Below are 144179 nucleotides of genomic sequence, written 5' to 3'. Positions count from 1 at the left end.
AATGTAAGGGAGAGAGACACTGTGGAATCAAAAGAGGACAACAATGTTTCAGAGAAGTCTCCAGATGATGAGAAAACTGAAGTAGATTCAACCTGTTGGCAAACACACTCTTTTATTCACTTTTGCAACTGAACTGCTTGGTCCATTAGAGGAACGGCATTCAGTGGCCTAGCTGCCGACCTGGAGGTTGGCATTAGACCTCTGACAATATGGTTATGAGGAAGATGCAGGAGACAAATATCTGTTCTTTACAACAGAAGATTCATATCAGAGACTGTACAACCATATGACTGAGCAGACGGAAAGTTTGGGACACAAGATACATGAGCAAAACTTCAAAACCATTTAAGACAATCTGAAGTCTGTGGAGCAGAAATTCAGGAGAGACATGAAGAAGAATACCATCTAAAGAGGGAGAATTGAAGAAAATCATGTTTGAAGTTACAGCAGGAACACAAGGACAGGAAAGTACTGGCACAGCTAATGCAAACTGTTACATTGATATATATGTCTTGATCTAGAATAACTCTGGATTTGAACTTTTTATGCATTTAAAAGAAGGCAAAGAATAAATAGCATTGAATTGGTTTGAATGAAAATATAGTACTTAGGAAATGAGAACTGAAATCTGGCTAAGAAAACCAATGGTCCCACAGAAAAATAAATGTAGATAACACACCTGTAATTTAAATTGCAATGCCTGAAGTGACTCTAGCAGCGCTTTCATGGGGTCTAAGAAACCTACAATGCAGCTAGGTGCTCTATGTGTAGCTCTCCCACAGCTCTGCAGATTTCTATGCTAAGAGAAGCAGCAGTGAAAGTAAGAGAAATTTGAAGTACACTGTGAGTTTAATTCCAAGAAAGGACCAAACAATCATCTGCAAATGATTTGGAAAACAAACAAAAAAACAAACCCCAAAAATTAAGAAAGAAAAAAAAAAAGAAAATCAAAACCAAATCCCCACAACAATGATAATGACAAAACAGGAAAAGAAATTGAAAAGCAGTTAAGTGGTGCACTCTGAAATGTCTCCGCTGAATTATGATAAGTATGTATTAGCTGCAGTATGTTTATCTATGTCCACAGGAGAGGATTAGCTGCAAACATTCTTCTGAGATAAACCAGAACTATTTGGTGCTGGCACTGTTAAATTTTTGTGATATGCAGGTGTTTGAAGTATGTGTGCAGCTTCCTCATTGGTTTTGTTCCAGGTATTTCCACTGAGAACATTTTTAAACACTAGATGTGACAAGGTACATAGAACAATGTCAAACACTCTGTGCATCTAGCAAAAATAGCTTTATTCACATTGAAGCTTAAAATAGTTTTGTTTATTAAAGGCAATGAATGTAAATATTCCCTTGGGGTCAGTGAATTTCACCCACTTCCAGTTGGCAGGCATCCCCAGAGGCTGTGCAGTGCAGTGCTCCTTACGAATGGATGACAGCACAGCTGCCCCGTTTCTGACAGGAGAGAGAGAGGGCATGGTGTGAGCAGGGGTTTAGGGGCCCTTGGGCAGAAGGGTGGGTGAAAACAGTCCTCCCCAGTGCCTGGTATCTTTGCAGTGCACCTGTGCTGCACCAGAGCCCTTCTCCCAGCCCACTACAATTTCTGTCCTGCTCTAAATGGCTTCACACAAAGTCAAGATCTGCAGTTTGTCACCTCCCACCTCTTCCTGTTCCCAAAGCCCTTCAGCTTAGCTAGGCTCCAAGGGTCCGATTTTCCTAACCCTCTTGAGGTGGCAGGCCTGGAAGATTTCTCAGTGACTTTGAAAGTCACCTGCTTTCTCTCTGCTTGGTTTCTTTCCGATTTCCTCTGCATCCTTATTGCCCTGAATGTAGTAACCATTATTTAACAATAATTTAGGTATTTATTTCAGAAGTGGTGCTCTATGTGACATACAAAATCTAGGCACAATTCTCACTGATGACTCACACCAACAGCCTTGGTGCCAATGTTAACACCTGAAGAGGAGGTCAGTTAAACAAACCCCCTGAAATTTTACAACTGCACATTTTTAACTTCTCCAGTTTTCACCAAAAATCAATGCATTCCAGTTAGAGGATTTTTCCAAACAAATAATTTCCTACACCAGCAAATCTAATCCCTACTATGACTTGCAAGTATTTCATTCTCCAAGGGATTACTTGTTAATTGTTCTTCTCCTACCATTCCTGCTGTTCCACAACTGCTTGGTCTACACTGTGTGTACCTAAGATGTCGAGGCTGCTCTCTACCTTCAGACTGATTCATGTGTAAGGCCACTATAGACTTTTTACACTGCATGTTTTAATCATTTTTCTTTTGCCCTGCTGAAAGCCACATTCTCAACCCCAACACAATGTGACCTTTTGTTTACATGTAGTTTCCAGTGTGTTGGATGGTTTATTTTTTTAAAATCTTCACTTGTCAGTGTTCCACTTTCTAAAGCACATTATTTTGTTCTATGGTGCAATGAGACCTTGAAGTCTCCAGTTATTTGTCTACATGCACCCTTCTCCACTACACCTGTCGTTCATCACAGGTGATTCCCAGTGGAATTTTGAATTATCTATGAGATCACATTGATATTTCATTACTAGTAACCATAAAAGTGTTTCATTTTTGTTTCCTTAAAATCTCACATTTAACTTCTCCTTGAGTTGTACAACTTTCAGATGAAGCCATCAAGGATTTTTTGGCACCGACCATGAGATGAAAGAAGTGTATTTCCAAACATTAAAGATTACAAGTTATTGATTAGGTCCAACGGACTGTGGATCTACTCCTGTGTCTCTTGGAAGTTAATGGGATTTTTACTTCTGGTCACGGCTGGGACTCCATCTGGCTTTCATTAACTGTAATGCTAGAAGCATTAAAAATTCAGAACAATAATTTCCATTAAGTAATACACCTAAAGTGGACAAAGGTTCACCTAGACTCATTACAGGGCAAGAATATATATGTGTACATATATATACATATATATATATATGTGTGTGTGTGTGTGTGTGTGTGTGCGTGTGGTGTGTGTGTATGACTCGAAGATAAAGTCTTGACACACTTAATCTGCTCATAATTAAAGGAACAGATTTATTAGTGCTACTAGAAGTTGAAGGTACCTATATCCTGATGGAACTTATGGACTTACAGCTTCCTAACTTTTATTCTGAATTCTGTAAACAAGAACAAAAAATAATTTCATATGGCTTACACAACAATGTAGCACTAAAATATTCTTCAATGCATCTTAAAATGACAGAACAGAACAAAATTGCAAAAAAAAATTAATTTAAAAATTTAAAAATTATCAGCCCCGAAATCTCTATGGTCTTTATTCTGCAAACTATTTCATCATGTCCTTTAGCCCTTCCACACTAAGCACAGCACTGTAGCACACAACCAATTATTGCCAAGAATATCAGAACTGGATATCAGGATAGAGATACAACATACCAGAACATCAAAAAAAGATCAGGAGATATGCACTCTGCTCAAGGCTTTTGAACTACCAACCTGAACCATTCTCTCATCTTCTTCCTCTCTAAGTCTGTAGAGCATCTTATCCACTTGTTGGGTTTTACCAATGCCTGAGAGCCACACTGTATAAAGTAATTATTACATCTCTAAACAATTAAAAACCTACAACCTTTAAAAATAAATATTTTTACGTGATTTTTAATTCCTACATTTTACATGAGGATTCAAGTACTGTGAAACTTCAAGAATTTATTCTGAAATAATCTGACAACTTTTCATTCCATTTCTACCTTCCTATATGGTCTGGTCTGCTTATAACTATTGCCTTTAATCAGTTTTGTCATATTTTCAAATATTCTTTCCACTTTCTGTTTTTTTATTCCCCTGCTGGACAATAACATGTTCCTTCTCAGTTCTTTTTCTGTGAAGCAGATACATCAAGATCTTCTAATCTCTTTTCATAAAAGCAATCCATCATTCCTCCCAACAATCATTATTCCAGTTTGAATTTAACTGTCTTAATATGGGTGACCAGAAGTGCAAAAACTTCTCTGTATGCTCATAATAAGTCTTTAGGGTGAGACAGGCTCAGCTGATTTATCTCAGGGCAGAGCCTGCCACTTTCTTGGAAACATCTTGGATTTCTTAGACATATCCTGAAACCAATGAGGGTATCTTGCTCCCTCTCCTCTGCCATTTCCTGCCATTGAACTTATCAGAGAATTCCTCCTAGTTCCTCCTGTAAGTGACTGCCCTTGCACATTTTGCTATTGAATTACAGCTCTTTTCTGCTATTCCAGTCCTCCAAGTAACACAGATCTTCCTGCATTATGTTTCGATCTTCTCCATATTGACAAAACCTCCAATTTTGTCTCATTACCACACTGCCACTTTTTATGCCTTTGTCATTACTAAAGCTATTAAGGAAAGGTATGAGGAGAGGAAATAGTTACCAGAGGGAAAACCTGAACACATAATTTACTGTGCAGCAACTGCCCACATGCATCCAACTACCTGAAACAGAGTAGCTGTCTCCTATTTATCTCAGCACACTGAGCAGCAAGTGTCTTGAGAGAAATAGGTACTGTGCTTAAGCTGCAAACTCACACTCTTGCCCATGATGTTCATGACAATTGATTAGGTATCCTAATCAGTCCCTAATGATCCCTCAAGAATCCACAGTACCTCCTTCCAGCCTGATGATCCCCTTCAAGCAAGAGCTGTTGCATGATGCTGTTGTCCCCATTCAGCTCTTTAGCTTTTTTCCTAAATTCCCTTTTAACCCCCATTATCCCTATCGCAATTACTAAATTCCAGTGGAGCACCATGTGAGATACCCTGCTAAAGTCCAAGCAGATTTGACCTATCCTACTTCTTAGATAAGTCAGTCAGAACCTGCAATTGCCCAGATCACAATTTTTCCTTTCTTAATATGAGTTTATACTTCCTACACTCCATCTATGCTCTCCACCTTGTAACTTATAAAAACAACAGCTATCAAACTCTTACTGTTTCATGTATCATTGAAAATGAAGTTCATGTTTACTCACAATGCATGATGAAATTAACTTTCCAGATTCTGATTTTACTTCAACTGTGGGTATTTCAGATTCTCTTCTTTTTCCCTCAGGTACTGTGGTTACTTTTGAATCTTGAATCTTGTTGTTACTGAACAATAATTCAATAATTACCTATTATTGAACAATTATTCATCTTTGTCTTTAGCAAAAACTAGGAAAAACCAAAACATTTTGTGCGGCGAGGTGTATGCAGCCAACAAGGCAACGTCCGGCTAGCAGAAGGTCAATGGCCGACACCCAGCTGCATAAACAGCCAGCCCCCCTCGGCGTCTGTTGGCCTAGGGCTGAGCTGGCTTGCAGACGGAACTCGCTGCCGATGGGACGAGGAAAGGAGGCGCACACTCACTGGGGGTGAAGGTCAGTTTATTGATGGACCGGAGCAGCCACCCCAAGAGCACCAACCAGGGAACAGCCCCGAGGGGAGGGAGAAGTGAGGTTTTAAAGGAAGGGGGGGTTGTGTATGGGAGGGATTTACAGGGAACCGATAGGGAAGGGTGAAGGGATGAACTTAACATAACTGACATAAGGGGGAAACCAATAGATGCAAAGTAAAGGAGGGGCCCCGGGACCTCAGCCAACCACAACCCCCAGAGGAAGAAGATTCTGGAAAGCTGGGAGGAGTGGGGGGGTGATTGACTGGGCCCAGGGAGGAGGAACCAATATACACATAAGGGAAGGAGAGGGAGGAGAAATTATGTAACCAAAAGAGCTGACAACCCCAATGGCGGGAGTTGCCATGGGAATAACATAACTGGCAGGGCTAAACTGGGGGAGGGCAGAACCATTTACATTAAACAGGGGGATACAATACACAAAATGGGGGAGTAATACATTAAACTTAACAAACACACTACAACAATTTTGGGTCTGATCCATAGCTAAATCTTAACCTCATCCCCTGCAAAGAAGAATAGCTTTCTTTTTTGTTCTTTTGCTAGCTTTACTACCCATAACTTTCTCCTGTTTCATAGAATCATAGAACACTATCATCTGGTCCAAGCTTTCTTGGCAAACAAATAGTCTAGACAACATGGCCCAGCATCCTGTCCAGCTGAATATCAAAAGTGTCCAGTGTTGGGGAAACAGCCGTTTCCTTAGGGAGATATTCCAGTGGCTGATGATTCTCACTGTGAAATATTTTCCCTTCTGTGTCCATCTAGAATCTCTGCACAATTAGAATCACAGACTCATAGAATGGTTTGGGTTGGAAGGGATCTGAAAGATCATCCAGTTCCAAGCCCCAGCTTGGCCAGGGACACCTTTCACTAGACCAGGCTGCTCAGAGCCCCGTCCAGCCTGGCTTTGAACACTTCCAGAGAAGTATTCCACAGCTTCTCTGGGCAATGGCTTCCAGTGTCTCACCACCTTCCCAGTAAATAATTTCTTCCTAATATCTAACATACTCTCTTTCATTCCCCCTTGTCCTCCCACGACATGCCCTTGAAGAAAATCCTTTTACAGATTTCTTACCGATTCCTTCAGATACTGGAAGGCTGCAATAAGGTCTCCCCAGAGCCTTCTCTTCTCAAGGCTGAACACACCAAGTTCTCTCAGCCTGTCTTGGTTTAAGCCTGTTTTACTTTCAATGTATCTGTACCTGATGTATTTTCTATATTTTCTCCTTCATATTTTTAGAGAGCTTTTGCAGTTTTGACTTTAGCATATCCTAGGGCTCATCCATATTTAAGACTCTGAATTTTTAAATTCAGCACACTCTGCTAATTGGGTTCTTAATGTCTTAAACAGTAAATAAACCTTACTTAAGCACCTATTTTTATTTAGATTTCATTCAATTAAAAAAGAAATCACTGCTGATCAGAATAGGATGTTACTGTCTGAGACCATGATTTTTGTAATGCTCTCACTACTCACACCAATACATAAATTCTTGTTGGTCTGGCAATTTTGCATCAATAGGGCAGCCACTACATCCAGAACGAACTGCACCAGGCAAACCTGTCACATTAGGTGGCTGCTTCAGCTGTGGCTGAAGTCTCCTTTAACAGCACAGCCCTACAGCTCCTGGCAGCACTCCCTCTATTCAAGAAGGTGTTTGTCCGTTCTGAATCTAAGTGTGCTGATTACCACTCTTACTGCCATGTGGAAAATAAGGTGTTTATTACCCTTCTCAAAAACAAATTTATTCCAAATATGTTATTTTGTGTGCTGTATTCTTTTTGAACACTTTATTGCACTGTTAGCATTTAAAGTCTTGCACTAATTTTCTTTTATTTATTTTTCCATTTCCTCTGAGCAATTTTCTGTCCACTCCTATGGATTGCCACATTCCAAGCTCAGGTTCCCTTTTACCAAGGTTCACATAAAAAGTTTCAGGTGAGTAAGAAGTGTTCCCTGACAGCCAGGAGTGCCAACCTGGGGTGCATCAGGCACAGCATCACCAGCAGGGAAAGGGAGGGGATTGTCCCGCTCTGCTCTGACCTGGGGCAGCCTCACCTCCAGTACTGGGGGCAGTTTTGCATAAAAGCATAAAAAAGACATTAACCTATTAGAGAGTGTCCAAAGGAAGGCAGTGAAGATGGTGAAGGGCCTTGAGGGGAAGCCATGTGGGGAGTGAAAGGCACTGATCCTTTCACTCTCATGACCAGTGACAGGACCTGAGGAAATGGCCTGAATTTGTATCAGGGGAGGTTTAGATTGGATATCAGGAAAAAGTTCTTCACCCAGAGGGTGGCTGAGCACTGGAACAGGCTCCCTGGGGAGTGGTCACAGCACCAAGCCTGACAGAGTTCAGGAAGTATTTGGACAACACCTTCAGGCACCTGATGTGATTCCTGGGGTGTCCTGCACAGACACAAGAAGTTGTACTCAATAATCCTTGTGGGTCCCTTTCAACTCAGGATATTCTGTGATTCTAGGTTTCCCTTGTCTCTGGATTGTCTGCTTTCACAATCTGTATCAGGAAAATATATTTCTCAATTTATGGTCAAATACTTATTTCTCATAAAAGGCACACATTTTTCTAGTCAAACAGGCACACATTTTTCTAGTCAAACAGATAATACACTGTATCACTCCAGCTACTTAATCTGCTTAAATGATCCTTTTCTTCTTAGTGTCCATTCTTTTACAACTTGCTATTTCTTTATCTATGAGTTCAAGAGACCTATATGCACATGAGAAGAGCTTTTATTTTTGAACTGTAGAAATGGCAGCAAGCTGTTGGGATTTTTTTTCTTAGTTGGTGTTGATCCACCAGCAAAGTGTTTTTCTCATGTAACCATTCATCAAAGTATTTGCTGAATGACTTTTAGTTTTGAATAAATGACTGCAACCCAATTTATTGTAAAACATGTCCACTTTTGATACTCAGTTCCATAGTCTGAAAAACAAATTTCTGTGATCAGAAGCTCTTTCTCCAAAGCCAGAATTTTTTTTCCTCAGATGAATTAGTTATTTGTCATTAGCATTGCCAGCAAACGAAATACATTAAAACAGCAGCTGAACATAAACAAGAAACAAAGTTTTAGTTACAAAATTAAAAATACTGAAAATATTTACAAAAGCATTTTCTCAGATCTGATTTTCTGTATTTATCTCTTTTTGATCCAGCCAACATCCAGAACACACTGATACTCAGAAAGAGCAATAAGAAAAAAACAAAAACATCAGTGGCTAAAAATCCCAAGCATCTACTCTTCAGGAGAAATGGCATTTTGAAGAAAAAGGCTGGAGTTAGAAACCATATTCTGTTTATTTTCTCTAAATGAATTGGACACATTTATAATAAAATAATGCAATTTTTATCTGTTAAATTAATTTAGGTAAATTAATTATAAAACAATTATCTGAGGTTTTTATGTCATGCAGGAGGTGTCATTTATATGCCAGTTGTATGCAAAGAGAGAAAAGGTTGCCCTCTTAATTTATTTCAATGCATGCAACAGTGGAACACGATTTAATTGAAACAAAAGACAAGAGGATGAAAAGAATTTTTTTTTCTTTTTTTTTTCCCAGAAAAAATCCAAAGCATTTGCATTCAAGGCCTTGAAGCATTTCCACATTATAAATTATATATTTATATGTAAATGGACTTCTGGCTTCTGTTCAGAATATTTGGCAAATTGAATGTTAGATTCTGCTGTCTTTATCTCCATTCAGTTGTGAACTATTCCCTGAATATTCCTATAGATTTCTAAAGCTTTGCATAACTTAAACTACCATATGTAAGCTACATGTGAAGGGTTTTATGACAAAATGCGTGCATCTGTGAGCTTACTACTCCCCATTTGAAAAGTAGGGTCTCATACCTGCAAAGCTGAAGCAGTTGAACCTTGAGATCAAAACAGAAGGTTTAGACTCCTCTTTTAATCGTAAAAAAATTTTCTCCACTGGCATCTCCTCCCTTCCATGTTGGCATGAATTCGTGATAGCTTAAAATCAGTGTTTTTGAGGAAGAAATGGGAAAGGAGAATTAAAGAAAAATCCTGGTGTAATTACAATAGTCCAGCAATTGACAAGGAATACCCTAATCACTGAGAAAAATTGTGATCTCTCAAAAAGGGGACACAAGTGCTGGAGGGAAGGAAATTAATTCAGACTATCCAACAAGGTCTTTGTTTTGCTCAGAAATCCCAGACTGAATCTAGGAAATCTTTTCCGAAGAAACCACTTCATATCTTCACAACTTGAAGATCAATTAATTGTTTCCTGTAAAAATTATTTTGTCAGTGCAGTTCCTGAGCAGTTCCTAATTATGAGCTTTATTTCACAATCTTCCATAATGATCATACTACTGGAAAGACAACAGGTTTAAATTACTCAACTGTGACTCCACAAATTGACTTACCAAGTTAAAGGTGACTTGTTAATAGGAGCTATAACTTCAATACCAAGGAAGTGTAGGAAGACATATAGCAGAATACACTTTACCATACTTCTTAAATAAGGGAAAGTAATGTATTACTGAATCTTTTATTGTAAGTGGAAAAGCAGTCATAGAAAATGACAATAGTGTGGCAATATAAACAATAATGAACCTTGGAAAAATGTACCTTTTCTAGTTATTTCTTACCACAAATAATTAATAAAATATTTGTTTTGTTGATAATTGATGTATACTTTCTTTATAATACTTCTCATGAAATTTTGTGGTTGTTTGAAAAAAAAAAAAAAAACAAGAGAAAGAGAAAAAGAAGGATTTTCCTTTGTTTAGAAAACTGTGGATCTCCATCTAGAGATCTCGAGTTTCAAAGGAAAAGCATTCCAGGTAAAGGCTTGAACATAAACCCTCTACCCCGAGGCCTTTTTAAAGAAAACAATTCAGTGGTTTTCTCTTCAGAAAACATTTTAAGTACTGCAGTCACAGACCTCATGCTGCCATTCATTTGTCTGGGCTGGATTCTCTATCACTACATTTGTCTCCACCACACTACTGATAAAAAAGTAAGAGTATATTGTAGAATAGCATAGAAATATCCAAGTAAGTTTAACACTGGGATTAATTAAGCTTTATAGCATATTATAATGTACAGGATAGAATCCCACACTCTTTCTGGAACCTGGGCCACCTCAGTTCCTGCTCCCTCTGCAGTGCTTTGTGAGAGTCCATCTGAGCACCAAGCCCACAAGAGCAAGAGAGATGGAGGTACCAAGACATCATCTCCACCTAACAAGTCCTGATGTATGCCAAAAGTTGAAATTTTCCACTCCAAAGAAAAGAGATCTCCAGCAAAATTGCTATTTCACAATTTGTTGATATAGATACAAAAATTTGACACTAAATGATAGAGCTGATACTGCAACAATGACACAAGAAACAGGAAAAATGTTAGTTTGCTATCACAGAAAACTATTAAAAACAATATTTCACAAATACAAATCTGATAGAAAGTCTGTTGGTTTCCATATGTAGATTTCAGAACACTACTTTATAAAGAGCTTTGTTCCAAAAAGCTACAAAACAAGCATTCTTGGTTGGAGTTCCATAATATAATTTTACAGCAGAATTTAAGACAGTAGCTCTACTCGTCAAAAGTTCCAAGGGAAAGGTAGAAGCTCCTGCTGATGACTTAAGATGAAAAATAAATTGTGATTTTAAACTAACACCTTCTATTTTGGAACATGTATTTGCATACAAAATGGGGTTTGTCTCATTTGAGCAAAAAGCTGTTGCCTTGCAATAGAGAACAGGGGGTGGGCTGTGTCATGAAGCTCAGACAGTAAATCTGGAGCCATATTTTAGTACTGGGCTACCCACGAGCCCAGAGACACAGCTGATCTCCTTCAATCTGGAGTCCCTCCTGTAGTGTTAGTAAATAACTAACTGTTCCACTCAGGCAGGTGCTGTTACAAGGCAGATTATAATTACATCTACACTGCAGTTGCAAAAAGAAAAACACGGTGCCCTGAAACCTTAAAATCAGAATGACTTCAGGTTCAACCAACTCTCTTTAAAATGTGGAATACAGCAAAATTAGAAAGCCCAATAAAATAAAGTATCACAGCCACCTAGTATAATTAAAGCGAGTCATGCAAAAGATTTACTGGTTAACTGGTATAATTCCCCCTGGATAGGAATACATCTGATCTGTAGCCAGCCCTGCTACAAACACTATTCCTCTCTCTGGAGTCCAAAATAAATATCTCTGTTGCATTTTGTGGGGGTTACAATCTCCTGCAGGGCAGGAGGTCAGTGCCCTCTTCAGTGTGACACTAAACAGAAAAGGGGAAATACTGTCAATGAGAGTTTTGCTATTGACTTCATCTAAGCCAGGACTTCATTCCAAGTGTTTCACCCACTCTTAAATTTTACTAACGCTTATCTTATCTATCCTAAGAAATTTAAGTGGCAAAACAACATCTGACATGCATGTAAATCTAGAAGCTTGGAATCTGGGGTGAAGGAAGACAAGTTCTCAAAAATTGGTTCCACATTCACCGAGATATACTCAGCCTGCTGTGGGAATCTCCAACATGTTAGTGCTTGATCCTACCTTTCCCCAATGTCAAGGGCAACATCTCTTCAAATTTCCAAAGGAGAATGTGGTAACAGGCATGCAAAAATGAGTGAACTCTGCCTTTTTCTGGTACCCCTCATAAATCACCTTTGTTTGCATAAAGCCCAAGGCAAAGTCTATTGAAATCAGTATAAGCCTTTTTCTTTTGGATCAAGGCCATTATCTGTGTTTCTCCTGCTTCTTTCTCTTTTGGCTGAAATGTCACATCTCACTTAAGCATAGAAGGGTGGCCAACAGAAGAAATGGAGCCAGCTACAGGAGTGTCATGAGAATACATGAATGAGACATGTATATTCATAGAAAGATTCATTTTAAAACAGAGTAGCAGAGCGAAGACACATCAGTTGCTCTTGCACACTGATAATTTACACATTTTACACATTAGTACTTTGCTGTTCTACAGCAAAAATGTAGTTACTATAGCAACTGGTTTGTCATATGACCAGGATTCTATTTTTAATATCACTCAAAGGTACACATTAACATGCATAATATACGGACTACTTATGGGGGCTGAAAACATATATATTAACATTTTAAACCTTAAAAGAGACAACCCTTGCTAATTTCTTTGACTATCTTCATTTTTTATTAGGTTACCTATCTAAAGACTCACAAAGAGTGATGGAATGAAACTGTTATTGCAGCTCCTAGTGTAGGAGCTAGAAAACTCATGCAGTTTTCTCCTTTGTGGTACAAGAGACCAGAGGTGTCTACGAGGTTGAGAGCTCCTGAGAGTTCCAGGGCACTGACAAAGTCCAGATGGATGTTTCCAAGAGCTTTGGCTCCTGTGTATCTTTATCACCAGCTTATCATCTTCTCTTTCTCCCTTTTTGTACCATGCTCCTGAGCAAGCTTATGTTTTTGGATGACTTATGTTGAATGAATCAAGAAGACATCTTGAAGCATCAGTTTCTTTTCTCTGTCTCACATATAAATTGTTTCTGTAAAGATGTCATCCATCTGCAACAGACACAAATAAACTATCTCCCAGTATCAGAGAGCTCCTGAAGTCCCTTTCACAAGATGGCTCATATGACACCTTTCTCATTGCTGTTAAACAGAATTTATCAAATTGTAGATTTTCAGTCCAGTGGTCAAAATTAGTGTAAAAAGGGATGTTTAAAGAAAAAATATTTTTAGAAAAGGGGTGGGAGTGGGTTGTACCTTTTTTCTTCTTGTCTCATTTGACTTTAACACTGAAAAATTTTTGTTGGTGTGGGTGTGGGGAGGACTCTTACTGAATTTGAAACTCCCATTCTGGGACCAGAATACCCATACAATCATTTACTGCAGCAGCCAGGGAATACACTGCAGCAGAGCTTCTCAGGTTGCGCCACTTTACAGTTTGTTTTGGAGGCCAATGCAAAGCACTCCTATTGCTCTATTGAGCCTTAAACTACTTAAAATTGTAACTGGTTAGGGAGGGGGAGGGATCCCAATTCAAATTATTTCAACCTTTTTACTCCCTGTGGAGACTTAACATGCTGTCAAGCCCCCTCTGACTTCAGCTGACGGCAAACTTAGATGGTTTCTACTCCAATATATAGTTTTAACCTTACAGATCCCTTAACACAGAACTCCATCTATACCATGCCCTATAGCCTTCAGCAAAGTTGTCCATGTTGCAATTCTGAACTCTCAAAGGTAACCTTGAAGTATAACTCAGGTTCTCTCATGCTATGGGAGGCTCACAGGAATCAGCCTGCATGTCACTGACTTATGGGTAGCAGAGAGAGGCAACAGATGCAGAGCTGCCAGAAGTCAGGAAGGAGGACTTGTAGTATTGCTCCTGCATGTCTGAGCCCAGAGAATCAGGTCAGTTCTCAACATCCTGCAGGAAAAAAGTGCATCTGTCTCTCAGCATGCTCATGTCATCCATGGAGCCTTCAGTCTGTGGTTGATGCTGCAGCTGACATTCACTGGCTGTGGGACTGTGTTGCTGGTTGCCTGGTGTGGCTGAAATTATTCTCACATTGACCCAAACTTGAGCACCAAAGGAAAGTGTCTCTCTCCTGGTGTCATACTGCTGCAACAAGTGGCTTCTAGGGTGCCCACCAGTATTTTTCACATGAAAAGACATACAAGCAGCCTGTGCAAAGAGCCCAAATTAAATCATCCCCTTTCCTGACTGAAAAAAAAGGTCCAAAGGCCAGCATCTCAAAAGGTTTGGGATCACTAGGAGTGTCACAGTTAAAGAAGGTTTTCGTATTCAGTGGCTAAATGGTTCCAACAAGTCAAAAAGACCTTGCATTAGATGGCAGCTCTGGTATCTTGGCAGGAGGAATTTGTATGCAATTATTTGTGCAGGAGGAGAGAATCATGAAGAATGTCTTATATAAATCCCAGTAAATAAATCAAAACTGCTATCGCATGCAGCTCTGTTTCCATTTCTTTGCTATTATCATGGTATACAACAGAAAGCTTCATTATCTATTTACATCAACACTCTCACAGGCCAGAATGCTTTTTTGCTTTCTGTTGCCATTATGTTGTATTATGTGTGGCAATGCCATAGCAACCCAAGATAACACAAGTAGTGTAGGGCAACAGTGTAATATTTTCTGGCTTTTGTTTTGTATGAGACAGAACACAGCTACCCACTCTATGCAAACTATACACAAATACCAAAGATTTAGCAAAATAAGTAGCAATTACCAAACCAACAGTACTTATTGCAAGCCAGCATTTGTCTCCCTTGTGTTCTAAAGGTTTAAAATCACTGATGGGTACCACTACAGCATCTCAAAGGACTGAGCAACACATACAGCAGTTGTTCATAGGTTTGGTGCATGTCACCATCCACTGATACATGTTTGATCTAATTGAACATACCTATGAGATGTCTGGGCATCCACATTGTATCCGTCCCACCTGAACTGAGTCAGTTCTTGAATTAATAAGCTAAAGGCTGAGGATACCTTAGGATGTGTTTATTTGGCAATCACCACAACAGTGCTATTTGTAATAGAACTTGTTGAGAATAAATAATCAATATGTGCAGGCAGAGTGAAATGACATTTTCAGTCTCCTGAGACAATGAGTTCAGAGTGCCTTCTCTGAAACATGCACTGATTACCATGCCATGACCTTGTGTGAATAATGTGTTTGAGCAATCAGGCACAGGAAAGTATAGAGAGTATGATCAGCCAAGGTACCAAACTTTCCTCCTGCTTGTTTAGCTTGTGCCCTGAAATATCTCTGATACCCTGGGGATGATGTAATCTGCAAGAGTTTAGCTTTTCAATATACTGGGACATTCACCATAGATTGTGCATTGCTAGTGGTTTGGTTTTGTGTGTTTTATCTAAAAATGACACACAAGCCACTTCACACAAGCAACATACACTCTTGCAGTAGGTCACTTTGCATTAATTTGACCACTTTTTCCCCCCTTCATCATTAGAGGGTTTTTTCCTCTACTGAACTAATTTAGTTACATGGGACAGGGACTAGATGACAACCATTTTGCAAACTCTGACCTATAGATGCTAGGCACAGAAAATAGACATCTAAAAAGATTTAAATATGTTTTATATGCGCCAATAAAAATGGTCTTCCTGCCAATGAACAATGCTAAAACTAATATACCATTAGAGTTAGTATTAAGCATTGTTAAGGTTGACTTAGGTAGCTACTGAGCTGATGTTCAGATGTTTGGGTGGAAGCAAGAAGCATATTTGGGCAAACAGGTAATGACTGAAACAGCTTTGTAACCCAAAATACAGAAGTATGCAAATACCCACAGGAACCTAACTTACATGGATGCCAAAGCTTTTCTGACCTCTGTGTGTAGGAATGGATGAGGATGAAAGAGAAAGAAATGTTCTTGGAGGCAGACAAGGCAGATTTGGTTGATGCCAAAATTAGGATTACAGTGAGCCTCAATGGAAAAGCCCATCTGAAGCAAAGGGTGCTGTCTTGGATAGGCTTAAAGACACAGATAAAAGAAGACAAAGTAAAGCCCCTAAGCAATCTGGAGTAATTTCATCTTCCTGTCCATGGAACAGGATATTGATATTTTCTTGTAAGCAAAAGTAAATGTACCTGACGAATATGACCTTTTTCCTTAACTGGTGTGATCTGTAAAATGTTCAAACTACTGGATAGTTTCTTGGGTTAAGAACGGAAATACACTTTATAAATATAGTTGAGTCACAAGATTATTCCACAACCATTTAAAAGTGCTCATTTTCATAGTGCAGGTGAAGCCAGAGTTAATTAGCATTAGTCACTGGAGAGAGCAATAACTCACCTAATTTTTTTTTTTTGCTTTTGCTAAATGGATTGCAATTACTCCCCCAGTAATACTGTGATAACAAAGTTTAATACATAGAAAAAGTATTAAAAGCATCAAGAATGCATCATGGGAGAGTAGTAACTAAAGAACAAACTGAGTTAAGCTTTTTTGTTCAAATCTGGAAAAAAAATATTCCTCCTAATAAAGACAGGTACTTTCAACATGGTTTTCCTGGTTTTCTTTCAACCATGAAAGACTGCAAAGATTAAAAACAAGAAATCTTAAATAAGCATTAAATATTTTTATAATTCCATACATCTGTATTATTTTATACAGATGTTTACAATTGGGAAGGCAACATTAGAGCAACCAAAGGTCTTTTCTGTGTATAAGCAAGCAGGGCCACAGGTTCAGGAAACTGAATAAAACCTATTTATTGTCCCTGTAGGTTTGAGGTTTGGGGATTTTTTCCCGTTGTTTTGCTTTTTAATTCTGGTATTTCATTTTAATACACTTTGTTAGCAAAAGTTAAAATTATCCTAGTTCCATCCCATCAAAAGTTAATAACACTGTTAAAGAATTGGATATCAAACATTGCTGATGGGATCCCAACAGTCATGGAAATGGCTAAATCATTCCATAGCAGCACAGTATGGACACTGCAAGTACAAGGCCGTACAAAATCCAGGATTTTCATTATTGTCCCTACAAAACAGTGAGTAATGCCACCATTGTCCTCCAGATCAAGCTGAAAGATGAAAGTAGTTTTGCAGTTCACTCATCATTAAATTTTTTTATGTCATGGAAAGATAGGTTGCTCTATTTAGCTCAACATGCAGAGCAAGCCTCTCACAAACCCTGCTGTAGGTAGAAGTTGAAGTCTAAAGAATACAAAATGCTTTAGATTTGTATCTATTTTGCAATATATAGTATTTTTTTCCTAAGAACTGTGTTAGAGAGACATGCTGTAAAAATCCAGAGATGCTGCCAGCAATTAGGCAGTTGGGCGACCTAGAAATCTTCTCTGTTACGCTTGTGTTTGCTTGCCAGTTCTTCATGTTCTGTCCTGAAAGACTGTTTTGTTTTTGTTTACACAGCTCTTGTAGGCAGAATGAGTAAACCTTTTTTCCCTGCATTTGCCAGGTTTCACTGATACAGTATTGGCTTCTCAGTTTAGAGGCTTTGGATGGGCATTTCAGAATATTTGGCTTGACCAGAAATCAATTTTCATGTCACCTAAAAGAAAATGTCTTTTTAGAGCTGAAAATATTTGCAACCATCAGTCAGGTAAAGCTGACGATGAAGTTTACATGTGGTTTAGAAAAGAGATCCAGATGTAAACCTTAGTTAATCTGAGTCAGGATCAGTAAGGCACCTGCTGAAAGGAAATTCCCTGTGGAAAAAAAACACCTTTCCCAAAAATATCCCAAATTTCCCATCTCCCTCCTTCCTTCTCCCACTATGTTTTCACTGTAGGTGTTATGTCTGTTCTGCTGAGATATTTATAATCTCCCCATTCAAAGCCCTCCTTTGGGGTTCTCAGGCTGAGCAAGGAAACAAGGCAATGGGAACTCTCAAAGGAGAAGCAATTTTATTTGCTGCCTGAAATATTTTGGCAGAGACTCATTAAGCGTGCATGGGAAGAGCTTAGGCAACTGCCTGAGATGTTTGTGTTATCTTCTGCTCACACTGTCCAAGTATGTGGTCCTCAGTGAAGACAACAGTTCAAAATTCAATAATTTTTCTTGCTTCTTGGAGTAGCAATGATTAAAATTGTACATTTTTGACATATGGAGCACTTTCTCACTTGCTATTGTCTGGACTGATAAGAAAACAAAAAGGAAATGATTATGTGCTTTATTTCTAATTTCTAATTCCAGAATAACTATTCTGGAAATTTCTATTTCTAATTTCCAGAATAACAGTGTGTTCAGAGTAAGGGGAGGAAGTTTCAGAAACTTACAAATTCCAAACATATATTTAAAAAATACATTAATTTTTCTCTCAATCAACAAATATTAAAGCAAAATGTAAAAAGAAATACTTGCTAAAAGTATAGATATAAGTATAGCAGAGGAAGTATAAATTTAAACAATTATAAAAAGCAGAACTCATATAGCAAATTTCACTGGAAGATCCTCAAAATATTTTAAAGATTAAAAAGCTTAAGACTTCAGTTGCAGTATGTTCTTACACTGAATATTCAGAAAACTTAAAGTTCTACTATTTAGAATAATATACACAATAAAAAATAATGTGATGCTGCTACAGAAATGTTAACACTTTCCTTATCAGAGCTTGTAATTTAACATACTCTGCTAAAGAGTACATTTTTATAGCCACCTGGAGCAATCACCACAATTACCAGAAGAATCAGAACAGGTTTTTTGACATTAGATGTTTTATTTCATATCAGTTCTTACAGATTCTGTCCACTATTGAACATTTTTAGACATTTCCAGCTCCAAAATGCTCTGAACTTCCTTCTCTGCTCTGAAAATTGCTGCAAGTCTGAAAACAAATGAAAATAAACTATTTCACATTTTTGAAGTGGAATAGATTTTATTTTGTAGCAAATTAAAATTAAATACTCCAAAGATAGTACTTAGTTTGCCGCAAGCAACCTACATGACTATATTCAAGCCACTGAGTCTATTTCTCTGTGTTCCTATAGATAGCAAAAGATACTTCTATATTTGCCAACTGCAGTGCTTTGTGCATATACTTAGCTGTCATCTCACAGTTCTTCCGAAACCCATGAAAACCTGGAAAGACACTGAATGCATAAATGCTAACTCTCCATTTCCTTTTGCAACCATTTTCAAAATGCACACAATCCATATCCAAAAAACTTAAGGCTGGAAAGAGGACATGCTCTAGGCACTAGTTTTAGAGGAACTTGCAAGTGGACCATAAATTTTACAGCACATATGAAGCAGAAGCCTGCAAATAGCAGGCAAACGCTTGCTCAGTTTAAGACCAAAATATTTTTTTTATTTCCAAATGTAATCTTTCACACTGCTGTGTGTACCTCCAAGACATATGAGTACAACCCATGCACCCAGCACAACTGAGGCTTCCCTCATACTGCAGTCATCCATCCATCCATCCATCCATCCATCCATCCATCCGTCCATCCGTCCGTCCGTCCATCCGTCCATCCGTCCGTCCGTCCGTCCATCCATCCATCCGTCCGTCCGTCCGTCCCTACCAGCAGGACCCAATCTGTGCAAGCTGCCTTCTTCCACACACGGATGTGCACTGCTTTGAAGCAGTTCATCACCTGGGTAAATAATGCAGCTGTTTGTTTTGACAGCTAAAAGCCATCACTGTATCACTGACATGCCACTGAAGATGTCAGAAGCCAGGCCATTTCACTGTACTGAAGTGCTTTTCCTTTTATTGCCAGGCCTATAACGAGATTATTGAAATGATTCAACAATAGTCAAGCTGCAGTTATAGATACTTGTTGAAAGTAAATAATAAAAGCATTTTATCAGAATTGCTGTCATTTTCCTGTTGAGGGATACATCTGTTTCATAAGTACATTTTTATGTGTGCCTGCCTTATGTGAACCTGCTCTAATTTAGTTACACTGATAGGTACAGTTGTAGCTTTCTTTCTAACAATATTAACAGATGAATAGGGCAGTCATTTTCAGACAGCAATTTGCCACAACTACAGTCAAAGTGGATTGCACTGAGACTGCAACCTAGCAAGAACTACGATTTTATTGTTATTGTTGTTGTTACTTTGCTGTTAGGTTATTTTTTTTTTCTTTTTTTTTTCCCTTCTTTTTCCCTTCTTTTTTTTTTCTTTTTAAGCAGGCTACTTGTTTGGTATGCATTAATAATTTTAGACAAAAATCCATTGCAAGGAAAACTAAATGGGGATCAAAAACAGTCTTCTGAGACCACCAGTGGTAAAGTGCAGCCTATGGATAGGAAAAGGTACCGACAACATCACCTTTCCTAGTCCCAAATAATGTCCAGAAATGCAAGTCCTGATCACTCAGTGCAGCTGTCTGAAAGACATGGAAACAGTCAGGGACATTCTTAGCAGATGACAGCTAAGGAGAACTGCAAAGCAAGTGGATGCAACATTGCATTTCTGAGGAGAGGAATCTGTACCTGTACTTGGAGATACAGGGAAAACACATGCAGTTTTGAAAAGCAAGCGCTTTTGTACTCAGATCTAAACGTCTGAGCTATGCACTTGATAAGTCTAGGTGCTGCTGTTCAAAATAGCAATCCTACAAATCCTGCCCAAGCACCTAAAGGCAACTAACCTTCTACCCAGAAGCATTTGCTGCCAAGAATCAACTTGACCACTTCCAATCAGTTTTAACTGACAACAGTCTGAAACCTACGAAGTTCCACCCAGAGTCAGTGACCCTACAGGAGAAAGACACCTGAACCAACATTTCCCCTACCTAAAGAAGTGGGGTTCAAGAGCATAGGTTCCCCTTTCTGCTTGACTTCCTGGCTAACTTGCCAAAACACTGCCAAGTGTCCTGGGCACGGGTGGCCTGGGGCTGCCAGGATCTCTTACCTCAACTTTCTAAATCCTTTAAGCATCGAACCTGTGGTCCTGCAAACATAAAGATAACTCTATCTAATTCCATGTTTATGTACTATAGGTTTTCAGACCTCTCCCTTCCGTGGCAAGTAGGAAAGCCTTGTTCTTTGAACACACACAAGGAAAGCCAATGGAGCTTTTCTCCCTGTGCTTTCCTCACAGTAAGCTTGTCAGGGAAGAAGACATTTCACCCAAGTCTTCACCTACACACATTACTCCATCGTGCAATATTGCATCAGGCAGCAGCATCCACCTTGCATCTCCTTCCAGTGGTGAACAAGGCAATGAGTGATAACGAACAGCTCCAGGAGATCATCTGCCTCTCCTCTTCAGTGAAGGAGTGGTTACAGTGACACCCCTGCCCCACCACCCCACCCCTCCTGTGTGATGAGGCACAAGGAGAAAGATGGGTATAAAAAACCTGTTTTATTGTTAAACAAATAATTACTTCTTCCTGAGTTCAGAGGCTCTAAAGGCTAAATTTATTGGAAATTAAAATGAGCCAATGAGCCAATAAACAGTAAGATAACACAAACACTGAATTAACAGCTTTTCAGCATACAAATTTCCACTGCTATGAGTTTATAGACATCAGTGTTTAACTTTCTTCTCTCTAATTTTCTAGATGCCTATTCTTAGCTAGCAAAATCTGTGAAGTGGGGGATTCTGTTGAAGCCCTCTTTCCTTTAATTTGCAAGGAAAGAAGAAGAACAAGAGCCCAGTCAGCCTCCAGAGACAGTGGATTCTGAACAATATTGCAACTTGGCAATAATGAAATCCTTTCATCCTCTTTAATGTTTGCACCTGACAGTTAAATTCAGAAACTCTCAATTATTGGAACCTAGAAATATCAAAGAGTGCTTCAATATTGATTGCTACTACTACTCCAAGAATATCTATTGGGAGAAACATGGGCATAGGCTACCCATCTCCTCCTCTGCTCCCAAGAGATATGGGGCAGTAAAATCTTACAGGGTGAAGGAAATTGCATCATTGCAAAGCCAGCTTGGACTGTGTCAGAAAAGTTTCTTTTATCAACTTTTATTTTTCAATATCCTTTGTTTTGCTTAGAAGAATACTGCTTTCCCTCACATTTATCTCCATCCTCTTCTCCTTTTAAATAATTTCAGAAGAAGAAGGTTAAGCAATCAACAGCCCTGAGGGACCACCTAAGTCAAAGGTTACCTTCAGGGGTATTTTCCTTAAATTTATTTCTATAAAAATATGCAATGGAAACAAGTTATCTATTCCACAACAGAGAGGAAGGGAGAGCTGCAGCTGCATGAGCTCAGAGACCTGGCATGATGCAGGCTCTAGAGGAAAGCCCCCACAAACCCCACTCCAGAGCATGGAGGAAGAAATGAGCTCCTCCCTGCTCCTGGGAGTCCTGCCTCTGCTTGACTTCACAGGAGCTGGCAGGAGCACTGATGGGAGCTTCCACAGAGCCAGAACTTCTCCCCAGGATATGAGAATCAGCACAGTGCTGTTAAACACATCCTGAAAATCTGCCACGTCTCATGAAAAAAAAAAATTGGAGGTGGTTTCCCCTTCTCCTCTGCAGAGAGGGAAGCTCCTCACGCTGTTTGTATTACATCCAAATATCTTCTTCAAACAAAATATTTCCCTTGTGAAGCAGTGCAGCCAAAAACCTGGAGGAAACCTTGGTACAACTTTTCCTCTGAGATGACAGTCCTTACTGGGAAAAATAAGAGCACAGTTCTGTGACTGGGGAAGACACTGACATCAGCAATGTGGGGTGTTCGATTAAGAAAGGGAAAATATAGTTGAAATCCTATTGTTTCTAAAGTAAAATCTGATCTTTTTGCTGCTTGGCCTATTTTAAAGAACTGAAGACACACTCAATTTTTTTATGTATACACATGTATAGATAAATAGTTAATTTATATAAATATATTATGTATGTTAAGCATTAAAAGCCTGACTAATTGTGGAAGTTTGTTTATTTTACCCAGAAAAAACAGATAAAGATCCTTGAGGATCTTTGCCCTTGAGGGCATTTTTCTTCTCAGTCATACAAGGATCAGCACAAGGAATCTTGGATAATACCAGAGGTTCCTGGATTGCACAGTTGCATAAAAGGTGGGTTACCTTTCTTGTTCCATTGCATTATTTGCTGTCACTTGTGTTGGTAAAGATACCCCCATCTTTTTCTTCCTAGTTACTTCTCAAAGCTTTGCTCCTCAGCATTTAAAAAGAAAATTTCAGTAAGCCAATAAAGATAATTTGCTGTGCTTTAGAAATCTAACTTAATTGGGGTCCCTGTTTACAGTTGTACAGACAGCTGCTTGTTGTCCTTTTCTAACTAAAGTGATAAGACTGAAAAGACAAATTTTGAAGCTTTCCACCCTTCTTTTAAGTCATCTGGCCTGTGAGCTGCAGAACCAGCAAAGCCCTAAACATTACTTCCCAGCAACCCACACTTACATTCACATCCAGCACAGATCTTCCCACTATACCTTCAGCTCCTCCTTCAAGTCCTCCCACTTGCTGGGTCTCATCCCCATCAGAGGGACAAATCAGTAGTAGCTTGCGTGGTGGCTTTTTGTGGAACAGGCATCCAGCAGTGTGCTGAGGAAAACACATCTGTTCCTCCACTGGTGCAGCTACACAGCACACAGCTGCTGGGCTCATGCTGCAGACACACTCTCAGTTGAGGAATTAATTTTGGCTATCCACTTCTATCCACTTAGTAAATGTTCATTGATTTGGTATATTTACATCTTTGGAGTCAGTTTTGGTAGAAAGTAGTAAATAGGCTCAAAAAGATAGGGAAGATGAGAGGACTAAGATTTTGTGATTGCTTAAATCTTTTCACATAGAGCTAAAAATGACTACTCTCAAAAAACATCCTTTAAAATATATTTCATCCACCAAACATTCCATGCAAGTGGTTAATGTGCCACAAGGAACAGAAAATCTGGGAAAAGATGTTTTCAGACTAGTTTTCTTGGGCCCAGCGTCTACTTTTTTCATTTCCACATTAAACAAAAAAGCCAGTCATATGTAGGTTAATAAAGTGAACACAAGGGAGATGTACCTCTAAATTGGAGCCAGACGGTGAATAACAGAGCAGGAATGTACTTAAACCTCGGTACCAGCTCGTGACAAGGTCTGCTCTCTGTCTTAGCCCGTGGATTTTGGAAAAAAGCTTCAGGAGCTAAGAGAAAAACTTTCAAGCTGACAAATACTCCTTGGCTGGAAAAGGCTCCTGTTTTAATTCAGCACAGATGTGACTTTTAATGAAAGCATTATGGCTTTGCAGCTGCATGGATGATACAAACCTTTTTAAAGGAATAAATGACTCAAAATGCTTTATTTTCACTGCACCATTATGCTTGACCTTTTGCTGGGGTACAATCCTAAAACCAGCTACAATGCTGTTTATGCTTACCTGCCTGTTATCCAGCCTAATCTTGGGAGAAATGGGGCAGCCTGACTCCTGCTAGATGAGAAAAGAGAACAGCCCCTACCTCCCATGTGGGATTTAACACTTTGCAAGATTAGGTGTCTGGTGAGTATAGACACCAAAGGTAAACAAAAAGGAAAAAATCTAAAGGCACCAGACAGGGAACTGCAAAGAAATGCTGGGTCACATTAGCACAGAGTCACCAGATAACTGAAAACTAGGTCAATGTGAGGAACACTGGGAGCTTTTGCTGCAGCAGTCATTCTCCAGAAATTAAGCTGGATCCAAGGGCTGGCTATTTGGCTCGTATTCAGACACCTGCTTCACACAGGCACAGGGGTAAATTGTAAACCTAATTTCTTTCCTTTGTTTCATGTCTTAATTCTGCTGGGCAAGAGACAAGACAGACACCTGTGTAATAAACTTTTTTTTCTATTTAGTCAGGTAGCATCTTCTTTATCTCACCTAGCTTCTGTCTGATTAGAGTCCAGTAGTTTCCTTCCATGCAGCAGCATCTCTGGGGGTAATTAACCACACACCTTACAACAGGATAAATCAGCTCCTAGAGAGAGGCTGTCTCTTTCCACCTATAGAAGCTCAGACCAGACAGCTTTCAGATAGCCATTAAGGTGCAGCAAATCCCACCCTTATTATATACAACCCCACTGTGTAATTAAAAAAATAATACTGAAGTCAAGCATATCTTTCCATCTCACAGAGCGAGCACTGTTGCTCTGAACATACAATCTAAGGTTAATTTTAGGTAAAACCTTTCAGTCCATCTTCTTTCTTGCTACTATTTCGGTACACTTATTTCAGATTTGTTCCCCTACAAGGAAGAAATCAACCCCCTGTGGTCAACATTTTCTTTCACCCAAAATGCCCTATATTGACACTGCACTAGTCTGGCCCTGAATCAGCAGAGCACTTATCCTTTTATTTAAAGACTGCTGAATCAAGGCCAGAGGTACCATCCTGTGCTCAGCAGTGAACTAATAAGCCAAATATTGTGGAGTCAAGTTCAACATGCTGAAAAATTCACATTTATCAACTTGGATTCCTGGAAGTCTCCACATTTCTGAAAAAAATTTGGACTTTCACTGATTATACTCTCTGGAGGTTATACTGATTATACTCTCATACTGGAGGTACAATATGTTGCATCTTCTTACCTACTCAGTAAAGTTTTAAAAGTATTTACCAATGCTCCAGTAAATCATTGGTACAACAGCCTCCAATAATTGACCCATAAAATGTGTGTAATATGCAGAGCATATGGAAATAAAGAAAGCATTGTAAGAGACCAGTTCATTTCTAGGGTAGCTAGAGAAGGAAATAAGAAAACCCTGGACAGCTGATGAGAGAGCCTAAACAATTCTGTTTAAAGGGAGAAAGTTAAAAGTTATTATTCTTTAGCAAATCATCCTGAATGAATTTCATCATTCTTGATTCAAATGTGGTTTTTTGACACTTTAATTATAAAGAAACCATTCCTGAACTATACAATATGAACAGAGATGCCATAAGTTTAAGTAAAATGCTATTACCAACTCATTTTGCAAAATTCACAGCCTCATTCAAATTAAACAGCATTTCTCTACAACAGATGAAATGAATATTACAAAAATGAAATTGTATGCATGGGTTCAGGAATATTTTAATTATTTTATACTTTCTATACATATGCATGCATGTGTGTGTGTGTATGTGGCTGTCAAGAATGGCATGCTGGCAACTTGCAGTTTAATAAGTATATTTTTTTCCCCACAGTAAGATATACTCTTATGTTCTTGTAAATTAGAAACATTCACTACAGCAGTATAATGAAGCAATGTTTATTAAAACAGGATATGTAGGTAGCACATTTCTATTACCACATTACAGCATCCACTTAACTAAAATACAGACGACGCTATGAATTCACCTAATTTTTTTGCTTGTATTCTCCTGCCCTTCATTTATTATTGAGCTACCACATTTATATACATTTGGACAAATTTGCTCCAGAATAAAGCACAACCAATCTGCACAATACAATGTTTACCTCTCACCCCTTGTCTTTTTTTTCCTTCTCTTCCCTTTTCTAGTCACAAATCATTTTCACGAGCTCTGACTGATTAGTTGTCAGTTTTCTCCCCATTTAAAATTCAACAAAAAACCAAAGTTGAGCTCAGTTTGTTTTTCTTTAATAAACACATGCTTCTAAATAATGCAGGGTAAGCAGTTACTTCAGATATTACATAACACTGTAGCTCAATTGATAACATTTTCAGCCTGTAAATCACTTTCTAAATTTGTATGACAAGCACGGTTCATATGACATTTAAGCTAGTGACTTGCTTTACAAATTTATGGACTCTTCTCTTCCTATAATGCTAGAAAAACAGGAAGCTTTAGTGCTAAAGTATTTTGATTCCCAAATGTTGCAAATTCTGTTCACACTTGCAGGATCTCTGTCCCTCTGCCATGCAGTGAATATTCAGGCAGCAAAAGGGCACTGCAGAGGGTACAAAACATAACAGGAGACAAACTCTAAGAAGCCCTTTTCAACACTAGCCAGAAGTGAATTGGAGGCCTTTGCTCTACCACATATAAAGAAAAAAAAAGAAAAAGAAAAGCAAAAACCTTAAAAAAAAATCATTCCTTAGGGAACAGAGCAGACATTTGTAGAACCTCTTTTCTTATAAGGTGTCCTCAACTCAATATTAGCTGAGGGAGAAAAGCAAGATGACAGCTGCAAACAGAAGCAAAAGCACAGCAACAAATCTAATGTCCCATATTACCTCATTTCTCCATTTTCACATTCAGGGTCGACAAACATGCAAATTTAAAAAACTTGTCTGGTTACACTGAAGGTAAATATGGTGATAGTTTTGTTCCATTGGCATTAAGGCAGCTTAGGCTTTCCATGAGTTACTCAATTCCTTACTGTACCTCCTTTGTCCAGCTCTATTAAAACACAGCACATGCAGAAGCATATTAATTCAAATTGCAGTTGTATATACACAGACTGTCCTGATTTATAAGAACAGTCTTCAGTAAGTACTTAACACCTTGAATCTCCAGCTCAGCTGCACTCAAATAACATATATTGGACTCAATTCTCACCTCAGCTTGCTCAAATACAAAACTCCCTGTGGTTTGGGGGGCTGGTGGCTAATCAAATGCCAACCAATTAATGAAAAATAAGAGGTAAGATATTAGCTACACTGAAAACCACCAGCCAGCACAACAGGAAACAGGGCTGAGTGAAATTATAATTTCAGAATGCTATTAATTATTTGCAACTGAAGAAGGAAAACCAGTCTTGTGGTTATGAACCTGTAATAGGACTGGGACCAGACAAGTGACTTGCTTCTTGGTTGTGTAGAAGTTTCTCTGAATAACTTTGTGTTGGCCAATTTCTCTCCCATACCATTTTCATATATGTGACATGATAATACCTTTCTGCTTCTCTGTCCTCTTTCCTCACCTTCACCCATAGAAACAGTGGCATGGGAGGTACCCTCTCCTAAGTGCCTGTTACATTTTTTTTGTTAAAAAATACCCCATGGGGTTTAGGTTAAAGGAATATGAAGTGCAAAATTTTACAGTAAGATTGTTTTTTTTTTAATGTCTGTTAGACTCCGTAGAGAAAAATGCTGAGGTGTCAGTGAAACTATATCTATATGCTATTCATAAACCACAAATTTTATGCATATTAAGATATTACATATTTCAACACTATTCAACCTTACCATATCAGAAGTCCTAAGCTTGATTGAAGAAATGCTATTTTTCAGCAACATTGAACTGCACAAAACCTTCTGCAAAATAAATAGAATCAGCTATGAATTAAACATTATTCAACCTTAAACAAGTCTGCATATAAAATTTTACTATAAAATCAATAAAAATTTCCATTTTTTATTAAACAATATAGTCAGCATTTTTCTCTAAGCAAGACTGTCTTTTGGTGAGGTTCTAGGGCTTATATTATGCAAAACATCAAAGTCCAGGGCCCATGTCATGAATATATATACCTTTTCTTCCAGCAACCTCAGCAATTATAAAACTTGCCTAATTTTTTTTTATTCTGCACTGAAATACATTAATTGAATGGATGATATGCATGCTTGTTAAACCACAGGGGGTTGAGTGACCAGATAAAAGCCTTTTTTACCCTTATCAGGAGGGTAAAAATTGACTGAAAGACTTAGTTATCTGCCCACAAATATAATCAATGAAGTTTAAATTTAATATTATGTAAGACAAAAAAATGCAGAACTGCTAGAGTACACAGGAAAAATAAAAGGTTTTTAAATAGTTTTCCTGTTTTTCAGCAGTCTGTACAGTGTGACATATCCCAACACATTGACTACATTAATACATGTATGCCTTAATAGATCAATACCCAGAACACACTTGCTCATAATGCATTACAGATGGTTCTCTGCTAATTATTTACATTTTGCTGTATGGAGGCTATGCTGCTTACTGCTTTGATGATACTTTGAGTTACTGTTTTGATGACTCCAAATAACTTTGAAGACTTCAAGGTGATGCTGTGTTCCACTTGCAAGGCTTCTCTTGCTCTTTTATATGTGCTTAGCATGCAAATTGGAAGATTTCTATTTACAGGCCAGACACTAAGTGAAAAACAATCTGTATCAGATAATCTAAAGAATATAGTAACCTATGCTTCTCATCCATTGCTTCTATACTTGACCAGTCAATAATTAAAAATCTAAAACTTATTTCTCTTCTTGCAATGTTTGTGTTGCTTTCTTAAGTCTTGTGAATAACTATATTCAATATCTATTCCAAGTTTTTCAGGAATAAATCTCCCTTATTAAGTGTCATCCTCTGTCAATTAGTTTTCTCCATTTTATTAAAATATTTGTTATAAAAATCTTATTTTTAATAACAAAAGATACTTTTGAGGGAGAAAATTATATTATTTAATGTAATTGAAGAGAGCAATGCTATATTTCTGATTCCAAGCATGTACATTTTTTAATATACCATTTTCATTGTTTAGCTAGAAATATGAAGTCAATTTGAATTTACACATTCTTTTCTGATAAGGATGAATTATATAAATCAGAAGAGCAAAACACTTCAGAAGCAGTCTTGTAGGAGTGGAAGAAAATACTTTTTTAGTTTAAAGGTGTAAGAAGGCTTCTGCAAAAACTTCCAAATTACTTTGTTCCTCTGAGTCACTTTAATCTCTTGCAGAGAATATCTTCTGGAGTGACCTCCTTGAACCTTTGTGACCAAGGCAATAAAACACCAAAAGACCTAGAGATTAGAAAAGAGAGTCTTGAAACTAAAAAGGGTGTTCCTCAGGGCTATAAGTTACACCAACAGAGTGAGAATGAATCCCAGTGGGAAGGGAAGATCCTGTATCTCTATCATTAATTATCTGCTTAGTAATCTACTTCCATTATAATTGCAATACTTTCCAAATGCAGCTCTCCTTTCTCATGCCTGCAGCAATGCACATTGTTCCCTGTCTGACAAAACCAGTCTTTGTTTGGGAATCACAAGCTATGTAAACTGCAGACTAGTCTTTAGGAAAAGAATCAGATCTTTGTGGTGTTTACACTACACATTTCTCTTCAGTGTTTTATCCACATGATTTGCCCACAGAACCTCACTGATATTCTGATAGCATAATTTAAGAAATATTGATTTACATGTCTAAAGGCTGCTTTGTTCTTTGCACAGCTTTACTCACCCCATGTGTCTTCATTATTTGCTCGTTCTTCTCTATTATGCTTGTTCTTTCCTGTTATTTAAAAATAAAGAAAACCAATTTTATTCTGGGGTACAACTGAGGCCACCAAAACCTTGCTCAGAAGAAGCCACGAGAACGATTTGGACCACAGACAAGCACAGTGCATGTGTTTAAGAGGAGGATTGTGTTTAATCCTGCAGCTCACACAAGCCGCCTGCACCGCGCGCTCGGAGCGCTGTCCACCCGTCCGGCACGAGCTGCACAAACCTGCCAGAGGCACCACAGCCTGGCCCCCACCCACTGCCGACCACCCCACGCCACACTGCCCCTGCTGAAGGCACCCAGTGCTGTGCCCTCATTTGCAGGAGACCACCCTGGTCTCGCCAGGGCTGCTCTGGCTCTGTTACTGCTCGTGCGCTGATAACAGAGCATCTCTCCCAGACGTGGTCCTGGGCCTTGAGAAATACAGGAAAGAAAGCTCTCAATGAAGACAATAAGATATGAAAGGCATGCCTGCAATTTCACAACAATATTTAATATTTATGCCAATATTCTATATGGCCATATATAATGTAGACAAATTTGAGAGGCTTTTATAATTTTTTGCTCATGTTTTTTTCTTTTCCCAAAGAGTGCAAAATTACTGGAACACTCACACTTTTTCAGTTGGCAATGTTATTTTTGCTAAGGCTAACTCCTGATTATATCAAGTATAATTCAGCAATGGCTCAGCTGTTAATGAAATATAAGAAAGAACATTTTAAAAAAGAACAAGGCCTGTGGTTTATGAAAGGATTTGTGGGAATTGGGGAACAATTACTATTCACGAAAACACTTGCTTTGCCAGCTGCATACATATATTGTATCTCCTAGAAGACCCCTAATCCACAAAACTGAAACAGTCTTTCAGGAAAGGCAATTGTTTTGTGAGGTACATTGTTACAAAGGCAAGCAAGATAATCAAGCACTGATCATTTATAATTGTATCTTTTAGTAATAGATATACTGGCTTGAATCTGGAATGTTTCTAAATTATATTTTAGTTATTCAATGTCCTTTTTGCTTCTTTGTTTTGAATTTTTTTAATAACTTGGGACATATTTTATCTTTAAAGTTTGCTGTTTACTTTTCTAATACTTTTAAAACACAGAAGAGAGGTGGCAATAAAGTAATCATTTTACATTAAGCATCAGGAGAGGAGTAATGAAGTGGAATCACAGTGTTCAAGTCCTTCATTTACAAAACACTCTTTTATCCCAAGCACCTGCATCTGTCCCCAGGCTAAGGGAGTATTTTGACTTAGAATGTTAGAAGCTGTAGTACATTATCACTTCAGATCACCTACAGCCAACTGATTCTGGGTGCCAATTAATGTTATTACCACCTAATCAAATGCTACTTAATGCAAACTGTGGGCTATACCCTTGGCTTTGTATACAGCCTGAGATTCACAGCTGAAAAGAAACCATTTGCCAAGGGCAGTTTACAACAACTGCAAATATTACACTAATTTCTAAACCAAGACAGAGAATTAGAAAGTTATATTTATTTCAAGAGGGACATCTTATTATAATTACTTTCAAGGTATTATATGCAAAAGTCATACTGTCAAGAGTATCACAGGTTTAGAGGTTTCAAAAGCATAAAGCTAAGTAGGACTCACTCCCTGTTCTGTAGGAATATTCCCAAAACTGGAGTGGGGGAAGGGTGGACTAGGTAATCTCCAGAGACGCCTTCCAACCTCAGCTGTTCTGTGATTCTCTAATAATTAACCTTCCAGGTGGTGGGCATGCAACTGTGATATACAACCAGCTATGGTACACAGCCTTGTGCCCTCTCACAGCCATGTGAATGGCTGTTCACATACCAAATCCAAGGCACCTCCCTTTTCACCTTCATCTTCCTGAGAAAACATCTTAATCAGCAGCTTGTAGTCTAAGGTGGCATTTTCTGAATTTCTCTTATCTTCTTTGCAGGTGTTACTACAGTATAAATGGTAAATGAATGACACAGCAGGCTTGGGCTTCCTGTGCTCAGGAGAAAGCCCAAACACAAAAGGATTAGCTGTAGCTTTGCTACACTCATGTTATCATATGAAACACCAAAATATGCACTGCAACATGTTTTGGAACTCAGGAACTGAGGAAAAACTTTCCTGGGTGATGCCAGAACCACCGAATCTCCTTGTTTTTTTGTCCCAGGAAGTGCCAACAGCTCGCCTCCAGATCCCATAAGGTCCTCAGACACTTGCAGCTGTCTCCTGGGAGTTTGCTGGCAGAGTGTCATATCCCTGCAAATGAACAAAGAGGAAACTAAACCAAAGTCAATATTTCCTTGCAGTTATTCTCCAACTCCTGACGCTGACAAAGAAAACAGCAGCACCAACTCTCTCCACAAGTATAAGCACTGGTTAGCATGGTCTTTTCCACCAGATCAAAGTTCACAAAACAGAACATGCACAAGCCCCCTCCTATAAATTCTGACGGGGCAAAACCTGCAGTAGTCATATGACAAAAAGAGCTAGTCAAGCTTTCACTTTCCCAGTACAAATTCACGCAAAAGTTCTGACAAAACTTTGTGACAGCCTTTGTCCTATTCTTTGTCCTGACAAGGAATGACATAAAAACACGAGATCTAAACCCTAGTGCATGTTTGGTTAATTTATCAGGATTGCTCACATACTCGGTTTTGATCCAGATCAAATGTGTACTGTGCAGCCACCACCTTCCTGCAAAGGGGAGTAAGTGCTTCTCACATTCCCAGCAAAGACCATCCTATCAACATGCTTTCAGGATTTTGTGTGTCAAACAAACAGCACACTTCTCCTCTTCTGACTCAATTTCAGAAAATCTTGCACACAGATTGAAATTTTCTGATATCTTCCCAGAATGCCATTCAATTTGCATGGGAGCTGGGCTTCAGTAGCTGGGCCTGTAAAATGTGTTGGGTTAGCTGCAATCCATTCACAGAATATGTGATCACTATCTGATACATTATTTGAAACCCTGCCAAAACATACTTGAGAAATAAGTTATCTCACAAATTATTTCTGAAGAATTTCTTTTCTATTATAATTAAAAGCCCACTTTATATACACTAGGCATCTTATTTCCTTAATTATTATCAAACAGTTCCTGAATGGTTTATGCATTCATCCTCAAACACCCCAGCCCGTTATTCCCCACTGGAACTTGACATATGCTGAATAATAATTATATGAATATCTAAATGACAAATATTCTTTTCCAATATCTGTTTGCTGACCAAACTTTTCATTATCAATTAGGCAAGACTAAAGAAGGCAGAAAAGAGCAGTGTCATCCAGCAGATATGCTCTATGTGCTCTGTGATGCCTTGAGTATAGGCACACTTTGGACAATCCTGTAGCTGATTTACACTTGACATCATTGCCAAGGGTTCTCCAGCTGGAAGGGCAAAGTCCACCAGTAGACCACATTGGGTCCCCAGGCCTTGCAGAATTCGTTCTTCAAGTTGTGTTTGATTCAAGTTCATCATGCCCAGACCTTAACTGCTGCCACCCTCTTAGTCTGTGTGATCGTCTTTGCTTGCCTTTCAGATCCAGAGTGAGAAATTTCTCTCAGAGTTGATCACAACTCAGTTTTGATGCCTACTGCTTTTATTCTTCTCTTTACAACTATTTTCTAGTGAAATATACACACAACCATATGCGTTCAAACAAAATTATCATTATTCTCTTTTGATGAAATGCCAAAAAACTTTAAAATTAATGGCATCCAATCCCTTAATAACATGTTTCTGCAATCCCTTAATAACACTTTTCTGCAAACTTGAATATGGCAAAGAAACACTCTGAGTTTTCTGGTTTAACTATTTGGATTTTATTACTGTGTCACACATGACAACAATCTTAACAAACCAGGAAAACAATATTTTATTATATAATGACTTTGTTTATTAACAAATTAAATTATTTTTTGTAAAGCTTCATGCATCTATCAGAAATCCTAAGATTCTGTGCTTGAAATGTCATAGAAATATCGGAATTATAGTCTTAACAAAAGAGAAAGGCAATAAAAGTCTGGGATCTCTGTGTACTCCAAACTCATATCTAATTCTCAGTCTAACTTCATGAGGTCAGTGCCTTGATCCTAATTCTCAAAGAAGATAGCAGGTAAAGTCATTGCCATATTAATAGCTGCTTCCAACTCAGACACCACCAAAGTAGCTGCAACTCCATGTGCTAAAGTTTACTGTAAATCGTTGCAACCATAATGAAGGCTATTGAAATTTGGAAGTAGAATATTTTAAGAGGTGGAATCTGTGAAACTAACTCCTAGAAATCGGTCAGAAAAATGCAAAGTGCAACTATTTTGGAATGGGATTTCATATTCAAGGTCCTTTTGACTTAAGCCTACTTTTGCTGCAATGCTTCTGAATAATTTAAGAGGTATAATTGTAAAATATTTGTACCAGAAAAACACAGTCAAACTGAGAAAAATGTGAAAGTAAAAAAGGGGTTTTATCTGGCCAGTTTTTGAACAAACAATAAGTTTGTTAATGCAAATTGCAGACTGAAGTGTAAAGATTTCTGTAGTTTTGGCTTTTAGTCATCGGGGCTTTTTAAAATTTTGTTTGTTTCTTATTGAATTTTTTTTAGGCTCTTTTTCTAGCCTATAAAGAAGTGTTGTCTTGCTGTAATTACAAATGAATTTGTAACTCTCACTTCGATGAAAGAGCACAGCCAGTTCTTTTTGAAGTGATATAAAAGACAAGTCCATATAAAAGAAAGGAGTCGTATTTTGATGTAAGAAAAATGTTGGCTACAGAGTTTCTTTAGAGAATGCTCAAAAGCAAACAAAAGTTGCTTGGGAGTTAGATTAATTTTAATGAGCTTCTAGGAACATTTATGACATATCCACCCCAGTGACCACAGGTGGATATCCCTGCTGGGTAACACTTGGCTGCTCCTGAATAAAACAGCAAAGAGCAAACAAACAGAAGAGACAAAGGAAAAAGGAAGATATTTGTGTCAGGCTGCACTTAATGAACACCTGCACTTCACAGGCATGGGTAACTATTTACCACCTTCTTCTCTCCAGATAAATATCTACTAAGAAATTAGTCCTCTTTCTGTATCAGTGACAAATTAAATGAAACCCTTGAAGACTGCTTGAAGGCAAACTACGCATAGGTTAATTTTCCTTTTCTGTGTGCCAGGAAAATAATCATCAAGGGAGCACGTAATTAAAAAGGACTCAACCCTTTGAGCACAGTCATTCTTGTTGCTTCATAACAGAATGACTATTGACCTGGACATGGAGAATGCAATTAAACAGAGCTTCCAACTTTAGTGGTCTAGCTGCTTGGCATCAGAGCACCCTAGCAGGTATCCATCAGAAAATCGCCTGTGTAAACTTCGAACTCGCCACAGTAAGAGAAACCACAAGGTATTATTACATATGCAAGAAAGGTCTCAACATCCTTTGCATCACTGCCAGTTTGGGACCTTTTCCCATTTGTCTGGGTCCGCCTCCCTCCCTCTCATTTGCAATGGTGATTTATGCACTGGGGGACTGGGCTTGTGCAACATATTTATGAGCCCCAGACAAGTCACCCAAACAGGGCAGCAGCCTGAATACAAGCTGTACATGTGGTCCATGTGCCACAGCTAACAGGGGAAAACAGACTAACAAACACCAAGAATACCCAAAAACTAATTTCACAGATAGTGTAGAAGGGCAGCAAAAAAAGCAGTACATTCTAGATAGTGCTAAATAAAAGTCCTGATCAAAGCATGGGAAGCAACCACTCTCCACTGTATACTGCAAGCAAACTAGTGACAATTCAACAAGGGGAAGCCATAAGTTCCTCCAAAGCTGCCCAGAGCAGAAGCTGAAATTCTGGCATGTCCAGCACACTATTGTTCACAGACTGACATCTGTCCCCAGCAGCATGTGCCATCCTGCCCATCAGGAGTGTCTGTAAAACACCAGTGTCCTTGTGGTGTGACAAACGTGTATGCCAATACAGGACAGCGTGTTTTTCAAAGATGCTCAAGGACTGACAGGAATCTGGAATAGCTGAAGAGTTGATTTTAAAGGCTAGATGTAGAAGTCATCTTAGTGAAATTTACTTAGGTATCCAATACAAATTAGCCACCTGAGCACATCCAGAAATTTTATTCCCACTTTGTTTGAAATCCTGACCACTGATTGGATGTCATTTCCTCTGGAGAGGACTGTTCATGTTCAATGAGCATAAATGGAAATTAAACATTGTCCAGAATAGCCACGGACGGCCAGATGGTTTAGACTTGTTTTGGATTTAGACACTTGCATTTAGGTACTCAAGTATGGATGTCTTAATATCAGACTGAACACTGCCCTGAACTTCTGGCCTGGCCTAGGACAATATTGTCTTCATGGGTTGAGGAAAAGGCATGTCCACAATAAACTTCTTCAAGATCTGCAATCAAGCAGAAGTGTGTGCAGGAGTTTTTTGGCTCCTGACTAATCCAAATGGGTCATTTTCAGACTTTCTACTTTATGAGCAAAGAGCAGCTCACAGCAAAATCATAGAGCAGTTCTTCCTCAGGTATTAATCCCTTATTACTTTTTGTTTTGCCTTTAAAATATTCTAGAGGAAATAATTTCATTTAAGTAATATTAGCACCTCTTTCCTTCTATTCATCTCGGTCCCCTCTTTATTTCTGCTACACCATAAATGATAGCATTTTTGCATCACATTCTCTCTCTTCTTGTTTCATGGCCTCAAATAATTCTTTTTATATAAGTGGTTACACAATCTTCTGCTGCGCTGACCTGGATCTGAAGAAATCAGACTTTGTATTCCATGTTTTAAATGCTAAACAAGGAGAAAAAGAATGAAAGTTTCATTGGCAAAAGATTTTTCACTCAGATCCTATATTGTATGTACTGAGGGTTTTGCATTCAAAAATTTTGGATACACAGTAAGAAAAAAATACTTAGAGAAAGTAGCAGTACTGGTATTATTGCATTAATGTCAAAACAAATGTTCCACGCTCTGATAGCAAGCAAGTCAATCCATCATCAAGGGTCAATTGCTTTTGCTAAAGGTGGCTTAGTTGTCATTAAAACAAATACACTGTTGTGACAAAAGCATCATAGGAATTATGCTCTGTGCCCCTTACAAAAGGAGCCTTGACATCCTACAACAAAACTGGACCTTTGGTACAAAAGGCCAAAAGCTTCAAATACTCTGTGTATGACAGAAGAGAACAGGAGAGGTCAAAGGGCACCTCCTGGTGTCTTATGTCCTCATAGTAGCCGCTAGTGAAAAAAATGGATTATCCTAGGAAATTGGCCATATCTACAAAGGCAGAGAAAGTACTCTCAGTGTTCTTTGCCAGCCTGTCAAGGGAAATCCTGACCTCAAGTCCTCAGTGATTGAACAGCCAGGTACCCAAACTGCTTCAAAATCAACTTGGGACACCCCCTGTGCCTTGCCCAGTGTCCCAGTTCTGACTGTGGCCAAACTCCAGTGCTACTGGGAAGTATATTACAGAATTTGAGATTCTGCCTCATTTGGGAGGTGTGGATTTGCAGATTCTTTCAAAAATATTGCAAGATGTTTATCTCACAGTGTGTTATACCAAAAAGATCCCTGCTACACTGTAGTCTTCATAAACAAAGCATATGTTGTCTAAAACATAAGACAGTAATTCAATGCAGAAATTTATAGATAACATGTGACACTTGAATTAATCTTAAGACTGCACTTACAGTCCCCCTTGGATTAAAGCTTTTCTAACACATCAGGAGAATCAAGCAAACAAAGTCTATGCTTCTGCACAGAGTATTTTATGTTCAATACTTCAATATTTATGTACAGCATTATTTACCCTACACAAAAATTCAGGTTTTGTGCTTTTCATTTATTCAACACTTTGGAATTGCTAATACCTATGGGTATATCACACCCACAGGTTTATTCCTCTGACAATGCTAACCTCAAGAAAATGAAATTTTACATTTTAAATTAAAGGTAGCTCTAATTTGCAATCGTAATGCACTGTAAGAGATTATTATACAGTATGTGTGCCAAAGGACTACCTTATGCTGGTAAGGTACACCATGGTGTATGCTGCTGTGAATGAATGTGACCCATGAGAATGAAGGAAAAGATACATCAAGTAGCTCCAGCTTCTGACTATAACAACTCCACACTGCTAAAGTAATTTTAGATGTGGCTGATAATCTGCCAGAACCCACCAATCTCTCCAGCCTGGCAAAAAAACATCACTCACACACTACTCACCTGCAAAAACAAACCATGTCTTTGTAACTATGCAGAAAAAGTGATGTCCCCAGGGTATCTCCCTTTTTGAATGGCCTTGGTGTTAACTCTTCTGTCGATGAACATTTTGTCAAGAGATCTTTCTGATTATATTGCATGAGCAGGAAATTCTCAGTGTACTAGTGATTCATATTCCTACTTAGCCTAGATCTGTGCTGGGTGTCCATGTCAGTGATCCCTATTCAAAGAAGCCATTCTGAAACAAAGTTGCTAAGGGTCTTCCCAGACAATTAACAACTGAAATGCTAGCCTGCTAAACTACCATTGTTTAATTCTACACCCACACCAGGGAAGCTCCTTGTTCATCACTATCCTCTTCCTTCAGAGCTAGGAGCAAGAGACCCCCAAAGAAGATGGCTGTACCTTCTGTACAGACTCATATACTGCCAGAGGTGTAAAAAGGCAAGGCAGGATGATGCTGCACTATCGTATTTAGAGTTGCCTAATATATATCAAGCCTAAATTGCTCCCTGAATCCCAAAGATCACTCCCACAACCCTGCTACAGCACACAGTAGTTAATAAATCTTCAGAGTGCTACCATTTCTCAAGGTGTCGTTTGTTGTCCTTAACGCAGCAGGAATAACAGAGTTCATGTTCCTTGACAGCCTTAAGTGTCCTGCAGGAGGAGACTGCCCATCCCTCATAAACAACCGCAAGGGTTCACAGGATTTGTGGCCTGAAACGGGCCAGATGCTCCCCATGAGCACTTCCAGAGGTCAGAGCCAGCGGTGCCAAGGGTTCTCTTACACTCGTTATGTGTATTGGCTGGTCTTGTATCAGAAGAGTGTCTTAAAAAGCCTGTATGAAAACAGACCCCTTTGCCTTCGGGCATTGTTTGCTGCCAGTGATCGCAGCATCAGAGTTACTCTCCCTGATGTGGTCTATCGAGTATTTCCTGCTTAAAACTAATAAGCTGTGAGAGTGTTATTTGTTCCCCCACCTCCCACTTTTTCTAATTTTCACTGCAAACACAGCTTATTTACACTCTGTCTCTTTTAAAAATCAAGTGTCAACCAAGTGCTAAACTGCTGCTATTTGCCAACGTTTCATTAACACCTTATTAACTTCCAACAGCTGAAGGTGACTGGACCCTCACCTCTGTTTATTCCCTCAAAGTAACAGTTAAGTGAAGCATCAGGATGGAGGCACCCCTGCAAATATGACTGAAAACAAATATGCATGCGGAATATAATCAGGCACAACTTCAGCCAGTCTGCTAACTGACACATCTAGTTAATTTTATGCACCGTCACATACTATCGCGTTTGGAGCTCAGATTTTTATTAGAGATGATAATAAAGATCTCTGCTTTTCTCCCCTAGTCCATATCAGAAACGGGCTAAAACAGAAATACAAACTTTGTCCAAATTAGGCCACGAGTAGTTTGCTATTTCAGTTTAAATACCAGGTACAAAGGTGTGATCCTCTTGTCATGTAGATCAGCATAGCTCCACTGATTCCCATAAAAACCGTAGTGGTTTACACAGCTGAGCCTCCCCCCTGTGTATATTCTTCTATATTGAATTCCAGTCCATGTAGATATAACTGTAAAAGAAAGGAGGGGAGAAAAGAAAAGGCAAGCCCCAACAAACATGACTCCCAGAACAGGAGGATGGGAAACATCCTCCTTCAGAGGTATCTCTGAATAAAAGGAATTAAATCTTCAGCTTTCTCCAATTATTTTGCCCTAACCTTCCTCTCCTAACACCCACTTCTGTGTCCTTATTTAATTTTGAAAGGAAAGGGGCAGGAGAGCTTAGATATGTATGTTTGCTATATCTCTCTCTTTCTCTGTTTTTCAAACCACAAAAAAATCTTTCCTACCAGTATTTTTTTTTTTTTTTTGATCTCACCCTTCTAGACTATAATTTTGCACACCTGGAAAAAGCAACTGATTTGCTGGAAAGCAATATAGATATTTTTGTTCCTCTGCCCAAACATGCAGGGTCATTGAGCTCCAGTGATGCTGGAGGAGCTGGAGCAGTTATGGTTGCTCTCCAGTTCATACTTTTATTTTTGAATGGCATATTGTTTTCTACAACTGCATCACATAAATATTAACTCTGGGAGCTCAGCTGTCAGAGGGCTAGTTATCACTTTTCATTGTCCAAACAGGAAGAATACAGATGTTTCCAATAAGCTAAAGATGGGGAGGTCTCTTCTATGAATAAGCGTTCAAGAACTTGAACTAATTGACAATAAAATTTTCATGCATATAGTAAAAAAAAAAATCACTTTCTGAAATAATCACTGGAAAAGCTGGAAAATCACAAAGCAGCTAAGGTGAGAAGAGTAAAAGGAAAGGAATTGGCCAGTATTTAGTCAGAAGTCTAAAATCCACAAGTACAAAGAATCATATGGGTGATTAATAAAACATGGATAAAATAAAATGGATAAAATGACAGTAAAATAAAAACATGGATAAAATGGGATGCTGGTGCCACTAACAAAAGTAATGTATGTAGTTATTTCAAGGGCGGATCCTTGAATTATAGTTCTCATCTCAAAATATTGTGTTAAACTAGAACATTTAAAAATATTTGCAAACTCATAATATGAAAATTAATGTAGCCCATCTGATTTTTTTATTTTGCATCTATCCAGGAACACTCACAGGTTTTACTAGTTTTGGTATAAGCTAGTGGATAACTTTTAATCTTTTATTCTCTTAGTGTTCACTTTGTTTATGCTTAGTATTACACAGAGACTTGTGTTGAAGGATTTCAAAAAGTCTGCAGGGTGGTATTTTTTACTTGAGGATTGAAATGAATGCTTTGCTCTCAGATCTCTGCAAGTACATTGGACCGAATTTTGGTCTCATTATCACCAATTTAAATCTGGAATAGTTCCACTACTCTCTGTAATGTTACTCCCAATACATGCTGATTTAACTGAGTTCACAAGCTGGTCCATTGACCTAAGTGGTGTCAGTGGGAATGTACTGTGAAGAAAATTTGATCTACTAAATTCAAATCCTCGAGGTGTTGTTCTAGCAGCCAAGTTGTTTAGAAAGAAAACACTGAACTTGAATGTTGACCCTTCATCCCAGCTGGATCTCCACGTAAACTGTGCTCCTGCTGTAGCCTTTTAAATAGATCAGCAATTTACATTTTAAATAGATCAGCAATTCAAATTAGTGAAATGCCAGAATGTAGGTGGTGTGTAGTGAGGAGATTTAGCACTACCTGAAATTTCACCAGTGTTCAGCAGCATAACTCTGCACATTTTCTGAGAGCAGGGACTGGATGGGCTGTGAGGATTTGGTGATTGCATGTCTGTACCCAGGAATGGCAGAGGTGGCTGTTAGATAAGGGGCAAGCAGAGATGGACATAGTGTCCCAGATTGTCACCAGACCTCAACTGGTGATAGCAGGTGGGATGAAGCATGTACCTTGCTGGGGAGAAACATGCTGAAGAAGCATTTTGGACAACTGTGGGAGGCACAACCATGTTCTGGCCTAGCTTGATTTGCTTATGTGGATGTGTTCCACAGGTATTAAGAGTGTGGTGAATGGAGTATATGGAGCAGGCATGCCACAAGATGATGGCTCTGTGTTCCAATTTGTACTCCTTCAAATGCCCAAATGTTTCCAAGAATAGGAAGCATTTGCTCCTGGGAGTTCTGGGATCTACTTAAACGGATGTGGGTGCCTCTAGGTTTAAATTACAGTGGCCTAAAGGTTTTTATATCATATTCTTGAATTTTAGTGCCACAGTAGGTGGTCAAAATCACACCAAAGATAAATAACTGGTTGTGAGAGCACTACATAAACAGAAGTAAATGGAAAGGCCAGCGTAAAAGTGTAGCTTTGTGCTGTTTTCTTCTGAAGGTCCCTGCCCACGTCAGTCTGTGTCCCACAGTGGCTCATCAGGCCCTGCAGACAGAGATCTGCCTTCCCACAGAGCCACACACACAGCAACAGTCCGTGAGGGCCAAACGCGCGCTCCGTACAATAATCCTGTGAGACTGCTTTTAAGGTAGAAGCAGCCATTTCTTCTGAATTAGTGATGGGAAAAAAATACAAGCATCACAGAATGAGATTTTAATGAGATGTTTTGTTTGCTTGCTGCTTTTTGCAGCGCTTCCTAATTTATTTGTCCCTCTCTTCTCATATTTAACCATTGCTGCTGGGCGGTGAAAAGCCTTGGAGCTACATTATGTGCACCTTTGACCTTCAGCACTAATCTTACTGTGAATGGGTCAGATGATTTGGTGCTGATAAAATGCTGCTGCAGTTCTCAAGCCCAAATAATTTTCCCCTCAAAGAAATGGTGAAGCTTCGGTACTTACGCTCATCTACATCCCTTCCTTCACACACACAAAGAGAGTTTAATTGCTGCCACCAATTAAAGGCTGCAGAGGCACGCAGCCCTCACCCCCCACTGCGCTAGGTCCGTCTGTCCTTGTGTCGAGGAATTCCACTGCATTCTATCGGCCTCCCTCACGGCCTGACACACAGGCAGAGCAGTGTCACACACCTCCGCGCCTGCCTCGAAAAGCATCTGCGCCAATCACAGCACAATTATTCTTAGTCCCTCCAGCTCTGGCATTTGTTCATCTCACACAGGAGGAAGAATAGGGGGCATTTGCTTGGGATAAACACGAATGACTGTGGGAGATCCTCTCAGGAGCAGCTCTGTCAACGAGGACATTTCCCTCCTTGACAGCCCCACGCAGCCTGTCGGCTTGGCTGCTCTCTCCACAAGAGAAATGGCAGCATTTCAGGCTCTTAAGGGTGTGATTGATGGGTGTTGTCGGTCCCTACCTGTCAGCTCATTGCACTGACAGGAGCGAGATCCCCCAGGGGAGGCAGCCTTACACCATACAGCCCAGCCGTCCTGCTCAGCAGGCCCCGCTGTCCCCGTGCAGCGCTTCTGGCAGGTGGCAATCTGCCTGGCAGGACGGGGGAAGGGCAGATGAAGAGCTGGGAGCGCAGCTTTTGCTGGCAAGGGCAGTGACATCTCTCTCACAAGTACCTGGAGACGCTGGAGCGGGGCTGCCAGAGCAGCTGAGGCAGGCTGGCTGCTGCAGAGCGCTGGTTCAGCCTGGGGTTAGGACAGATCCTGATGCTGCAGCTGCAGCTGAGGGGACGTCAGTGGGAGAAACTTGTGGGATGCTGGCACGACTCCATGGCTTTGCATGTGCAAGATTAAACACGTGCAGAGGGTTTGCAGAATGTGCTCCTGAGCCCAAGGGATGACAGAGGTGATAGAACCATTTACCCCCTCCTGGAGGAATGCCCCACAGATGCCCGTGGCAGAGCTGGCACACGTAGGTGTGAATTCCTCACCCCTCAGGAGCAAGGCTCAGTGTCATCTGACTGTTTCTCTGGTTTTGCATCTAACTACATAGAAGAGGCTGGTCAGAAAAATAACTCACCCTAGGAACCAGGAGCTTTTTTTCTGTTTTGTGTTTGACAAGCAGGAGGTTTAGGGCTGTTTTTCAACATTGAACTTTAAAGAGGATCTTTTCATCCACAAGAATATACAAAACCTCAGACCATTCAGCCAGTGTTAACAGGAACAAAGCAACCGCAAGAAAATCCAGCTGCCTTTCAGCTGTCCATTCCCTTTCCAGCCATCCCCTTCTCTTCCCCACCCTCTGCCCCTCCAAACCAGCAGTGGTTAACCTTGAGCAGCTTGACCTGCCTCTCCCTGCACCTGGCTCAATCAGCACCGATGCTCGGGCCAGGAAACCCCAGTGGGGCCATCCAAAGCCCAGTGAAGTCAGTGGAAATACTCCCACTGGCTTCAGGGGAGGCTGCGGCAAGCCCAGCTTGAAGCAGAGCCATCTTTCTTTAAAACTTTTGCTCGGCAGTTCGGAGCCCGCAATGTCTATGCATTAATACTTTTGGGGACTTGCTGTGGTGCCTGCAAGGCAAGCACTGACGTCACAGCTGGATTGCTCCTTTCAGCTGGTGCCTCGGATAACAGCCTCACAGCTTCCCTTTCCCCTCCAAATCAAAGGCAGCGGCTGCAGCTGCACAGACCAGCGAGTCTGTTTAGTTTCTGTGGGCCAACAGCCACCAGCTGTAGAGGCTGCTGTGCTTTTTGCTGGATGGGAGCTTTTAATTCCAATAGACAATGTGTACAAATATTTCCCATACCAAAATTGTTCCATATCTTCCTAAGTTAATTAAATGCTAATTTTCTAATGAGGTGGCAACAATGGCAACAACCTGTTATCAACATGCTAGCTAGTGCCCATACCCAACCGGTGCACACAGAACCCTTGTGCTGTTATTAAACTCATTCCTATATTAATTAATTACTTTTGCAGCTGTATTATTATGAAGCTGGACACAAATGTGGATAGCAATTAAATGAAAAAGAACATTTACATCATTTGTAGATTCCAGGGTTGCTTTGTGGAATTTATTATTTCACAGTGTTGTTATAGAAACCCCTCATGTGTTTTCATATCTGCTGTATGCTAGTTTAGCAAGAAATGGTGAAAGGAAAACTCAGGATGAAAATGCTATTTGTTGTGGTCTAAATCCAGCCAGCAGCCAAGTCCCACACAGCTGCTAGCTCACTCCCCCACCAGCAGGATCAGGGAGAGAATCCAAGGACAAAAGGTAGAAAACCCATGGGTTGAGATAAACACAGTGTAACAGGGAAAGCAAAAGCCACAAACACAAGTAAAGTAAAGCAAGGAATTAATTCACTTCTTCCCATGGGCATGCAGGTGTTCCGCCATCTCCAGGAGAGCTGGGGTCCATCACACATAATAGTCACTTGGAAAGACAAATGCCATCAATCCCAACATCCCCCCTTCCTCCTTCTTCTGACAACTTTGTGTACTGAGCATGATGCCACATGGTCTGGAACAACCCTTTGGTCATTTGGGGTCACCTGTCCTGGCTGTGTCTCCTCCCACCCTCCCATGCACTCCCAACTTCCTCACCGTTGTGGCAGTACAAGAAGCAGAAAAGGCCTGCTCAGCAATAACTAAAACATCTCTATATGATCAGCCCTGTGTTCAGCACAAATCCAAAACATAGCCCCATACCAGCCACTGTGAAGAAAATTAACTCTACCCCAGCCAAAACCAGCACGCTCTTCAATATACATTCAGCATAAATTAAGGTGTAGAAGTTTCCTGAGTTGTGCAACGAGAATGAAATCTTGGAGTTCAGATGGAAGAGTGTGGATGTATCTGTCACGGCTTTATACTCAGAGGACTTAGGTGCTTACAACCTGGCAGAGTTGGAATTTATGTGCTTACATCCAAAAGAGAGATTCTGCTGTCTGCTTCAGGAGGTTTCCAATCTCTATGCTCAGCTGCCAGTACAAAAGCTTCACAGGCATCTTGAATTTGGGTCATACTCAACAGCTTTTTGGTGTTAAAAAGATCAAATTGCCCAGCAACCACTTCAGGCAGACCACCTTAGTTCAGACACAAAAATATTTTCTTCTGTTTATCGTCCTTCAGGGCTGGTTTGAGCACTCCAAGAATTTCTGCCAAGGAGCTCTGAAATTGGATTTTTCATAAAACACAATGGCAGCTATGATTTCTTTTGAAATATGGCTGCTGGAGTCCTCCCCTGGTCTAAGCTACTGTAGTATTTGAATGGGATATCAGAGATGCAGCTCAATGCCTTACTATGCCCAGTCAGAGCTCATAGAACCACAGAGGGTCCTGAGTTGAATGTGACCCTCAAGGATCATCAAGTCCAACTCCAGATCCTGCACAGGACCATCTCCAAGAGTCACACTTTCTGCTCAACAGCATTGTCCAAACAATTCTTGAACTCTGTCAAGCTTGGTGCTGTGACCACTTTCCCAGGGAACCTGTTCCAGTGCCCAACCACTTTCTGGGTGAAGAATTTTTTCCTGATGTCCAACCCAATCTTCCCATGACACAAATTCAGGCTGTTCTCTCAGGTCCTGTCACTGGTCATGAGAGAGAGATCAGTGCCTGCCCCTCCTCTTCCTCTCACGAGGGAGTTGCAGACTGCAATGAGGTCTTCCCTCAGCCTCCTCTTCTCCAGGCTGAACAGACCAAGTGACCTCAGCTCCTCATGCAGCTTCCCCTCAAGACCCGTCACCATCCTTGCCGCCCTCCTTGGCAGCACCTCCTCCCTCTCTAATAGTTTATTATCTTTGTTCTCTTGTGGTACCCCAAACTCTCCCCAGGATTCAAGGTGAGGCCACCCCAGTGCAGTAGGACAATCCCTCCCTTGCCTGGCTGACAATGCTGTGCCTGATGCACCCCAGGACAGGGTTGGCCCTCCTGGATGCTGGGCCACTGTCAACTCATATTCAACTTTTCACTGACCAGGACCCCCAGAGGAACGTACTCCTCTTGGGATATACTCTAGTGAGAGAAGATTTCATCTCACTAGAAGTCATTGTGAGATTTTCATCCCTTCTCATAGAAAAAGATTGGTAATTTTCATCAGGACCACAATTAAGAGATCCAACAGGTGCTCCACTTTTGACAGACCTGGCACCTACCGCCATCAAGAGAGCATTCAGATGGTGGGGAAATGGACAAGTCCTCTTAATGGCATTGAAATTAAAAGCCTGTTGAAAATTCCAAAGTGGAGAAGGGCATGGGATTTCAGACAGAGTCCTGACTTCCACATATGTGTGTCCTGTCATCAAGTATGCTCCACCCTCCAGCACTTCCATGTGCTGTTCATGGGCCCTGGACACCCAATCAAGGATCAGGGAGTGAGAAATTGCATATATCAGTGGTAGAGTGTTGTGATGGCTAAAATGCACTGGTTCTGAATCCTCTTAAATCCTGGAATTTGTATTTGGGAAGCTCCAAATATTTTTTTGCCAGTGGCCAGCATGCTACAAAAGTACAGAGGACAAACTTTTCACCCCCGGTTGCAAAACAGACTACGTTTATAATGACTAACAGATTTTATTAGGAATAAATTTTATGCACTATGTTTAGATAATGAGGTAATGCACTTCCACATAGAACATGTTACATCCATTCTCTTAATGGTATGAATTTCATCACAATGAACAGCAGGTGAGATGCACCTGTAAAACGTTTATTTGAGGGCTTCACACAGCCAGGAAAGTACATGGGCTTCACAAAGCCAGTGTCCTACAAAGGAATAATAAAATCTGCCAGGAAAATTAAGACATAATGTAAAATTCATGTTAAATCTGTTTAAAACAACTTGTTTGCTGAACTCAGACAAATACCTCTGAATTGTTTTCATTACATTTACTACTACCTGAGTTAAGTAAAAAAACCACAAAGCTGATAGTAAACTGTGTTTACTATCTATCACACGAAGGAATAGGCAGACAATTGCCTCCTCTGTATTCCTGTGTGTTGTATTCTTTTCTACTCCTAATGTGGATAGAAAAATTCTTAGTATTCACCCTAGTAGTTGATGACAATGACAGTAATAATAATGATGATGATCATGATGATAATAGTGAAATAATTTGCATTGAAGTAAAATGTTTCCATTAAATAATTCCACAAACTTTGCAAAATGATGCAGTGGGACCACTTTACTCAGTTACTGAAATGCAGCCACCTCTGGAATGAATCACAACATCTGCTCAAATATGGGTAAGATCAATCCTCTATGACAGATCAGGAGAAGGAATAAGTACTATTATGTAACAATGAAAGGGAAAGTATTTGAGTTCAGGTTTATAGGAAAACAACAGCTAAAATCCCTTTGCTTCAGAGAAAAGTCCTACAAGGTGTTTAGTAATTATTATGTTTTTGAGTTTTACTTCAACCTAATGGCAAAATCTTAAGCTGTGCAGTGATCCCTACACTATACTGGAGGAAGGAAAAAACCTGGCTGTGACATACCAGCACTGTAACTTCCCTGGCTGTCAAACATATCCTGAGGAGGTTTCAGGGGGAAGCCTGTTGGCATCATGCACTGAATGAAGTGAAATGCTTTTTAAGATGACTCCTTTCATCCCAACCTATCACTTTCATCTTAATGAATTTGGTATTATTCAGCACAGTGGATTTAATTAAAGATATTTAAAGTATTTAAATTATTAATGTTTTAATAATTAGAAATAAGTATTTTAATCAGTGACTGAATAATGTATATTATTAAATTCATTTTTTTGCAAATAATGGACTAGGTTTATTAATTTCTCTGTATTTTGCAATTCAGCACTATTCAGAAGTTGCAACTCCATTATACTGGCTTGTTGCAAAATATAGTGAGTGCAAAACATCTTATTTAATGCAGCCCAAGAAAACACACATACATGTGGGAGAAAGAATATGACACAGTCTACTAGAGCTCTGCTAAAATCTCAGTGGTGATTGGATACAGTGGTATGAAAAACACTGGATAAAAACAAATCACAAGTCATAAACAACAAGGTTATAATTATGCCAGAGAAAATTTACAACTTTTATACCATTAGAGATAGGACAAGATGTAATGACATTAAATTGGAAATGGACAGGTTTTGATATTAGAAAAAAAATTCTTTACTGTGAGGGTGACACTCTGAGACATTGGAACAGGTTTCCCAGAGAAGTTGTGGATGTCCCATCACTGGAGGTGTTCTAGGCCAGGTTGGATGGGGCTCTGAGCAACCTGGTCTAGTGGAAGGTGACCCTGCTTAGGTCAGGGGGATGTGATTTAGATGATCTTTAAGGTTCCTTACAGCCCAAATCACCCTATGCTTCTATGTGTCCGGAGTCCTACTCAGGACATGCTTAACGTGTATTCATCCCTCATACAGGCAACAAACATAGGCTGGCCTGGGAGCAGCCCTTCAGAGACCACACACCCAAGCACACCCACAAGTAAATTTAATATTGCCATGGCATGAAGTGGGTCAGACAGGTTGTTGCAAAAGTCGCCTGCGGTTCACCTGTGGTTCACTGTGGACTGGGAGCAGACATCCTGGGGGATGGTGGCCCTTTGGTGTCATATTCACACATCTGCAACTCCAGACTGCCTTCTGCTCTACAGAGACTTCTGGTGTGTCCAGTTGTTCACTGCACACTCAGGATCAGCTGAGAATTAGCCTTTAACCAAACCAACCTCTAAATTCTCTTCATTTCTGACCAGATTGGATTGAATTTAGACACCAGCCTCCTGACAATTCAGCAAATCTAGGTTCTGTGTCCCCTGTGGCTTCTGCTCACCCTGCCATGAGCATTCCTGACTTGGTTTTGTCTCCAGGGTATTGCTTGCTCAAGTCCACTGCAGAGACCAGCCCTGCCAGTACTAAAAGTGCCTGGAAGGCTGATGCAGCAGCAGGGAACACATCAGCTGCACTGGCCCTACAGGGACTCTGATCTCCCAGAGCAGGCAATACCATTGGGAGAAGTGTGTCATGATGGCATAACCATGATCACACTTCTGCCTTCCCCAAAACAAGCTGCCCTGCCAGAGGCACTGCACCCATCTCTGTGCCAGCCACAGTGAATCAAGCCACTGTCTGCGTGGGCTTTTTTTCCACTTTAATGCAGCTGCCGTATAGGCAAAAAACAAGTCATTAGGAACATAGCAGTATTAGTCAAATCAACTTTGTTGTTCAGAGGGATGAAAAGCAGTGATACAGTTCACAAGTAGGGAGCGTCAGTGGGTGGGAGTATTACACAGTTTTCCAGGCTATTTTCTTCCCTGTGAGCAAATTTTCATTCTTGCAGAGATCTCCTGCATAATTGCTGCTGGAGGTCACACAAGGTTTGTTTTTCCCAAGCTCCCAAGCAGAGTGAACTGGCCAAAAGCTTGGGATTCAGATGGAGAGGAAGTGCTGCTCCTCCAGGCCATGGCACTGCTGTGGATTTGAGGCTCTGGAAGAAGAGCATGTTCTGCTTGCTGGTTGCTTTCATTTCAATACCATCTATTCAGCCACATCACTGATTATTCTTCCACTGGGACATAGATGGCCCAAAGCTTTTTCCACTGGACTTTTCATAGAGGAACAACAGTGTCTTTCCTGAAATACTTTATTCCAATTCCGCCTCCGAGGACAGCTGTGATATCTGCCTTCAAATATTAAGACTAGCATAAAGTAGAGGTTTTTACAGACTATCCTCTTCTTCCTCCTCATTAGCCTGCCAACTTCATCTCTCAGCCATGCTGAGGTCAAGAAACACCTTGTGAGAGGACCAGCATATTAAAAAATCTCTCACAGAGTCTCTGTATTCCTCAAGACTTCTGAGACACAGAAGAACTTGACAGAGCACGAATATGTTGCTGATGGATCTGATTTGATATTTGGCTGTGAGGGATGTAATAGTGGGGTATCTATATAAGCTATTATTTAATGAACTGAGAGCTTAATTTCCGCAGGTCACTAAACCAGGGCAGTGAGGTAGCCTGGTGTTTTGTAATCCTGTTTTACTCAATTAAAGTATTCCTGTTGGCTGGGTGGAAAGATGTGTTACCCTATGACTACTACATGATGAAAGGAGACATCAGGAGCATACATGACTCTTTCCTCAGACTCCATCAGAGCTAGGGCCCCTGTAGTTCCTCTGGAAGAGAATTAGCATACTCTTATTGAAATATTTTTGAGGTTTGGTTGTTTGGTGTTTTTTTTTGTTGTTGTTGTTGTTTTGTTGGGGTTTTTTTGTTTGTTTTTGTGGTGTGTGGTTTTTTTTTATCTCATATCCAGCTGCATCAATTTCCTGACTTCAAGAATCAAATTGTTTAGTTATCTGTAATGTGCACAGACTTCTGTGAAGCTTTACGAAGGAATCTTTGCTGTTAGGCTAAGAATGGTTTATCGTAGCACCTGCAGTTCCTCTAATCCTGAATTGTTAATGAACTGAACAACTTTTCCTCCTTCTTAGCATGAGAAACACTTCTCATGATCTTACTCATCAAAAGACTGCATTGGGGTCCTCTCATAAGTTTTCTTGGGTTTCTGCCATTGGAGGAGGGAGTCCATAAGCAGCAGCATCTGGCAGAACATCTGCATCTAGTCCCTGCTGACATCTCGAGATCTGTCTGCCCAGGCTCACTCCTCCCTTGATACAGAACTTGACACATTGTGTACCCCACTGCCAGAAAACCTCAGCAAATATTTCTCTCTCTAAGGGGGGCTGTGTCAGTTTTTCAGTGTGTTCATCCTGTGTTACCTCATTGCTCACCTGATGGAAGACTACTCAGACCCTTTTCAAACTGCTTAGGCTCTCTGGAAGGAACCTGATGAAGAACCTTGATCTGAGCAAGCTAGAAAGCCTGATCTAGGTGCAAAGATCAAATCTAGCCTTCTCCAGACCAATGACCAAGGAGTTTTAATTTTTCACAAATGACAGGAAACCTCAGAAACTAAGATAAATGTCAATGAGTGGATGCGACCAATCTGTTCCTCAAGGCTTTGCAAGGAAGCACAAGGAAGTGGTGAAGGTCCCCACGCCAGCTCTGTAGCTGTTTGGTTGAAATTCAGTTATATTTTCCCCCTGTTATTCTACATCACTTTGAGTTATACATTATTGTAAATACTCCCTGGTAGACCCTTTCAAAGCAATTGAATAACTCAATGTTTAACAAAGATAGATTAATTTTCTTGTTTAAGTTTTGGGAAATACAAGATCATTTTTCATTCTGAGTTGGCAATGACAATCCTTAAACCAGTGGTGGAATAGGGGGAATAATAGCTTTGTGGAAATTATTCTAGAGATCTTTACTGTAAGGAATGGTGGATCAATGAAATCTTCCTTTCTATATTTGTATTCTGTTTTAAATTGAACATGTTTGATGCCTATGCACAACTCCTGTGCTGCAGGAATGATTCTTATTTCTAAATGTCCTTGCTCGTGGGGAACATTTTTTCTTTTTTCTATCTGTAAAGAGGTATAAAACAGAATCTATCTTTTTCTGTAGATAGGAATTAATTTAGTAAAAGATATCTCTTCTGTGTACAGGAGCCTAATATAGTGTAGAAGAAATGCTTGCCACTGTGGCTTTGAGGGCGCTACATCCACAAGCCAAGTGGGCTGTCTCAGATGGGCTCCCTCTCCATCACCCCATAACACTGACATAAGCCCAGTCACAGCCTTGTGTACATGAGAGGTTGAATAATGCATGGCAACAGTCTCTTGAGCATTTATTTTAGTCCTTTCATTTGGCCTTCAGGCATTTCCCACTCCATGCTGATATCAACTTGAAAATTTCCTAGGACAGAAGGTAAAACCCATTGAAGGAAAAATTTCAAAGCCATTACTTTTATTGGAGTCATGCATCTGATATTTCTGTGGAGAATTTACCAAATTTCATCATCACAGTCTCCAGAAAAAGTCATACATATTACAAATAATTCTTATTTTGAGGTAGCCCTTAACCAAAGGGATGTAATTACCACTCTGTAACATTTCAGATAAGAAGCTATATTTGACCAAACTGTATCACTGAAAAATAAAGGCCACTCTTCTATTAATTAAAGACAGCTGATTTATGAGAGGCAGTTAATGAGAAAATAAAAAATTCAGATGTATTCTCATGAATAACACGGTCATGTTTGCAACTTATTTTAATGTGAACTCAAAAACCTCCATGCATAAGTGCAAGGACTGTCAAATATAATTCACAAGAACAGGCTGCTCTTCAAAATAAACATCTATACAGTGTACTGGGAGAATGCCTCCACATATATTGACTAACTTTAAATTAATCTGTGGCTTTGGTAATGATCTTAAAAAGCACTCTACTCTCTTTTCTGTTTAGTGCATCCTGTTGTTACTGGAGAAGCAGAGATTGAGTGGAACAAAGGCAAAGTACTGCCTGAGAAGAGCAGTTCAAGAAAGGCTATGATTAATGAACACATAAACATGAACATGGTCACCTGCTGTCATGAGCTCTTTAGGGCAGCAAAAACCCATTATACTGTTGTTAAAACAGCCCTGCCTTAAGTAGACAAGCATAGCACCTTAGCTCATCTTGAAGGAAGTCATCAAAAGGGAAGCAGGGAAAAACCTGAGTTTCACCATGCTTGTGGCTCTAAAAGTTCCTCAGGCAGGAAAGACTAAATAAAGCTGCCCTGAATTCACAATTTGCTGTCCTCACCAAAACAGAAAAAGTTTTACTGCATTACACAGCAATAGTGACTTGAGGCCTCTTCAGCTCCAGCCAGGTGAGAGCTGGGGAGATGGCAGGTCACTCCCCAGCCCCTCCTTGCAAAAGGATAAGGGCTCATACTACCAAAGGGCAGTAGGCATCAGTGTGGCATTCTTTGACTGGAAACGAGTCCCACAGACAGTAAGCAAAACAACTATGCAGAACAGTTTCAAAAGAACAACAAATGACAATTTATCTGGCACCTTCCTGAGAACCTAATAAATAAAAGTGAATTTACTTGTGGTAACAAATCAGGCATCAGTAATTGTAGGAGATTCACCCTGTAGATAAAGCTCTGCTCTATTCTTTTTGTAGCCTGTCCAAAGCAACCCAGGACTGCAGTCCTATTCTAAACAACAGCAGCTACCCACTGAGCAGGAGAGATGCTTTAGGAGTGCAGAATCAGCAAAAGGGCTCCCCTGCCATTTCCCTCCACATCCTCCCTCTCTGCTAATAGTCACAGGAGAAGGTGTCTCTAGAAAAATGTGGACATTGCCAGTATCAGAACATTCACATTTAACTCTGTAACAGACACACAAAGCTACTCTGTCTTAGCATAACACGACTTTTATACACATGAAGGCAGCAGCAACTACTCTGACCTATGCTTTGTGTAAATCCCCAAACCCTGTTTCTTTCTTACTTAAATAAATGACCCATTGGTCCAAGAAGAAGCTGCTTTGCTCCAGACACCTTTATCTCCTTGTAGCCCTTTTATCGTCCTACGAAAAAGAAGAAGTTGTGGTAGCTCTGACTTAGCTCTTCTTGAGCAACATGAGTTGTGAGGTGGTTGGCTCCTGGAAGAACTGGCCATTTTGCTTTGATTTTTGTCCAGTCTTGTTTCTGGAGGACGTGCAATAGAACTGTGACATCTTTTTGTCACCAAGCTCCATACTCACCTCCTGTGGCTGCACTATTTTATATTTCTACAGTATCTTTGTGAAATGGCAAAAAGAGTACTAAAGATCTTTATGCTGCTCAGTTTTTCCATGGTCCAGCAAAGCCCTTTGTAGCTCATATTTGTAACTGATGTGGACATACACTTTTTAGGGAGAGTTTGGACAAGGCATGAACTGTGGTCCAGGGTGGACAGTTTTTCTATGCTGTGTGTAGCTATGGAGAATAAGACAACAGAATCAAGCCCATTGATTGACAAGTCAGGTATTTATTTGTTTTTAACATGCAAAACCAGTACAACAATCACAGAAGCTAGAAAAAATGTAGCACTGAAAAAAGTATTCATGCAGAATGAGTATTGTACTTGAACTATCCTCCACAATCATCAGTCAGTCTGTCCCAATATTTATAGTTCATCATTATAACTGCCAAAACTGGCAACCACAAGGATTGTTGTCTCAATTAAGGACAGTAAACAGATTGTCCCATTTTTTTTAATGAAAAAATCTAAAATGTAATACTTCACAGTTTAACATGTTTATTCATTTAAGCGAGCTAAAAAATAGTGGTGTGACATCTGCTTGAGAGACACTGGTACCTAACATTTTGGCTGTCTCCCCACTAATTTGATTGTGATTAAGGGGAGATAAAAGGATGAGTAGAGGATTCTGTCAATTAAATTAATTGACGAATTGCAAAAAAAAAAATCACTCTTGGAAATGTGTATAAAGGAATTCATCTACAAAAATGCATTACGGCAAACTAAGAGGATGATGGAAAAAAGTACTGCAAAATATCTCCACTGGCTCTTTCAGGAAAAAATATTGTAAGCATAAGATCACAGATAATCTTTGCCAATTTATTCATCTCATGGCTTCACTTCCCAAAGTGCAGGCATAATCCACTGTAAAATCTTTTAGGATGCAGTTCCAACATCGCATTTCTGCTGTCTTATTGATGTGCCATACTGTTATTTTCTTAGTCATAAGCACCACTAATTACTATGCTACTGTAAGTAGAACTTGAAATGCAATCAAGATCTGTAGTATCTCTTTTGTTGGCACTGTAACTCGCCTACTATGCTTTTCAAGTACAGCTCTCTACAGAGGATTGTCCTGAATGCATTTGACCTTCACAAGTGGCTCTGTTGTGCCTTATAGGGATGACAATCCCTTATCAATCATCACTCTGCTGGGAGCTCCTAGCAGCATCTTCCTTCTGAAAATGGCAGCATACAAAACTTGGCCCTAAGTCAGCAGATGAGCCTTTTCCATGGTAGCAATTTTCATGGAAGAGGCATGAACCGTTTTGTAGGGCTTTCACTGTGCTTTCCTTTAGTAGAATTGTTTAAAACCTGCGTTTTCAAACAAAACTTTTAGGTCAGCTGCTCTAGAGGACACCTAAGTAAACAGATGAGTTTGCTCTTGTTGTAGCTACTTGCAGTTATGTGTTGCAGCACAATCTCCCAGTCTACATGTCCTGCTACAGCTGGTGTGATGCATGGAAGGAGCTGATTCTGAATCACATGGTGTCTATATGATATGCAACAGAGAACATTAACTACAGCATTCTTCAAGAAAAGTTTAAATGTTTCTCTAGGGTCTATTAGGGAAATGCTTAACATGCCTCCTAAGCTTCCAGTAAAATATGTTTATGGACTCTAGCTAATAGAGCTAGAGCCTTTCCTTGGCAATGTTCACTAGAAGCACTAGTAGAAATACTAGACTGAGGCTTCTGTCCTGAGATGGTCTACATGCTGGTTCTGCTTTTGAAGAATCAAAGAGAAAAGGAAAACCACCTAGGAAGATTTACAGAACAAAATCACTTCTGGAAGACTGTTATGCCTTCCTAGGCAGAGATTATTCCAGACAGGACATCTGCTCCCACCCACAGCACAAGGACTCAGTATAGGCATCTCCTCCACAACATCTGCTAGAAAGAAATTCACACATGAATTTTACGACAGGATGTACTCCATTACTACTGATGTCTACCTTTTCCTTCAGGTGAATATTTTTGAAAAAACTCATTAAGCCAGGCGTGCTGTGTAAATTATTTGATCAGCAATCCTTCTTTGAAACAAGCATATAAAAATACTAATTTTATAATAAAAAAGTCTTGTACAACTGAAGTGATAGAGCTGCATGGATCAACTCCAGAAAGAGATCTGATCTATTAGTATTGGGTAGGATGTCAAAGGAAGTTTTCTTCATTGTCTTTTATGCATTCATAGGCCACATTTAGTTTTATATGAGTTTAGCGGCTAGAACTGCCTAAAGTGATCCAGATATTCTAAAACTGACATCAGTGCTTACTTTTGAACATTGTGCTGTTTAGATGGCTTTAACGTCCTTTCAAATGTATACATAGTTCAATGTGGTCAACATTAGTAAGAGAACCAAATAGAAAAAAATCATTTATTAATAAAATAGACACCAAGCAACTCATACAACGATAGATGGTCCAAAATCCAAAAGGCATATTTCAATCTCAGATATAATTAAGGGCAAAATAAGCCAAACGTCCCATTAGGAATTATTGTACAGTTAAGAGATGTGTATTTGCTGCAATATTCACTACATATTTCTACATACACTGAACAGAAACTCTACCTACAAAAAAGATGGACTTTTTACAAAAGCATGTAGTGACAGCACAAGAGAGAGTTGATTCATACTAAAAGGAAGTAAGTTTAGATTAGATATTAAGAAAAAATTATTTATTCTGAGGGTGGCGAGGCACTGGAACAGGTTGCTCAGGGAAGCTGTGGATGCCCCATTCCTGGAGGTGTCTGACACCAGGACGGGGCTTTGAGCAATGTGCTCTAATGGAAGGTGTCTCTGTCCATGGCAGAAGTATTGAAATTAGATGATCTTCTGCATCCCTTCTAACCCAAACCATTCAATGATTTCATGATTCTATGGTCTTTCATGCAAATGAAAAGACCTAATCCAAACAAAGTAAATAGACAAACATCAAACTGTGGGCAATAAGGACTCATAAGCTACACATCAGTGAAGCTGATAGAATCACATATACAAGCACTTCAGATTTGGTCTGATTCACAGTATTAGGAAATGGAATATTCCTGTTTTAGGAACTTCATGTTCACAAATTTGGCAGTAAGTAAGTAATTGCTTGCTTTTTAACACAACCAATTGAGAGAGCAGGTTATGAGAGAGAGAGAGAGCAAGAGAGAGCAGATCATTGAGAAGGATGACCTGCATGAAGGATGTAACTACGTATCTTTCTCAGACCATACATGACCCAGAGAGCTATGTGCTGACATTAAGGAAGCAATCCTTTCAGCATGTTATAGAACACAAAAACTGCTAGTGTAAAGTAACAGGAGAGGAGTAACAGGAGAGGTCTGCAGCTTCTGTGACATGTGGTTGGGTGCTGGTGGAGTGAAAGGCAGGTCACATGCAAGGAGACGGCTTGTGATATGCTTTTCCCTCCACTGGAAGTTGGGCCATGTGTCAGATAACGCTTCACCATAAATTCAACATGTTGCAAGGTGTTTGGTCAAGTATGCAATTAGTAGCGGACTGTAAGTCATATACAGAAATGTTAGGATTTTGTGTCTGTAAGAGTCATACATAGAAAATGAGATATATTTGCATATATAATTTTCTCTTTCATATATTCTTCGGAAGACTGTTGTACTCTGAATTTCTAGAGTCGTTGTTTTGCATGGCATAAAGTGAATGAACACTATGACACATATGACGTGGATCCTTGGGGACTCATAATGTATATGGTCATAGTTACTATATGGTTTAAAAATTAACTGTATTGATCCAAGTTTCTTAAGTGGTGATAATGGGACTGTGTCAATTTAAAAGAAATATATTTTCCATTATAATATTTGCTGTGATTTGTATCCCTTTGTATTCAAAATCAGTATAAGAAATCTTAGCCAGGCATCTCAGGAACAAGACAGTAAATACATCAGTTGCAATTAAATCTAACATTCAGCTCTGAAATTTATGTCAAAGGCAAAACCAAGCCTCAGAATTATGAAAACTTTTCTGAAAGTCAGCCTGTCTAAATTTTCTTGTGACATTCAGCACCAGTGGCTTTACACATTCTTGATATCCAACGGAATCGGAACTGAATCTCAGTCAGAGAAAGACTGACCACACTTTTAAGAGGACCAAAACTGAGTCTTTACATCCAAAAGCTCAATTATATGCCGAAAGGAAAGCAAAACAGGATAAAGCCAGAATTTTAAAGCTCCCTGCAGCTGCTCTGACACACCAAATTCTTCAAGGGGCTTTTGGCTATGAAAAGGAAAAAAATGCTATCTACAGTGCCTAATTTGAAAGGTACTTTGCAAGAACTGAAGGATGTAAAGGAGCCAAGATTTACCAGTTATTAGTATGCCAGGAGAAAAATGTTTCCTTATTACTTACAGCTTCTCACATTAGTTAGATGATTAAAATGATTGTATAGCTGAAAAGGAATGTTTTTATACAACATGCCCCTAATAGGTAGAGCAAGTTGATACCAAAACCATCAGGAAGAGCATAATTAAAACACAATTTTGACTTTATATTAATAGTAGACCAATGCACTAATTAAAACCAACATCAACTAAACTTTCTATTTACACTAGTTCAGATAGCACAGGAGGCAAAGAACTGTGTTTCAGAAGCATATGTGAATGTTAGAGCTTCTGTCATCCAGGTGCCATTTCTAACAGAACACATGTGTGCTGAACAGTTGGCAAAAGAATGAAAAAGATTACTGCAGATATATGGGCACACAGAATCTGGAATGACAGAAAATTAAGTCCATATAGAAGGTGACAGACTGCTTGTAAGAAGATATTCTTTTCCTACAATTTCTTCCATCTTCATGCATGCGCACACATGCACAAGAAAGATTAAAAGGGAGAGAAAGGATGAGGGTGTTTTGATATATTATAAACACAAATGAAGAAAAGACTTTTTATTTGGTATTTCTGCTTTCTTTTCAGAAAGGAACAGAAAACTAATTTGGTTATTAGGAAGCTCTGATTCCTAAATTCAGTCAAGGCAGACACTCCTGTGAAGTCAGCATCAATACCCATGATAATAGTAGCACCTGTCTTTTGACATCAAAGTTTTCTGCCTGAGAAAAACATAATGTAAACAATAAACTTCATGTATTGTACTGTTGCTCCTGGCTTTGATATTAAACAAATACACTTGGCCAGGCATAAGTGTTCTTATGTTGGAGACCTGGAATGTGACTGACGTAGTGCAAAACTTTGTTATGAATTTGGACTGAAGAAATGGTATCATTTACTGTCTTACAGTGAAGGGACTGTGTGTTCCTATGTAGTCTTGTTGAAGCTGAAGAAATCTTGATGATAGATTCATTGCATCTGCTAGTTTTCATCTGGATCCAGATCAAGGTCCACTTCATTGGAAACATTAAGATAAAAAAAAGCATAGAAAGCCAACAAAAATACCAGTATAGCTGCAAGGACAAGGGCAACTTCCTGTAGAAATAAAAGAAAACAAAAACCTGTTAGAAATAATAACATATTTTCAGATTAATCAGGATTAAATGTCATTTCTCTTCTACAATGCACATCAAAATAACATCAGACATAATATAATTCCATAAGGCATTGATACTTTATTGATTTCTCTATTGTGGTTACCATTCGAAGTGTTGTAGAATCCATTCACTCACCATTTAGTGAGTCTGATATACCATCAGAAAGAGGATATTTAGCTTAAAAATCTTTAGTCTTACCTAGAAATAGGAGCTTTATATCTTTTTATTATTCAATTCCTTCTTTTTTAAGGAAAAGACAGAATTCACAAACCCCAGTTTTGAACACAAATTTAAGTTATGAATTTACACTGTGAATTTTGATGTTTTCTAGCAATATGTTACTGCTTTTTGCCAACAAATTTGTAATTTTTTAATGAAGCAAACACAGTATGGTGGAAGTCAATGAAAATTGCTACCTCTACCTCCCAGCCTCCTGGCATGCAGTACAACATGGAACTACATACTCCCTCAGAATTGGATGAAACTTTTCTTTCTTCAGCTCTGCAATAAGGCAAAAAGCACAACAATTTGCACTTGCCTCTCTTCCCATAAAATATTGCAACTTGCTGCATCTTCCTTAATTAACATAAAAGAGACTTCCAAAGTATACATGATTTATAGCAGCTTTCAGAAACAGAAAAATGTTTTTATACTACATATTATACTCATTATGTGACCGCCTATCATCTTAAGGCTGGACTCTGTAAAAATGCAATTATAGTTCAATCATCCTCTTAATATTTCTTCTATATCCTGTATTTCTTTCCTTTTTATTTCATTCAAACACACCGTATTACTAATTTTTAATTTTTTATTTTTTGTAAGGCATAGCACACTTTCTATAGTTGACCCTCATTTTGCTAGAAAATGAAAGATGAAAGATAAATTTGAGAAAAATCCTTATGTCCCTTCAGCTCTCAGGAAGTATGACTCTATAGCTAACAACTTCTACTCTTGACTCCTGATCATCATGATGAACTTTCAAAATTGTGCACTCAAGATGCTCCAAAGGTTAGTTTGTACCTCCAAATCCCACTCTCTCTCTAAGGAAAGAAGCAGAACTTCCCCTCAAATTCTCAGCTTCACATTAAGCCACAAAACAATTACATCAGAATGATCCCAATGTACATTTAAAATGAGAGAAGAAAAAAAGTTCAGTGATTTTATAACAACTGATCTGAACTGGTACAGAAGATGTCACATAAAACCTATTCTGTCAGTGAGACTGAAAGGAGATGCCTACACTGAACCAAGACAACAAGACACCCTTTACTGTCCAAGGAAAAAAAAAAATCTGTCCATCTTGTGTCCTCTAAGAGAGGCCAGGTGAATTCTTCCCAAAAATTACCATTTCTTCCCTTAGACTAGAAGGGAGTGCAGATGGTACCTCTTGTGTGCACTGTGGGATTAATCCTACCCAGCATCTCTAGTTCGGTGGTGGCTTTGTGACCAGCATTGTGTTCACTGACATGAAGGAGTTAAAACTGTGCATTTCATTTTTTAAAGTCTAGCCCATAATCTGGCATTCTTCTATAGAGCAGCATTTAATTTGCATTTACATGAATGCATTATATAGTTTATCAGAATGTTGGATCAATAATTCAACATATGCCATCTAATAAATTTTGAAATACTACTGCCTAGTTGGCATATGTTCTATAGGAGCATATTCTTTATTCTATAGAAACCTTTGCTTTCTATTTTATATGGATGACTGAGATGTATTTTAAATTTGTTTTACCACATTAAAATTGCTCCTGCAAATTTGCTGAGGCTGTTGGCTACAGATTTCAACTACATTTCCCTCTTAGAATCGTACCATCCTCTGAACTTCATCCTCCTGATCTCATGATTTGATTTTTAAAAAGTACATCTAATTCACTCATACGTTAAAGGAAAGTGATTTTTGCTTTGTTGCAGTTGCAACACGTCAGTATCTCACAAAAGGGCATGGCAGCATCAGACAGGTTTCATTTATTTCCTTGTATCCACAGCTGTGCTCCCAGACCCATCTGGCCACACAGCTACTAATCTTAAGAGGATGTAATAAACAAGTGACATACAACTGCAGGCTCCATCTGCTCAGGAGAGTGGACAACAAAACCGCACAATGCAGGCACCGTTCACACTTGACACAGAGAGCAAATTCATTCCAATTTTAAAAAGTTTTTTCTGTGTTTGGATGCCACACTTCCCACGCTTTCTGCTTTACAATAGGTTTACCTTTCCCCTCCCTCCTCCCCAGTATCCCTTATGAAATGCTGTGAGTAGCAGCAGCAAATTTTCAGGAACCTTTGCATTAAAAATTTTTTTCAAAGGAAGTGGAATTGGGAAAATCTTGAGTTTTACTCTCAGGCTGCCCAGTAACTGCTTGACAGAAGCTGTTCTTTAATTCCTCTGCCTAAGTTTCACAGTGAGTAACACTGTGATAACAATACTATTTTCCCTGCACACCCATTAGGAACTGTGTGGGTGCATCAGTATTTATTATCCCTGGGAATGAAAAGTCTTACTAAAACTCCAGGTTTGAGAGTTATGCAAGAACCTTAATTTTGAATTACTGAAAAAGGTAGAGTAACAAAAATATAAAATAAATGACCTTACAAAGGACACAAAGGACATCTGGCACACAGCTAGGGATATGCAGTCTCTTAAGAATTGCATCCAGGTTATGGACTTTTATAAACATAAATTTTGCAAGGTAAATAGCAAATGAGATGCTGCACCACTGTACTGTATTTGCAACAACAGATATATATTGTCATTTTAATTTGTTTTATACTTTTCAGGCTTTGCTATTTGTATTTTAAGTCATGCATAGAAATGAAATGTTAAAATACTCCCTGCTTGGCATATACAGCTCCCTTTCTCTTGCACTTTATGGATCATCCCCATCATCCTCTGCAAAATCCATTTACTCAAAGGATTTTACCATGAATAATTAAAGAATAGAGAAAAAGTTCTATAGAAACAAACTTAACATGATCAGAGGGCATTTTCTCCTTTTTTTTTTCTTTTATATCATGGTACAGAACACTAGGAAACAACATTACTACTCTCAAATCCCAAAGTACAGTCATAGAAGCCTTTAAAAAGGAACAGAATTTTCTATTTTATTCTCTTACATGTAGAATAGCATATGTAGAACCCTACTGATTTCAGTTTGGTTAAGTTTTCCAGAAACTTTTCATAAAGGAAATGCATACCATTACAGCATGATGGAGATTTAATTCTCCTATCATTTTTTGTTAGTTTTATGTCTCTCAAGCCAAAATGCTTGGATTATGTCCTCAAATTCACCTAATGGAGCAAGTGGCAGAGCTGGGATCTAAACAAGATTAATCAGGAGAGGGGGAGAGGAAAAAATGTTGGCTATGATAACAAAAATCTGGACGCTATGTATGGCAGCATCCTATCCTACTCATATAGAGAAATATCATACTTCCAGGAAATGTCAGGGGGGTTTTACATGTTTTTTAATTGTCTTTCAAATAGAATCACACCATTTTTACCTGAAACCTGCTTAAAATTAAGTGAAAGAGTAGCACAAATTGTTCTCTTTGAATTGCTAAATTCTCCCTAGTTCTTTCTGAAGAGATGAAAAGATCATGCTGACCAAGGACACTTGTGCAAATAAATGTATAGGAACTCACAATCTTTTTACCTCATAGTTTTTAACTGAAGACTTTAGGTGGATATTCACTGCAACCATGTTTTAGAGTTTCAATAAAATTGTATTTATAAATGAATGTTTACTTCCTTAATGCAAGACATTCTACAGCTAACAGAAGGCAACAAAAGTAATTTATGAACTTTAATCCACACTTTTAGGTTCCAATTTTTTACTGTGAAAACTTCAGATGGAAGAAAGATCATTGTTGTTTTAAATAATGAGAACAAGGTACTATTAGAAAGTCATCAAAAACACCTGGCTCTATGCCTGCAAAACAACAGGATTCATTTTAAAACAGCTAGATGCAAAATAGTGTGTACAGGTATCAAAGATGCATACAGTACTTTAAAGTGGAGTACTCTGCCTTGAAAAACTGTGACTCTAAGAAGATCTTCGGATTTCATGGGTAACTACTCCCTCAGTGTGATTTCTGGATGCACAAAGGTGGAGGGATTTCCAGCAGGGAGATGACCAGTATTTATTTTACCATAGAGAAGAATGAGAGGTAGTTTGGTTACAGCATGTAACTATATACACCTTTAAGTAAAGCACCTATTTAAGTAAAGCATTTCACTGTGTGGGGTCCTTTTATCCTGTTTACAAGAAACTTTCAAGGCCCAGCTGCAGTTAGGTAAGTTCAGTCTTGAACTAACATGCCATTTTCTAGGAGCACGAATGATTGAACATTCTTAAGGAAAATATGGACTTCCATATCTGTGAGTCCTTAATCAGCTGATCTCCCTCAAAAAAATATGTTTTTATTTAGCAATTGGAAAGAATACTTCAACTTTGGCTTGTGTGAAAAGAAGGACTTGGCTGCCAGGAGTCAGCAAACTCAGCTCTCCTAGCTGCTCCTCTCCTTCAGGGCCCCAGGAAAACTCAGATTACTCCAACGGACAGTGCTACATTCTGAACCACACAAGTATCAGGTTATTAAAAGTAATAGCACCCTATGTTTAACTGCTCAGACTTTTTTATATAGCATCAAAAGTTTTCTGATGCTGACATTTTCCTCCAATTGTATTGATTTTGTTTCCAGGATTTGAGGTTTTGCTGTTGTTGATTATTCTTTGAAGTGCTACAGACTGGTCCTAAGTAGAGACATAAGAAGGTTTGAGAAAGATGGTCTACTGCTCCAAGCTGGTACAGGAAATCCTCCTAAGATTTTGGTGGGTACAACCTCTTCACATCTCAAACCACCATGATTACAATACTTATGTGTTCAGGTGAGGTAAGGATCTGATTTTGTTCTTCTCTTTGTTGTCTTCCCTCCCTTTGATTTCAAGGTCAGGGATCAAAGCCTGACTAAAGGGATAGCTGGGAATATCACACTTTATCCACTGTTGGCACATTAATCTGCTCTGCATTTTGTGAGACACATAAGTTGGTTTGAAGACCCAGTATTTTGGCCAATACAAAGTGCTTGGACTTTGCAGAAAGTATTTGGATGAAATTTTATGATCTGTAACATACAGAAGTGCACATCAAATGATCTAATAGTCTCTTGTGGCCTTAATTTCTACAAAGCTATGAAACTGTATCTTGAAAAATGTAGTTCACTAATTTAGCAGATTATGAATAGCATGAAATTGGAGAATATCTTTTGCTAAAATACACCAGGAAAGTGTTGTTATCTATTCCTATCTAATTTGTTCCAGATGAAAGAAACTCTCCATAGTGAGGTATCTAACTATACAACAGATGAAGAAGATATGCAAAAGAATGACAGACAGTAAGCTCTCACTTTGTTTAGGAAACATTTTTTCCTTAGCTGAATCGATGTACTGTGTTGCTAATAATTCTCTGTGGAGTGATATTCTGCAGTCAATAATGTCTTTGCAGGTACATTGCAAATACTACTGTTAAGATTTGTGCCTACCTTTCAAGAAGAGAGAAAACTTCATCACTTGTTCCATGGACTACTAATTTGTTCTTGCAGCCTGTGAAAAAAATCTCTCCCATAACTTTTGATCTCTGCATACTAAACTCCAGCTATCTGGGGGCCAAGCTTCCACACTTCTCAAACCATTTTCTGCCTGTCACCCTCCTGCTGGCATGTTTTCCTCACCCAATGAGAGCAGATCTAGCACCAGTGGTGGAAAGGCCTTCCTTCTCCACTTGGTAAGGATGAACAGCTGGGCTTCCAGCAGGACAAGCCCCATGCAGGGGGCCGACAAAATGACCCAGAGAAAGCTCAGAGGCTCCCTTTTTGGTACTGCTACAAAGGATTTTGTCTTATCCAAACACCAGGAGACATACAGCACATTGCTTTTTCTTGGAGCTGTTCCTTGAGACTGGGTCCTGCTTTTCCAAGAGACACAATATATTTTTTCACTGTCTACATTAGTGTCACACATACAAACAGAGCCAGTACAATAGCTCTGCTACAATATTTAATCTTTAAATATGTTTAAAGAGCAAATATGACACACCAAGTACTAGCATGGTCACCCTGCTTGAACTAACTTTGGATAGTTATTAGTACTCAGCTGCTTCTCTGACATTATCAACACAGATAAAAATCCCTCATTGGGGAAATTAAAAAGTACTAAATGCCAGTGACTGAAAGAAACTTTGTTACTTTAAACCTTGCATTAAAATGACAAGGCAATCAAAGTTTGACAAGACAAGCTAATTAGTATGCCAGCGATGAAATGTGAAGAATCTCCAGGGGATTGGTTCTGAAAAGTTTTATGTCATTTATAGGGCCTTTTTTTAAGCTAATGTTGTCAGCTCTCGTGGTGAAATACACAACAGTTGAATTTCATTATCCTCATTGAAATTAAGGACTAAAATCCCTTCACTATTTTCTAGTCCTCTATTTTTTCTGCCCTAAATACTACATTAAGTCTTAGTTTACAGCCAGGCATGTAATTTCTTCAGGACACTAATGCAAAACAACCCTAGAGTTATCAATGACATAAAACAGCCTATTGTTTTAAGTGGCTGTATGGTGCTTATTATGTTAGCTTCTTGTGTGTATGTATTTCACAGAACTACAAACATATTCCCCTTTCCCAGAAAGTTTATACTTTTACATTTCCCCTTCCTCTACAATATTTTTATTAGCTTGAACTTAGCTTTTTTTATAATAAAAGGTTAATTTATTTTGAAACGCTGCATACTGCATCATGTACTGAATAAATACGCATATAGACAAAGAACATGCCAAATACACATATGTGTCTGGTTTCTTCTCAAAGATTTACAAGAACTTTGGAAATTTCTATTTAAAGTGCCTACTTATTACAATGCATTGTCACTATATCACCTTTTTTTTTTTCTCAACACAGATTTAAGTTAATCAATTGCTACATCACAGAATTAGGGCCTACACTTGTGAAAGACATGCAAAAAACATGTTCATTTTAAAAGAATTAGGCTGTACACTAAGCCTCCAAGTAGAACATCACTTTTAAAAGGTCACGCCATTGAAAGAAAAATGAAAAGAAAAAGGAAAATTTAATAAGAAAGGAAGGAAAAGGAACTCAAAAGGTTAATAATTTATCCTTTAAACAAAAAAGGCAATCTACTTTTTCTCATTAAAACCTGACACACAGCACTAACTGAGGAGATTATGTTGTGAAAACATACTGCATCACACGGTAATGCTTGATCGAGATCAGCAATCAGGAGCAAAAAGAAAGCACTGTTTCGTGATTATAATAGCAAATTCTGGAAGACAACCAAATACATCATCTGGCAGCCTAACAGCTGTTGCAGCTTGGTAGTAATACCTTGGCATTTGCTATAAGCTATAACTTGAAAAAATTGATTTCTCATCTGCCAGAAACAAGAAAATGTTCTCCTTTTAACATTTCTGAAGTTTCTTTTACTAGAATACCCAGATAATGGATCTACTTTTTTATTTTCCTCAGGTTTTACTCTTGCTGTTAAGTTAATAGTGTATCAGTTAGATTAAAAAAAAACAATTTGAGGAAAAAAATACTGGAGGCAACATAAATAATGTGTGTTCAGATAGATCCTGTTTTGATGACATACTGGGTAGTAGATAACAGAGAATATTTCTAATTGTCCTCCTTCCTCATATTCACGGCTGTGATCCAAAGTAATTGTTATACTTCATACCTGCCTGAAAAGGGAACACTTTCAAAATAAAATTTAGTACCTTTCCATATGCTTTCCTTTGCTCTTAGTTAAGCCTTCTTTTTCCAAGTCAGAAACATTTCACAAGGATGCAGACTGAGACAATAATGCTGAGAATTAACAATACTTAACAAACCCACTCTTTAATTACTACTAGCATAGGATGAGAAGAGGAACATGAGAAATGTTTATTGTAATTTGTCTAACTATATGAAATAGTAAAGAATTTGTTCTGTGTGTAGACAGGCTCCCTGAAACCATCAATTTTCTAACCACACAAAAAGGTTTACTTTTTAAACCTTAAAGTAAACATGCATCATAACAAGGACACAGACTACGTAAAATCTTTCAGCACTTCAAATATTCAAGTCATTTTAGGGTTAAGTAAAAGCAGTTAATCATAAATATTTCAGATTCTAGTATTCTACTTAGATTTTCAAGTGTCATAAACAATATCTCTCAGAAATCAATATTCACACAGTACATCTATGGGGAAAAGAAACAAACACAAAGGTGGTTTGAGCTATCAAAGAAGTCTCTACCTTTACGCCTAGTGCAGTTTTCTTGGCCTCTGCTTTTAATCTTGTAGCTCTTAACATAGGTCTGGTTTTCTTATAATCTTGTTTCCCTAGAGTAAAAAAGCATATTCAATGAAAACAATGTAAAAACAATGTAAAGAATATGAGCATTTATTTCAGTTGAAAAGTTAGATTCAACATATTAAAAATACCTCACAGTCCAGCATTTTAAACAACAGCTACTCTGTCACACAGGGATTCAATCTTTGCAACAGCCACACTTAACACAGACAGTGACAGAAACAAGATCTGACAAATCAGTGTAGAACCTGTTACTCCAGAGTGACATCAAAATACATCTATGGATAGATACCCACTACTACAATGTTTAATAAACTGTTCCATAGGAATCAGTTAGCAAATAAGTTGATTAAAGGTAGATTATACTTTTCCCTCTCATTGAAATCAGAACAAAAATTTCCATTAGAATTTTTCTTGCTTAGTCATCTCTAATGCACATATAAATGTGGAAGACAAGACATTCTGGTAAATGTAAAGGTTTGTAATTCTGAACTGGAACATTATTTGCAGGTATCAGAACTCAGAGATATGGACATCAGTCTAAGTAAATGCTAATAAAATCATTGCTTGACACCATCTGCTTGTAGAAACATGTTACACAAAATCTTCTAGATTAACTTTCTTCAAGTTACAGGAACTATCTCTTGAAGACACAAAGAGTGCAGCCCAGCGCTTGATCACACTGAGTCAATATGAACTGAGTTCAGAGGAGGACATGTAAGCATTCAGAAATGGTAGAAATGGTATAAATCATTTATCTCAACTTAATAATAAAGCATAAAAAACCTGATATCTCTCAGGGATATTTCTGCTGTCTGAAAGGCTTGTTAGTGTTCTATCATGAACTATTAACCATAGCTTCTTTAGGTTAACAGAAGTCAAGGTACAGATACAGTCACAAAAGGAGAAGAAAAAGAAGAATCTGTGAAGAAACTGCTCAGAGGCATACAGCCTCAGTACAACTGCTTTGGCTTTTTAAAAAAGTCCCTTTTATTTTTTCCCTCCTAATGCATACATATATTTTTTTTTCTTTATGCCTAATTCCAAAGCTAAACCATAATGCTTAAAGTAGTGTTTGGCCTTTTTCAAATCACTAAGTTCACCTATTTGTACATTAGCTTTCATTACTGTTACAGTCAAATAGTTTAACCTTTCCTTTAAAACTTTGTCCAGTGGTTTGTACACAAAAATCCCATTTATCCAAGCAGATGTGATTTTATATTCATAATCAATAATGCAAACTTCTCATTTTATGGCCACCTTGAAAACTGGGATATTATTGTGTAATGATGAAATACTGAAATGTGTCTCTTTCTAGTAATATACTGGATTCATGGAAACCCACTTCTGGCTTTGTCTGCTCCTTGTATTACCCTGGTCATACTCAATGCAGAGATGGTCTGTGCAGCATAACATGAATCCTGAACTCACATTACAAATTTGCCTTCATTATATCATCTCTCCTCAGCCCTACGGATTATATACTGGGAAGGTCTCCATACTGTTCTTTGTTCTTTGGTCAGATATTATTCATTATAGACTTGAAATAACTTAAAAATATTCAATAACAAATGGAAAAATAACTGAAACCATATGCATTAGGAATTTAAAAAAGGCAGCATATATCCAAGCAAACTCAGAAGACAGAGTGAAGAAAGGATGACAGAGAGATGATTTATGTCAGAGGCTCCAAAATATTCATCCAGTCAATACATCTTACTAGCAGGAAAGGACCACTGCACCATTATTTTTCAGAAGTCAGTAATATCTGATAATAGGATGCATCAGGACTACAGTAATCTTTTAGAACAGCTGGAGAAAGACTTGCAGAAACCACAGAAATGGCTAAATCATGAGATTACATCAGCCAAAGAAACAATGTTTTTCTTCTCCCTAAAGTCTCACATTCATACTTTTGCCATGAAATAGTTAAAAGATCTTTCAGAATTTCCATTACAAATGGCAGGAGTTTATTACTCATAAACATACACTCCAGGCTGAAACTTGGCATAGACACACCCCAGCCTTGAATTTTTTGTTTGTTTGTTGGGAGCCAACTTTCATAAGTGATGCAGCTATTCTTACTTACTTGTGAACAAACTATAGAAATGTATCAATCTGAAATGTTTAAGCACAAAAAATACCTTCATTTAGAACTATATAACTGACAAGCACTAAGTTCAATCTCAGTTCTCATAATTCAGGTTTGCTGCTATTCAGGTGTAAATGAAACAAGACGGTCAGAAATTTCCCTTCCAGTGATGCAACAGCATTAGCTAATGAAAATTAGAAAGCCTGATAAAGTCCACCAGGAATGGGACAAAAGTCAGCTAGTAAAACCCACCTCCCTTTCCTTCCATTGCCCATTCTCCCTCCTCTTCTCCACAGCTCAAGTGCGAAGGTGACGTGAGCAGGGGCAAATAATGCATAGCAGGCCCAGTTTGTGAAATACATGTATTGGTAGGACCATGTTTATTCATCCAAAGCTTACCGGTGCTCTTTCACTTGGTTTCTGGCACCCTGCTATTCCTTTTTCCAGTATCATGGCTACAGCTACGACTGAATTCTATTTACCTAGAGAATACTTCCAGATTTATATTAAGTCTGATATGAACAACTAACGCTCCTGTAACAACCAGGCTATTTCAGTGAGGACTCTGGAACTGTAGTTCTCCAAATCCATGCACCTGCCATTAATTTACCACTCTCCTTGCTAAATGTAATAGCCAAAAGGAAAAAAAATACAGCAGGGAAACAGTCTGAGTCCATCAAGTGCAAAAGTTTAAAAAGGGCATCTGTGGACTTCTTTGTAATGAAAAACAGATTCAGCAATCATACTAAAAGACTCTTAAAACGTGAACTTTCTGAGGCCTTGGGAAAGACATCTGCACTACAGGACTACAAAGAACAATGAAATGCAAAGCTCCTGTCACGTGAATACTGATCATTACCACCTGGAAAACAAGCAGAAAAAAGTAATACAGGCTCCCTACAGCCTCCCTTCTTTTGGGCTTGCAAATTCAGCCAGTTGGGATAAGTATATTCACACTCTCAATGTCTTCTAGTTTTACCTCACTTATCCTGCAAGCTGCCTTGTACATTTATCTGTCAGAGTCATCAGTTTAAGCTATTTCTTCTTCTCAGGAAGTGATCATCAAAGCCAGTTGAGACAGACTCATCAGACAAAGCCCCATTTGTCTGCTTTATCTGATGCCTATCTGAGACACCAAGTTTTCCTGATGGAATATACGAAGGCAAAAAGAAGCCAAAAAGATACCACTGGAAAATTTCCAGACCAAATCTTACTTTTCGTATTAAACATAATCCTTACCTCTTTGACTAGTCATTATTGTTATCAATTTGTCATCTCTTCCCTCAAACTCCAAACTCTAGTGCCAGCTTCCCTAAACTTTTTTTATAACTACCATTATTTATTTGTTTATTTTTAAACAAATGCACTACTTCTTTCCTTTTTCAGGTCCACCACTTCCTTTCTATTTTTAAGGCCAAAGACTTTAAGTACTCCATGATAAGGCAACTATTTTTACTGACTGCAGTTCTCTGCTTGTCCTGCTTCCTGACAGTGCCTCCAAAGACCATCCACCTTCCCATCCAGTGCCTGAAGTAGCCTTTGCCTGTCAGAAACTCTACAGAGCTTGCCTGGCACCTCCTCTCTTCCTTCCATCCTTCTTTTCCACTCCTTTGGTGGCAAAGTGACCTCAGTGGCACCTGAAGTGAGCTGTGCCATGTTTACAGATCCTGTTTGGAAACCTTTCCTGGGATAGAAATGAAGACTATTTTACCAGCTGTAGGATTAGAACAGCGTGAAGATAAGGGAGCTTTTTAGCTACTAAAACAGCTATATTGTGAAAAATTACAAAGGGTGCCTCCTTCAGAGTGGATATTAGAGATTCATACAATATGCAAAGTAAGTTTGTTTCTCTTCATGTAACTAGGAATAAAAATCTACGCATGTTACAAGATTTTTTTTAAATTTAACTCTGCTTACAAGGGAAATTGAGATCCCATAATATATTATGACCAGAGATGACCTGATCTTGTATATTCAGTATTCTTTTTAATTAAAACCTCCAATGGCATGACGATAAATGCAAAAAAACCCTAAGTAATATGTATAAATTAGGCAAGTTATTTAAGTTCTGGATTAATTTTGTTGCGCAGACTATCTGGCAGTGTCACAGAAATATTGCACAACACTGTCCCTCTGCATACATACCAAGCTCCTTTATACATGCAACCGAGAATGCAGGATGTTGAGCACTGTATTACAGAAAACACATTTAGGATTGTGTTTAAAGATGCTGCTGTTTAAGACACAACCTGAAAAAAATCTACAGAATAACTTCACGAGGAAAAAAAAACCTTGTATTTCCAACCCTTCTAGATATTTACTCTTTCATTCTAACAATAGCTCATTACTGGAATTGAATAACAGACTAAAGACTGCCTCTCTGCTTTTCAATTCATCAGGCTTAAGCAGAAACACGACTGCATCTTTGGCCTTTGTTGATGCTGCTGTCCAAGCTTATTATCATATGAATATCTAGTTATTGTTTTATAAATGTTCACATTTCAGGAGCTCCCTGCTTTCTTTTCTCTCAGCAGACTTTACAATATCCACCTTCATTATCATCATGTGGCAGCATTGCTCTTCGCCTGCATTTGCTACTTTAAAAATTAATGCACTGCTATTTTCTGAATACTGTACTGCGTAAGCTGCTTATGAGTACATTATGCTATCAAGCAAGCACATGCAGAAAAGCTTCCTAAACTGTTATTCTTTCAATGAAAATACAGCTGGTTCTGCTTCAAAGGCACTTCTTTTCACCTGCAAATGGACTTGCTTCTACACTTACTCCTCAATTCATTGTCTTTTATTTGTGTCTGCAAATCTTTAATTGCCTTTAATTAGAAAGAAGTAAATTCAAGCTTTAATCTTGCAAATACATTCAATCATAATTCTGTCTGGGATGAATACCAAGTTCTATTCACTGACTGATCTTTATAACAAAGGTATATAAATTTATTGTCCGTTTATATAGACCACATCAATTAAGCCACAATGGAAAACCAAATAGATAAGAGTCAAAATATTTGAAATGAGAAATGTGCAATCTAAATTTAATTACTCAGACAAATAATTTGAAGATGAGTTATTTACAGCATGCCAAAAAACCTGACAGATAGTTAAATTTTTTAATCACACTACAGATTTAAAATTCCTTTCAACACTTGCAGTATAATTTGTAACAACCAACAAACTGCTGTCCTGAATCTTTCTGTGCTGGTATTATAGTCATACTCAGAACATTAGTAAGATGTTTTCCATACATTAGCAATCCATTTCATATGTTAAAGTACTGCTTAAGGATCAATAAAACTACAACTAGAGGGTAAATTTTAGTTACCAGTACCAGTTTAACTAAAGTACTTTACTGTAACTGATACTGAAAACCATACTAAAATACATACATATCTAATTAGAAACTAAAGACAGATTGTGGCAAGACTTACTGACAAACTGCAAGTGTGAAATCACACACCTAGTTAAGCTGAAATCAATTGGTTTATTGTGATTATTGATATGAATTAGTGAAGGTTCCAGGAACCCTCCACAAAACCCCACAGAACAAACAGAACAAGAAAATGGACTTCTGCTCTTTTCAGAGTTTGACTTCAAGCATCCTGTCCTTTTACCTGCAGTAATAGGGGTAAGGGAGAATTAGATCTCATTAGCATGGAAAAAGGCCCAGGATGGAGGAAGGTTCAGTCACGCCATCCTCCACAATCTCCCTATATGCAAGACAGAGAATATCACACCCATTACACCTGAGTTCAGTTTTGGGTAATTGCTAGTTTAGGTCTCTCTTTAACTCCCACAGAGAGACTTCTCCAAAGAGTGAGTGACAGCAGCCTAGCACAACCTAAAGAGCTCCCTGTGCTGCCTGTTTCACTGTCAAGAACAACTAGAGATGTTCAGAACCCAAGTCAGGTGGGTTGGCTTAAACTCTAAGGTTAAGGAGAATAAATATGAACCAGGGAAATAGCTCTAAGCGATAAACAGAGAAGAAGAACCAGTTCCTACATGACTTTATCTTGATTAAAGACATTAAAAACACAGCCAAATTACCTTTGAAGTAATTATCTTTGGTATTATTAGTACTACAGAGAGAAAATCCCAGAGCGTTGAAGGGACTGTGAATTGCATTGAAAACCACAGCCTGAATTCCATCCCTGCCCAGCTATGAGGTGCTGGTTCCCAAGCCAGTTAGCTATGCCTGTGCTACAGAGCCCCTGCACTCTCTACCATAATTAGCACACTGCCTCTTCAGAACCGCTCCCTTGTACCACCTATGGTCCTGCTTTAAGCTACAGTCTCAGGAGACAGGCTAGAAGACATTCCTGGGGGTCATATGATCCATCCCTCTGCTCAGAACAGAGCCAGTTTTTAAACTGCATTCAACCTGAAAGTCAGCTCCAGTGAGTCTGGGAGCAAGTCTAGCTGAGCTTATCCAGATGAGTTTTTAGTATTTCCAAAGGTAGAGATTCCACAACTTCCCTAAGAAACTCTTCCCAACATTTGGTCATCCTTTTAGTAAAAATATTTTTCACCTACCTACTGAGAATATTCTCTAACTTGCCTTTTGTCCTACCATTGTGCACCTTTGAGAAAAGTTAGGCTTCACCCTGCCTGTGGCCTCAATCTATTAAGTACTTGTAAATAGCCGTAACATCTCAGCTTTCTCTTTCTAAAGCTGTAAAGATAGCTCTCTCAGCCTCTTCTTGTACATGCTGCACTCCAGATGGACATCCTGACCCTTCACTAGATGTATGTCCATGTCCTCCTTGCTTCTGCATGTGCATGGCACTTGCCTCTTTCAACTATCAGGGAATCAATTCCATAGAACTAGCTGAATGGCTGACAGCTGAGAGAATTTAGCCATAAAATCATGTTGCCTGGAGTACCTTAATGCCACCATTGCAATGGAACTAAAGTGCACCCAAGGAATTCTGCAGGGTCTGCAAACAGCAAGTCAATGGACTAAAAGGTTCAAATCAGTTTGCACTACCATCAATTCCCTAACTTTAGAGTAGTTTGTGTTTTAGTAGGAGTAAAGGCAAGCATTTATTTTCTTACATGCCCTGGGATGTAAGAAAAACTGAGTATGAGCTCAAAACTGAGCTCTATCATCTCATCCATAGCAGTACAACTTTGCCTTGAGTGCCTTTCTAAATGCCAGCAAGTTAGGTGTCTGGCATGGGGAAAGAAGTGTTTTCTAAAGTGCTTTGTAACACCATTGAAAACCACAGAAGCACCTACACACCTGCCTCCTAAAGTGCATGAACAAGTATTTAATTCTATGATCTCTGAGAGATTTTAATTCAGTCATTGTATACTCACTGAATAATAGAATTTATTTCAACCCTGTGAAACTCTACTCTCACAGAACACATCTTCAACATGCCTGCTTCATTCTGAAAATAACTATTTATTTAGAATGTTGAGGAAACTCAGAAAAACAAGGTTCCATGGGAATTTCAAGCCTAACTTCAGTAAAAATCAGTTGGCAAACCACAAAGCAGTAACAGTTTCATAACCTCTATCTGAGAATTGGCAACACAGCCCTAGCTCACACCTATGGAAACAAGATCAAGCTCTCTAGTATTTATTATTGTGTTTTGTGTTATGAGTGTCACACAGATAAATTCAATGACCATTCTTTTCCTGAGAAGCAGAAGTAAGATTTTCTTCTTTTTAATTGCTGTGATTCCAAAGGGAGTTTTTAGAGTCTTAGGTTAACAGGAAGATTTTTATATGTCTTATGCCTACACAAGACTGTGTCTGTACTAAGAAAAGGCATGAAAACCCCCCACAGCCTCTCTATTTTATTCAGGTTTAATGGCAGCTCAAATCACTGACCATTTTTCAATCTTGAGAGACGGAACAGCTTGACACTAATAATACATTTGCAAAGGACACATCATCATTTAACACAACATTAAGTGCTCAGGGACAACTTTTTACTGTAGACACAATGTGCTCTGAGCTCAGGGTTGACATTTAATGCTACGAAGATAATCCAACCAGTCATTCATGAGGGGTAAATTAATTTTCAAGCAACTATATTTCAGCTTTAAGCCAACAAGAAGGACGCATTAAAGTGAATAACTTCATTTTATGCTGCATGCAAGATTTAAAAACCCCAAAATATACTGCATTCTTAAGTACATCAAAATATACCCATTTAATTATTGCTATCTTTTCCTGATTCCAAACCAGAAGTCTGGTAATATTTGTTAAATATCGTATTCTGACTGGAAGCAGAAAATCCCTCAAATTTTCTATGAGTTGCCATGACAAGCAGCTTTTCATTAAAAATTGGTTTACATTTAAAATTTTATTAGCCATACTTTGATTGTAACAAGTAATTAAGAACATATATAAATTAGCACTTTTCTGATACTTAAGGAATATTTTAAAAATCTATATAAATATTTAAGAAAATAAATTCAGGAAACCAATTATTAATAATGTACAGTCAACAAACAAAAACAATAAATCAGCTAATTATTCAGGAAATTTGTTTTCAATACCTGCAGAATATACTCAATTAACTGTAAGACTATAATGAAAGATCTAAAGAACAACACTAAAATTATTAATGCTTACTACTACTATTTGATAGGCAGTCCTTTTTAATGCCTTTCAGTGCTAAACTATCTGTTGCAATCCTGTGCTACAGCCATTAAACAGCACTGGCTCCAAGTAAAAGGAGCCTCCACACACAGGATGCAGCTCTTCAGTTAACCTCTCCAACAATCTTGTTAGCATTTCCTGCTCAAACAGACAACTATGAAAACATTAAATACCTTTCTTAAAAATAAATGAACACAATTAATTTGAAACAGATCAACTGAAACTGGGTGGGCATTTAGCTTCTTTCTTCTCCACCTACATAATATATACATACATTACTTCCTACATGTTGTTTTGAGTACATTTGTACAACTTTGCTAGGGAACAACTGCTTGCAGTTACACTTGCATATAAGCAACCACATTTTAGTATGAATTCTGAAAATGCAGAAAGCAAACCAAAACTACTACTGCAGAGACTATTTACAAGAGCACATAGTAACAGGTCAAGAGAGAAGGGCCCCAAAATTAAAAGAGAGTAGGTTTAGATTAGATATTAGAAAAAAAATTCTCTGTTGTGAGGGTGGTGAGGCTGGAAAAGGTTGCCCAGAGAAGTTGTGGATACCCCACCCCTGGAAGTGTCTAAGGTCAGGTTGGATAGAGCACTGAGTAACCTCATCTGGTGAGATGTATCTCTGCCCATGGCAGATGAGATACATCTCATGGCAGGGTTCAGAACAAGATAAGGTCCCTTCCAACACAAACCCCTCTATGATTCTGTGATGTATTCACTATCAATGCAATTAAAAGCCACATTTTTATCAAACAGTTGATGAGATGATTTTTGGGGACCAGAAATTATTGTACTGTTTTTTTGATTATAAGAGGTGTGGAAAAGGCAGCATAAGGTGTGGTAGGAGAGACACGCAGAATACAATGAGTCTTCCTGCCTCTGATTCAGGCTGCACCCAGCTGCAATTTGGCTTACAATGACTTCATTAATGGGTGGCTGCAAACAGAGGAAATGTGATATAGCCCCCTCAAAAGTGGAAGCAGATCTTCTTGGTATCTTTTATCTTTTCTTACACATTCAATCACACTGTAGAGTCACAGTCTGCCTGTGACTCTACTCACTGTTATAAAGCCTTTCTCCAAGATTATTGCATAAGCATTTCTTACCCTTAGTTTGTAGGTTGAATATTTATGCCACAGTTAAGAAACTTGCCCTTCTTCTGTTAAATTTTATTTTATTTTTCCAAGACATTTCCCTGATTTCTAAAATTTAGTTTGAATTTACCTCTCATACTGGTATAATTCGCAGACTAAAATCATCATCCCACCGCCAATTAAAATACTGGGTCCAGGCCACTCTGGATCCACTAGTAACTACTGACAACAGCTTTCATATCAGTTTGGTACCCATCTTGCAGTAGCTTAATATTCATATATCTCTAGTTTTTTACCAGAATACATTGACAAGGTCAAGGTAAAAGGCACGTCTTCCTCTTCCCCATCAATGCTAAGTTTGCTACTCTATCAGAGAAGAAAACTGAACTGATTTGACAAAACACATTGGCTGTTGCTGATCTCCCTGTTGGACTGTGGATCCTTACAAGAAACTGTCCCTACTTTGAAAAGCTTACTGTGAAGGATGAGGTAGTTGCTATCAATAATTTATGAATATTATATGTTCCATCTGTCTGCTTGTTACTGTGATGTTGGCTTTATAATTACCAGAGGTTAGCTCCAATAAACACTGGCCTGTGCTTAGGCAGGAAGGTAGGAAAATACTACTCAAAGTTCTCTATTGACAGCACTTAAAGACAAAAAAGGAAAATACAGAGACTGAAAACCAAGTCATCCTATTCAGTTGCCCCACAATCAAGCACATCTATGTAACAGATGTTCCACAAAATATCTTCTCTGCTCTTCTTATCTCTGCAACTCCAGAGACAGAAATTTCTACCATTGCCTTATATTAATTACTGTCTTTTGACCTTGAACAGAACAGAAACAACTAAAATCACTAAATCAATAAAGGAGAAGTCAGATACTCACTGGGTTATGTTTTTAGGAAAAATATCAACATATATATGATTCTATATGTATATGATTCTAGCACCAGGATCAAAAGGATCCTGGTCAAAAGGATGTTGCCTTCCTTCATTCCTGACTGAAAAAAATCTGGTCAGCAGCCCTAGCCTAAATGAACTGTCAAGAAATTCTTCCAGACCACATCTCTGGAATTAAGCAAGACCAAATCAACCAGTGCCTGAAAAATTTCTTCACTAACAGTAATTTTAAACTTCTTCCTAATTACTCTGGTGTGTATTGTGCTACTGCCAGACAACACTACTAAGTCATTCCAAAAATGGTTACTGAATAAGCACCACATCACCAAGTACTGTAGCAACACTGTTAAACCTTCTGGCTGAAGAGTCACTGGTGTTTCAGGAGAGGAGGTTGTCTCTCTGCTGTAGCTGACAACACACTACCCGACATGTCCAACCTTATTAGGTGACTGGGGCCAGTCCCTGGGGCATGACCCAGGGACTGTGTCATGAGGGACTGTGGCACCACAGGAACCTGGAGTCATCCTTTCTCCCATGTCTGATGCTTCTTCACAAGCACCCTCCAAGGAGGCACAGACATCCCCAACAATACCTCACTAACCTTTCTGCTGTGGGGCTTTGCTTAAAGGAGGGATGGTGACAACTCGTCCAGGAAGGGAATGACACAATCTGTCACCCACAGCTTCTTTTTCCCAACAGGAACAGAGAGGTCTTGGAGGTGGTATGGAAAACCTGAGCAACTGAGGGAACAGATGAGGCCACATGAAACATAAAGAGGACTTTCACTGCAAATACCACATCTGTTTCTATCAGCTTCAGTTTTCTGTTCTCACACACAACAGGATGGCACTATTTGAACAGTATTAAAGAACGTATCTGACTTTATGAGAAGCAAACAAAGCCTTGCAGTAAACAAAGATTAACAAAGTCAGATGATGAACCAGAGACAGAGCACCAGAGACAGTACAGCTCAGGAGAAGCCAGGGCCACTTCTCTGTAACACCTGCTTTGTTGGGCAGAAATCCCTTTAAACGTTAACCTGAGACTTCGCTGCCAAGTTTACATTAATTCACCACTGGTCACAACTTGCTAAAGAAAATCTTCCCAAGTCTGAACCAAACAAAGCCTGGACTGGAGCTAGAACTTGTGGGGAACAGACTAAATTTCTCGATTTAGTACAAGGGATAGGATTCATGTTGTTCACCCAGAAGCAGAAGACCTGCAAGAGCTGAGGGGGATATCCTATGAATAATCACAACCATGCTTGGAAAGTGAAAGGAAGAAAACATCTGAGTAAGGAGAGCTGCAAGAAGTCAGGCACCACAAGAATAGCAAAACTGTGATCCTGAATACCTTAACTTCTGATCCAGTGTCTTATCCAGTAGATAATGCTTTTCTCAGAATTGAAAATAAATAGAATGCTCTCTGCCAAGATGCAGATTCATTTCTTACTAGTAAGTCATATCATTCTGGACCAGCTGTATATAACAAATCCATCCCAAAATACAAGGTGTAATTTATTAATTCTGCTTAAGGAAAAGGTTTCCAGTAATGCTGCCAGCATTTGCAGTTCTCACTTCAATGAAGCACATTGCAAAGGACGCTTCGTCAGACCTACATATCACTGTCACTCCAGAAGCCAATGCACTGACAGTCATAGCAGAGGTGGATGTCACAGGATACTGGGAAAGTGATTATGCAAGATAGAAAAGCAGATTTTTGGAGTCTCACTCCAGCAATGCAGAAATCAGAAGCTTTTAATGGAATTAGGCAAGAAGGGAACATCTCTTATACACATCACCATTATCCCTTGGGATCCTAAAATTACTTGTGAGGAATAATCTCTACAACTCACTCATAATTTTAGCATGCCTAAGAACTACATATCTTCAGTTCACCCATAATTTAAACTTCTTTCCTTCAACAGAAACACCACCTGACAGGTCTTAACTAAAAGTGAATGACAGCAATAGCAGCTTACTTAAAAGTGTAAAGGAAATGCATATTTATGAGCACCTAGAATAATGGTTTATGGACCTGAGAACTAAAGGTGTAATAATGTCTTGAAGGCATATTAGGAGACAGAATTTTACCTTCAAGAGCCAAACCAGATTTCTGTCAGTGATGAGATGGGTGTTAATATAATAGGACAGAGGAGCCTGGCTAACTTTTAAATTTAATTTTTCAGACCTTCAACTCCATCCTTTTACCTTTCTGAAGGCTCACAGAAAAGGAACTACACGTGTGTATAGTTAAACAATGACATCTTACTCCTAACTTTGGGACTGGACTTACTGCCTGACACGTGAATGTCTGGAATCCTTCACAAATACTGCAGTCTAAAATACACAGTGAAGAATACCTAGGCTTTACTTCAAACCTTCTCTTTGGAAATACAATTTTGTCAAGTAACCGATATGTTTCATTTTTTTCAATAACTGATATCACAGTGATGGTAATGATTTTATCTGAAACCTTTTGATTTTGTTTCACCATTTGCATCAGGATCACTGCTCTGTTGATATTTTAATGAATAAAATCAGTTGGTTTCAGTAATAGCCTTACTTTGAACATCACTATATTATAAATTATTTAAATGGTGAAAGGCATGTATTAGGGCAATCTATTCAAAGAATCAAGGGCTGCTCCCAGTATCCTTTTTTCCAAACCTTTAGTCCACAGGATGATCTTTTAAGTATGATGTCTCTTGTAGGAAACAAACAAAAGATGGAAAGACTGTTTAGGAAAAAATTCTACCATCTGGAAAACTATTTGATTAGATCAGATAAAGCATGGAGCTGTCTTCTATTCCTGAATCTTTCATAAAACTACTGTATGACCTTGGGAAATCTCTTTTCCTTGCAAGACTTTGGTACTTGTCAAAAACTCTTGAGATCATAGTCTAATGGTATAATAGAAGTAAAAAACACACATGAATGTTATCTATTGGAGATGATTCTCTGATGGCCTACATTAATTTATTTTTAAAGATTTTAAAATTACATTTACAAATATAATGCGAAATAATTAAACAAGTACCTGAAAAAGTAACTGAATCTGCTACTGACCCTTAAATTCAATTTCTTATTCATTAAAAATGTGTGTTAAATATTTATAAACCCATGGACAAAGCAGTCTCAGTTTCTGGAATTAAAAGCATACAAAATTAAACAGAATTAAAGAGACAACTAACTTTTAGCTATGTTTAGTTCTTCACAAACTGTATGTGGACACTGCTCTGATCACAAAGGTCCTATGTGCCACCCCCTGCATTCCCTTGATGAAGTCCCTCTGTCTAGAGTCACCTAATGTGGTCTAGCATGTGACACAAGACACAGAACATCAGCCATGCACCATTAGGTGGCCAGTGACAGTCTCAGTTCAACTCCTGTGAGAGAGCCCTGATGCAAACCATCAGCACAGAGGAACCCCCATCTCCCAGCAGACAGGACAGGCAGTGATCTGTGCAGATGAGAGTTTGTTTGTAAACTCTCTGAGTGGTCCTCTATTGACATTCCTCAATCTGGCTGAGTCTGTTCTTTAAACACACCAGAAAGGACACTTTCATTATACATAACATCCAGAGTGAAAAATAGTCAATATATTTCTTTTACAAAGTAATTTTTCAGTTCTTTGCAACCTAGAGGTTTGTCTCACATTTGGAATGAAACGTTTCTGTTAATGTCTCATTTTGCAGATAGATGAATAGGTAGATACAAGAACACATAACCACAACAAAAAAGCCACACCCCCTCCCTATGGTCAGTTTTTCAACAGCTCCATTCTTCAGAAGAAAAGAGACACAACGCCACTTTCAGTAACAACACGGTCCTTGTGACAGACATGCTTTTCCTAGAGCCAATGAATCTCATTATGTCAGTTCTAAGAATTTAGCAAAGGGTTTTTGCAAATGCAGAGCAGACAACACTAAATTATTGAAACAGTATTACTACAACATTTGAGTTCAAACACTGCTCAAATGGCAGTCCGAGTTGACACACCAGTGTGCTATGTTAGTGACCAACAGTCCCCAGACATACATGTGTCTTCATCACTTTCCATTCCAGGTGTTTACTCTGCTATAACCCAGTCTAGCCAATATATCAACCTATTCCAAGATTTACTGAGAACAGAGCTCTTCCAATGTCCCCCACACTGGTGTACACTTCCAAGATATGAGCAATTCTGTGGGGAAGATTCCAGTAACTGCTGCACACCTGCGTGAATTTCTTTCAAACTGTGATAAACTAAGTTAAAATAATACTTGGCAAATTGCTGGCTTTGCATATGCTGTGTAACAAACAGGTGGAGAAAGAAAATTCCACCTAAAGAAAGCACCTCAGCCAGTGATTTATGCAGTGGAGATAGAACATATTACCATGCCCTTATGCCACCACCTTTGGCGCCTGCTGTAAACTGTTTGAAAATCTTCCTTTTTACTTACTAAATAAAATATGTTCTTAGGTTCCTTGTCAACCTACATACAATATGTGTTTTTCTTTTCTGTCACTCCCTGAAGATGAGCTAATTGCTAGAAGTATGTGGTTATGAGCTCCTTTTAGTTTGCTACTGAGATTTTTTGTGACAAAATACCTGTGTCACATCCTGCCACTGGGACATGCTGTAACAGCTAGGACCAATGGGTAACACAGGAAAGTCCTGTCTAAGATGTACAACTGAGGATCCTCTGATAAACTGCACACTATACTTACCACTAGACTATTAGGTACTGCACTTCTGTAATACAAAGAACAAAAAGTGCAGCAACACCAAACATACACTCAACAATTTATTAAAAAGTCCCCAAAACAAACAGAAAAAAATGATGCTGTGGAAATATCGTGATAGCTTCACCACACACTGTGTTGAGAGCACAGGCACTAAAAAACAAAGTTTAGTGTTATGATTAAAATGTGTTCCTTCTCCCTCATCTCTCTCCTTTCAGCATGAATTTCATGTTCTCTCCAAAGGAAAAAGAAAAAAAAAAAAAAAGGAAAAACCAGTGAAATTCAAGATTATGTTGTCAGCTCTCCTGCAATCTTGATTTTGGTAAAAATATTCAGTATTAATTTTTCCACAAGTAAAACTTCAGTTAGAAAGTTATGGTAATCCTTCCAAATGCATTCTCTTGCTATAAATATCTATGAAAGCTGCTCCACTTCACAGTGAAACTTTGTCCATATGGAACATATGACTAGGAAGGACTTGGTGAACTACTGAAATCCAGTGCTTTGCTAGAGAAGGCACATGTATCATTCTGTTTTCTTTAAAACTGATCATAGAAAATGATCAGTTGGAAAACAAGTTAGAACTTTTAGTTTGGGAGTTTTTTGGCAGGGGGTTTTTTGGTTGTTTTATCTTATATTTTTTTCTTTAGTCTACCAATAGGACATTACCCAAGAAGCTCAATCTCCTATTGGTAAGAAACTGCCTTCTGTTTCCTGTTATGTTTCTTTATGAACAATTTATACAGTTTTGGACTGGATATATATGGACTGTGCCTTTCCCATGTGTTTACTTTGGAAGTTCCAAAAGGAACCATATTTGTCTTAATTTGTGTTCAGCTCTTCTAAACAAGGCTCTTCTTGGTCTTCCCTAGTAGTTCTTTCAGCATTTCTTCACTTCCAATTCATCTTTCTTAAACACAGATGAGCAAAACAGTACTCAATACTTCAAACTCAGAGTCCCCAGTACCCTATTTAATGGCTTCAATATCTTCAATCATTACTTTAAATACATACAAGGATGAAGTACACTTTTTTCAAGATTATGAGTAATCACTAGGAGCAAGGGAACCTTTCCACTAAGATGTCCAGCCAATGAATTGATATCACTGGTTGTGAACTTGCTGGTCATCAACGTCCACAGTTGATACCACTTTGGCCATAAACAAAAAATAGTGAAGAAACATAATTAGCTTTTCCAGCACCAAAATGTTATTCATTTTATCTTCACACTTATGGATTGGATTTTGCTCCCAGTTACAAGGATAAGCATCTGAAATAACTGCTAAATTCAGTAGTGTGATACCTGTCCCACATTTCTACCACGAGAGAATCCAACCTTCCTACTCCTGGTCTCTTGACTGTAGGAAGTGTTTCTCTGCAGACTAAAAATTACCTGAAAGGTAGCTAAATAAAGCAAAAAAAAAAAAAATCATTAAACTATACTTTTAATTTCTCTTTTTTCATCTGGGACAGAAATAAGATGAGGAAGACAACCCTCTGTGGGATACATTTTTTCTGCTTTTGTAAGAGCTAAAATGTTTTATTTTCCCTCTCTGAGGAATACATGAAAGCATTTCCTTCGTCTTTTCATGATGATTACTCATTAGAATTTGATAATTTTCTCTACACGAACATGAGTTATATTTTTTTCTTCCATTAAATCATTTGGATAGAAGCTCTTCCATGGAATATATATGCTACAAGGTCTGTGCTTTTCAAAGCTGCCTATCAAGACACACAGAGCCTCGTGTATCACAGACATGAGTCTTTCTTGTAACTTTACCAATCTTTTCCATCTGGTATTGTACTTAACAGGTGGATTTTCTGAGACACTTCACACTATGAAGTATGTTAAGGATTGTACCTTCAGTTCTATTTGATTTGCAATTTATTCAATGTTTCTCTCTGTGCATTCTAGTTTGCACAGTCCTCATCTATTCCAGAAAAGACAGAGAGGACAGCAGCTGATCTTTTCTGTAAAAGTATTTCTTCAGAGATAACCCCACTAGTTGGGGGTTGCCATTTCCCTCCACTTCTTTCCACTGCTTAGCAGGCAAAACACCACTGCACTACACCTGAATGTTCTGGAAAAGGCTGTGCCAAAAACAGAACTGCATTCAGGTTTTGTCATGCCTTCCACATGTAGGAAAGGCAACATCATTGCTTACTGAAGACAGTGTAAAATACCTCTAAAAATATGTGGATTTAACCTACTGTAGTTATTATTCATAAAGTAACACAGCCTGTAGGCCTGATCTGACCTACAGAGGCCACTGGATTGAGATCAAAACTGATTCTGAGAAAGTGAGGGAAATTAACACAGGGCACAAATCCTTCTTACGCTTCCTGATCTGTTCAATCTGCATGTTATATGGAATAACAACTCTTCCTAAACTCAGCTGACATGTGGCTCAGCTTTGCAAAGTGTTCAACAGCAATACTGGCTTATGGCACTTGCTGGCCTGAGTTTTGCCACACCAGTTCCTGCAGTGTGCTGTCCTGGCTTTGATGTGTATTAGCTGGTGCAAGCAGCCAGATGATGAAGCAGATCAGGGAATTCACTCAACCTCACAAACTGCTCAGCACGTTTTACTTAAAGCTGGATCAAAATGGCATACAAACAGCTCTGCCATCCCAGAGGATGGTAGACTATACACTGTGACATGGTGGCAGGAACAAGGAGAGAGAGGTAGGCATTGTTAAAGGTCACTTTGTAATGTTGAACTGTACCCTCTGAATATCAGGTTGCAGGTGTACCAATATTTTTAGACAACGGGAACTGGAATTAAAGGGTACGCTCACTCCAATTGTTACAACAGTCTCTGACACATGTGTCCACTGTCACTCTCTCCCAAGTAATCCCTACACGTGGCTTAAGTAGGAACTGAAAATTGCCTAGAGCAATTTTCTATAAGCAGAGTGCAAGCAGCCCCTCTGTTTTAGGGATAAAAGAGTTTAAGGTTATTCGACCTCTATGCCAGAAAGCAGTACAATTCTTGCTTAACCTACAAGTGCAGAAATGAATCATCAGCCCAAAACTCTCACCATTCCCCTGTTACAACAGAAGCCTGTAGAGATTATTCTTACACATCTCCACTCAGTGCCTGCAAAAGACCCTGCTTACATTCTACTTGAACTTAAAACTTCTCCCTGCTCTTCAGTTCACAGCGACTGCAGATCCCTCAGGCCAGGTCTAAACTGACAGCTCAGACTCGTTCTGCCTCTAATGTGAACTAGTAAGGTGCAAGCAGGAGATGCATTGCCACAGTACACAGCATCATGGCCAGGTTAATTAGTGCTGATAAGAGACAGATCAAGTCAAGGACTGTGCTCAAGAGGCCCAAAGCTGAAGGGTTTAATGCACAGTGTGAGCTCAGACTTACTCAAAACAGCTTCACTAAATCTGGGCCTCTTACCAGTATGCTGTAACCTTGAGCTGAAGGGACTAGTCTATTGCTGAGACACTGTTTCACTCCATATGCTAGTTCATTATCCAGCTCCTCTCTGTTTTGACTGCCAACAAATAATGATGTTTTTCAACACTTCTCCACTAGGAACTGAATGCACAAACATCACATCATAAATGCCACCCAACATCTGCCAGGCAGTTACCATCTTCCCATGACTATCACCTAGGCTGAACCTGAGCAAGTGATTTACTGACAATCTGTGTCACATCCTCTTAGCTATCACACCCTAGATCATCCAAACACCAATGCTTATGAATGGCCCACAGGTATTCGGTTAAAATATCACAAGAAATTATTTCTAACAAAAAAACTCCCTATGTATTCTAAAATTATTGTTACTTAGGTTATGTAAAACCAAATATTGCAACTGAAAATATCAGTTTTGGTACAAATCTTACATCACCAATGCAAATATGCTGATAATGATAAGATATTCACAGAAAATAAATGAACGAAAAGCCAGGCTTTTTCACTTTGCCTATTTAACAGGCAGTCAAAATTCTTGAAAATACTATTGCTTACTCTATAGTTATTCTAGAACAGTATCAGTAGCTTAGCTGAGCAAAATCGCTCAGCTGGTCCCATAGTGAATAGGGTATCTATGTAACTGAGATAATGACAAGGACCAGATTTCAAGTAAAGTATTTCAAAAATTAAGCAACAGATTAGTGACTTGCTTTATATTATCTGCAAATTTATTAAGCGAAACCAGAGTGCTCAATCAGGGGAAATTATTTGTTTTCTCACATTCCACTTATTGTAGAGCTCTTCGTGCACTTCACGGTGCTTTTCTGTACTGATTCAACATACTACACAAATGAAATATCAGAAAATAACTTTGAATGTGTGAATACTTTCAATAGTGCTTATTTTAATCAGCCTTAACCATCAAATAAAAGCTAGTCACATTATGTTTGAGATTTCTGTAACTGTAATTCAAGTCAAGCAAATGCCTTTTCTTATTTTCATTCTAGCAGTTTGAGCTTCCTAAGACCATTCTCCTTCTGCCCTCTAAGTTCTTTTCTTATCCAACACTTTGGGCCTGCAAGCAATATGTAGAGCTGAGCAGACAATCCCATAAATAGTTCAAGACCTTGAAAAGCACAATGCAGTCCGTTCCTAATTTTCTTCCAAAATAAGGCACAATACAAGCAAAAGCTTCCACTGAAAAGAAAAATATTTTTAATGCAATCCAGTTACAGAAATCCATGACAACATGCAATTAATGGACTGCATGATAGCAATCGCTAATGTGATTCATTACATTCAATTCATTACAAAAGCCAGATGAGTGTTCTGTGGTCATGCTTTTCCTGAACATGGACATCTAACACATTCTTTCAAGGCCATAAATAGGTGCAATACCTGATGAACTATGTAATGCATGTGGTCACATCCTGAAGCATGAAATACAAAAATCCCTTCAGTTAAACCTCTTGACTTGATCCAAGGTGACTTTTATGTCTTTCTTCTTAGACCAATGCCCCTGCAAAGCTTGTCAGACTCTGCTGCCTTCATTCCTGCTAGCCCAGACAGGGAGGAGCAGCAGAGACCACCACTTTTCATGGTAGGACAATGGCTGGACAAAACTTAACTGCACCCAAAAAACCCAGAGCCACTTTTCATAGCGTTGTAGCTAAAGAAATGCAGTTACAACTATGAATTATGTTCACCTTAAATATCTATTAAGCACATCCTGAGAGATATATCTGTGCTGAGCAGTTCATTCTCATGCCTGTTCCACTGCTTTGTTATGATGAAATAAGAGGAAATCCAATTTGTAGTTCACTGCCCAACTCTCCTTGCATTTATATTAATGCAATAGCACCTACAAATATAAGCACATGCACCACACACAGAGAATGTGCATATGTGAACACTGTACACACCGAAAAATTATGTCTGGGATTTTTTAGAAATGGGTGCCTAAAATTAGATTTACATATTCACACTGAGATGAGAGTACTTTGAAGTCCAGCTTTCACACATGAGCTAAGATTTTCAAAGCCTGGTGAAAGAATTTCTAAAAATGTTAAACTGCTCTGCCTCTGAATGTAATATATACAGGCTTACATGTGTCTATAGTGAAAATGTTATGTATTTTGTAAAGGATTATAAGTGTTTTTTTCTCGGTTGACTTTGACTACAGAAATGAATTCATTGAAGAATGGAATGAAGGTGAGAGTAAGTACAAACACAAATATATAACATTGCAACAGCCCTGTAGACACCGCACACCTTACAGGAATTGCAAATGCTTTAAGTAACACCATGTTGAAAGCCAGTTCAGCAACTGGAAACATGTCAAATTTCACTCTCATTTACACCTATACCAATTTGTAGCAACTCCATTGAGTGAAACAGTGATATTGTTGATGAGATTAAAATAAGAGCAGTCTATGAGCCTCCATCTGTATATGAGTACTAAACAAGTGTAGTCTGAACATATAGTAAAAGTAGTATAATCAAACAAGCTCAAAGAAACTTTGCTGTGGAGAAGGGATGGGAGCCAAGAGTTTAGATACACAACCCTTCTCCTTAGCTTCTCTTCAAGGTGTGTGAACACATTTCCACAGTCCTCTGGATCTGCAGCCACCCCTCCCACTCCTGCTCAGACTGAGTCTATGTCTGCCCAACAAATGAAAACTAAATAATATCCTCACATATGTAAGTACATATCCAGATCTGCCATCACCTTCTATGCTCTCAGCCAAGGCAATAAAACACAGCTCTGCAGCTTTGGACTTACAAAATATGTAATCACAAGCTGCATGTGCTTAAAATTCGTCATCAGCCTTCACAGAACATATTTAAAAACATCCCAATCATCACAAAATGTGGATTAAATTAGTATAGCCAGACTAGGCTTTGCTTCACAGCAGTGTTTTCCTCAGCTGCTCCTGCTTCAGTTTCCAGAAAGTGATTCCACTGGCATAAAATTAAAATCAAAACAGCACTAACTGACCAAAGGATATAGTTCTTTTTTTTGTGACACCAATTTCATTCTTCATAAAATCTCCTCCCAAGAAAAAGGAACTACACATGGTATCAGTGGCCTATTGCTGTGAAGTATACAACTCAAATTCCAAAACTTGCCAACAGTCACACATAATAGCAAAAGGAATGGGTTTTTTCCCTACTTTTCTTTATTATGTGCTTAGTAATAGATTTTTATTAGAAAAATTCAAGACAGCAAATGTAATGTTCCATATGCAAAAAAAAAAGGTACACCAGAACTGCTATTTCTGGTTTTCTTTTTTTTTCCAATATAAATAAACAGTAGGAGAAGACTTTCTGAGTAGCCAATATTTGTTTCCCCTCCTTTCCTTTCCCACAGTAAAGAGGTGACTGACATAAAAAAAAGGGAAAAAAACTATGACTAGTTAAAAAAATAGACTGGAGAAGTTTTATTCCATTGACATCTGTCCTGCTACATCTTTGCTTATGGCAGAGGAGAGCAATCTCAATGATGTAGATGTTGCCTTCTGGTTCCATCCCTTTTCTTAAGAGACAAAAGATAGTTGAATTGCTGTTTTGTGAGAAACAGGGAAATTTTGAAATTTTCAGTACACATTCAAAAATGTCCAAACATTTTTTGCTGTTGCTATTATTTCAGAAATTATATCTAAAATTTTCATTCTGATAAGCATTTCCTGATCCAAAACAACCACATTTCATGTCAAAGTATGCAACATATTTCAAATAAAAGTATCAAAATGCAACATTTTCCCTCTTTTAAAGCTGAAAAGGAAGGCTGATAGTGGCCAGGTTTTTTTGAGTATGCAATGGCACTACTCAGGACAAGGAAGATAGAGGCACACTACATTCATAAAAACACAGAGAAGGTAAACAGTAAAAGAAAACAGAAAAGTTGAAGTGGTAAGAGTAAAGACAACTCTTCACTAGTAGGGTAGGTAGAAATGGCAATCTGCCACAAGAAGGGCTTCTCTATGGAGACAAGAAAACAGGTCCATGCTCCAGCTGGTAGCTGGAGGTGGAACCCCAGAGATGTTCGGGCCACCACTAGTCCCCAAGCTCTTCTCCATCTCAGAGCTCCAGTGACATCACAGCCTCAGCCCTAGGATGAGGCACCTTTCTTCTGGACAAGTCAGTGTTCTCCACACCACAGACATATGTCACAGCATATGTCACAGCTGAGACATTCACGATACACAGAGCATCACCATGCAATGTCAGAAGGCTTTTAGCATCTGCCCATACAGACTAACATCATATCACTTCAGAGGGCTACAAGCGTCTGCCCTTCCTGTTCTTTAGCCCAACCTTTTATACTTTCACCTTACATGCATTGTACCTGTGTGCCTTCTGTTCCCTTTGGTGACTGGTCAGTGCAGCTCAGCACTCCATGGCTCATTGTTGTCAATGCTGTTCACCTGCTTCTCACAGCTGTGCCCATTGGGGATGAGGCTGGCTGCAGCCCCACTCCCAAATACCACAAACTGTGTGCCTACATACCTACAAAGGCCCAGCTTCACCCACAAAGTTTTATCTGTTAGTTCAGGTGGGCACTGCTCTTTCTGCTCCTGCGCTGCCACAGCAGGACTCAGGACTCCTACCCAGTCCCCTTCCCTGCCCCATGGCTCCCCATGTGTGATGCCAATGAACACCACCTCCATCACCAAGTCACCGCTCTCACTCTACCAAAGTGAGTAGCTTTGTGCTTTCCAAAGTAAAAAGAGAACACATTTTCATTCATAACTTTTACTCCTTCCCAGGGGATGTGAGGAGCCTTACTTGCTCCAAAGAACCCCCGGGCTATGCCTGTATAAGCTCCAGCTCCAGATCAAGCTGGCAAGTCAGGAGATATAGAACAGACAATAGGCAGACCTTTGAGTCTACAAATTGAAGGTTGAATGATTGGCAAACAACCTCTCCTCATGAAAAATTATGCTACAGCAACACAATAGTAATGGGAGCCAAAAGTATGTCTATTCCTGATTTGTAGACCAGGTTTTAGTTATGCTATAATCCTCTCAGTATGCCTGCTTAGGATCCCACAATCACACAAGTCATGAACACTACCCACAAATCCTGCAGCTTCCATGCCGAGCAAGTGACACACCAGATGAAGAAGGATGGAAAATATACATGTGGAATTGTTCTGGGAACTTAAAGCACACATAACAGTAAACAAAGCAAATATGGTACAAAACCTGTTGCTATTTTCACAGCATTTGTGGAGCTAAGCTGCATAAATTCAGAAGGATGCATACTGCCTCACACCTTTCCTCAGATTCCAGCAAATTAAGCACAGCAGCACAAACAGCAGCAGGAGAAGGAAACGCTCTGCAGAAGAGCTTCCCGTTTGCTGCTGCACTACAGGTACATATTTGGGTATGTGAGTGAGAGATGAGCAAGAAGTGTTAAAATTACTTTTCCTCACGGCTTCTTCTACAGCCTTGGTTGCTCATGGAGATTTGAACAGGGAGAGATCCCTTGGTGCCATCCTCTCTCCTCCAGGTACAGCTAAAGCCAGTTTGAAAAGGTTGCTGTGGTTGTCCCCTGTCCACCTGGGGCAAGGCTTCACAAAGACATTGCCACTTTGGTCTGAAATAACTAGAAGGCTGTCTCTGCTCCCCACTGAGAAGGCAGTGCCACTGTCAGATACTGGAGCACTAGCTTAAGTGGCACTACAGACAAATTTTGGCTGGTGTCAGGAGAGATGGCTGAAAGCCAGCTGACAGGGAAGAACAGTATCAATCTCTGTGCTGGGGGAATCCTCTGAAAATGCTATTGAAGCAAACAGCAACTGCTAGTGGCACAGAGGCAAACAAAACACGAGTGATCCTGTTCTCATGGAGAAGAGAAAAAGGCAAACGGCTGAACTGAAGTAATCAACATGAACTTGAACCATGGCACAGGGCAAACATGTGGCACGCCGTATGGAAACTCAGAACAAAACAGAAAGCTTGGAACAAAATGAAATTAAAAATCTGCTTCTATTTCAAATTACTCCACTAAACATCTAACTGAAAATTGTGTTGGAAGTTGATATGACTTTGTGACATGTTGTTCCTTGAAGGCTGCCATTTTCCATCAAAAAAAAGGTATGAAAAACGTTTCAATCTGGTTACCTTCTATCCAGCCAGGCTAGAAAACATTAAGTTGTAAGCTAAAAAATAACATCACACCATTAGTCAGCACGAAATAGCCGTTCAGCCAGCATCTATCATAATGTTTTCAACAATTCATAGATACCAAATGCCTGGAAAAGAAGGCCAGTAATCACTCCAAGCATGGATTTTGAACTTTAAATGCATTTGATGAATAAATTTTTTTTAAGACAGGCCCTGTGCAGCCTCACTTTGCTTACTGTTTCTAGATATAATCTACCTTAGAAAAGGTGACCAAATGTCCATCTCCAAAACAATAGAACCTGGGTGCTCTGTGTTCTGAGGGATCATCTGTTGAACAGCTTAACACTAAAACATCCCTGCAAAAGTACCCAAGTGTCAAATCTAAGTCATAAAGAATGACTGCATTTAAAACAAAATCTTTCTGTGTAATTTCTAATAAGTATTTGAATGAAATCAGGCCAAGGAGAATCAGGAAGATTTAAAATGAAGAATCTAGAGCATCTCTCCTGTGAGGAAAGACTGAGAGATCTGATAGTACTTACCTAGGAGAAAAGAGTAGGTTCAAAGAGGATTTCATCAGTGTATAGAAATACTTGACAGGAGGGTGCAAAGACGACAGAGCCAGGGTCTTCTCAGTGGTGCTCTGTCACAGGACTAACAATGGGCACACACAGAAACACATAAGAAAAAAACCTTCTACTTTAAGGATAGTCAAATACAGGAAGAGAGGTTGTGGAATTCCTATACTTGGAGATATTTAAAAAACATCTGAACACTGATCTGGGCAACCAGCTCTAGGTGGCCGTGCTTAAGCAGGGCAGATGGATGAGATGGCCTCCACTGGTCTCTGTCAACCTCAACCATCCTGTGACTAATGGATGAATTATTACCAGTTATGCAAAACTACATAAGAACAAAAAAATCAAGCAGTAATGACAAAAAAACCCCACTAAAACCCAGAAAACAACAGCACTTTTATATTCATTAGGGCAATATTGGATTGTATTTGTCAATAATACACCTGTTTGTCCTATAATACACCTAATGGCATAATGAGACTACAGGGCTCACTCCACCAAGCTCAGCTACCAGGCCAAAAGACAGCCCAAAATGGTTACACATAAAACTCAAACACACCAGCAAAACTTGAGTTTTAAATCATATCCACACATTTTCAAACTCACCCTCTTACATCAATTAAGTTCAGAGAACTGATTTCCATTGGCAAACGCTATAGTGGTAACAGTGAATGACCAGAGTAGGAGCTGAAACAACCATTATCAGAGCAAAAGGCAGAGCACTGTCTATTCATGCTCTCTGTTTTCTAAGGAGTATTACAATCACAGTAACACCTCCTAAGTTATGTACTTTATTTGCCTGCCAGCATGAGATTCTTCCCTACAATAATTTTTAACACTTGTTTTCACCAACTTAAGAGCAATGTTTCTAAAGAAAATGAGTTTACTATGAATGCACCCCCATAACCCTAGCTCTTTCACCTTGACAATGTACGTTGTAAACAACCTTTTTTCCCCCAGACACTTGTTATTTTCTGCATATTTAAACAGATGTGTGGGCTTAGTAACTGTAAAACAAAGTCATTTACTTAAATAACTATGTACAGAATAAAGTATTTCATTTTATATATAAACTTTCAAAATACTGTGACTCTTTTATATTATTTAACATATAGAGACAGAATCCTCATATATGGATTTCAAAAATAACTCACCTTTGCGTTTAAGCAAAGAAAGAGGGATTTGCATTTGCAATGTATCTACATGAAGGTACATGTGTGCATGTACATATTTTGTATACATTTACCTAAATAAGTATTAGTCAAGGATAGAAAAAGTCCTAAGGAAAAAAATTACCATGTTTAATACATCCATTAGTGTGAGAAATTAAACAGGAGAATCAGGAAAGTTCCAACAGGTCAGAAACATTGCGAAGCCACTTTGCTGCAGTATTTCCCTAGTGTTTCCAAACACTCAGCATATACTTTATCTGAAGTCACTCAAAATACTGTCTTCAGAAAGCTGAATGACTTACTCAACAGCATTTATAAAATGAAGTTTTTAAAGAGGAATGCTACGTTTTGTTACTAGTGGGCCTTGCTGGGGAAAAAAAAAAAAGTTATGTTTTTATTTTAAGCACACAAACTTTTCTTTCAAACTCTTACCTATTTGTTTCCTGTACTGGTCAACGGGAGTCCTTGATGTGGAGGCATCTTTTCTACCCATTGTTTTCAATCCAAAAATCACTGTCAGTATCAAAAAAACCAAACAAACAAACAAAAAAAAAACAAACCAAAACAAAAACCACAACATTATTCCTAAATAAATTACTAACAAAATCAATTGCTTATAACATCAGAAAAAATGGTAACAAGCAACATTTACATTATTACACACAAAGACATAAGCCTTCCCAGAGTACAATGAGACACTGGAGTTAATCATCACTGTTCTGAAGACCATTAGATACATACCTTTTTCTCCATTGCATGGGTTATTAACATTACAGAATGCCTGTTAGTTTGAATGAAAATAAAGAAAAAAGAAAGGATTTAAACTGATTGCACTGTAATTCAGCATTTGGTACCACCAATTATATTCCTATATAATTGATTTCTTTAATAAACCAGGGAATGAATGTAGTATTGTGAGCTGTTTCCATTATTGAAAATACATTTACACCACACTTAGGAGTCGGAGGCAGGATTAGGCTGTGTGCATCCACAGGTGAAACTGCTCAGGAAAACCACCTGCAGACAAGCAGATACCTAAAATACAGCAACCCTACTCTCTCTTATTTTCCTGCCATGGGCTCTAGATATCTGTGAATGAATAGGAAATGGAGAACAAAAGTGAAAGCTGGGGCTGAATGCATTTTACACCTCTCAGGCATGGTATTGATAGTTTAAATTACCTTCATTACATTTCAGTAACAAGCAGCCAGATTCTTGAATGGGATTCTCATGTTGCACAGCCATGTTGCACACATCCTCACAAGGAGGTGACACTAGGACTGCACAAGGAACTGCATAATCATCCATACAAAGATGTTCCTACTGGTATACTGGCATTTCCACACCATTCTTGTAAGTGAACAAGCATAATCTGAACACTGCTCTAGTAAATTCCTGATGTATCTTTTACCATGCAAAACCTTATGGTTTTATATTCATCCCTCACAGAGCTGCCTCTCAAGTGGCAGATACTACAAACACACTCATTTCACCTCCTTTTCCCTGGTTATGAAATAACTGGCTGTCACAGTCATGCTTATTGCTCAAAACACTGGGATCAAACCGTTTTAGCTGGGCTGGAGACATTACTCACCACAGTGATGATAAGCCCCACCATCTGACTGCCTCTACAACACGAGAGTCCCAACATGAACACCCACACTCATGAGAGGCCTGATGTTTTCAAGAAGTGTCAGATTTACTGTTCAAGCACTGAAGATGCACAGCAGCCAACCCCTGCCTTTTCCCAACTGGCCCTGGTGAGAAGCATGCCAAGGGCAAACTTCGGCTGAATCATCCTGGGTAGCCACAAACCATGTGCAGATCGTGCACATATGGCCATGGAGTTATCTGCAAGAGTTGTACTTTTCTGTTAGGCATAACCAGCTGTGCTACAGCAAGACAAGAGTCCCTGGTTGCTGCCAAGGCACACTTTCTGGGAAGTGCAACCCTGGAAGGCACTGAGATGCCAAATCACAGCCCAAAAAGCATGCCATGGCACTGCTGAACGCTATTGCCAGCATCCCAAATTTATTTTCTCCATAGCCTCAAACATGATTTAAAATATAGCCACAGAAATGATGCCCACTAGTTATTTGTGCATTTTAACACCACAAAGTTTATTATTTTTATCTGTTCTTCTATTATGCTTCACAGGATTGGGATGTATTTCTTAACATTCACATCATAATAATTAGAATGGAAAAATAAAAGTACAATTTGAACTTTCAGCTAACTGAGGAGGTAACAGATACATTTTTATGCTGCAAAACTAGATCTTGGCTTTTTTACGCCACTGCTAAGAGACTGTTTTGACTTGCCTTTTGCAATTTCCATAGTATACTAATGGTTTATAACAAAACATCAGCTGTGAAAGATGTTTGCAGTTTTAGCAATGCCAATACAACAGAAGAAGAAAACACACGCAAAGATTATTTCCTGACTTAAAATAAGCCACAGAGATACTGGCGTTTGCCTGTGTGGCTCAGTGTCACCAACTCTGGCATCTAGAACCTTGAGTCCTCTTTGTTCTTCAAAGGGATGCAATCATCATCATTCATTCCCACTGCTTTGATGGTTACATAGCAAATGCCTGAGAAACCCATGGAGACATTGGCACACAGAGCCCAGGGTCTAATAAGACAGCTATTTGCATAGAAGATCAGCCACAATTTAGAATGTGTTGTGATAGATGTGGAAAGGGAATAACAGATCTATACTAGCATGTTTGAAACTGAGATTGTTTTCACAATTTAATTCATTGGGGACTATGGCTCATCACCTTCTCTTGTAAAGAATCCCACATTCTTGGGCAACTTGCTATGAGGTAGATTTAAACTAAAATATGGATTAATAAGAGGTAATATTTATTATCTATGAACCTTGCTGTAGGAGTGGTTTTCAATGCAACTTTCTAACCATTTTTTGATTTTAAAAAAGCCTGAAACCTTTGCTGAATTACAAAACTAATCTTCCCCATTTAAAATAGGAGTGGTCATCCTACAAAAATTGGTCATCTTTACTGTAAAAGAAATTTACACTCAGGTCTCTGACCCTTTTGCTGCTTCTGACAGCAGCAAATGGAGGATCTTCTGGAGATTCCTCCTGTATTTCTTTGCCAAACCAAAGGGGTAGGCAGCACACCATGCTGCATCATGCATCCCAAGCCTCAAATCCCTAAAGTTTTAATGACCACATAACCATTTAAAAAACCATGTAAAGGAGCTTATCACTGCTTTTACTGAAAATACTTGACAAGTAATTTCAGATAATATGAAAGCAGTGTGAGCTGTCCTCAACTTTCAAGCTTTTATAAAAGATGGTCTTAAGAAAACAAAGTGAGGCCCCAGTGATTTTTGTTTACTTCTGCTTCAGAGATGCTACAAGATTAAAAGACATCTTTGTTTTTGTGGTACCCTTCACGATTTTTTTACCCCCTTTGGCTTTCCCTCTAGCAATTCACCTTTGAAAATTACCTATTCTGAAAAACTGAAAACTCTTCTTTTACTCTTAAGCAGTGGCTGATAAATTGCTTGTTATAACCTCTAACTGTCAATAGCATTTGGTGAGATAAAAACCAGTCCTAAACATCCACTCGAGGTCTGGCTACACTTTAAATCCCAATTCACTGTTCCTGATGTATACATAGCATTTTCTGCACCAGTTTAAAAAATTGAAGAAATTACATTAATTAAATAGAAACTTACTATAAATGACTTTAGATATACTAATAAAAAATAAGAATAGGATCTATATATACAGAGATTGCACTTTGTACATTATTGGTGCAATACAAATGATTAATAACAGTGATAAGCTTTAAAATGTGTATCAGTGCACACTCACAAGACATGCATATCTGCATGTGTACAAACTTTCCCAGCATGATATCTGACAGCATGTCTGCACTCTCCCACTAGGTTGCCCAAATATTAACAGTGGGCACATTAAAGAAATAATCAATGAAATTACTGGTTTTGTAGCTGAGATAATGTTAGTCAGCTGAGAGAAAAGAAATATAACTTCAGGACAGGAAAGAACCACTACAGAATGTAAAGCTACTGAACCAAGTCTTTGGCATCTGTATATATGCAGAAGTTCCTCATCTTTAATTGCAAATAGATATCCACCTTAAACATAATTCTTTTTTTATTTGTTTTGTTGGATGTAATGCAGGTTGATCATCTGAACTCATAAACTGATTCATTTTAAACATGATTCAAAGACACCATGAAAACTTACTGATATCATTGAAGGAACTGGTCTTCTCCGAGTTAATTCCATAGCTGATAGTTTAATAACTAATGGATAGTAAAATATTTGCAAGTTACAAGAAAGCAAAAATAGCCTTTTATCTACCTCAGGTAAAATTCAAGGAGCACATCAGATCATCTGGAAACATCAAGTTATCTCAAACAACGGGTAGCACTACATTTAAAGTGGGAAGCCATCTGCACATAGGTATTTTGGAAATTGTTGCTGCTGGTTATTATAATTGGCTTTTTTGTTATTGTACTGCTAAAGTACAATAACTAAGGTCTGTCTACACAGCAGTGGAAGCAGCCTAGAGCTGCTAAGATAATGTAGATTAATTATTTAACCATACTGTAGCCAAGAAAAAGAATTTAAAAATCTTTACTACTATTACTACCTTAAAAAACAAAACTTCTACAAACAAAATACATTCATGTTCTCTTGGTAAGCCTTACAGTGGTGCTCCATTCCTCTGGAAAGTCTCTCTCAAAGAATGAGACTATTATTTCCAAGGAAAGAGTCCCCTGCCCATGCTGCTTCTTGCAGAATCTATCTCTGCTTTATCTGGGGATTTATTTATTCTTCTGTTAATAAAAGAAATGCAATACTTCTTTACTTAATTTAACCTTGAATGCAGCAGAGGTGATTTAAATTTAATTAAATTTAGGAAAATTAATCAAAAACACAGGATCCATAACTCCAGTCAGAACAGATATTAAAATAATTTCAACATTCTACACAAGGAGAAGAAACACTGTATCACATCCCAAGATTCAAACCATATAAGAACTACAACTTTTACTCAGACATATATGAGGCTGTTTCATAGCTTCATGTAAACACTAGGAACAAAACACACATTGTTACTTCCAATTAGTACCCTCTGCACTACAGGGAAAGGAGATGCTCTGTTGTTTTTTAGCTATACAATACCTACAAACTACATAAAATAAGCTCTGCATTTATTTAACAAAAGTAATAAACAGGTAATAGTTCATAGGAATTTTGAGCATATCCTCATGAATATTTCCAAATCCTAAAGCAATATATTTTGAAAAACTAATTTAATCAACAACTCAGATTAGTCCCTAAATTTCAGGAACATAACTCAGACACACAAGCTGCACAGGAGGTCATCTCCACTCCCTCTGCAATGGGCAAAGAAAGAAATGCAATAGTTAGGAGTCCAAATCACCTCTGGCAATCTTGCTTTCTTGTTATGTTCCTAATTCTCTTCAGAGTGCCTAAAATTTGGTGGGATTATTTACACCCAAATATGTGCATTTTCTCATCTAGTGAAGAGTCTACATAATTTTGCTAAACATGGAATGTTTTTAAACATCTGAAGAGTTGAAAGATTATCCTTAAATGTACTCACAGCTAGGAAAAGAGTGAACATTTCAAGGGTGGCAAAACCTGAATAAGATTTTTTTAAAAGGACTTCATATTTATGTAAAATTGCTTTCTTAAGCAAAAATAGGCTATTAAAAATGTTAAAAGGTTCCTTCCATTCCCGGAATATTATAGTTTGCCTCTGCTTCTACAGGATGAAAATGCAGTAGGCCAAAACACACTTATAAAAGCACTACTTACCCAGAAGAGATCTATTTCGCAATGGGTATTATTCTTACTATAAAAAATAGGAAATTTTGCAGAAGAATATTCCTAACTGTAGTGATTCTATACACCTTACATTTTATTTTCATTATTAGGTTGTTATGCTTTCAGAAGAAGATTCCCTACTTACTTCAGAGATGTGTAGAGCTACAGCATGTGTGAAACATATATTCAATTTAATATGAAGATAGATCTTCATCTGAATGAATTTAAAATTCCTAATGTCCAAAGAGGAACTTTCCCCCCCTCATTTTTATTAATCTATGATAGCACTGATGTGTCAAGAAAATATCCTTAAAGAATTTCATGAAGGGGAAAAAGCACACACATTTCTGCCTTGCCAGACAGTTCAAAATGCAGTACTTCACAGAGAAAAGAGCAATCTCCACTAAAGGGAAAATTACACAATAATTGACACCATATTTCAGAGAAACATTCTTCAAAAGAATGGAATCTGTCTAAACATTTTTGGGGGAAAGAGAAGGACATGGGACTATGGTAGAAATCAGAGCTAAAATGGATAGAAGAATGCACACCCAGACCACCCCATTGTCCAGAGGCAGATCCACCAAGGATGGATACAGCTTCCATGGGAGCACCTGCAGACGCTGTACAGACACCTCTGTGGCGCGAGGTGCAGGGAGGATGTCACCACCATCACCCCACAAAACAGAGTGAAGCACAGCTCTCTGCCTCAAGAGTCAGAAGTTCATAGAGTCAAGAGCAACAATGAGAAACAATTATTTGCCCTGTCTCAGTAACTGACATGTCAGCAGAGGACACTTCTGCAGTTTAGTTAAATCCCAGGAATTTTACTCCCTCTTTGATCCCCACCACATACCCCTTCAGCACTCATTTCCTTTGATGAAGTAGGGACTAACTTAAATAACAGTATAAAGCTAGAGGTTAAAGACCTTAAATTTCAAAATCAGCTAAGTCTGCCTAAGCATTTCACTTGCAGTAAGTTACGAAGGTGCCATTCTCAAATGCAATAGTCCCATATGGTTTTACTGAAGTCTTACTCCAGAGACTGTTTTGCCCTCCTAGGTGTTATAGCAAGGGAAGAGTGACTTCTTTCCCTTCTTCAAATGTGAAATTAAGCCCTCTGTTCTCCCCTCTTTAGTTGTGGGAATTGACAAAAGTTCTATTTTTCCTAAACACTACTTCTTTCCTGGGACTGCCACAAGCCATGGCCCTGCTATAAGCCTGAATGCTTCAATTACACACACTTGTTAATTTCTCATTTGTAGAGTTTTAAGCTTAAGCTCATTTTTGATGGAAATTAAATTCTGATTTCTTCCTCCAGTGAGAAGAAGTATTTAGGGATTATCCTTCCCTTTAGTATATCCATCTTAAACTACAGTTCTCAACCATCCAGAGAACAGTGATTCACAAAGTTTTCAGTATTGCAAAATGGGGTAGTGACCTTTATTGAAAATAAATCTTGTAACTTCTAAAGTTATTCATACACACAAAAAATTTGGAACAGGTAGCAATTTCATATTTATCATGCTTTTATTTCTATGTTGCCTCTCTTTTCACTTGCCTTACCTTAAGACTACTAAAACCAAAATATTTCAGAGCAAATTATTTAAAAGCTGAAATAGTTTTTTAAAGTAATACATCAGAACAAGACAGTTTGAAACTGCTGTAATTTTTCCTTTCTTTTCATGCTCACACTGTTTATAAAAAACCCAAACTTTTTAAACCATGTGAGGTTAAGTCTCCACCTAATTTTTCTCCATTAATTCTAACATTGATATCCACTTCCCTTGAATATGCCTATCATTCAAGCAGAAACGCAACTCTTGGCAAATAAAATTTTCTTAATAACTGAAAACCAGAAGAAAAACTAGTCACAAATACATCATGCAGGCACAAAGCTGGCAGGCACACAAATGTGCCCTTCTCTAACATATTTCACTGTATTATCACACCGTGTCCCATCATACGACTTCAAGTCATAGTAATTGCCAGAACTGGTCACCATGTTTATGGCCAAATGAGTGCTTCCCTTCTTACCCTGAGCAAGCCTGAAAAAGTTGAAAGCACTCTACAAATGACAGCAGCAAATAACACTTGAGTCCACGTAAACTTAATCATAACACTTCAGCAAAACCAAATTATTAGTTCCATTACTAAACCTGGTGTACAACAAGACCTAAAAGGATAATCCTGGAGGCCCAAGGGCCTGCCACCAGAGCTGTAACGCCTCGGCCCTGGAGAGGCTGAAGCAGGCAATGAGAAACTCCCCTCCAAGATTAGGGTCAGAAGTGCCTCCCTCCCATAGGCCTCTGCAGGGACATGGTAACCTCTCAAGTTCTATTGGTTTGTACAGCTGTTCCACCCCAGTTCAACCCCCATTCTCACATATCTGTCAGAACTGGCCCGTTTGCTGCAGTTTCCCTACTGGTTCCCCTGGTTGGCTGCCCCCCGCTCCCCCACCTCATTCACCTTTTCCCACTGGTCCTTGATGCTCAGATCGACCCCTTTCCCCCATATAAAACCCTGTGCCCTCAGTCCACGTTTGTCTTTGTCCCTGGACTCCCTTTGCAGTAATAAGAAGCTTTCAGATCTCCAAAGAAAGACTTGTCCTTCACCACTTCCATCAGCCATGGTGGCAAGCATGCTCTGGGCCCCGAAAGCGCTGCTCGCCCTCAGAAGAGCCCATTGAAGCTCACCACTTCAGGTAATCTCTCCATCCAGCATTCAAAACAAATGCACATTTTTTTCCTTTCTCTGAAGCTACTGCAGCTCAATAAGTATTAAAAAGGCTGATCTATGAATGAAGAAAAATAGTTTTATGGCAATTTTTTTTTGTTTCCCATGCTGTATTAAGCATTCAGGAAAGCAATTCAGCTTAAAAAAAAAAAAACAAACAGCAACATCTAATCTAGTCACCAGGCAAAAAAAACATAAGTATAAGGAGTTTTAATTTGGTGGGTTTTGTACTCACGTTTTCCTCCATTAATCAACAGCTCATTAAAGACAGAGCAATCACAGAATCGGTCAGGTTAGAAGAGACCACAGTGGGTCACTTGGTCCAACACCCCTGACTGAGGAGGGTCTTCCTGCAACACATGGCATAGAACTGCATCCAGATGCAGATCTTCCCCAGAAAGATCAGAACATAAAGCTGGCCTGCATTTCATCAGCCTTAAAACAATGTATCTTTTTTGTACTTTCTTTCTTTTAAATTGAGACAAAAACCAGTAAATAACCAGTAGCTAACTTAACTGTTAACAGAAAAAATGTAAAGTTCACCCCAACAACACTTAATAATGAGCTTAATAGTCAGCCTTAGTGAATACAGACCCATAGATGTTAACAGCAGCATCTTCAAAACCAAGTCCTACTTGGTGTTGAAGGATTAGGCTGTAAGTGGGTGAGAAGTTTAATATGGCTTAAATAACATCAGCTCAGTAGTTTCCCAAGTTGTTCAAAACAATAGCCTAAGCACACTCTCTGCAGATTTTATCTAAATTGCTCAAGACTTGGTTCTCCTGAAAACTACCTAGAGATCCCATTAAAGGCAATGATTTTTAAGATAGAGAATAAAGTAATAGCTTATATGATACCATCTCTTTGGGAGCTTTATGTTGTATTTGGGCAAAAATGAGAGTGTAAGATCATTGATATCTATCTACAATCTGAACCTTGAACAAAGATTGAATTAAATGAATGGATCAAAATCAGGCTAAAACCTTTATATGCACCAAATGAAAAAATAAGCTTTGATGATCATCAGAAAACTTGGTAAACTGTTTCCTTGCCTCATTTTAAGGCAGAAAAATTTGTGGAGTGCAGCTGGGAAGAAAGGCAGCAAAATGAAAACCCATCAACCAGCAGAAAACTATCAGTTGAAATAGAACGTCATGTGAACAGCTGAAGATCTTGGATGAAACTATTTGTGGAAATGCCTGTTTGGGCTCTTCTCATGGCTCTTCCCACTAATGGGAACAGGGTGGGAGGAGACTACAGCCCCATCTTTTCCCTCTGCTCCTGAACAGCATGCAGGTGTGTGTCATAAGGAAGAGATTTCGCTTCAGGGTTCATTGTCCAGAAGAATGCCAAAAGAAAAGATGACACTGAGACAGAAACATTAAAAAAAGTATTACTTTTGTTTTGAGTCATTCAGCATGAATGAAATTTTATTTACCACAAAACTAGTAGTAAAATACAAAATTAACACTTTTTAATGGGTGGCTGCTTTAGAAGATGGCTCATTTTTTAAGATCCTGAATTCTAATGCATTAAAGGTTGGCCTTTTCTGGCCTAAAAGATACCTCTGATGAGAGATTCCCATATGTCAAACTAGTTACAAACAAGAGAGTTTTGAGACTGCTAAAAGACATCATTTGAAAAGCAGTTTGTGAGCATTTCTTACAGAATCTAGCCTGAGATAAAACGGCAGATGACAATCCACTCCATTTGCTCAAATTTCCTGAGTGCATCTCTCTAAGCACTAGGGAGTCCTTGGGTGACAGGACAAGGGGTTTGCACATGCCCCTGGCTAGAGTCAAAGCAGGATGTGTGCTTCTGCCATAAGGTTTTATTAGGAGAAGCTGATTGCACTGCCTGAAATCTAGCCCTGTAAATGACATACAACAATGAAAAACCTTCTAGAGCATACAGTTAAATTAGTTCAGATCGATTTTCTTAAGAACACACCAGCATCACAAGAAACTGCAGGTCTGTTCCCTTCCTGCTACAATTGCCCAGTCTGGCCACTACTGTATCAACAGCAGTACAGCTCTGTAAGTAACTATAAAAGTTTAAGGAGAGCTGGGTCAACTCTGAAAATGCAGCTAAATTGCCTCCTCTTTTACCTTTCAGAAGACTTTATCCCATGCACTCAGCTTTGCAGCTGTCCCAGTTGTTTCCACACTGACCTATATATTTATTTTAATAAGATGAGTAAATAAAATATGTAATAGTATAGTACAAGGGAAACACCCTTCCAGCTCTTCACTACTTCCAGTAATGTGTGTAAATGTGAAGGCTCAAAACCAGGAAAGAGACAAGTTTGGTAAGAGAGTCATCACCCTGAGCTTTTTCCTACACACATTACTCCCTCCCCTTCAAGGTCCCCTCAAGGTAGAGTACATATTCTATAGTGCCCTTCTATGGTCAGGATACAGAATTGAACCAAGCTTTTACAATATACATGACTTGTGTGCAATAAATGACAGAATACAAATGCTGTGAATTCCTTACTCTGCATATATGGCTATGTTTTAGTACAGCATCCACATTTACATCATAATTTCCATGGGTCTATATAAACATGCATGAAGATAAACAGGCACTTTTCCCATGCAGAACTGTAAGAATTCACCCAGAAGCCTTGCTCTGTAAATTATTTCAGATGTATTTTAATGAAGCCATAAAAGATATTAGCAAGTGTGCCAGGAACTTTAGTTTTAAATTATCATGATCTGTTACTCTAACAGAAGTTATTAGTATTATTTAACCCCACTGGTGTACTTAAAATGAAAATAGTTTCAAGTTTTTTTCAATAGGTTTTGTCTCTATAATATTTTTTTCCAGAACACCCTTCCTGTTTAGCCTTCTGGTCTCTAGCTTTGTATACAGAGAAAGACACCAAAATAACCCAGGCTTTCAAATTATCCTATCTTTCAGAATAAAAAGTAGGCATCAATCTAACAATGCTTTATTAACCTTTTCATTCCAAATTACAGGAAGGTTCATTCATAAATTAAATAGCATGTAAAAAATTGCAAGGAAAGCAACATCCACCCTTGCTTTTACCATTTCATGATTTCAGAAGAAAAAAAATCCCAGTAAACTATTAGCTGCTGCAATTCTTAGCAGCACCATAAAAGTAATACTCAAATTTGTTGAAAAAACATATTCTTTAAAGCTTTTCATGCTGCATATATATATATATATGCAACAAAACAGAAACAATGCTTTTCATGCCCTCTGCAAAGGGAAGAAATGACAAATTCAAACAGATTCAGCATAGCCTTGCCTGGGACACTAAACAGTAGATATGCAGGAGGGCCTCTGCAGCAACCAGGCAGGAGGGAGAGCTAACAGAGCTGGCCAAGGTAAGGCAGATGTGTGGTCAGAAACACCACGGCAAGCGTGAACCCAATCTCAAACCCACCTCCCAAGGGCAGTTCTATGAACAGAACTAAGTCCGTTCAGGACCTTCATCATGCTTTCAAATTTTTCAGGGCATGTTTCCCATCAAAATAAAACTAGATGCAACATTCCCACACCGGTCTTATTATTCAAACTATGCGCTTCTACCTCTCCTAGGCAGCACGTTCTTGACACTGCCCTGCACTTGAATCCCCTTTGTGTACAGGACCTTCCTCACAAACCTCTCAGTCTTTCCTCAGCCACACCTCTAGAAGATAAGAATTTTCCATTCTGCATACACATCCAGCATTCCTTGCTCCTTGGCACATGCACAGGAACTACATTCTAACAGACTCATGTTAACATGATCTCAGCCGTGCTCTAAACTTCATCCTATCTTCATCAATCCAGCAATCACTGAACTATTCATCCTTTGCCACTATGCCTGTATGTTTACACACAGACAACTGACCAAAACAACATGCACATCACACCTGATGCAAATGCTGGGACAAGTCCCCACAGGCTCTCAACCATTGCCAGTGGCCTCCCAGCCATTACTTCTGAGTGCTGGCAGCTCAGCAGTTCTTTATCCATTTTATTGTTACTGTACAGTTTGAATTTTAGAATTAATTTTAATTGCATAACAATAAATCAAGGACCTAACCAAATGTTAGCTATATAAATAGTGTGCTTTCACTTTGACAGCCAAGACACAAAAACCAAGCAAGTAATCCACTGCTTCAGGTTAACAATTTCCTTTTGGCAAGAGCCTAACTAATACAAAACTGGTCTAGCAGCAAAGTAAGTGATGCAATCTTAATTGGAAGCAGTGTAACCAGCTCCTCACACAATGAGAACACCACACTACTACTAAACTATTTCTATAGCATGTATGTTACGTGAGAGATCTATGGTTTTTAATATAAGCTTTTAGGCATGATCACTTCTAAAAGCAGACAAAAGTCAGAGTTTAAGCAGAGGTGGTGATATGGTAAAGCCAAGCTTGGAAATATCCTCCACACTGACTTGATACAATGACAAATTGAAAATATAGGTAATTTAAAAAAAAAAGTTTTAAACATACTCAACTCAAAACCACAGAGGAGTCTCTTCAACAAGCCCTGGGTATCTGAGAGGCTTTAAGATGTTGCTGACCCAGGTGCTTAATCTCCTGCCACAGTTTAGGAGGCTGTATGGAAGGACAACAAAAGGCGATATGTTCTGTGCCCAGGTCTCAGGATCTGATTCCCAGCCTCCACATCAGCACACAGCCCCTTAAAAGGAATGTGAGCTCAGGTGAGAGAAGTGAACTGAGGTGCAGGTATTGCTCCTCCATACAGACTGCAATCTCAGGGGTGGGGAGAAGCGACCAGCTGGCACCATCTTTAACTACAGCACTTAAAGCTTCTAGAGTACATCTGTAAGAGCCATTTGTGAATAAATTTCAGCATAAGAGTCTGTAGAACTGAGAACTTCATACGTAAAGATTACAATGAAAACACAATAGATAAAAGCACAAAAAGCTACACAGGCTGATTGATAATGTAAATGTGAGAGTGAATTATCATGGGTAAACGTAACCTTTTCTTCATTAACACCACACACCACAGCCAGGGAGAAAACAACTGAGACTTCGAAACCTACTACACTTGCAAGCCAATCTGTTTCCCCAATATAAAAAACAGCTCATGACATAAAAGGTTATTATTTTGTTTCAATATTTATTTTATTTTAACAGAAATACATGAGAATTAATTTAGCTTTCTGGCTAGAGGCAAAAAACTACAGACAATGCAACCCCATTTTTAATTTGTTGTCTTACCTAAAACTAGAAATAACAGCATTAAAAAGTGACAACAAATTTGTGTAGAAAATTGTGTGCTTCAGCTTGACCTCTGGATTTTAACTTTCCAACTATCATTCCCAACACTAACCTACTGCCATCATTTGCTCTTTTCCCCTCTCATATTTGTCCTTTCTTCCTGTGACTTCTCCACCATAAGTTTCTGCTGTCAGAAGGTCTTTCCTTATTTATTCATTTTACCAGCTCAACGTCTAGCCCTGGATTTCTACTACAGCCTTCCTTTCTTATCTCCAATCCTTCTTTACAAACCCTTCTGGGTTTACATTGGCTAATTCATCAGCCTTTCTTCCCAATTCTGCCTCTTTTTTGATTGTAAATCACACTCAGTGAAGGACGATGACAAGAACAATCACAACGTATGAATGAACAATATTTTGATGATGCATGTATTATATTTAAAACTGCAAAAAATCTCGGGACACAATAAACTGCATTGTGCAAAGCTCCACTGTATCACTGCAGTGTGTGTTTAGAAAGCCAGAATCAAACTTAAAAAAATCACTAATGCTGACTTTTGCCCTGTGGCTAAAAAAACGCAAAACAAATGAGAAACAAAGGAATTAGCACTGTCCCTGTCAGGAATGCCTCAAGTATTTACTCAACTCACTGATTACAGGGGTGTCTGCGCACAGCTAGTGATATAAAAGCACCTGGGATTCCATGACATTTTCCCATGACCTTCAAACAAAATTCTAAAGAATAAAAATGTATCAGAAATCATAGGCTGTTGCAGATAATTCTGCAATATTAAAGGTGCATTAATGCAAGTTCTATTTGAAAACACAAATGCAAGAACACACACTGCAAACAGACATTGTTGTTCTTCCACAGCCACGCCAGTGACCATCTATGTTTGTCATTACAGGCAACAACAGCTGCTTACTCTACAGCAAACACATTTTTTCTAGAACTACCTTTCTTTCCTGTTTTCTTTTCAAAAGGAAAAAAAATTGTTACCTGCTTACTTTGTGTGTCAAAAAATACTTCCAGAATAAACCTGATAATTAAAGAGTTATAACAGACACTGTTTCTTTATCTCCTCTACCAACCATGCCACAAGGTTTATGTTTCACATAATACTGCACTGATATATAGCATCATCAGGTTAGTTAACTAAAAGCAGTTTCACTGTGCCTATGATTGATCAACTATGGGACTATTAAAACATTAAAAATGTTAATCTTTGTAATAATCTCCTGAATTTTTTTTATATTAATTTAAACCATGGATCATTTTAATATTTAATCACTGCAGACTTGACTTGGAATGAGGATAGCCATTCACTGAAAAGCACTTCATTTTTTATTTTGAAAAATGATCAGCTATTATTTATTTTGTAAATCTCTTCACGTATTTTCCTCAAGCAAAGTAAACCTGCAAGCAAATGAAAAAATCCACAAGAGCAGAAAAATTTAAGGCAGAGTTTGGGTCAGAAAACATTGACTCTCACACTCCTGTTTCCCAGGAGTAACTGCATTACAAGGGTCGTACTGTATGAGAGTCAGAGGACTGGGGGAGACTCTTACTGCAAATGGCAATGACTGCCTTCTTTGTCTACATCTTACAATCACCTATGTTGCATTCTCTTCACATATCTCATAACATGTAAACATAATAATTCACTTTTTCTTCACACTTAACAGAGTGATTTTTAATAAGCAATCCAATTCTGGAGCATTAGCCCAACTCCTATCCTCTCCTGTAATTCACAGCTTGCCTTGCTTAATGCGAAATTTATATTAATATGGAAATATCCCAAAGAAAGAAACCCAACAACTTCCTAGTCATGATAAAAACTCATAGAAACTCTAAAATTCTAACTGTGATTAACAATAACTATTCTTCATGGTATCAATTAATTTTGAAAAGTATTTAAAATTATCTAACCAAAACTAATTCATGGTCTAGAGAAACAAATTTCAGAGAAAAATTCAAGAACACTGTACTGCAAAAATAGAATCCAAAGAAAACACCTCTTATCTTGTTTTCTGGATGTTCTCTGGAGCTACTGCCATAAAGTATACACTGAGCTTCAGGTGTGCTTTAGACTGGGCGGCAAGAATTTGGCTGAAATATTTGAATTAAGTAAATCCTAACAATAGCCTGAGTGGTACTAGAGGTTAATGTATTAGCTTACATGACTAGACTTCATTCTGTATTTTTGACCAATAGTGAGGTAGAAGATTTTCAAACTGGCACACAAACTGGCTTCCTAATCTGAAGAGGCTGCAGAATCTAAGAGCAACAGCTACGAAATCCAGAACGGGCAGAAGTGAGTGTAGCAACTTTCAATGCACACAAACTTACTCTGCATAGTTCAAATTCATGGAAAAAAGCCCACAGCTAACCAAGCAAAACCAGTAGTAAAGGCACTGCCTTTACTCCCCATTTTATGAAGAAAGTATTTATCTCCTTGTGTATTACGTTTCACTAAAGTATGCTCTTAAGGAACAATGTATGGAAAAAATCCTGGTCATTCAACGTGATACAGTAATAAACTCTGGAACTCAGTTGCTTGTACCTGAAACGGAAGATATAGTCCTGTTTATACGACTTTATAAAAGCCACATATATGTCCTTGTATAAAATTCAGTGTAAGACTTAAAGCTAAACACATAAGGAACTCTACCACTGTTGAAAGGCATCTCTGCTTTAGTAATCTGATTTGAAGTAATCTTTCAAAACCTAGATATCTGAAGAGATCCCACATTTGCATTGAGAAAGTATCTTCTGTATTGTTTTTGCAAATACAAAATACTACTTTAAGCACAGTAAATTAGTTGTAGGACATTGTGGTAATCTCTTCTTGGCTACATAAATTCACAGAATTCCCAAGACTGTTGATGGACCTTCTAAGGTCATCTACTTGTGCTCATCTATTCCTGCTCAAGCAGGTTTAGCTAGAAGACTTACTCATAAATAATATCTGAAGTAGACTTACATCTTTCCAACTTTCACAATGACATGTAAGTCCTAGAGGATAAATTGTATTAATGAATGATGAAAGACAATCATGTGAACAAAAAAACTGGCCACATTTTTCTTTAGGCGAGCAGACAAGCTATTTTCTGAACAATGGCTTGTCTCCAGCCAGTTTTGTACCAAAGAGTGAAGTGATTCAGCCAAGGGTGACGTGCCAAAATGCAGTACTTAAAAAATGGTTCAATTTTCCCCACATTTGTAGAATTTAGTCTATCTATTAAACATCATTTACAGTTTTCCACTACAGAAATACATCTTTAATAGCAAGTACGCTTCCATTCTGATTAGCTCTTTAGGAACGAGCCTGGGCCCCACAGGAAGGAACTCAAAACCTATGACATGCAATTGAATTACTGAGTGTGAAGGTATGTGCTGCATATACAGCCCAATTACACCATAGGCTCTTTCAGAGGGGGTTTCTGATACTACTATGATCTGTTCGCGTAACTGTGTGGGGATGGAAGGTGGAGCAGCTTGAGAGCCACATCAACAGTGTGGCAGAGAATCCCGGCCAACACTTCACATTTAGAAGCTTTTGCAGCTCACATATTCTCACACATTTTTGTCCAGGATTTTCTGAGCACAGCCATGACCAGAGCCCTCTGCAGAGAACACAAAGACGTCCAATGTACCCGGAACACATCACGCCTATAAGGCAAACACAGCCAGCTCAACACTCCGGGTTGGATCAGATTTACTGCACACCCACAGCCAGCCGAACACATCCAGCAGCACTACACGGCCCGGTCTCACTGCACGTGGGCGGTCAGCACACACAGAGCAGCGGATTGTCCAGCTCCAGACACCCTAAAACCTCAGACAAGACAGAGTTTCGCACAAATACCCAACAAAAGGCCGGCAGCCTGTGAGCAGTCGTGCTCACGATGGAAAACCGTGAGCTATCCTCCCATGGAGGCACTGCAGGCTTCGGCCAGCTCGGCCCCGCTGCATGCCTGGGCCAGGCCTTGATCACGGCCCCGCCGAAGACACCTCGGTGAGGGGTTTGTTTCCCTTCAGTTTGGCTGCCTGGTCAGGGTCGTACTTCTTCGAGCACGGAAAAGCAGCCCTGGCAGTGGAGGGGGCCCGGCACAGTGAAACGCAACACCAAAGGCCACCGCAGGACAGCGCAGCACGGCAGCCATCCCGCCTACGCCCAATATGGCGGCCGCACGGCCGACCCTCTCCCACCCCAGTCCCTCCAGCTGGCGCTCCGGGGGCGGGGCCGCCCGGATTGACAGCGCGCTCCGGCCAATCGCGGGGCCGCGCGCTTCCCGCCGGCCAATGGCAGGGCGGGCCCGCGGCGGTCAGCGGGCCGGCCGCGCGCGCGGCCGGCGCTCGCGCTCCCTACCCGCGGGCCAATGGCGGCGCCCCCGCGGCGCGGGAGGGGCCGGGGCCAGGGCAGCCCCGCTCGGGCCCGCCGGCCGCGGCCGCTCGCCCGCCCCGGGACACGGCGCGGTACCTCGGGCCGAGCGGCACAGCTCCGCCTCCTCCCTCCTCTCTCGCCGGGGCGACTTCCTGTGCTAGCGGGGCTCCCGCCACCTCCTGCCCGAGCGTCCCGCCTCCCAGGCCCGCCCGCAGCGCCCCGGCCGCGCTGCGCTTGCGGCGGCTCCCGCTCGCCTGTGGTGCTCAGTGTGTCGCAGGGTTTCCCAGGGACGGTGCTGGGTTCCTCCAGACTTGTAGAGCGAAAAGCAATTAGCCACTTTCACATTGTACAATCACAGGATGGTTTGGGTTGGAAGTGACCATAAAAAAATCATCTAGTTCAGCATCCCATCATCACAAGCCAAGTGGGAACTTAGATTAGAAGTCTAAAAACAAAACACATGGAAAATTATGAACTCCCAACAGGTAATTCTGCGGGTACCTTGAGATGGTGCTGGGTCTTCTGCAACAGATAATTCTTTTATTTCTGTGCAAGAAGCAAGCCTCTGACTCTCAACAGTTTACTGATTAATGTTGAAAGTGCATGCCTTGGTTCTTGCGAAATGGCACTTGATGACCAAGTGTAGCACTCCCTTGTAAGGAAAGATACACAGAAAAAGAAATACTCGAATTTGTTTACCTCTGCAGCTTTGGAAGTGAAAGCCATACAGAGGTGAACTTTCCCATCTTTCTAGATGATATGCATATACAGTGCAAAATGAGCTTGCAGAGAAGTTATTACTCAGAGTGTGTGTCCTGCATGCATACCAAACCACCGTTTTCTCCAGCCATTTCTATAGCAAGATTAATAGATGCTTTAAATGATACAGCTTCCGTAGAAGAATAGCCTGTCCTGACTTTGAGTCATGAGACAAAATACCTTTTTTGTTGCCTTTTCTTTTGTCAAAAAATCTCACACTGAAGATGTTCAGCTGCTTCGAATGTGGCAATTCACTGGACACAACATTATGTATTCTTCCCAAGAAATCTTGTGCCTCTCTGGAACTGGAGTTGGCACAACCACCGTGGGCACCTTCTGATTTTTCAGTGTTCAGATTTTTCAATGTTCAGATTTTTCAACAATAATTTTATTTCATCCATACTCCTGATGGCAGGGCAGAAACTCTATATGTGTGAAATATTTTAATATTTCATTTTGATTCCATGATTGTTCTAATATGATTTACTTAAACCCAAGTCATGATTATGCTCATGGATTTTTGCATATGGTATTATGAAAAAAACAGCAATCATATTCAAACAGGCATTACATGGGATTTTTGACGGTAAAATCACAACCAGAAAAATTCCATGAAGAAATATCATGATTAGTGTTCTCGGCTACATTATTTTGTATTATCTGAACCACTGCTGAGGACTTTGTCCATGTGAGTCTTAGCAAAATACATCTGGTTCTAGTTCAGTTTCACCTAATTTGACCTAATCACAATATTCATTTCACTACTCAATTGTTCCTCTAAGTAATAAACTGTGTATGCCCAGCAGCCTCAATACTTAATCTGTAAAAAAGCCATAAGGAATTATGACTTCATGAAAAAGAGCTCTATAAGCACTGAGATGTTTTCATCATTTTAGTTTCACTTTTTCATGTCTTCATTCTTAATCCTCATTTTATGGGAAAATTGTTTGTTTCCCACTGCAATATTTTTCTGCAAGAAAAAAATTATGATTCACACTGGTCAGAATGGAATGGTTAGAAGGGCAGTGACTTTTAGACAATGAAGTGCTACTGACAAGCTTGCTGTGTTTTGTGGGATTAGAAGCAGCCTGGGTGGAGTATATGTGTTTTAGGATGTTTTTAATCTGTTTCTCACAGGTAGTAATAGAAGTACCATTATTGTTACGTGACTGCAACTGCAATGTATGTGAATCAGAGAGGATTTTTTGTTGATCTTGCCACACCCATCAGTTTGCTGTCATATCCCTGGATCAGATTAGTATAAAACTCCAAATGTATTTTTAAATTACATAGTTTTATCTCACAATTTTTTAAAGGAAATATATCAGCCATTGTTTTCAGTTACTGTCTTGTTTTCCTCCTGGTTTTCCTCCTGTTTTCATTCTTTCATAAGATCTCCGGCTTCTTCTGACAATTTGACAAGAATCTGTCCCTTTTTGTCCTCATCGTATGCAGTGATTTTTAAGTTTCTGATTTGTGAAACTTTTCTTAACAGAAGCATAGTTGAGCCTATTGAAAAATAAGTTTCCCTTTTTTATTTGTCTTTTGCAAAGCTCCAAGAAGCCATTCCTGAGCTTTTAGAGTTTAGTTAGTTTAGGTGAAAGGTTGGGAAATGATGCTCAACATCTTTGTTCCAAGTTGACAACACAGATTAAATTAACATACAAGAAACTATCTCCCTGAAGTGCAACAACTTGTCTAACCTGATGTTTCCTATTGTATGTCTAAACACCAGGTTAAGTTCAAAGGTGGGAAGCAATGTTCTTAATTATTTTTGTTCTATTAATTTTGCTATCACCAAGTAAGAGTTTTTCCCCATCACTTAAACTGAAGCGTAGCCAGTATTGGCAATAAAACTTCTATTTGATTTGGGCTACTATTCAGTCTAACATTGAAACTTTCAGGAAATACCTTACTTCAGACCTTCTACAAGGTACAGTATTCCCCATCTAACCACAAAGCTAAAACTCTCTTCCTGCTCCTGTCACTTCCTAACAATGTCATTTCTGGTGTCTTTGGCAGATACAGTCTTCATCTCATATCCAACCAGAACTGCTACTGAAAGAAATAATCACCTTAGCTCATCCCATTATCCATGTGATTCCTTACTTTGCATCTCTCCAATGTCTCCTTATGCTGGCTCTATACACTCTATGCCTTCATTTTCAAATCCTTTCTTCCTATCTTATCTTGTTTTCACTTAGCTTTTGTATGTCATTTCTCACCTCTGCCTAATAAAGAATTCTGAATTCTGCTACTTTTTTCTTTGTTTGTTTGTTTGTTTTTTAATACCCCTGTTTTGCTTTCCTCGCGTGTCACTGTTTCTCGCAAATCTATCCAAAAGAGAACTACTGTAACTTCATGCTGCTGGTGTGCTGTGCCTACTCCTATCATGCTTGACACCACTATCCCTAAAATCAGGCATTCCTAAAATCCCTGCAGCACAGCCCCAGACAACTGTCCTTACCCATGCTTCCTGCAAGGATAGGAGGGTTGTGGAGCCCATCCTCTCTCCTTCCAGCCTTCCAGCTGAAAATCTCAACATGATGTCAGTCATGACAGATGGTGCATTTTGTGACACAGACAGGCTGCCATTAGGACAAATCCATTTCACTGGACCATCTGATGGTAATGACTTTCAGTGACAGACTGACCTAGGCTGGTCAAGTCAGCGTGCTGGAGGTGAAATGCTTCGTATTCCATTACCAGGACTCTGAGCCATCAAGTCTGCTCCATCCCACCCCTACCTAATCTGTATTGATGGACTTGGTAGCATTTTCCTAAATGCTGTCATCCATACAGATGTCTGCCGTTGTTTGGTTGATGCGGTCAATCAATACTACATTAAATGTTACCTTCAGTTTACCCTTAGTTGTCTAAAGTAGATGTGATGTTTTCATTATTCATACAACTATGCCATTAAATTATGCATTCCAGATTAAAAGAATAAAAGACTTGTTTACATTATTATTATTATTATTGCTCTGGCATCAATTTTTGGATTTCTGTGTAAAGAAATTAATCTCCTATCGGAGGGGGAAATGGGGACTGAAAAGCTCTAGCTCCTGTTGCCTCTGGGACGTAATTATGCTTGCAAATACAAAACCAGAAAAAATCATAAGCTTAACACAGTAGACACTCTTGAAAGTTTCATCTCAGCATGAAGCTATGTTTTAATTATTATTTTTGTCTGCATTGTTCAAATCGACAGTGCACCAGCTAGAGTAAGTGCTTATCCTAGTTAATTCTTCATGAGACTTATGTCACTGGAAGATGCACTTAAATTATTTCCTTTTGCTTTCCTTAAGCTGGTATGGACTAAGTGGTTATCTATAAACATTCCACAAAGGTTTTACTACTTTAGGGCCAGATCCAAAGCCTGTTGAGTCAATAGGAAGCGTCAAAGGTCTTTGGAACAGGCCCTATTACAAGACAGAAGTAAGCTGTGATTTGTTTGGGAACCTTGAAGAATAAAAAAGGAAAAACTCCTTATTTGTATTCTACAATATGAACACATCTCTCTATATGATAGAGATTTTCTCTTATGAAGCAAATTTGGATGCTTAGACATCCCCACTTACCTCAAAAAAATCATGTATGTGATTTATACATATAAATATATATAATAAATATATAAAAATAGATATAAATATATATTTATGTATATAAATAATTAATTAATTAAAGAAACAAACAAACATCCCCACATATCTATATATGTAGGTCCTGATTCCAACTGAAGATTGATAGCATTATAATCTTTTTCTGCTACAATTTCTGCTTGCAAATGTTATGCTACATAACACATAGAATTACCTACGCAACACATAGTTGTTACACCTGAACCCTTATCATCTCTGTTGTGGAAGACGATTTTCTTATTTGCTGATTTATTTAGGTAATTAAAATTATGTATTTCATATTGGGGGAAACAGCATGTGTTGCAAGTTACTGTGACACTAGTTTGATTCATTTTGTTTAAAAAAGCTAACCTGCTAAACATCAGAATAATAGCTATCTATTATAGGATCATGCAGCGTGGACTGCGGCCTGAGACCTTTTGACCCGGCTAGCGATGAGGGCGGCCAACAGCCCCACTGCAGCGGGGGTGTCAGTCCCGGGGGCAGGGCCCCAGGGCGGGCAGCTTCAGGCACCTCTCGGCGGCGGAGGCCTCGGGCTGTGCCTGCGGGACGAGGTCTCGGGGGAGAGCTGCGATTCAGGAATGAGAGTCGGACACTTCCTGGGGTCCAAACAAGTTCAACGCCCGGGGGCGACCACCAGGGAGTGACAAAGAAAAGGGGTAGAGCATGAAGTTATAAAGGGAGGTGGGAACCAAAGGAGGGGTTTACAGAAAACCAATCAGGAGAGGTTGGGGGATGAACTGAGCATGACAGACTTGAGGGGAGAACCAATAGATACATTGTATAGGAGGGGCCCCGGGACCACAGCCAATCACGTCCCCTACTGCGGGGAACATTCTGGAAAACTGGGAGGGATGGGGAGTGATTGACTGGGCCCAGGGAGGAGAGAAAACTATACATATTTGGAAATGGAGGGAGGGGAAATTATATAACATAAGGAAAACCATGGCAACTACATAATAGACAGAAAGTGAGGCGGGGCAAACTGGGAGGACAGAACCATCACAACAAAATGGGGGAGAAACAGAACGTACCAACAACATACACTACAACAGCATCGAATAAAAAGCTTGGTTTCCAAGAATGAATGTGGATTTTTCAATTGCAGAATTAACCTAAGAAATGAACTGCCTCCAAATATTAGTGTCGTCATCTAGAAAACAAAAATCTAAATACAATTTTATAAATTATTTGTAATATATTTTCAGATCCATACTCTCCAAATTGCATGATAGTCCCAAATTATTAGGCTAGTACAGTTAAGGCTACTTGGAAATATTTCTTTTCTCTTAAATTTGTTTAATGTGGACAGTGTTAAACTTTTGTATAATCAATAAATTTTATGGACAGTTGGCAAAATTATTCAATTAAATGATTACATATACAGACCAAAGTAAGTATGGTTCCTACAGAGTTTTTTCTCACTCCTCCTGACGTGTGTTCCAGAGAAAGTTTAGTTTGTCACAGACATAAGTTCAATGGTGTCTGCATTCTCCAGATTCATAGTGTACATCAGAAGTGAATGTTCTTCTGTCTTTATCTGTCAGAGAAGTTTTCAGCATCTTTTCACTGGTAAGGTGCTTATATACTGTAATGAGACCACAGACTAACTCTACTTTTAATAAACTGAGATTTGGGAAGTTTTGCTAAGATTTCTTATCACTAGGATTTTCCATCAGCTCTCACATAACTTTTACAGGTGTCTCCTGCAGTCTGCCTAATTTATCAAAATGCTTTCCAAAACACAGATGATAGGAATGCATGATTTATTAAAAAAATTATCCCATCAGTGACAAATTCAGAATTAAAGCATGTCATTGATCCTGGAAGTTACTTTCTTATCCAACAAGTAAGCATGTGCTTTGTCAAAGCTTTGCGTTGGCAAACTGCATTGAATCATTTGGAAGCAGTGACCATAGTAGTTTCAAAACATTAGGTTTTGGAATAAAGCTTTCCACCTTTCCAAGTATCACTTGTAATTTTTTGTTTGGCTTAATTTAAAAATGATTTAATGATTCCAGACCAGCAGTGGATTCTTAACACTCTTTTAATTCCATCCCCAATGTTATTTGCCATTGGCCAATATTTTTGTTCTCATTTTTTTATAAAAAATGAGTTTCTCTTCCTAACTGAAGCTTTGACAAAAACCTTAAAGTCTCTGTGGCTCACTCTCATTCCCAGAAAAACCTTATTAAAGCATGCCTTTAATAATAGCTATTTATTGGGTTCACTGGTTTTTAATATCTTTAATGTGTGCTCCATTGATTTGTTACTAGAAAAGTCACCCTTCACCATTTCTTCCCACAAACACAAGTGGACTGACAAAATTCTGTAAAAAAGTCTAATAACAAAATTCACAATTAGAAATCAGGTCTTTTAGCTTGGCAGCCTCTGCCTGCTTATGGCTTGTGCTGTGACTACAGGCCACTGAAGTGTGAGAGCAGTTTCAGGAGTGTCCTCTTTGCCATTTTTGCTGCTGGTCCTTTTCCATGGTTGGGAGGGATGACAGCAGAAGTGGTGGCAAGAGCTCTTCAGCCATGCAGGCACCAGCTCACCCGCTGTGTGTCTGGCATGCTGTTCCTGGCAAGGCTGCCCATCCCAACACCTTTTCCCTTTGGTAATGATTGACACAAGACAGAAGGATCCTTCCTAGAAAGATCCTGGCATCACCTGTGAGGGAAAACAGATGGGATTTTTACACAGCCTGAATTCAAGAATAATGTGGATGCTTTTTCTGTCAGCACTTCCAACCACTAAAGTTAGTACAGAGATAACCCGTGTTTCCTGGCTGGCCATGAGTCCAAAGATGTAAGGTGATGTGGTCCTGAATTCCCCTTTACTGAGATGTGGCTTTGTGGGTGTCATTCTTCCCTGTGTCTAAATGTTATCAAACCCAGAGTTCAGACGCTGAATCTTAACAGCAGAGTGGTAGACAGCATTCATGGAGAGCATCCCTGTTCTCCTCCTTGCTTTGCAGTGGTTGAACAAGATTAGAGCAATAAGAAGCTGGAATTTCTCAAACCTTACAAATAATGGCCAAGCACTGTTCCAGTTAACTGAGACAATACTGAACCAAAGTGATGCAGCTTTGCACTGCAACGTTTTACCCTATCTGCCATATATTGAGGCTTTTCTTGATGCTGCCTTGCTTTAATAGCTGCATGGATTTTATTTTTTTTAAATAAGATATACATCAGAATGATCAAAATGTAAGCTAAAATTACCTCAGAAGGATATCCAAGATTAGTACAGCCAAAGTGAGCCATCTTTTCAATATCTTTATTCAAATAAAACATGTACCAAAATGAAGGGCAGCCAGATCTGACTGGAATTACTTCAACACATTTTGTAAATATATTGTTACTAATACTGATAGTACTAATGAAATGTTGAATTATGCCTTATATAAATATGCAACAAGAAAGATATTTTTTTGCCTAAAAATGTCTAAAAATGAACTTTGTATAACACTATGAGCTAGTGTCCAACAACTAAAAAGTGGGTCATTTCAAAGGGGTCATTTGCTTTCAAGGAGCTGTAAAAAGATGTCAACAGCAGTGTAGGATAAAATATGAAAAAACACCCCATTGCATAATAAGAAGCTATTTCTTAAACATCAGGTGTAAAAAAATTCTTGAGTAGCTGAAAATAACTGGAAAATTCATGGTTCAAACCCAATCTGTATTTATAAATAAAAAACTGGTTTCTCAAAAGATCTGGAATTAGGATTAACTTTGTACTGTGAGACCTTTTCCTGGATAATTGAATTCTGTAATGACAGAGAGAAAGTACATGCAGATAATTAGCAAGAATTCAGCATGGAGAATTAGTACTTACTCTACATAATAAGGTGAAAGGTAGTATAGCTGAAAACACTATTATTCTTAATTATGAATATTTTTGTGCATATTATTCTTTCATCCAGTATCAAATATTTTAATTCTTATTGAAATATTAATTCCTGAGTTATATGCAAAATTTTTCATCCTGCAAACATTTATGTATATGTTTTATATTACACGATCTCATGCTAAGTTAAGAAAAGTTCTAGCTTCTAGGGACTTCAGTTTTCAAGCATTTCTTTTAAAAATCAGTTTAAAATAAAAAGTTTTTCCTTCTTAACAGACTGAACATTTGATGTTAACAGAATAAATAATAAATTAATGTGACAGGAAGTAGAATAAGTATGAAGACTGAAATGCTGCATTTACAGCTTTAGCATGTTTTGAGAAAAATCTGATCAAAGCCATTTTATGAACAGAAAATTTCTATTTCCCTTTTGGGGTAAATTGTCTTTACTGTGGAAAGAGGTGTACTGCTGGGAGCAGATAATCTTCTTTTTAAAATCTGTTTTTCTGGAATGAGTGCTTTACTTTTTCAGATTCATAGCCTGAATCTGAAAAATCGTTTTCTAACCCTAAGTGATCATGCAAGTGGTATCATAAAAAGTAACTTTTTATGTAAGTTTAAATCACATATATTTCAAATCTCAAGTAGGCTGTTCAGACAAAACACTGTTTAGAAGACCCTATTATACCATGCAGTAGTGTGTGATGAGGAGATGCTACATTTATTTTAGGAGAGAAAGAAATCTGTATTTCATTTGTTACACTGCTAACTTCACTTTAGGTAATTGCATTCAGCTTTATTATTGCCCAGAGCAATAACTGATTGTTAGTTATTGAAGTCTGAAATGATTTTTCTCATTTCCCAGGGGAATCTGGAGATTTACATGGTGCACAGCAGTAACTAATAGATATAATCTGGTCATAATGTAGCCCTATAATGTGTTATTTACTTGTTGAGAACATGGATGTTGAACATTTTAACATTTCCTCAAGAAGTGTTGCAGATTTTACTCATGATATGTGAGCTTTAAATGTGTACTACTCTTATTTTCACAATAGTTGCAATGCTAGCAACCATTAGAAGGTATATAAAACATTGGGATCACACACCTGTACTTACCCAGCTGCACAGGAACTTGAACACATTTTATCCTCAATTTCTAAAACGTACACACATGACTTAAAAATAAACTATGATTAGTAAATTTCATCAACAAAAAGTGCTCATGAATTTGGCTTGGAATACTGTGGGAAGGTGATTACATTGGGACAGAGAAAGGTTTTTATGGAGCACAGCTTGCTTTTCTTGCTCTCCTCAGAATTCTTTGTATTAATTTCAGTTCCAGTGTATGTGCAGCCTGGAATATTTTAAGTAGCTGTGTGCGTTGTTTTATGAATGTCTTGTGCTGCACTGTAGCCAAAGGACATTGCGGGTGTGCAGTCACAAGCAAAATGTCCCTGGATGTATTCTGGAAGCATCAAATGTTGTAAAGTTGGGATTGAGATGCCTGAACTTAGGCATCTAATGCTATTTTGCTTGCTGTGGTGTGTTAAGAGCCTGCCCCCAGGACAGTCATATAAGGCACAGAGCCTGCAGGATTTTTTGCCTTTGGAAGCAGCCAAGTGAAGTACCTGAGGGCATTTCAGGTGTCCTGTGACACACCTTTGTAGTCGACAAACTAGTCCTCTGAAAATCTCCTGCATTTATTCATGCCCACAACAAAGGACCCCAAACTGACTGAGGTTTTTTTAAGGCAGTAAAATAAACCTTAAGCAGCAATTGCTTCAAACTCATCTGTTCTGTGTCTTCCTTTGAACCACATTCAGAAATAGGGTCTTAGAGAAAGAAGAAGAAACTGTTCTGTAAACTTGGGTTCATTCTGGCTTTCTTAAAATGCTGTTTTGAGGTTACAGTAGAATGAACTGTTAATGTTATATAAACAAAACAATAATATGAAGTAAAGCAATCTTAGCCTAATAATATATAATAACCATGCAAGTATGTTATACATTATACTCAAGTAAATAAAATACCAACTGCTGATTGTATAGTAGTGGTAAACATGTTTTATTAAAGTAGGTTTTCCTTTCCATCAAATATGAATGTTTTATGAAGGTTTCAAAGTATTCCTCATGGAAACATTAAGGAATCTGTTCTTCTCTCAGTCCTCGGGGGATTTGTGACTGTTATTCACATTAAATCTAATGAGAATTACTGACATAAATACCTGGTGCATCAAGAGGCATCCAGGCTCTTAATCCTTAGCGTCTTCATCATCGTTTCTGCACAAGCTCCACCTCTTCCCAGGTTGCTGCTTCCATTCCTAGTGCTCATTTGCTCAAACAAAAACATTCCTGCTAATGTGGGAGCGAGCACTTTCTTTAGTGAGGAAGATTGCTTGAGGAAAATTCCCCTCCTTGACGAACTGTAGTGTGTGCTTTATTTTGTGCTAGAGACCGACCCCATTCCACACAGCAAAGATCTGGATGCCATTTCAAAGTTTTATTGGGATCTGTATTGGATGGGGAGGGAATCAGAGTTATTTCTGCTCTCTGGATTCAGCTCCAGACTGTTTATTGTCAGGCTGGGAGATGAAAGGCAAGAGAGAAGGAAGAAAGCAGTAAAGTGAGGACTACAGGAGAAAAGGAGGGGGAGTGGGAAAGGACAGGATGGGTCTGTGCTCTGATAAAAACAAAGTATACAATTAAGAGTTCAAAGCCATTCCTTCCCAAACAGCAGTGAGAAAGAGCAAAATAAATTAAATACAAGCAATACCATCCTCCTTTGAAACACCAACACTTACTATACTCCCTCTCTCTCAAAACACAGAGCAAACACCCAGATCTGTGTCCTGGGGTTAAATGTCCCTTTAAAGCTTACAATAGCTGTTCAACATGAGATGTTCAACTGACAGTACCCCCTCTATCTCAAAGCACAATCCAGAAGGAAGGTGCTTCTTTTTTTGTAACCTTCCAATGCCAGCCTAGTTTCACTGCTTCGTCTGCATCTGCACAAACTATAAACAAAAACACTTGAAGACAAATTACTGGGTTCCAGTGGGTAATCTTACATATTATACTTTGATGGATCACTGCTAATAACATGTACTAAAAATGTCACATTTCACACTAAAGCCGTGTATCAGGTAACTCCTGCTCTGGACCATCAGCCAGGGCCACGTACATAATTACTAACAGATTATGGCTTGAATTTTTTAAAAAGGATTTCGGTCAAAATTGAAATTACTTAATCTCTCCAAATCTTGTAGGGCCATTTATTTTCCTGTATCTTCATTCTGATCTATTTCTTCATTGTGCTATGTTCTCTGCTAGTTCTTTTTTCTCTCCCCAGTCACCTCCATTAAATTCTTCTCTCCATTTTGTCCCTGCATATTATAGATAGGTGCTGTATTAAAGAAACTTTCAAACTTCTGATGCTGGCTGTTACAGCATTACTTCTGCCCTCACTAATCCCAGCTCTCACACATTGTCCCTTTTAAATTATGAGAGTTTTTTTTTAATAGGACTTTTTTCCCCAATAAGTAAAAAAATCTATACAGAACTAGAAGATTTTGAGAACTTGTCATACAATAGCTTACCTCATAAATTTACTTTCTCTAATTGTTGTCCTCATAAATTTTTCCTATATCCACACCTATGTTTGTCTAGCTAGTTCAGAACAGCAGCTCTCAGTCTTTAATCAATCAGAGCCCTCTTTTCTATTCTGATTACAAATATACCATTATATATTTGTCATAGTCCCCTGCACATCAATTTTGAGTTCTCTTCTGAAGACACTCTTCTGCAAGATTCATCAGCTGTGTTCTAGAAGAATTAGGTGAATATGGAAGAGACAAGGAAAAGCTTTGGATACTCATGTAAATAAGATATATTTTTTGTGGCAGTGGAATAGAAGACTTCAAGTTTGGTAGAATACATGTCCAGGAAATGGAAATGGCTGGTAGGAAAACATTTAAGCCAGATGATAAAGCTAGTCAAGTAGGAAAAGAAGTATGGTAGTACTTTTATGGAAGAGTAATACAATGCTAAAATTTACCATAGATAACTTCTATTTTTTTACTAAGAAGATTTCTAACCATTTGAGAGTGGAAGGACTGGAGTAACTTTCAATGAAAGCATTTATAACAAGAAATCTGGCCCTTTTAAAGACAGGCATTAAGAAAAGGACCTGGTGTGGTGCTTGGATATCCAGGACTTAGTGATCCAGGGATTTTTATTGTTCCTTGTTTTTTTTCACTGACCTTGAAAATGTATCTGTGAATTGCTAGATCTCTTTCTTGGGTGCTGTATGAACAATTACCTCTTCTATATGGCCTTGTGCAGTTGCCTTCCAGTTTATTCAAAGTGCTGATAACATTTCCTCCTCTGAACACATCTACCTGATAAGACTGAAGTAATATTTTTCTATTTCAAGTGTATTAGAAAAATAGCCTTAATTTAGCGGTCTTTGTTAACTTCATTACTAAGCAATGTAGGAATCAAAATGCACGATTCTTGCTAATGTCTTAAAGATCTGACACTCTAACTTGGTAAAACCAATTTTATTGAAGCTCCAACAAACTGTTAGATAAATATGTCAATACTGTACATACCCTCTTTGGCTTGCAACCATGTACCTGTTTTGGACAGATTACCTCAGCAAATAAGGCAAGTAAGTGCACATTAACTGTATTTACTGTCAAAGGAATAACATATCAAGTACATATACAAAAAATAGATTACATTTTCAATAAAGAAACCAGGACCTATTAAAATCAGCTTCTAAAATTAACTGTTTCAGTGCTTACTGCTGTTTGATACTCTCTGACTGTGTGTTAAGACTTAAGAGCAATTATTGGTTCCTGCATTTCCAGAAGACCCTTCATTAGGAAAAGTGTTTTCTTTCAGAGGTGATGGAAGTCTCCACCATTCTGCTTGTCCATCAAAGGCTGATAAGCAGGTCATCAGCTGCTAAACCTGCTTGTGCAGAATAGGAGAAAGTCCTATTGAATTGAGTTTACAGTTCCTTATTATATTAGTAATTTTGCTGCAGTTCTAATTTCTCAGAAATTGTTTCATTATCTCCTCACATCATTTTCCCAGACTGTTCTTCAGGGTTTGCACTGAAATATCTCTATTTGTTTCCTAACATACTCCAAATGGACACCTACAGTCAAAACCTTTATAAGAGCAGTCATAAAAATCTCCCTAGACCTTGAGACACAAATTCTAACACCCTATCTGATACAAAGCCTTTGGTATGGTCTTCCATTAAACAGCTCAGGACAATAAGATGTTTTGATGGTGGTAGTAGGGAAGCCACTGCGATATTCTGGTAATATCTTACACATTGGTAAGCTTTATTAGTAATTAGTGGTGTATTTGGCAAGGTGAGAGCCACCACAGCAGGATACAAGTGCTTCCAGGGTAGAAATATCACTGTCCCTGGGTACATGTGGTTGGCATTCTGAGCCATTTATACACAGGCTGTTACATAGTCTTCCTCCTGTGTTTTACCTCTTAGGATGCACTATTTGTTTAAAGCAGGAGATTTCAGTTCTTATGACTACAATTTTTAATTGACCACTTTACAAATAAAAATGAACTACACAAAAATTATGTTTTTTCTACACTGTAAGGGATTATTAAATGACCTTGTCAACTCAAAGAGGATAACAGAACCCAATGTTTTTCAGTTAGATTTTTTTCCCTGTTGAAAATTGCCTGTTGTTTTTATTATTGTAAAAACTGGTCCACTGAACTTAGCACAGCCTCTGAGGTCTCAGTTAGAATCCTGTGATTAATGAGGTAGCCATTAATGTCAGTAGATTGAACAACTGAAATCTGATTATATTAAAGTGCTTCCCAAACATTAGGGTCACATTAACAGTTTATTGAAACAAGCTGATAAAATTTAAAATGGTCATCCAATTCCCGAGGGTTCCTAATTGTTGCATGATAAATCACTCTGTAGAGAAATCTATTACAATGTTCCAAATGTGAAAATGTAATTTACTGTACCATTAGTGGGGTGTTTGAAGCACATCAGTTCTTTCATGGGGGAGTTTTGCCAGAATAAGACAAAACTCTGTATATGGAGGGTTTTTTCTTTTAGATTGAGATAATGCACGGGCCTTGAGCTGCTTAAATTATATAAGAAACATGAGCCCTCTCATGGAAGCTAATCATCTGGCAGTGACTTGCGAGTCTATTGCAAAAAGTACAGCATGAATGAGCATTCATCTATGTTTATGGTATTATTCTACTTACAAGCATATTTTTGCAGAGATTAAAAAGTTTTCATGGCTCAGTTATGGTGGCTTCTTACAGAGGAAGAATCAACTGAAAATTCACACATTTCTGGTTCCAGAACTTCAGATGCTGAAAAAATTTTTGCACGGAGGGCCTGAGTTATTCAAACCAATATCCGCAGGATCTGGGTCTCTCTTGACAGTGTTTTTCCTTTCAATGTCAGAAAATTCCCACGCATACCTGTATTTACATCTTTCTTTCCCCAGTTTATTTATTGTATTTTATTACTCTCAGTCTGTGCCTGGATAGAATTTGAGTTTCTGAGATTAGTACACTTATTTCATTGTGGGCATGTAAATAAGTAGCTGAATGATGACCATCTCAGAATGCCCTAATTTAGTCTCTAGTTCGGTGGTAACCCCAGTCAAGCAGTCACAATGACCTTAACTTCTGCCGAGAATGAAAAGTGGTTTAGTACTGAGCAGAACTATTTTAGAAGAAGGAAAAGTATCTCAGCTTCATCCTTTTCATGAAAGGAGAGCTAAAATATTGTAAAAATGAGGGATGAAATGAGAGAAAAATCATCGAGTCATAGAATGGTTTGGGCTGGAAGGGACCTTAAAGGTCATCCAGTTCCAACCCCTCTGTCATGGGTGGAGACACCTTCCATGAGATCAAGTTGTTCAGAGCTCCCTCCAACCTGGCCTTAAGCACTTCCAAGGATGGGGCATCTATAACTCCTCCAGGTAACCTGTTGCAGTGCCTCACCACCCTCACAGTAAAGAAGCTTTTCTTATGGTCTAATCCCAACCCTCCCTACTCTGTTTCGGCTTCATTTGAAGCCCATTCCCCCCTGTCCTGTCCTGTTTTTGTAAAATGCCCCTCTCCCTTTTTCTTGTAGGCTCCCTTCAGGTACTGAAAGGCTGCAACTAGGTCTCGCTGAAATGCTCTCTTCTCCAGCCAGAACAATCCCAATTCTCTCAGTCTTTTCTCATAGGAGATGTGCTCCATCCCTCTGATCATCTTGGTGACCTCCTCTGGACTTACTCCAGCAGATCTGTGTCCTTCCTGTACTGGGGACTCCAGGTTGGATCTTACCAATGCAGAGCAGAGCAGAGCAGAGCAGAGGGGCAGAATCCCCTCCCTGCTCCCCATGCAGTTTGGGTGCAGCCCAGGAGACAATTGCCTTCCTGGCCTGTGAGTGCCCATGGCTGGGTCATGTCCAGCCTCTCACCCACCAGCACCCCCAGTCCTCCTCAGCAGGGCTGCTCTCAGCATCCCCAGCCGGTGATGACACCACGGCTTGCCCCAGCCCAGGTGCGGCACCAAATGTTGGTTAAAAATGTTGGCATTTGTACTTAACATCCTCCAGTAGGTACCTGGCTTTATTCGAGTGTGCTGTTCTACCTGTGACAAAATTTGATTCACATTGCATGTGAATTCAAAAGACTGATGACAGGATGTGAAGTTATTAGTACTGCTTGCAGCTTGGTAGCATCTGGGAGTCTCAGCTGCACAGCAGAGTTCTGTGTATAAGGAGAGGCACAAGCAGAGGACAAAAAAACCCCATGTTTCAGTAAGTTTCAGAGCATGAAAAAATATATGGCAGATGGATGTAAGGAAGTGAAATGGAACATTAAAACAAGCTGCAGTCTTAGCATTGTGTGCTGTAGGTTTCACATACACACAAAAAAAAATGGAGAATTCTAGGCTGACTCTGCAGAGAATAATAAGGTGCAGCTTTGTGAAAATTTGCTTTTCCCAGAGAAAGCACATCTGGAAGAGGAATTAATGCTACTTATTTTTTATACAGTGCCTCAGTGGTCAGAATAGTCTCATGGGAAATTCAAATGCAATTTTCCAGGCTTAGTAGTGTAGAAGTTGGATTGAAGAGGATACAGAAAAAAATTTTGAACAGGAAAAACTCAAGATTTTTGAAACGGAAGAGACAAGAAGGAAATATAGTTAAAATTGAAGAGCAGTCTTTTAAAATTGGAAAAACGTTTAGATTTATATTCAGATGAAAGAGGAAGATGAGATTAACCAAAAGCTGAGAGTAAGAGTGACTCTCAGGTCACTGTCTTATTGGGGCTTAGGAGAGATCAATCAGTGGAAGTAAAACAAAATATATAGTTCAGCTGTGGAACTCATTGCTACATGATTGTAAAGACTAAAAAGTGGTGCATTTTTGTTCAGGTGTTTTGTTGTTGGTTTTTTTTCAAAAGAAATTAGACTTTTATGTAAGATTGGTTCATTCATACCTATTAAACATGACTGACCCAATGGGACTTTCAACTTAAGTCAGTGAACAATGGTGTATTTAATTTTTTTTTCTTCTCACCTGCTTATTACTTTGATTTCAGATAGAAGCCCTGTGCAAAAAGAGTCCCTAAAGATGATGAACATACCAGTTTTTCTACGATGCTGATGAAAATACCAGGCATTCAAGGGCCCTTTTGAAACCTCTGGAATGAATCTGCCTCATCTTTCTGAGAGACTGAAGCCTGCCTAGACTTCGAGCTGAGTCTGACAGGACCAAACACATTCCCTTTTCAACTTCTCAGATCTTCCTGTGTCCTGATGGAGCTCAGGCATCCAGCTGCCTTTCCCCAGTCACTAAGCTCAGGACTGAAACCATGTGAGATCCAGATCACTGTATTAGATCTGCTTTCTCTTCTCTGGGCTGTGCCGCTCCTTGTTGTCTCCATTCACTTTCAGTCCCTCTATTAACTTTGCTCTTTTCAGCTGATCAGTCAATGTACTACTTTGGGGTGTTGGGATTTTTTATTGGGGTTTTTTTTGTGGGTTTTTTGGGGTGCGGTTTGTTTGGTTGATATTGTTGATTTGCTTTTTTGTTTTTTGGTTTCTTGATGAAGAAATAGGATGGAAAACTGTAAGAGAATATGCAGAGATGACATTAAATGCTTCACCTGAGGAAGGAGAAAACAAAGACAAGGCAAGCCAAGAAAAGGAGACAAATAGAGGGATGTAGATCAGCATGCTTCTGGGTCAAGTTCAACTGTTACTATGAAGTCATTCCACTGTAGTTCTAATTCAGATCAGCATTTATTATTCACTTTCCAAAGTCCAGCATAGTTTGAATGAGCTTGGAAAATTAGTACCTGTAAAATGTGTAAGAGTGATGGGAGCTAGATTACATGGCAGGGAGAAGCTTCTGCTTTTTTCTTCTCATCTTTGTGCATTTCTTCTCTCTGTCTTCTGTAGTCTGACACATGGGATGAAGGATTTAAGAAAGAAGTAGAGCAGAACATGTGAAAGTTGTCTGGTGCCACAGCCATACCAGCACCAGCACCAGAAATAGGGAAGAAAACAAAGAGAAGGTTAAAGTCTAAATTGAGAGTGACAAGAGAGTGAACTGGGGGGCTTATTTTGGGTGTAAATTTGCCTTATGCCTATACATGGAGCAATACAACATGCATTCAGACACACTATTACACTTGAAGTTTCCATTTTTACTGGAAGCATTTGAAGATGCACAATGACAAAATTTGTATGGTCCACCTACAGTGTGGCTTGAGAATCCTCCACCAGTTTGTCCTCTGTGCACAGCTAGTGTGTGCCTAGACTGGAACCTCTTCCAGACCTCCTCACCATTGAAGCTATGATGTGGACTTAGAGTACTGGAGCTACTCAAGGCCCCAGCAAATCAAACTTCAGCCCTTCCTACCCTGTGCCATACTGATGTATGGTAATCACAGAATCACAGAATGGATGATGTTGGTCCAACCTCCCTGCTCAAGCAAAGTCATCCCAGAGCACATGGAGTGAATTGCAGCCAGAAGTTTCGTGAGTATCTCCAGTCAGGGAGACTCCACAGCCTGTCTCGACAATCTGTTCCAGTGCTCAGTCACCTACAGAGTAAAGTTCTTCATCATATTCAGGTGGAACTTTCTGTGCATCAGTTTCTGCCCATTGCCTCTTGTCCTATTGCTTGGCACTACTGAGAAGATCCTGGCTCCACCCTCTTCACACTTTCCCTTGAAATACTTAGATATGTATTGATGAGGTCCCATTTCAGTTGTCTCTTCCTAAGGCTGAACAGACCTAGCTCCCTCTCTTTGTCTCTGTAAACCCACATGGGTCAGAACACAACACAGAGAAACTGAACAAACACATTGATGAGATGCGCTGGTAGAAGTGCTGAGCCCAGTTGGTGTCACCAATGGAAGTAACAGTGCTCAGCATTTTGGAGGACAAGTTGGAAGATCCAGCCACCACCCCTTATCTCTGACCAATTTTTTTTAAGAAGTGGGAAGAGAGCTGAGGAACTGACTCATCTAGCACAGACATAGAGTTTCATTGTGCTAGGTTGCCTTGCTGGTTACCTGTATGAGGCAAAGCTATGTAGAGTCCCGAGGCAGGTGCAAAGGAGAGCCCTGTCGCAGATATCTTTTCATAAAAATCCTTTCTTTAGGATTTTCCCTTCTGGGAAGCTGAGGCCCCAGAAAAAGAATGTAAACAATGGTTATCTGCTGCTGTGGCATGCAACATGTGCACCTGTGATTGGCCCATGTTGTATGTGTATAATTAATGGCCAATCAAGGACCGAGCTCTCTCTGTGACAAAGTCGGAGAGAGCTCCTTTGTTATGATTCTTTTCTATTTTATTCTTAGCTTAGCTAGCCTTCTGAGAACCTTCCCTGCCTTTTCTTTTTAGTATAGTCACAATGTAGCATATATATAATAAAATAATAAATCAAGCCTTCTGATCATGGAATCAACATTCTCGCCTCTCTCTTCACCTGCAAACCCTTGTGACCACCATCACAGAGCCCCTTTATTGCCAAAACCAGGCCTTTTTAAGCAGTTAGCTGGTTACCAGTTTACACAGTTTTAAGGCACAACAAGCCCAAGTCATCCAACCACGCTACAGCACGATGTGAACATGCGGCAGTCACGCAGCTCATCTCTCACATCTCTCACATCTCACATCTCTCACGTCTCTCATGTCTCTCACGTCTCTCACGTCTCTCATGTCTCTCATGTCTCTATACCCCATTCCAGCAGTCATTCTCCCATAGTTCCCTTCTACTTACCCTAAGCAGCAGGCCTGAGCCGTGATTTAAAGGCCCTTTTTTTATAAGGCTTTACCTGTATGCAACAGTTGCCTGAGAGGCAAAGGTCTGCCTCTCAGACCAAAGGGGTGCTGCTGGCATGTGCGTTATACTCACTGCATTACTGAAGAATTGGCAATAAATAAATAAATAAATAAATAAGAAAATAGACTAATAACATATTGATAAATTAGCAGACTGTTTCCATGACAGTGACTGATTTCCTAGACCGTATGATATTAATTCACTGCACAGCTATTAGTTTGGGAGGCACAGGGCTGTACGTCACTCACATGCTTTCACTCACCTTTTTTATTCTTAAGGAGTTGGCTGACTTTGAATTGAAGACTGCAGAGTCATGGTGGCTGTGGATGTGCCCCCACAGAGTTTTTAAAATACACTATTTTACTGGGGAAAGGTTCTTCAGATGTAACTTGTCTGTCAATTTTTCTCTAATTACTGTTATTGCTGCAATCTATGAATGATATATATGAATTTCTGTGGATTTATAATAACTATGGATTTTTAGGTTTTGGCATTAGAAATGTGAATGTTGCCATAATGTGCAATTCAGCTCTTCTGAAGTTGCTGAAGGGTTTGCATGCTGGTTTGGAAGAACTGCTTGCACACATCACATTGCAAATTGGTGCTTTAAATGGTTGGCAGTAGAGGTTTTTTGTGATACCCTCTGTGTGAAATTGCCTTCCTGGTTTTGGTAAACTCAACTGAAGTCAATAGAACTACTGCAGAGATGAATTTGGGCCTTTGTATTTTGTTTATTCTAGAAAAAGTAAAAATGAAAATTTATTGCCTTTATGGAATAAGAAAACATACATAGTATTTACCTGAAAGCTCTGAAAAGCTTTTTCATAAATACATGTCGCATTTTCATTCTTGTAAATGTGTATTTGGATTTTCACAAAAGTACTACTTATTATTAGCACAGTTAAATAAGTGTTTTGGATGTACAGTAGGAGTTTCTTAGCTCAAACGTGATTTACCTTATCAGCTATAATGGCTACCAGGATAAATGCATATTTTGCTGTAAGTTAAATTGCATATTATTAATATTTTTATAACAGTTTACATTTATATAGCATCTTTCATCCCAAATACCATAGTGTATTATGTATGTGAATAATCCCATTGAACTGGAGTGAATAGTTCATTGAAACCAGGACTATTCACACAAGCAAGGCTATTCACATGAATTAGAGCTATAGAGTCTGGCCTTCATTATATAACGCATTTTTTTCTCCACAGAATTGTCACTCACCATACATGTTAGTTTTAAATAAATTAATTGCAGAGGAGGTGAGATTGTAAATGCTACTTCTTTCAATATATTTTCAGAAATTTACATATATGAATAGGGGCAGGAGGCCAAATAATTTAATCTTCCATATATTAACATAATAGTTTAGTGCTGATTTAAAATGAAGATGTCTCTTGCTAATGGCTCATCCCAAAAAAACTTGCTACAAATAAGGAGCTTAATCTCAGAATTTTTTACTTCAGGAAGTAGGTTTTAATCATGTTAAGGATCTTATTTCATTCAGTGAGTTTGCTCATGAGTTAAGATTCTAGGATCAATATCAAGGCCAGATAAACAAGTGGCTAATATAATTGATTGCTCTTTGGTTTATATTAAGCAGACATTTTACACTGAAACAGCAATTTGAGGAATCAAAATTGGGTGACAAACGCTTTCACTTCTACTTTTCATTTTTGTGTGTTAGACATGTTCAGAAAGCAAACTTTTTGTGAGATTTGGAATAGATATGATATTTAATCAGCTCTAATTAAACAATATACCAGCAGTACGGTTCCCTGAGAGAGTAATAAATTTGGCTCTGTTTCCAGCGAAAGGATTCTTGCTCTGCTCTGCCCGACCTTGTTTGTTCCTGCCTTCTCAGCCCACCCTGCCCTGTGTCTATGCCTTTGTGGAGCCGTACATTGACCATGTCAAGGACCAATCTGGCTGAAAACTAACCAACTAATTTTTTTTTTTTTTGAGCCAGTTTATCCCCACTGTTTGTCTGGATGAAGTCCATGACTGTATCAATAGCTGTTCCAGCATCAGAGAGAGGGTGATGCTCCTCTTAAAGTACAAAATGGGGAATGACTTTTCTTCAAAATTGCCCATGATACTACAGCATTAGGGCTGAGATCATCAGGGGCCTGAGCATTGGAAAAGCTTTAACACTTAGTGACGGTTGGTTTTCCCTCACACACAAACAGAATGAAGTGTCTTGGAAAGTTATCCCAGGACACAGAGATAGCAGTGGTGGTATTCAGGAGAAAATGGCAACTTAAGCTTGTATGGACTCTCAAGAGGTTCTTATCCACCTCTCTTATCTGCCCAGGACAGCCAGGGCTAAAACTTGAGAAACTGTCTGGCAAAGTGTGAAGATCAGAAAAGGGGTGCAGCATGGTTCTTGAACCCTGGCAAGGTTCTGGTAGCAGAGGGGCTACTGGGGTGACTTTTGTGAGAAGCTGCCAGAAGCTTCTCCCATGATCAACAGAGCCAGTGGAAGACAGACCAGCCACAGGCCAGTGCTAGGCGTCAGCAACACCGGCAGCATCTCTGGGATGATGTATTCAAGAAGGGGGGGAAAGTTGCTGCACAGTTGCATCCAGAGAGAGAGACAGAGTGAGAATATGTGAGACCAACATCTCTGCAGTCACCAGGGTCAGTGGAGAAGGTGGGAGAGAAGCTGCTGCAGGTGCCAGAGCAGAAATTTCCCTTCAGACTGTGGCACAAACCATGGTGAAACAGCTGTGCCCCTGCAGCCCATGGAGGTCCACAGGAATGCAGAGATCCAACTACAACCCTCACAGCAGTGGACTCCTGAAAGGGACTGTGACCCCAGGGAAAGCAGGAGGATTCCTGAAAGAGACTGAATTTATGAATTTCAGAATTCAGAAAAAAATCCTGAAAGGATTCCTGAAAAAAGAGTCCTGAAAGAGACTTTTCAGGATTCCTGAAAGATTCCTGAAAAGTCCTGGCAGGACCTGTGGCCCCATGGTGAGAGCAGCCCATGTGAAGAACATTTGCTGAGAGGACTTGTGACCCTACAGGGAACCAACACTAGAGCAGCCTGTTCCTGAAGGACTGTACCCTGTGGAAGGGACCCACTCTGAAGCAGTTTGTGAAGAACTAGCCCATGGGACGAATTTACATTAGAGAAGTTTGTGGAGGACTCCTGTGGGGGAATTCCATGCTGGAGCAGAAGCAGAGTGTGAGGAGTTGTTTCTCTGATGAGGAAGGAGTGAGAGACAACCTGTGATAAAGCTCCATTCCCTATCCCCTTGCACTGGCAAGGGAAAGGAGGGAGAGAGAACTGGGAGAAGCCTAGGAAGAAGAGAAGTGTGAGGGGAAGATACAGTTTTATTTATAAGATACAGTTTTATTTCTCATCCTGCTGTGATTTGATTGGTAATTAATTCAGTTAACTTCCCTAAGTCTTCTTTGCCTGTGAGAGTAACTGGTGAATGATCTTTCTCTGCCCTTATCTCAATTCATCAGCCTTTTATTATATTTTCTCTCCCCTGTCCTGCTGAGAGGCAGAGTGATGGAGCAGCTTGGATGGTCACCTGTCACTGAGCCTGGGTCAACTCATGACAACAGCACAGGGCCCAAGTCATTGGGGAGGCACAGTCCTTCAGATCCCCATACTGCCTGTTGTGGAGCATTGGCCCCGTTGTTTTGGAATCTTACATGAGGTGCTAGCACATGGGCTTAGGAAGACAGGCACCTCCTTTTCTTATTTGCCTTTACAGTGCAGTGCAATGCAAAACACCTCCAAGAGGGACACTAGAGGAGACCCACTCCAGAGGGGACCACACCCTGGCAAATGGGGGACTTCCTTGCAGATGTGTGAGGTGATTGTGCTTACATTCTTGATTTACAGCAGGCAGAATGATGATGAGAAAAAACAGGAGAGCCCCATTCACTAACCAGTATGGTAAAACCAAGCATATAGAATCATGGAATTATAGATTGGCTTGGGCTAGAAGGGACCATAAAGGTTGTCTTGTTCCAGCCCCCTGCACTATGTGCAGGGACACCTTCCACTAGGCCAGGTTGCTCAAAGCCTACCACAACCTGGCCTTGAACACCTTCACAGATGGAGCATCTACATCTTCTCTGAGCAACCTCTCCCAGTGCCTCACCACCCTCACAGTAAAGAATTGCTTTCTAATATGTAATCTAAACCTATCCCCTTTCAGTTTAAAGCCATTCCCCCTTGTCCTGCCACTACATGCCATTGTCTAAAGCCCCTCTCCAGCTTTCTTATAGGTTTCCCTTTAGGTGCTGGAAGGTGTTATAAGGTCTCTCTGGAGCCTTTTCTTCTGCAGGCTGAACAAGCCCAGCTCTCTCGGCCTGTCCTCATGGGAGAGGTGCTCCAGCCCTCTGACCATCTTCCTCTGGACTTGCTCCAGCCTGTCCAAGTCCTTCTCATGTTGTGCGCCCCAGCGCTCAGTGCAGTATGTATTTCCCAGCTAGACCCTAACATTTTGAGTCCTGTCAGGAGGCAGGTCTGGGAATGAGCCCTAGATTAGGGTTTGCATGAGAGATCAGTGTTGCTGCTCTCCAGATTACCCAGGTGTTGGGCACACAGCTGGTCAGTAAAGTTAAATTGCAATCTCATGCTGGCAGGTGAATGGGTGATACTCTTGGTGCCTAAGGAAGTGTGGGCACTTGGGGATTTAGTTGCTTTCCTGCTATTGAAGCTAAGCAGTTCAAGTGGCTGAGCAATGCTTGGAGTTCCTTTGCAGATGAGTCCTAAACTATTAGAGGAAGTGTAATTTATCTGTATATAAATGTGTGCGTGTGTGCGTGTGTGTGTGTGTGCACGCGTGCGCTCGTGTATATATATATATATAAAATATTCCATGTAAAGCTTCCTTGTTTCCTGGTCTAGAGGTTCTGTTACCCCATGTCAAGTAAAGGTCATAACCATAGGAAGCATATGAAACAAAAAATTCACTTTTAAGTTTTGTACCCATTATATGGCATTTTTCATTAGTTCTGAATATCATAGGACCAAAACAGTCTGATCCCCTCTCAAAAAACAAAGATGCCTTCAAGGTCATTTAAGAATCTCTGAAGGTCTCATATGAAATCATAGTAAAGGATTTTTTTAGCAAAATTTTTAAGAAAGCATATTTAATACTTTGTGGTTTTAAGTATTTATTGCAAATATTTCAGATTTTCTATACCTTTCATACTAATGTCATACTTAAAATAAATCACAATGTGTACTTCCTGTGATCTTTTCAGAACGCAATAAAACAGATTGTTTTTAATGGCTGTTCCAGCAATGAAAAATATCTGTGTTAGGTGGAAACAACAAATTGATGCTTTTTCAATTCCTTTTAATGGCATGAGGATCTTTGCAACATGCTGTGAAAAATATTCTCTTAATGATAGGCCTGTGGCACAACTTAAGGAGTCATCAAGAAATAAATGCTCTGCTGTCTGGCTGGCAGCTTGGTGTCCCTTAATTGAAGTATTATAAGATTCTGTGCAGAGTAAAGCCTCCAGGGTTTTGTAGCTAAATGGCACGGACACCTCTGATGAGACATGCAGATGAAGATGTGTCAATACAATCTTCACCAATTTGCTGTAATAGCAGAGACTGATTAATTTTATAACCATGGGTGCTTCTATTAGCTAACCTAAGGAATGATTTAGACTTTATTAAGCAACTTATTTCTATCTTTTTCGAGAGACTTCTGAAGCATAGTTTATCTCCAACTGCTAGACAGCAGCACTTTTTCTAATAAGGATTCTAAATTTATTATTTAAGGACAGATCATAAGAATAACTCAGTTATGTGCAGCTTAGTGGGGGCAAATCTTCGTGACTTGGCAAATCAGCTGTACTTAGGTTGGTGTTTCTCAAAAAATAAAGTGGCTTGATATCCTATGCAACTGAAATGGCAGCTCCTGTATACATTTTTAATGTACAAAAGAGGAAATTGAAGCAACTAAATCAAAAGTATGTGGCTCTATATTTTTATCTTTTTTTTTTTGCTAGACTATAAAACTATTTTAATATTTTATTATAATTGCTTATGGACATCTAGCATGATTTGGTTACCCATAATCAACCAACACTTTATATTTTAGGGCTTTCTTCAATAAAATATGAACCACCACAGGGACAATGCATTTCACAATTGCTTCACACAGTTCTGGCTGTGCAATCATGCTTTCTCTCAGGACTCCTGTACATTCTGGACACAGCAGACAGTCAGGAAAATGTCATATCCATTTTTTGGATAGCAAAACCCCCAAATTGATGGCTGTCATCAGTTTCCTTACCCATTCAGCAGGAAAACTGATTTTTTCCATATTTTTTCCATCACAGAATGCCATCATGCCTCCCACTGAGGAATCTCTATGTCCTTCACTGCTGCCTCTTGACACAGCACTATGTTGAAGGAGAAGGTTTGTCCAAAGAGTGGAGACAAGTCCTTCCTTAGTCTTACTTACCAAGAATACTAGAGCATACTGACCTTATATTTTTTATTTTTCTGTTGGCTTTGTGCTATTTTCCAACTAGTCAGCCTCACAGACACTATTAAAGAATATGCTGTTTACAAAAGTCAAGTTCAAACATGTTAAATTATAGCCATCAGCATAGATATGGAGTGACCCTCTTCCAGACCATGGTCCAAAGTCTCACTCATGCCCTAATGGCAGAGAGCAGTTACTCTTTGCTCATCATAGTCCCAGGATCTCAACACAATTTAATTCAATCTTGTCCTCCTTTATTTACAGTCTGATTCTGGGATGGACACTCAGGGCATAAACTCATCTGGTACAAGGTAGGAGAGCTGCATGTACAGTCTGAGGTTCATATTTTTCCCCTACCAGAGGAAACATGAATGTGGGAGGGTGTTTCTCTGGATCAGCGATTTTTCCTGGTTTTGTGTTTTGATTTGTCTTTTTTTTTTTGGTAAATGTGTGATTCATCATTTTTACATATTCATTTTTCAATTGTGGCTGAATTCATAACACTATTTCAACATCTATTTGTTTGAAAATTTTTTATTACTTGCTTCATAATTTCATTTCTTTGACAAACTGTTGAAATTTGGAAATAGTAATAATTAATTCCTCAGTGGTGAACAATAAATTTTACTTTTTTTTCTGCATATGTGCAACTCACTTTAGTAGCAAGATTCTCCAGAATTGCAGTATTTCAGTAATTCATTCTTACTACTATCTGAAAGTTCAGTCTTCAAAATTACAGGTATCTCTGCTTTTTGACTTGCCTGAGATCTTCTGAAAGTCAAATTATTTCTGACTTTGCCTCTTGTAGGTTCCATATACATTTTCCTCATCTGTCAGGTGCAAGTTTCATGCCAGCGGTTGTCTGATGTGGCATAGCAGATCCAAGTGCTTGTCACTGCAGACATGTTCAAAGAAATCATTCTCCAAAGGCTTGTGGGAGCCAAGGGCAACTTTCTTGTGAAAAACAGAAAAAGCATCCCTTTGGAATTGAAGCAAACATTGGTGTTCACCTTTCATCATACTTCTTTGCTTTTTCTTTCTTCCCTACATCCATAGGCTTCGTTTTTTTGTCTCCTCTCCAAACTGGTTTCTCTATCATCCCTGCAATTTTAGAGCTTCTGATCAGAAGTGGAGCAGCACGTGAAATATGGCTGCTTTATTTCAAGCACGTATATGCCAGCTCTATCCAATCTGCTTCCCTCAGTACTTCAGGCTTGCTCCTTCTGCAAAGATAAATTAATAGTGCCACTGATTCAGGTTGCATTTGTGTAATAATGCATAAGAACCTGCTCTGATACTTGCATTTCTCACTGAATGCTGCCCTGGCAGCTCCATGATACCCCGCCTACCAATTAGTTTTCCTTTGAGATGATCATGGGTAGTGAGATTCAGGCTGCTGAGAAGTATTTTGGCATTTACTGAAGGTCCATTCCCTCGTGCTTGAATTGGTAGCAGAGAGACACCTGTCAAGGGAGCTACGACTGACAATTGTCTTTAAAAAGTATATTTATAATATGTGTCTATGTGTACTTGCATTTACACATTAGTTACCAGAAATATGCTTTAAAATTAATGATGTATGGCTAGATCACTTTATAAATTAAAACACTGGCCTTTACTTCCCCTTATAGTTGAAGCAGTGTCTCTAGCACCCTGTCCCCTGCATCCTCCTGGAGAGACAGAAAGGAGAGCTAAGCTCAGATGGGTTCATTGGCACCATATTACCCCATCCAGTGAAGTTCCCTAACCCTTGAATTGGTGCTGCACCTAACACTGATTGAATCACTAAACGCTATTGATTTTGGCTTTCTAGAGAAGCCATTCATACAGCCTACAGTGTATAAAAGAGCTTCTATTCTCCCTGAAAATGATTTAGTATAAATAACTAAAATAAATGTCAGTGGGAGATCTGTGAACTTATTAAGCACAGGTAGACCTCTTGATGTGTTGCACACAGACTGAATGTGTATGTGCACAGATTTAAATAACGATACATCTATTTTCAGTCCCAAGTTTGGCACAGGACCAGAATGGACCTCAGAGTGAGTGCAAATACCCCAGACAAATTACATAATATGCATCTGCATAGGGAAACCCAGAGCTGAGGCACACCATGTCTATTAATCCTACCCCAGGGGCTACTAAAGGCTGGAGAATGCATACTCATAAATACAGACTGTGTCCCCTGGTCACTGGGGGGGGGTCCTCGGAGACTCGTTTGTACCCACTTTGGCAAGGCGGTTTTGTGTCTTTGAGGGTGACCAGAGCTGGGAAAAAAATTCTGCCTTATGGCTAGAAAGCGCTGTCTTGTTAATGTCCTGCATGGACACACTGCTTTCTTTGGCCATGTCATTTGGGTGCAGGTTGCTCCCAGTGCAGGCAGGTTTCTGATGCACCCAGGGGTTTGTTACCTCTCTCTCCTGTCTCGCTGAAGCAGGAATGTGTTGGTGAATGCTGGAAAGCAGGGACCCTGTGCCTTCCCCAGATTCCATCTCTGCCCACCACAGGGCATCCCAGCATCTCCTGGTCTTTAAATTAATGTCTTTTTTAGGCTTTTTAGAGGTGAAGCACAGAAAGTACAGTACAGTACCAGAAAGTACATGCCAGATTAAGGCATTTCAAGTTAACTCTGATTCATAGTCTGCTGCAGGCACTAAAAATCTCTCTATCATCTCTGATAGACTCTGGATCAGGCAGATACTAAGGCTGTAACAAAATATTAAATTCTGCATAAGTGTGCACACACACACACACACACACACACACACACACACACACACACAGGGTTCATAAAGTATATACATCTATGCATTGCTGAAAATTTTCATACTAATATAGCATAATGCTAATTTATAGAGTGGATCCTTTGCTCTGTTGGATTTTGAAAAATAAAAACAAAATAAATCTTCCCTAAAAATGGACAAGATTTTTTTATGCTACATGTTCTTACAGCATGACAACCATTGAAAGAGCTATTTAGTATGTTACATGGTTTAATAAAAATAACTTGTCTGGCAAGGTCTGAAAGCTTTTGCAGCTGCAGGGGCACTTCTTGGAAATAAATTTGTGTTTACACAGGTGCAGCCATATTTAACAAAATTTTTATATGCAATGCAAACAGCTGCCTGTCTGTTTTCTTTGGCAGAGCTCTTTCCAACTGAAACAATTTGTATCAAACATATCTCTCTGTGATACCTATATAAACAATAGACAAAATTCCTGTGAAAGGAAAAGGTTTTCAATAATGCAATTTTTAGATAAGTTGGAAAGCAGAAGCACCTTGATTAGAAAAGCTTGTTCCTTCACCAAATATTTTGCATTTGGGAAGGGCTCTGGAGTCCAATGAGTCCACCAAGAAAGTATTAAACACTCTGTAGGAAAACTCAGTGTTTTATCAAGTTAAAGTCAAGCTGAAGGATTCTATGTTCAATAAAAGGCACTTGGCAAATTGGATATTTTGATGTACATTATATTATTCAACTTTTGTAATATTTTTATATAGAATGAAGTATTTCCCAAAATATTTAGTCATAACTCAATTTTCTTTTTTTTCCTATACTTTAAATATTTTGTTATAATTTTTACGTTGTATGAAATTCTTGTTCATTCAGAAAACTGTTATTTACTACAGTCTAAGTAACCCTGCAGTTTTCACTTCTTTGCAAATAATCATACTTTTCAAGGGCTGACCTTTTGCCAGCTTGCTTTCTTTTGGTCAAAATTCTGTAGATTAAAAGTTTGTGGAATTTAAATTGTGGTCTGGAGTTTGGGTTTCAAAGACAACTTCCTCAGCCTTCTCTGTTCCCAACCAAAACAGTGAGTACGAAAGTAAGATTTCTTCACTTAATTTATCTTGATGTTCACAATTTCTTCCATTATTTGTTTATGCAAAAATGTTTTCTGTTTAATTTGCAGCAAAAGAATGCTAATGTTAATATATACTGCTATTGATTCAAATTACGTTCAAATATTTTTGAACACATACACAAAATACAGTTCTAACTTTAAATATCAGTCTAATTATTTGAGCAATGATGAGGAATAGTTTTATGTTCACAGATGAAGAACAAACTCACCAACAACATTATCTTCTCATGAATATTTTTTTGTTCTTTTGTGACTATGCAGTACAGCAGGTGAACCCAAGCATGTGATATACTTGATCAGTCCTTTTACTTTATCAAAGAGCGAAGTGGAGAAGCTGACAATGCTTCTGGCAGCCTCACTACAACAGAAACCTTGTGTCTAGATAAAGATTTTCATAAATTATATATTTGTGTAACTCCATTGACTTCAACAGAAGATCCAGTGGGCTTTGTGCTGTACTTGCATTTGTGTGGAGCTGACACAGCTTCTGAGTGCTCAGAATGACAAATCTTTGTTAGCACTGCTGCAGCTTTGCAGAAAGCCCTTTATGAAATGCAGTTTAGCCTCCCAGCACCATGGGGCTTGTCACTCTCTCCCAGGCAGTGTGCTTGAAACATATTTTTAGTGAGGTCGCTTGTTTGTTCTTTCCCTGTGAATTTTCCCCTCAGTATAAATACAGTCCAACAAATGACCTTTTCTTAATCCTGTTCTGCACACAATATGCTCACACAACTCCACAAGATGGATTTACATATACCTATTACATCCCTGTATCCCTATATAGAATGAGGCAGTACTTCACCACTGCTCAGAATTATGGCACAGAAGAAGATTCTGTGATTGTACATTTGCTACACTTTCTGAAATATTCTGGCCTTCTGTTTGAACTTCAACCTGATGAACTGAGAACCCAGAAGACAGATTAAAGAAAGTTGTACTCTGTATGTAAAGGCTGCTTTATTTTTATATGACTACATTTGGTGTGAGAGCCACCTAGAGAATGAAAATCCTTTTGGGGTATTAACCTTCTCTTTCCCATCTAAATAGCATTTAAATCATTAACTACAGTGTGATT

The 144179-nt window shown here is 38.9% G+C and overlaps 1 protein-coding gene across 2 annotated transcripts; it reads right to left on the bottom strand.

Annotated features, from left to right (window-relative positions):
• Positions 1-54485: 54485 nt before the first annotated feature.
• On the bottom strand, positions 54486-113315 carry TRIQK (triple QxxK/R motif containing). Of its 2 annotated transcripts, XM_063172603.1 has the most exons (5): positions 113232-113277; positions 111215-111311; positions 95374-95454; positions 68110-68195; positions 54486-59725 (listed from the first exon to the last, which is right to left on the bottom strand). In XM_063172603.1, exons 3-5 carry the CDS (start codon positions 95432-95434, stop codon positions 59612-59614), a joined length of 261 nt encoding a protein of 86 aa, XP_063028673.1. In that variant the 5' UTR covers positions 95435-95454; positions 111215-111311; positions 113232-113277; the 3' UTR covers positions 54486-59611. The 2 variants fall into 2 exon arrangements, with proteins under 2 accessions (XP_063028673.1, XP_063028663.1); XM_063172593.1 differs by lacking the exon at positions 111215-111311 and having other exon boundaries at positions 113232-113315.
• Between the last annotated feature and the right edge of the window lie 30864 nt (positions 113316-144179).

The sequence above is a fragment of the Melospiza melodia genome, chromosome 1 (genome assembly GCF_035770615.1).
Source record: "Melospiza melodia melodia isolate bMelMel2 chromosome 1, bMelMel2.pri, whole genome shotgun sequence".
Classification (NCBI taxonomy): domain Eukaryota; kingdom Metazoa; phylum Chordata; class Aves; order Passeriformes; family Passerellidae; genus Melospiza; species Melospiza melodia.
This window is presented reverse-complemented; position numbering and strand designations above follow the sequence as displayed.

Bases quoted from the DNA above. Each gene is read 5' to 3' on its own strand.
- TRIQK (XM_063172593.1), bottom strand. From the start codon at position 95,434: ATGGGTAGAAAAGATGCCTCCACATCAAGGACTCCCGTTGACCAGTAC. The intron at 68,196-95,373 runs GTAAGAGTTTGA...TTTTTACTCTAG, and splicing joins CCAGTACAGGAAACAAATAG to GGAAACAAGATTATAAGAAA. The intron at 59,726-68,109 runs GTAGAGACTTCT...TTATTTCTACAG, and splicing joins AAACTGCACTAGGCGTAAAG to GAAGTTGCCCTTGTCCTTGC.